At 40.1% G+C, this 135401-nt stretch overlaps 12 protein-coding genes and 1 long non-coding RNA gene across 21 annotated transcripts; 7 read left to right on the forward strand and 6 right to left on the reverse strand.

Annotated features, from left to right (window-relative positions):
* Nucleotides 1–14171: 14171 nt before the first annotated feature.
* LOC102707367 (probable protein phosphatase 2C 42) lies at nt 14172–20305 on the forward strand. Of its 3 annotated transcripts, none has more exons than XM_006646320.2 (11): nt 14172–14441; nt 17400–17538; nt 17610–17679; nt 17820–17925; nt 18089–18197; nt 18280–18402; nt 18513–18648; nt 18870–18946; nt 19034–19086; nt 19439–19493; nt 19852–20305. In XM_006646320.2, exons 2-11 carry the CDS (start codon nt 17416–17418, stop codon nt 19999–20001), a joined length of 1002 nt encoding a protein of 333 aa, XP_006646383.1. In that variant the 5' UTR covers nt 14172–14441; nt 17400–17415; the 3' UTR covers nt 20002–20305. The 3 variants fall into 3 exon arrangements, with proteins under 3 accessions (XP_006646383.1, XP_015695318.1, XP_015695321.1); XM_015839832.1 differs by having other exon boundaries at nt 14172–14410; XM_015839835.1 differs by lacking the exon at nt 14172–14441 and adding an exon at nt 16442–16466.
* A 3092-nt stretch (nt 20306–23397) lies between these two features.
* On the reverse strand, nt 23398–27236 carry LOC102707643 (WD repeat-containing protein 13). Its single transcript, XM_015834620.2, has 12 exons — nt 26958–27236; nt 26747–26853; nt 26485–26551; nt 26226–26370; nt 25972–26109; nt 25438–25577; nt 25247–25294; nt 24613–24723; nt 24354–24532; nt 24141–24262; nt 23721–23797; nt 23398–23634 (listed from the first exon to the last, which is right to left on the reverse strand). The coding sequence occupies exons 1-12, from the start codon at nt 27162–27164 to the stop codon at nt 23527–23529; spliced, it is 1449 nt and encodes a 482-aa protein (XP_015690106.2). The 5' UTR covers nt 27165–27236; the 3' UTR covers nt 23398–23526.
* A 2123-nt stretch (nt 27237–29359) lies between these two features.
* LOC121055561 lies at nt 29360–29872 on the reverse strand. Its single transcript, XM_040528328.1, has one exon. The coding sequence runs from the start codon at nt 29870–29872 to the stop codon at nt 29360–29362; it is 513 nt and encodes a 170-aa protein (XP_040384262.1).
* Nucleotides 29873–33072: 3200 nt separating this feature from the next.
* On the reverse strand, nt 33073–37138 carry LOC102707927 (purple acid phosphatase 2). Its single transcript, XM_006646322.3, has 8 exons — nt 36785–37138; nt 35432–35632; nt 35240–35351; nt 34912–35138; nt 34649–34787; nt 34180–34400; nt 33736–33857; nt 33073–33595 (listed from the first exon to the last, which is right to left on the reverse strand). The coding sequence occupies exons 1-8, from the start codon at nt 36965–36967 to the stop codon at nt 33397–33399; spliced, it is 1404 nt and encodes a 467-aa protein (XP_006646385.2). The 5' UTR covers nt 36968–37138; the 3' UTR covers nt 33073–33396.
* Nucleotides 37139–41512: 4374 nt separating this feature from the next.
* LOC102719058 lies at nt 41513–44353 on the reverse strand. The gene is made up of 4 exons (XM_015836986.2): nt 44015–44353; nt 43821–43931; nt 42729–42797; nt 41513–41898 (listed from the first exon to the last, which is right to left on the reverse strand). The coding sequence occupies exons 1-4, from the start codon at nt 44267–44269 to the stop codon at nt 41848–41850; spliced, it is 486 nt and encodes a 161-aa protein (XP_015692472.2). The 5' UTR covers nt 44270–44353; the 3' UTR covers nt 41513–41847.
* A 3317-nt stretch (nt 44354–47670) lies between these two features.
* LOC102708208 (conserved oligomeric Golgi complex subunit 1) lies at nt 47671–53825 on the forward strand. Its single transcript, XM_040523213.1, has 6 exons — nt 47671–49976; nt 50573–50767; nt 51497–51801; nt 51942–52127; nt 52433–52610; nt 53106–53825. The coding sequence occupies exons 1-6, from the start codon at nt 47766–47768 to the stop codon at nt 53247–53249; spliced, it is 3219 nt and encodes a 1072-aa protein (XP_040379147.1). The 5' UTR covers nt 47671–47765; the 3' UTR covers nt 53250–53825.
* A 7270-nt stretch (nt 53826–61095) lies between these two features.
* Nucleotides 61096–66516, forward strand: LOC102708491 (aspartic proteinase 36). Its single transcript, XM_006646324.3, has 10 exons — nt 61096–61616; nt 63187–63316; nt 63461–63720; nt 64415–64642; nt 64856–65018; nt 65146–65219; nt 65308–65404; nt 65525–65591; nt 65961–66032; nt 66137–66516. The coding sequence occupies exons 1-10, from the start codon at nt 61360–61362 to the stop codon at nt 66313–66315; spliced, it is 1527 nt and encodes a 508-aa protein (XP_006646387.2). The 5' UTR covers nt 61096–61359; the 3' UTR covers nt 66316–66516.
* Nucleotides 66517–68378: 1862 nt separating this feature from the next.
* LOC102719250 (exonuclease 1) lies at nt 68379–74714 on the forward strand. The gene is made up of 14 exons (XM_006644734.3): nt 68379–68542; nt 69232–69351; nt 69615–69738; nt 69861–69998; nt 70119–70328; nt 70714–70889; nt 71145–71217; nt 71694–71829; nt 72148–72494; nt 72599–72653; nt 72738–73033; nt 73128–73179; nt 73383–73590; nt 73721–74714. The coding sequence occupies exons 1-14, from the start codon at nt 68382–68384 to the stop codon at nt 74148–74150; spliced, it is 2526 nt and encodes an 841-aa protein (XP_006644797.3). The 5' UTR covers nt 68379–68381; the 3' UTR covers nt 74151–74714.
* A 614-nt stretch (nt 74715–75328) lies between these two features.
* On the forward strand, nt 75329–76575 carry LOC107305605 (uncharacterized protein At1g27050). The gene is made up of 2 exons (XM_015843874.2): nt 75329–75732; nt 76210–76575. The coding sequence occupies exons 1-2, from the start codon at nt 75364–75366 to the stop codon at nt 76387–76389; spliced, it is 549 nt and encodes a 182-aa protein (XP_015699360.2). The 5' UTR covers nt 75329–75363; the 3' UTR covers nt 76390–76575.
* LOC102719534 (inositol hexakisphosphate and diphosphoinositol-pentakisphosphate kinase VIP1-like) lies at nt 75624–97747 on the reverse strand. 4 transcript variants are annotated; one of them, XM_015843873.2, is made up of 32 exons: nt 97404–97747; nt 97219–97278; nt 96541–96587; nt 95742–95825; nt 95097–95160; nt 94193–94346; nt 93187–93257; nt 92485–92589; nt 91409–91501; nt 91182–91256; nt 90334–90428; nt 90011–90217; nt 89837–89936; nt 89674–89744; nt 88764–88842; nt 87702–87860; nt 87421–87463; nt 86710–86792; nt 81527–81589; nt 81368–81442; nt 81148–81267; nt 80743–80981; nt 80606–80650; nt 79764–79830; nt 79145–79216; nt 78634–78875; nt 78508–78565; nt 78118–78285; nt 77946–78020; nt 77637–77855; nt 77040–77118; nt 75624–75742 (listed from the first exon to the last, which is right to left on the reverse strand). In XM_015843873.2, the coding sequence occupies exons 1-31, from the start codon at nt 97473–97475 to the stop codon at nt 77056–77058; spliced, it is 3168 nt and encodes a 1055-aa protein (XP_015699359.1). In that variant the 5' UTR covers nt 97476–97747; the 3' UTR covers nt 75624–75742; nt 77040–77055. The 4 variants fall into 4 exon arrangements, 1 of the variants encoding a protein (XP_015699359.1); XR_001551840.2 differs by lacking the exon at nt 75624–75742 and adding an exon at nt 76653–76902 and having other exon boundaries at nt 76996–77118; nt 97404–97746; XR_005811448.1 differs by lacking the exons at nt 75624–75742; nt 91182–91256; nt 91409–91501 and adding an exon at nt 76653–76902 and having other exon boundaries at nt 76996–77118; nt 97404–97746.
* A 2939-nt stretch (nt 97748–100686) lies between these two features.
* On the reverse strand, nt 100687–105296 carry LOC102719815 (ultraviolet-B receptor UVR8). 2 transcript variants are annotated; one of them, XM_015839261.2, is made up of 8 exons: nt 105072–105296; nt 104182–104337; nt 103815–103973; nt 102006–102164; nt 101794–101925; nt 101599–101709; nt 101143–101241; nt 100687–101064 (listed from the first exon to the last, which is right to left on the reverse strand). In XM_015839261.2, exons 1-8 carry the CDS (start codon nt 105274–105276, stop codon nt 100877–100879), a joined length of 1209 nt encoding a protein of 402 aa, XP_015694747.1. In that variant the 5' UTR covers nt 105277–105296; the 3' UTR covers nt 100687–100876. The 2 variants fall into 2 exon arrangements, with proteins under 2 accessions (XP_015694747.1, XP_006644799.1); XM_006644736.3 differs by having other exon boundaries at nt 101599–101712.
* Nucleotides 105297–106842: 1546 nt separating this feature from the next.
* Nucleotides 106843–107675, forward strand: LOC107305021. Its single transcript, XR_001551144.2, has 3 exons — nt 106843–107047; nt 107191–107275; nt 107386–107675. It is a non-coding gene; the product is annotated as an uncharacterized LOC107305021 (long non-coding RNA).
* A 4378-nt stretch (nt 107676–112053) lies between these two features.
* LOC102708768 lies at nt 112054–116528 on the forward strand. Of its 3 annotated transcripts, XM_040519879.1 has the most exons (7): nt 112054–112126; nt 112255–112567; nt 112679–112748; nt 112929–113077; nt 113185–113674; nt 113786–113905; nt 116013–116528. In XM_040519879.1, exons 2-7 carry the CDS (start codon nt 112408–112410, stop codon nt 116227–116229), a joined length of 1206 nt encoding a protein of 401 aa, XP_040375813.1. In that variant the 5' UTR covers nt 112054–112126; nt 112255–112407; the 3' UTR covers nt 116230–116528. The 3 variants fall into 3 exon arrangements, with proteins under 3 accessions (XP_040375813.1, XP_040375812.1, XP_040375814.1); XM_040519878.1 differs by having other exon boundaries at nt 112056–112567; XM_040519880.1 differs by having other exon boundaries at nt 112056–112567; nt 113188–113674.
* Nucleotides 116529–135401: the final 18873 nt, after the last annotated feature.

A 135401-nucleotide genomic window follows, 5' to 3' on the forward strand; every position in this document is an offset into this window, starting at 1 on the left:
ACCGGCGAAACCATTAACTTGATCTTTGACTTATTATTATATGATTAGCCACTCTGCTATACTAAATAAGTATGCAATACTAAATAAGTATGCAGTCAAATCCAAAGTTTATCCTAATATATCGACGATATTTGAAACGTCGATTTCATGTTATTTCTTTTGACCCGACCTCATTTAATTCCTAAATTCTTCTGTTCTTATACACTAAACCATGTACAAATTGAGTTATTGATTTAATTCAACAACTCAGCAGTCTACCATCATTGTCTAACCACTCCTTTAGTTCGAGCCAACCATACCTGATTCATTTATTATCTTTCAATACGCATTTTAATTTTAAATGCGTATGCAATTCATACATTAAATATTGTTTCCAATTTAATCATCCACAACCAATCACCGACTATAAACTCATTTATATTCCTTTATCTATATATGTCCATGACAATGTTTTGGGTTAAACACCAAGTCCGCTCAGTGTTTAACGCATGAAATCACCCATTCATCTTATAAAGCCACATATGATCACAGTCTAATCATCCCACCAAGTAGCTCTAGCCTCCACTATTACCGTTTGCAACTATAAGCCCTAAACCATGTCTATCCAGACCTTTAACTCTAATCTTATCTTTGAAACAACTAGAGCCTATTCAAATCCATCTTATATTTCAAATTGTTATGATATCTTTTAGAACCACTACTTCAACTATCACATGACTATGATCTCACAACTCACACATTAACCCCACTATCAGCACTCTCCTAAATCCAAGTTTATGTTGTTCTCGCAAAATAACCTCGTTTAACTTATCATCTTCTCTTTCGACCCATTAAACCATAGCCTTTCCCATCTATAGTCTAAACTCTCATTCATATCAAATGGCTTAGTAAATTCTAACATTTAATCAGCCATTATCTATCTGTATTTCTGTTTTATTTGAATCAATTCTTGCCTCGAGTTATACTCGATCTTTATTATGTGGTATTTAAATCAATCTCGCATTATGCGAAGCCACATAAAACCATAGCACAATCACGTGGTCTCTCTTACTTCTAATCCATGACATACATCATTTCAACTCAAATCATAATCGTTTGGGTATACATCCTAATCCTAGATCAGTCTAAAAAGCCTTCCAAATCCCTCCAATCACCTATCCCGTTGTTATCTCTCTCCAGCTAGCTCCAACTTCTATTGTTATTTTACTATTTATTTATAGCTTTTAGTTTTATGGTTTTGTTTATTATTTGTTCTTGTGTGCATGCGCTAGATCGTATGGAAGAAAGTCTATCACGCCATTGCAGGAGCTGACGTGGACCCAAACGACTACGTTGAAGCTCCCAGAAAACCACATATTGCAAGGCAAGCCACGAAACCATCCTTTGATCATCTTGAGAACCTAAGAAGAGAACCACTTAGTTATTTTATGCATTATTTACTTGCAAAATTATTTTGGCGTATTATTACTTTCAAATAATCATGTTACATTAGTTATTGCCCTGTACCTAATTTACTATTATTGCCAAAACCATACTACCATATCCTGTTCCCTGATAACCTAGGTATAGGTTGTACACTTCACCAGATTAATATTGTAGTGGATAATACCACCAAACTTCCATACACATACATCTGTTATGTCTGTCGTCACATGATGACGCTATCGGACTGTATAAAATATTGTTTTGATATAAATCACTTGCCTTGAGTGATATGGAAGGTGACTCCGGGTGAAGGTTGATGTTGTGGATATTATGACATGTATTATTGTGTTTATTATATGCATGTATTGTATTAATTTAATTGCTTCCCCGGATATAAGGATAAAAACCCTCTTATGCCATGAAAAATGATATAGTTCACGCCCATCCACAGGACCGAGTAATCGGACTTAACCTAGTACATGGTCCCACTGTATGAACAACTCTTAGAGGCTCTAGGAGCATATAGGAGTGGACATGTGTAAGGGGTCGTGGGCCAAGTTGACATGATCTCACAACAGTGACACCCGTGAAAGCAGCGACCCTACTATGCCTTGCGTGTGGCCGAGCGAGCGTCCGACTGCTAGGACGGACGATATCCCACTAGGCGGTACTAGTAGTAAGTGGGACTAATGAACGGTTCTGTTATCTCGACTCTGATCCAGTCGAGGTATCGTGTGGGTAAAGCTGGGCAAACACTGCAGAGTCGTATTGTATTCGAATACGCCGTGCTCCCGGTTAATGGAGATGTGCCATTGGGTGATTCCTATTTCTTATGGTATGAGTAGATTTTACAATTAAAATTTGGATTGGGATAAGATGAGAATGATAGTGATTAATATTGCTACATTTTTAAACTGACGATTTATAAATGTTTGCAAATAAATTGTTTACCAAAATAGGGAAAAACAATTTATGATAGGCTTGTTATAAACCATCTTGATGAACCTACATCCTTATACTACTTACATGTATTCTACTTGTATTCTTGGATCGTGGTTTGTTGGGTACTTTGTACTCACCCCTTGCATAAAATGTGGTTCAGAAGAGCAGGTCTTCGTCAAGGTTGATCGCGTTAGGGTCGCTTCCTTTGCTCGAGCTTGCCTGTGGTGTTGCTGCGTTTTCTGCTTGCTGCTTGGTTGGTCTTTTTGAAAGCTTGGCCGACGTGCCATATTTCCGTTGCTAAGTGGGTATTCTTCGCTGAGCTTGTGCTTTTATACCTTTTCTGTGCACAACTGAATCCTGAACAGTTATGCGTGTGGGATTCCTGTTTAATTCAGGTACATCCCCACACCAAATCGGTTCGAGCACAAAAGAGAAAATGTAGAGGTGGTTCTTGCGCATCCGTGAGTGGTGCTGATGAGGGAAATGGTGGTCTGTAGCCCGTGGAACATGGGCAACGGCGACGATGTGTCTAGGTATACCATGCATGTGCTTGCAATGGCTTGGTTACTGCATGCAAGGGCTCGATTAGTTCAAAAGAGTTAGTGCATGAGCTGTCTCAAGGTACTAGGGTGCTCACCAAGCGAATAAATGGAGTAAGCGAGGTCCACGGCAGCGGCGAAGACGGTGGCACCAACCACGTGTTCGACAGTTTGCTTCTAGGGCAAGAGAGGTACGGGTGAGCTCGGCATGATGCGTAGATCGCGTTCCATAGGAAGGAAGAGAGAGAGACTCACCGGGGATGGAGAACGACGACGGCTAAGTCGCTGGTGCCGGGAAAGATGGCCGAGCTTCGGACATCATGTGCGTGGGTTGTGTTTGCTTGGGCTTGGAACGTGATGTGAGGAGTATGCCCTTGCTCCTGGCGCGTTGGCTTGGTAAATAAGCAAGAGTGGAGTGGGGGGAGTGAGAGAGAGGGGAGGTTGGTGCAATCATGGGGTTTCTTGGGCTCCCATTGGACATGAAGGGCGGTGGCTGCTGTGAGGAGAGAGTGGGAGGCTGCCATGTGGGTCCTAGGGGGTGTGGAGCCCACTTGTAAGTGAAAGAAATTCGAAACTGGCTTGGAGGCTAAGGGAGGTTGCCTGCCAAGGATCTTTGGAGGGGATTCATGGTGGATTTTGTGCAGCAAGAAACCTGGGCTAGTGGTCCTCTTGGTCGGGGATGATGTGGAGAGTAAAAGTGCTGAATGGGTTAGAAGTATCTGGTTTAGTTTTGATGGAGTGATGAACATGGGTTAACAGTATTGATTAGTAACAGCTACAATGCAGTTAGCAGCTGATTCGATTTTTGGAGAGAGAGAAGAAAGGGTTAGAGAGTGATCCACGGTGTGCCACTCCTCGTGGTGGTAGAAGAAGTTTAGTATAAGACTTTGGCTGAAACAAAATTTCAAAAAGAGGTTTTGAAATAAATTTTACAGGGGAGCAAGTTTGAATCTGCTAAGTAGTTTTTCAGGATTTTGGAGAGATTAAAATAGATCAACGAGTTAGCAAACCTTAATGAAAAATTACAAAAATTTTTGGGTTGATTTCTGACATATCAAGTTATTTTTCAGAATTTGTGCAGAATTTTTGGATACATATAATTAACAAATTAATTGTTTTTGTGACTCTAGGACTATTATTGCACGTGATGATGAGATGATTAAGATCTAAAAACAATTAAAATCACTCCTCAACCACATGATGCATTTAAATTAAATTTAGTTCTCAGGTTTACAGGCTTAGGTATGTTACATTTTTCTTACAGATTAATCCTTTTTCCAGAACTTTTTTATAACTATGTTCTTTGCGCCGAGGACCTATTTGTAAATATTTTTCTTATAGATTAATCCTTTTTCCAGAACTATTTTTATAACTAGGTCCTCGGTGCCAATGACATTGGCGCCGTCCTTCTTCTTCAACGACGGCGCTAATGATGTTGGCACCGTCAAAAGTCCATTCGGAAAATAAGTTTTTTTTAGTCTATTTATAAAATAAGTTTTAAAAAGGACCAAAATGTCAAAATTCTATTATTCCAGAAAGCACTGGTCGTTCCATGGACAAAGTGGACACAGTTGTCATGGACAAACTGGACACAGTTGACAAAGTGGTATTACCACATTCGCAGTTCACGATTGAAATATAAATTTCTTTAGAAATTGAACCTATGCCGTCCGCAATGACACATGGGTGTCCCATATTTCAGAGAAAGCCAATGTGATCAGTATTCCTAATGTATATATATTTGCTACAAATGCATCTACATGGCCCATTTGATGTTTTGATAGAGAAAAAAATATATGTAACTACAAGTGAAATATGGGTACCTGAGGCTATTTTCTTTTCCTTAGTTTTTTCCTCGGCTTTTGTGTTCACGCTTCCTGAACTGCTAAATGATATTTTTTTACAAAAAGTTTCTATATATAAGTTCATCATATCATCTTGCCAAAGTAGATTTTTCAACTTTATAGTAGCTAATTCCATAATTTACAACATGATATAGCTATAACAAAAATAAAATAACCTTTCATCTTTAGTTAGAAAAGAACAAATGGGCCTCTATATGGGGATATTGCAGATATTGTAATAAGCCACTAATAACTTTTCTTTTCATCTTTGCAAGAGTAGGCAAAGCAGTAAGCTTGGTGGCACCTCAAACCTTAGGTCTCGACAAATACCATGTATGGAACCGATGAATGAGCATTGTTGTTTTCCTTCGGATTGGGGATGCTAAAGCAAAATTTTGCTGCCACAACGAGGAAAGATTAAAAAAAAGGTGTTTATGTATGTGCATATGTGTTCATGTGATTCCAATCCAGGATATTAGCTATTTCTAAAAGTGTTGCTGGTTAGGAACTAGATATGTGTTATGCTAGGTTGACTAGCTATTTAATCTTCAACTTTATGATGAATATATATATATATATATATATATATATATATATATATATATATATATTTGGTATGTATATTTGGACCAAGTTACATGATTCATTTCTTTTTCAAATCAAATTTACTGTAACATATCCAAGCCCGTAAACCCGAGAAATAAATCTAACTTAAATGCATCATGTGGTTGGAAGTGATTTTAATTGTTTTTGAATCTTAATCATCTCATCATCACATGCAATAATAGACCTAGAGTCACAAAAATAATTAATTTGGTATTTATGTGCCTCCAAAAATTCTGCAAAAATTCTGAAAAATACCTTCATATGTCAGAAACCAACCTACAAATTTTCATAATTTTTAATTAAGGTTTGATAACTCTTTGATTTATTTTAATCTCTCCAAAAACCTGAAAAACTGTTAGTAGATTCAAAATTGCTCTCTTCGAAAAAATTATTTAAAAACCTCTTTTAAAAGTTTTGTTTCAGCCAAAGTCTTCTACTAACTTTCTTCTAACACCAAGAGGAGTAGCACACGCTGGATCGCTATCTAACCATTTCTTCTCACCCTCCAAAAATCCTTTGCAGCCAACTCTACTTGACTTAGCCTCCATGCCAGATTTAAAATTTCTTTCAATGACAAGTGGGCTCCACACTCCTAGGACCCACATGGCAGCCTTCCACTCTCTCCTCACAGCCTCCACCGCCCCCCATGGCCAATGGAAGCCCAAGAAATTCCATCATAGCACCAGCCACCTTCTCTCCCTCTCTCAGTCTTTGTAAGCATTTCGTCGAACACCTGGCGTGCGTCTTCCTTGGAGTGGAGAAAACAGCACCCCTAGCTTCCCACCATGCCATGTCGGGCTTTCTCCACGAAGCTAAGATGTTAGCCAACGCTGCTGGTGGGTCTAGACACCGTGTCTCCATACCCATCGTCCACCTCGCGCCATTCTCCCTAATCACCACCCGGGTACGACTCCATTGAAGGTAGACGAGGCTGTTCCGACCAAATCACCGTGCCCAGACCAAATCTCCTCCTCCAATACTCTTCCACGGCACGCTGCACACGTCCTGACGCGCCCAGCCGCCCTGTTCCATCGTCGCACGGCTCGAGAACGCAGGGACAGAGCTTAGGCCATGGACCGAGCTCACGGGCACCGCGTCCAAACTCCACCTTTAAACCAGCCCTCGCGCCAGCAGGCTCTCCTACCTCGTCTCTTCACGTTCCAAGCGAACTCCAGGAAGGAAACCCCTTGGGATGGCTGGAACGCGAGCGCACATGTCGGCGCCGGCGAGCCCACGTCGCCATTAATCTCTCCCTGGTGAGTCTCACGAGAAACCGTCCGCGTCATCCTTCTTAGCATCCCTCAGTGAACCCATTTTACCCTTGTGCTCAGACGAAACACCACCGAGCAACGCCGCCTCTCCGACGTCCTTCGTGTCGAGCACAACACCGTCGTCGTTGCCCTCACCATTGTCGACGCTTTTCCTCCCCGGCCGGCCGTGTTGTAAGCTCCCTGGAACCTCTAGGTACTCATTTCATGCCTCATTCTAGCCGGATCAATCAAGAATAGCAACATGCACCGTCGCCCAACCGAAGGCCACCGCTCGCCGTCGTCGTCGGTGCTGCACAGGCCACCGTCGTTGTCGCCACGATCACCATTAGATTCGCCTTGACCTCCTCTCCATTTTCTCTGTTGATCACGACCCCATCCGAGCTTCGATTCGCCACCGGCGACCCCTAGATCGAGCCAGGCATGGCTGCCCCTCCCGTGAGCCCGACCAGGGACCTCCTTCGGAGAATTCGACTAAAGCTAGGGTCCTATCCGAAAACTGCCTAGACACATATTACTGTAGCAAGGGAGTGCGGGTTGATTTCCTATCTTTCAAGGGCCTTTCTGCAAAACGCCCCTCACTTCAGAAAACGCCATTCACTGACATATGGGTCCGGCTGAAATTAAATTTTGAAAACTGATTTCTATTTTTTTTAGCTGAGATTGAGGAGAACTTCAAAATTTTGTAGAAAATTCATTTTAACTCTGCAAATTGTGAAACCAGTTTTGTTACATCCGTGGAACTGTGAACTATTTTAGAAAAATATAAAACTTGGTACTTTTTGTACAAACTTTTCCTTTATTTTTGTTTTTCCCTAAATGTCTCCTAGAGCTTGTTAAATCCATAACAAATTGAAAATAGCTCTAAAAATTGTGAAACCACTTCTGTTAATTTTCTAAAATCATGCTCTGTAACTTTGTAAAAGTAATTTTCTTCACTTCTGTACAAAAATGTTGCTTAATAAAATTTAGCCCTTTTTAAACCTTTTTAATTATTAAATGCATATCTCTGTAAAACAAAGTGATAAAATAAAAATTCCTTCACTAGAGGCCCCCTGAGACCAGCACACACTCACTGCATAAGTCTCATGCATTTTTGGTTTTTATGCATTTTTGCATTTATCGTATACGCGTATTTTGAATAGAGGAAGAATACGTCGAAGAAGAAGAGGGTGAGTTTGTTGAAGCCCAGGTTCAGGTGTTTGCGGACGAAGGCAAGTCAGCCCCTCCTTTGACCACTTTGATCCTATGTTTTATTGGGCTAAATGATTCTATTGCAAACATGCATACATTAGCTAGTATTAATTTTAGTAAAAGAAATTATATAAATATGGGAATGGTAGATATGACCTAATTGCTGCATAACCCACCTTGAAATATTGAATCCTTGCTGGTTGTAACCATAGGGTTCTCTTGGATACAATTATTGTGTTATTTGGGATTATGCTATGCTTATATTGCTGCTATATGCTTATATATTCGGTTACCGCCTTACAAATTACTCAATTTGATAAATGTTATATGTGAAAAAGGTTATTTTGATGCTACTGGACAGAATTTTAAATGTGTGAGTATTGTGAACAGAAAATGGAGAAAACTTGTTTTTAGACTTGAGCGGCGAGTGGTGTACATGTGGTAGTAGATGTGCACCGATAGGGGGAGCGTTCGCCCGGGTCGATTAAGGACCTCACTCTATGTCACCAACTAATGAAAACAGTACAAACCACATGTGCTAAGTATGGGTTGGCCTTAACCTATTAAGTTGTTTAGAGTTTAGCCTTGCATCTTGGTAGGCCGAATAGTATGAGTTACCGGGTTTTGGTACCTTATCGGAACTTCCTATGGATTGTGATTTGTTGAAATTGATTAACGACATGTGGTATGTGATGATTTGAGCGGGCAGTCTGTCCAATACAACGGTGCCGTGCCTCGTGAGGGATTCCGGGTAGGGTTCCTTACGACGCTAGGTTAAAGCGTGGGCCCACTACCTAGTGGCGCTACTTTGCTAGTAGCGTGGGTAAAACACACATCGTGCTGGTGCAAGGCTAGACAATAAACAATGTAACGGTTTCATTATGACCTCTAGGTCACACTCAATGTGTAGAGTGTGGTGATACCGACGGGTATCGGATAAACTAGAGTGATCCATATCATGTGGGCTTAAAAGTTGTACAAAGTCTGCAGAGTCTAAAACTAATCGATTAGCCGTGCTCACGATCATGAGCGGCATGGTGAAGTGTCATGAGTATAGTTTGTGATTTTGATAAACTCTTGTGAACTTGAAAAATGGTTGGAATGTTTTATTGGTGAACTTGGGTAAAGTTCGGTGAATGGTGATGATATGATGGTAAGTGGTGATGATCTACCCTGAGGGGTAGACGTGTGTTATTTATTCATTTACATTACAAGTTTTACTTACTCTATACTATTGTTAAAAAAATTCCGTTGAGAAAATATTGTGAACTAAAACTGGCATTTACGCAAATTAACCTATACACAGCTTATCCTTGAATATGGCCAACATGTAGCATGCTAGGGTTGTCACCGACTTGCCAGTACATTAATTTGATTAATGTACTGATTTCTTACTTTCTTTTACTTGTTTTTGACTCAGACCCTGCTGCAGGTATTGACTGTTTGGATGAGGAGTTTGATGCAGCTTGTGATTTCCAGGATGGTTCTAACTAGGGATTTACCTAGCCGGTTTGCCTATGGGCTTTTGGGTAGCACGCTTACCGCATGAACCAATATGTATGGCTTGTCGCCAAGTACTACTTAGAACTTATTAAGACTATTATGCTTTATGCTTAGAACCACTTATGATTCGGATATCGTGCTTGAGATGAGTTATGTGAAACTATGTTGCATTCCTAGGGCAACTAGTCCCACATGAGGATAGGTTTGAAATGGTTGAGATAGTCGGGGAATATGCCTTTGTTGAGATCGAGTCTCTGGGGTATGCTTTTGGTTGTCACCATCGAGTGGTTGACGGGTGTATGACGTAGATGACTGGCGTGGCTATTCCAATGGTTATGTCTTCTATTTCATATCCGATGGCTTAGAGCCTTTGTAGTGCCCTCTTCAAGACATGTCGGGGTCTGCGATGAGGTTGGATGGTTACCATAATTATTTGGGTTTAATTTCAGACCCCATCCATCCAGATATTTCGCGCTGACATGTCTCGGAACATTGCACCACCTAGTCTTTGGGACGTCCTCACATTTACATTAAATTCATGCCATTTCTTATATCAATAATATTATAACAATCATTTACTACTATCTTTTTTTGCCTCAGTTTTCTACCATGTATTAACTGAAAAATGTTAGAAACTATCGGAACATCTAATTTCCTGTACTGTGGACTTGTCATAAAAAAAATAATCTTACAACATCATTCCTATATCTATACCGGAATGTGTAAAGCACACAAGAAATTAAAGGTTTCTGTGTATACAAGTTCTGATATCATTTTACTACCGATATAATAACCTTTTGTATAGATCTTTTTTATGTGAATTTAAACTAGCCATGTTATATGTTTCATCTTTTTCTGGTTATTCGTTTGAGTTTACTAAATAACGCCGTAGCGTTAGCACGAGCATGTGACTAGTTTGTTGTAACGGTTGAAACATAAATATTTACTTAATCAAAATGTGATAACGTGTGATTTTGCTTTAAAGAATTGATTGCAATAAATAGGGATGAGATGCGGGGATGAGATCCTCTGCAGGAGCATGGTGCTACTGCAGAGATGAACAGTGATGTGAATTTGGTACATCCCACGACAGTAATAAAAAGTGTTCAAAGTACTGTTGGTACAGTATTTAGGTACTGTTCATGACAGTAATTTACTGTGCCACTAGCATAAACAGTGTCTCAGTAATGCAAATAACCGGACCCCAATAAATATAATGGTATAGTTAGATCATTGACTAGATAATTAATTTTGGAGAAAGAAATCACTCGAAGCTCACGTGTTGAGAGCAGAGGAGAGCAGACAAACATGTGGTCTATTGGTGAATGTTCTAGAGTCATTTTGCATCGGATCTAGTGGATCATATGGTAATACTCTACGTTACAACTGTCGGGACGAGCCCTTCCACTAAGTTAACTAAATTAGATTTTTTTTTATGTTTCACGTTAACGTTTCCTGATCTACGAAACGGGGTATTTTTTAGAAATATATATAAAAGCTGATTTCAAAAATCATATCAATCCACTTTTGATTTTTTTATAACTAATAATTAATTAATTATATATTAATACAATATATTATTATGTTTTTCTCCCGGTTACTTAACCCATAAATTGCGCACTAGCCACAGTGGCACAACCAAGAAAATATTGGTGGGTAGTCCTATCAAATTCTAACGTCGCAAGTTGACGCAACATAAAAAAGTCAAACACCACAATCACGTATATAGAGATGGCAACATGGACCCGAGACCCGATGGGTATTTACTCCATTAGGGTACGGGTATGAACTAAATATATCACCGTGGGTATGTAATCGGGCAAATACCTTCACCCGATGGGTACGCGGATACGGAAACGTTCTTATGATCCCCATACCCGTTTACCCATGGGTAATAAATACCGCAAGTTTAAATGTGCGTCGTAGCCCAGTATCAAATTAGCCTAGACCAATTAACCAAAACCCTAGGTATCTAAACCATCCATATATTTTTCACCACACTATATGAATGTGTGATGTCTTAAGTATCTCGTATCTAGTGTAATATACTATATGAAAACTATGCAATTTAGATTGTTTTAAACTGTTGCGGGTATACGGTGACCCGACGGGTAAGGTTTACCCAAGCAGGTATAAGTATGGGGAAATTTTTCTACTCGTAACGAGTATGGATATTTTGATGGTATAAAATTTTGCTGGTGGGTATGGGTATGGGATACCAATACCCGATGGGTATTTACCCATTGCCATCCCTACACGTATATGGGTACAAATTTAGTTAAAATATGAGAGATTATATAAACAGAATCTTATAACATCATTAATTAACTAATTTAACTAGTCTGAAATGTTTAAATAGTTCAAATACAAAAGATGTTACATATGGATAGGAAATTACAATGCAATAATCACCCTATTTTTTCACTATCGCTTATGCTTATAAGCTAAAATTTAAAATTTTAAACTTAAATTTAGAGATGATTTAGGGGTTTTTCACCAAAGTTTATTTTCTAGCCTTGACTTTTAGGTCGCTAATAATACATATATAAAAGTTTTATTCATAAATTATTTTCTATTTACAAATATATTGTAACGATGACCCATATTTAAACTTTAGTGCCCCTTACTTCATGTTTTGCCCAGATAAAAATAGCCCAATACAAATCATATAATAACAATAAATGAGCATGAGCAGTACTATAATTACAATGGATTGGATATTTGAATTGCAAATTGAATTTAACAAGTGAGTACTGAGTACTGGTAAGAGCATCTTCAACAGGCAGCCTAAATTAGACTCTCCAAATATCTATTTGGCCATTCCCTATTTCATTTGACCACTCAAATTTATTTTTTCTCCAACAGTCTCTCCATCCATCCTCTCTATTCTAAGTCTATGACATTACCACCTGTCATCCTCTTTCTTTTTCTTTCTCTCATTTCTCTCTCTTTCTTTTTTATCTTTCTTTCTCTTTACTTCTCTTCCACTGAGGCGAGTAGAGGCGGTGTGGGGAGGCAACGGAGGACATCGGGGCGGTGTGGGGAGGCAACGGAGGACATCGGGGCGGCGCAGCGGCGCCGGAGGACGTTGGAGCAAGCGGCGCCGCACAGGGAGGCGGTGCAGGGGCAGGAAGGCGGCGCGGCTTCGGAGGCAGCGGCCGGAGGCAGGAGCGGCGTGGTTTCGGGAAGGGGGGCGGCAGCGCTGCGCTGGCGCGACTTCGGGTGGGGGCAGCGCAGAGGCCGCCGGGGTGAGGCGGGCGAAGGCTGGCGACTGCCGGCAAAGGGCGCTGGCCGGCGGCCGGTAGCCTGTGGCGGAGGGAGGAGAGGGAAAAGAGAAAGGAGAGGGGAGAGAGGTGGAGAGAGAGGCATGGGGCCCACGTTTGGCAAGCCTCTCTTGGCTAAATTTAGCTAGTGGAGGGAGTAGTTTGGCCAACCAGATGGTTTGGCCATCTGGTTGGCCAGTCTGTTGGAATGTAATTTTGGGACTGAATTGCTAAAATTTAGCTTGGAGACATTTAGCCATGCTGTTGGAGATGCTCTAAGAGAGCATCCCCAACAGGTCATCTAAATTTGGTCCGATATATCTTAGTTTGGATGATCATCTAAAACAGTTTCATCCTCAATATATTTGTGTGCTCCAGCAGATCATCTATACTAGACCATGTATATTCTAGTCCAGATCATCCAACAAATGTATCCTCTATATATTTTATTGATACATGTAACTACCGTGTATTTGTTTTATGTTTTGTTGTGGCTAAAGTGAGGACATTTGAGTTTTAGATGACGGAGATAGATATTCTCTCTCCGGATATAGAGGACATCTAAAAATAGAGGATGAAATAGATGTTCTGTTGGAGCACTAGTTTTACCCTTCATTCTCTATTTCTATGAGAATTAGAATTCTATATGATATGCCTTCCCTATAAAGGGCCCGAAATACCTTGCTTACGTATCATTAGAAAGTGCATTAACATAAATACGGCAGTAAGCAGAGGAAGTACAAAGGTATGTAAACTATAAAAACGAGTCAAAGTGGATTGACCTACACTAGCACTTCCACGTAATAACTCCACTAAAGGCGATCCTATTACCGGAATCGCGTCAGGTACACCTGTCACAATTTTGACTGCCCAATAACCAATTTGATCCCAAGGTAAAAAATAACCAGATGATGGGATAAAAGAGCGGTTAGGGATTGTCTAAGGGCTTACTGTACATAGACATTTAGCTATTGTCTTATTGACTGGGAGATAGCAGTCAAAGCAGACAGGGAAGTCGGCCTGGCCGGCGGGGTGAAGCAGGCTGGGGCGCTGGGCGCTGTCTCACTACATAAAAGGTCATACTAAAATCTTATAAGTAGTCTTCATGTTTTCTGTAACAGCTGTTAGTTAAAAAATGGTAGCATCTAGACTGTTAGAAACAATCTTGTCATTAGCATTAGCATGTTTACTTTGGTCGCATGTAGAAAATATATGTATAGGTAGCAGGATATGGTGCCCGAAGAAGCCTGTGGTTGTGCGAGACGCGAAGATGGCCGAGAAGCCGTGCGAGATGCTACAGGAGCACGTCATGCACCATGAATGAAGTGGCCGAGATGGCTGGGTGATCGGTTTTGTGGCATGAAAAGTAGCATGCAAGCAATACAGTGGCTGGTTAGTTGAGTCATTAGCATAATGGCCGTGTCATTAGGATCTTAGCTAATTAGTAGGTGTGCATGGATGCACTAGTCGATCTTGTAGTCGTGAACGTGGGCACGCGGCTGCTAGTGGCGCACGTCCTGGTCTCTAATATGTCTATTTAAGCATGTACTTAGCATCTTGTTTAATTGAGCCAAAAAAAGTGAAAAAGGCTGCGTTTGTGCAGCACCAAACTCCAGGGTTCTTCGCCCCCCTGATGATGTGTGTGTTCACCAGGAGTTTATGCAAGTGTTTTTAGCTAGGGAGTGATTCCCAACATAGACATCTAGTGATATAAATATGTGAAGGCGAGTCTGAACATTTTCTTTGGCTACATGGTCTGGTGTTGATGCAAGACCATTGTGCCGTTGTGCGCATACTTTGATTCGGCAGGCTGGGTCCTTGGCAAGGTAAATGACAGATCCCCAGTCCAAATTTCAGGTATGTATTTCTTCAGACCGAATGTAATTCTGTTCCCTCGAGTTTCTTTAGCAAGATGCAAACAACGGCAGTTCAAAGGTTGCAGTCGAGACACTGAAGCCTGAGCTCAAGGTTCAGTAGAACAATGGCTGTTTTTACCCCTTGTAATATTGTATTTTATAGTTTTGTTAGCAATGAAGACAAAATTAAAGGTAGATAATGCAAAATCTACGAGGTATTTGTGTCCTACTAGTCTGAAAGAAACTCCTTTTTTTTACAAATTCAGTTAGCAAAGTATATGAAGTTAGGAGTAGGATTCATGAAGGATGTCATTTTTTATAATTTTAGCGACAATGGAATTTTAGTTGTGTTACATTTGTTGGATGAGATCCTTACCTTAAGCACAGTTCACTTGAATTTGAAAGTACATGCCATTTTCAAATTTTCGTTTCTATCTGTACTCTTGAAGAAATCAAGCATAGTCAAGTAAAGAAGAAATTTGTTTACCCTTGGGCCACTTGTTATTAAGGAGAACTCAAATTTGTCTAAATGAGATTTTCCTGACTCTTAGCAGAAGATTGTTCTGTCATGAACTAGCCATATATTAGAGTTATGTATTCAAAATGATTAATTTCGTTAGAAGGTTTACTTTTGTAGTCTTCAAATGAGCAACATATCATGAAATTTACTAATATCAAGACTAATTGGGTTTTGTTAGCGCCGAGTAATTAGTTTTGTTAGCCTTACTAATGGCACTTGGTTTTGGTTTTTTTTTTGTGAGTTTTTGTCATTAATTTTTTGGCAATAGGTATTAGTTTTGTCAGTTTTTTTTAAAAAAATGGTAGCGCCTTATTAGTTTATCTTTGTCCTCTTTTTAATTTTCCTTTTTTGTCCCAAACTACACATGTGTTGTTCATTGTAATTAGTTTTGTTATTAGATTTTCTAGTTGGGTTTTGTTAGCACCATGGTTTTGTACTCTAACACACAATTTACTATAGCAAACTTCTTTTTTCAGTTTCAGCTAGCTGATAACCGCTAAGTTTTTCTTGGTGACTACCTATAAAAACATAGACTATGTATTCGAATATTACTCAGTACCAACAGCAACGAGGGGTCTAAGGAGGGAGGAGTATGAAGCATCTAACCCAGTGAAAACGATTTATGTCAAACTTTTTGGCTTACTATGTTTTGCAACCAACTGAGTATGCAAGGTGCTTATCAAGTAGTGGGCAGTCAGATCTATTGTTTTTTTTCACACACCTACTACTTTATTTTTCTCATCTTTATTTGAGGTACACACTTACTTTTTATACAACGCTCTCGGGTAAATGTCGTTCAAACAATCTGAATCTCAGATTAACCAGGCAAAAGAGAATTAGGCTGCCATCGTTTCGCAGTTATCACTGCTTATAAGCCAAAACTTGAATTTTAAAACTTAATTTTAGACTTAATTTTGTGATTTTTTTTCATCGTGTTTTTTTATAACTTTCGCTTTTAAGTCGCTATGGACACGTATATAATAATTTTATCAACGTATATAATAATTTTATCTGTAAATTATTTTTTGTTTGCAAAAACACGTTTTCGTTAAAAAAGGAAAAAATGGGAGCCTTAAATTCATGCAATTCTTACGTGTACTCCTGCAACAACTGCCTACTGCAAACGTGGTTCAAATCTATCGTCCGTTGAGATATAGTTATGTAAGTAAAAATAAGTAGCAGATGCATTTTTTTCACCGTTGTTTACGGATGAGAGGGGGGCAGGGGGACGTGGTAAACACGTGGCGTTGTATGTTCCAAACAAAGCGCGCAAAGCCCAGAATTTAAGCAAAACAGAGTCGACAAGAGAGCGATGCACGCGCAGCGCACGGTCCGCACCCCGTCGCGTCGGCTACTCGGCCGGCTCGGACCTGACCTGACCGAGCCGACCAGACGACCCAAACCCGAATAAGATCGCCTCCACCCGTGGCCTCCCGTCCCCCGCCTCCCCCAATTTCTCCTCTCCCCCTCCCCTCTATACTCGTTTCGTTGCTACTGAGAGAGCAGGTGAGATCTCATATTGTTCGCCATGCTTTTTTTCTCTGTTTGATCTTGCTACCGCGTCTTCTCTGTACTCGTTCTTTCGTTGCTTCTTAGAGCAGGTGAGATATCATACCATGTTTTTCCGTGTGTTGATCATGTTTTTGGGGGTGGTTTTCGCGGATGGGAAGTGGCCGGAGGCGGACGAGCACCGCGACTTCCATGGTGATCTTTGTTCGCCTCCGTGCTTGGAAACAGAGTTTTGCTTGTTGCGCTGGTGGGTTTAGGGTTTTAGAACATGTAGGCTTGTAACATCCTTTTCTTTTTCTTATTCTTCAAAAAAAAAACATCCTTTTTCTTTTCCTATCGCTGCCGCTACTGCTGCGGTTGTCGGTGGATTCTTGGTCGTCAAGCGGAGACGGGATGTTTCTGCGCTTCTTCTTATTCATGTCTGCTCATGTGGGCTTAGGGTTTTAGAACATGTAGGCTTGTAACGAGAAATGTAACATCATAAGAACCCTTTTCTTTTTCTTCTTCTTCTTAAAAAAAACATCCTTTTCTTACTCATCTTATTTCTTACTCAAAAAAGAGATGGGCTTCTAGCTTAGCTCAGTTGGCAAAGGTGTTTGGTGGTTCACATCCTAGACCTCTCACCTTCCGCCTAGATTAAATGAAGGGTTGGAATAAATATGTGCTTCTCCTTCCCAACATTTTTGTGATGCGCCTCTGGCGCAGTTGGCAAAGGTATTATGGCGAACCCCGGGTTCGAATCCTCAACCCCTCACTTTCTGGTCCCTCCTTTCTTAATCCAATAGCCATCCCAACATTTTTTTTTTCTTACTAAAAAAAAACATTCTTTTCCTACGTTTCATTCACCGTTGCTTTCTGGTATTTAGATGATTTGTAACCTCATCTTATTATGGGATTTAAGGAGATCTTATTCCTATTGTTATGTTTCAGGGAAGCAAACTCTGCAATGGCTTTACATCGAGTCGTCCAACTTCCTGAGGTGTCTAAGACTACTTACACGGGTGGGAACGCAAGACTAGTTTACGCTTCATCATCTATGCAAGGATACCGTAGCACCATGGAAGATGCTGTGAGTAACCATCTTCCAACCATTTGTGGTGTAATTCTGAAGGCTAATTTGTAAAATTATTTATTTTCCAGCTGATAGCTTTTGAATCTCTGAACGATCTGAATGAAACGTCTTTTTTCGGTGTTTACGATGGCCATGGAGGTTTGATTTTCAATCTCATCCCCATATAAACAGAAAAATCCAAATTTATTGTACTGATTGAAGGGATACTCCATCATTCTCGTTGTATACCCTGACGCAATGAGTGTATGACACTCTCAGTTATTCAACTTTTGCATCAGGGTGTGCTGTAGCCAAGTATTGTGCGAACAACTTGCACATCAGATTTCTCCAGGAGGAAGACTTTCATGTAAACCTACCTAATGCATTGAGGAAGGCATTTCTGAGGTTATTTCCACAGCTAGTTAATCCATCCGCTCTATATTTGATGTTACATGATCTCCCCCTTTTTATAGTTTAAGGAACAATCATCACCACATTGTTCATAATTGGACCTGTTGTGCATCCAAATATAAAATAGATGATCCTTTTTCCTTCTTGATTGTTGCAGGGTGGATGAGATGCTGCAAAATAAGGCATCTAGGAGAGAATTGTCAGGGTATGGTAGTGGCTCAAGAGTCTATAAGGCGTCTTGTTTCGGATGTACCCCTTGTCTGCCGGTAATATCTCAACTATTCTGAAGATAGAAATCTAAGTTTTTTTTATATTTTAATATTTACTTCAGTTTTTTTTTGTTGCCAGGGACTTTGTTATCGTGGTCCGCTCAAAGAAGGATGTACAGCATGCGTTGTTGTCATTAGAAACAACCAGATCATTGTTGGAAATGCTGGTGATTCTCGCTGTGTACTCTCAAGGAATGGTCAGGTGCAATGAAGACTTTTGTTCTCAAAAATTCAGCTGATATTTTTTCTTTTTCATAATGGATGCACTCTAATGCCAGCTAACTATCTTGTGTATTTCTATTGTATTTGAAGGCAATTGCTTTATCCCGTGACCATAGACTGGTTAGTACTGCCGAGTATATCCGGATAGTTGCTGCAGGTGGCAATGTTGCTATCGCTGATGGGCTCTACTATGTTAGCAATGGAATTGGCGTTTCAAGAGCAATAGGTATAGATTATGGTTCTTGGCTGTGCGGGGTCAAACACTTGAGCAATTTTATCATTCTTGAGGAGGTACCATGAGGTACCACTGTTTTATATGTAAAATTTGGTATCTTCTAATATCCAAGATACCAAGAGGTACATAAAAAACAGTGGTATCTTCTCAAGGATGGGAAAAATGCTCCAAACACTTGTCTGCTGTAACTGGTATTTTGCTTCTTTACACAGGGTACTTTTCCTTGAAACAGAATAAGATGCTGCCCAATGAAGAACAGGCATTGATTTGCATGCCAGAAATCAACTCGGTAAGGGAAAATAAGTTGTTTTATTGAAGTTAAGTTCGGATCACTTGATATGCTCTGAAGCAAAAATAACCCCTTGGCTTCTGGCAGGAACAAATAACTCTGGATACTGAGTTTCTTGTTATAGCATCTGATGGAATTTGGTAAGTCCTCAGCCAAAAGTGTTTAGTGGAAGCTCTTATAATTTGTTCCCATCTCCATGATTTTATACTCCAAATGACAATTCTCTCTTGCACCCTCATTTGTTTGAAATATTTACCAATGTTCAGCTCATTCTGATTTACCATGTACATAAAGCCATCTGTGGACTTTCTTGAACATGATAGCATGAATTTCTGTTTCACCAGTTCAGTTTGATGGAAATGATCATATCCAACTTATATCAACCTCATGGAGTGGTGATAGGAATTGTGCCCTGCCTGACCAGTACTTGTTGACGCAATTAATTTAACTTCCAGTTGTTGCTCTAAATTTAGATATATTTCTTGTTTGCAGGGATGCCTTGTCAAACCAGGCTGTGGTAGACTTTGTAAACATTCGTTTAAAACATGTGAGTGCCATCTCCCCTCTCCAGTGATACATTGTAACAGTAGCCTTGCAACCAGATTAGGAAAAATAATCTGTGTGTGCTGATTTTGCTAGTAAAAATGGCTTCATACCGAGAATTGTGAATACACACAATGTATCCTGCTTTCAATTTAGTTCTGACATTTAGCATAGCAGAGCTAAACTGGATGATGACTAGCCTAGTTAAACAGTTGCTGCTTTTCTCTCAGATTGCCCTTTTTTTTATGTCTAAACTGGAAGTCTGTAGTACCATGTTTTCCATCTTGTCCATTTATAGTCAGAGTTATATTTGTTAACTGGAAGATTGCCCTTTGCCTTGACTTCTATGCTTTCCAACACAGGGAGTTGATCCCTTCGTAATTTGCGAGAGCCTTCTTAATGTGGCCGTTACACATGAACCACCGGCATTGGACAACTTGAGCGTCATACTAGTTAAGTTCCTGCACCCAGATGCAGCCGGGGCCAGCGGCCGCAGAAGCGCAGATATTTGATCTCGAGCTCACGAGGAATGTCTTGGAGACAATCTTGAATGTACATCGTTGTAGGCTTGTTAGTTTTGTCGTACATGTGGTACTGACGACGGAGATTTAGCTTGGAGGATAGCATGAACTCGTTGCACATTTTTTTGGGTCTTGTTTAGTCTTGAGGAAGACGCTTAATTGACTAATGGGTGCCAAACACTCGCTAGGTTTTTTTGCACTGGTGAAGGAGTTTTTGCACTGGTGGGTGCCAAACTGCGTATTATAAACCCTGGTTTATCGGTAAAAAAACGCCTAAGAAGATTTCAATACTTATAGCGGCTTACGTAAAAGCGAAGTTGTCAGCAAGGTATCTTGTCCTTACTCCAACAGACCAGCCAATATCTAGAATGCCATAGATTTAACAACTCCCTTCGTATTTGAGTTGATGCTCCTGACCTCGATTGCACTTAGCCAGTTTATTCGAAAATTTTGGTTGGCTTCTTCAATTGAATTAGCCTAAATTATGGTCCTTTTCGCAATTAACATCGTCGCAGGTCCATCCAACCATAGTTGCAACCTAGGCTGTTCAACAAACAAATGTTCAGATCCTCACGCTTCAGTTTTTTTTTCCCTTTTCATTTGGCTCTTAATTGCCTTTATCTCAGATTTAGAGAATAGGCTGCCACAGAGTGTTTGAAAAAAAAAGTAATTAAAACAAGAGGAAAAATTAGATTATACCAGCCTTGGCAGGTGTCCTTCACCGTACGCGTGGAATGGCTTCACCATAAGGACTTGTTTGGCAGGGATGTTCCATATTTAGAAAAATATGGATAGCATATTTTCTATTATTTTTAATATTTAGGTGGTTCAATATTTAGATTTTTTGAAAAATCAAATGGCATGCATGCATGCCCGCATGATAGGAAATTATGTATGCATGTTGTATGTGCTTTGATAAAGGGTATGCATGATTAAGGTAGGCTCACATGCATGGGTGTGTACACGGAGAGTATAGAATGTGCCAGTCGCCCAGCTTATCAGAGTAAATGGAAGAAGGGTTGGTCCAAGAAATGTCAGCCATGCATATTAAGCATTTGTTCTGTTAAACATCGTCTGAAAGCCTCCAACTGATTAGTGCTAAACCGCTAATTCACGTGATTAAAAATCATATAATCTCACCAAAATAAAATGCAAGGCAACTCCTGAGTTTTAAATAACATGTTTCATTATACAACAGAGTGCCAAATCAAATCACAGGGCAAAAGAAATTATGACTAGAGCATAGGATTGATAAGAACAAAAACATTGTCATAGCTAAAATATGTCTTCCGTGCCAAGCTCATTTGTATTTGGCCCTGTGAACCAAAGTTAAAAATATCTTATTAGCATTGTAGTCACTAAATATATGCTTTTAGCTTATTATTTTTTATTACCATTAACAGTTAAGTGAAGGTATTTATGAACCCATATTGTCCAAAATCACTAATGTTGGTCCTAGAACTGCTCTCTTCTACAGCTTGTGCATGCAGTACAGCATTCTCAACATCTTGGTGAGATTATACGTATTTTTAATTTAGTGAATTAACAATTTAGCACTAATCAGTTACAGGCTTTCAGATAATGGCAGAGCAAATGTTTTATATGCATAAGCTGAAATTTCCTGGGTCAAGCCTTCTTCCATTTGCTCTAATAGACTAGCCCATTCTATATGTGTACACATGCACACATTTGAGACGCTAATTTTTGCAGGACGGTGAGAATTGCTGGACTGCACCACGGTGCCTTCACGGGGCTGGGCAATCGGTTAGTGCGGTTTATTCGGTCCGATCTATTCAGTTTTTTAATATTTTGGTTTTTGAATATTAAAAACCAAAATTTCCACTGGAAAAAAATTAACCGAACCTAAATAACCGAATTATTTCAAATTATTTCAGTTAGGTTATTTCGGTCATCGGTTAACAACCAAAACTATTAACAGATCACCGATAAAATGACAACAATAAGTTCAATACACCATGCATAATAGACTGATCATGTATAATAGACTGATAGTTACATACTCGTGGAAGGAGACCGAGGAGTGGAGGTTGTAACACGTATTCACACTCGACTATTGGGTTGAGCAAGGCCGCAACTTACGGAATACAGACTAGCGAGATGTTAGTTCGGTTAATTTGGTGATTTTGGTTTCTAAAAATAAAAACCGATTAAAAAACTGAAAACCGAACTAACTAATTTTCAAAACTGATTTAAAAACCAAAAACCGAAATAACCGTATAAATCGGTTAGTTTGGTTCGGTTTCGGTTATCACGTTCGGTTTTCGGTGCCCCTACCTTCACCCTCGACGCAGAGGGTCCAAATCCGTGAAACTGTGCCACCGACGCCACCAGAAATAAGCAGTCATCGGCTCCACTTCGACTGACGCTGCTACCTCCCCTGTCATCCGCCGCCGCCCCCCCCCCCCCCCCCCCCCCCCCTCAACGTCCGCCGCCGTCGGCGCCCTCCTCGACATCCGTCGCCACCACCGCCACCGCCGCCGCTCCCTCCACGACCATCGGCGCCGCAACCTCCCTCCAGCTCCCCCAGCGCCGTCTCCCTCCACATCTGCCTACGTCATGTTCCAAGTCCATCGACAACGCCATCACCAGGTACATCTGCCTGTGCCTGTAGCCAATGTTTCTTGGTGATTGCTTCAGATAATTGTTAATCCAGCGCCTAAACAAGTACTCAACCTCTAATTATATCTATGTAACATGCATGTGTGTACGGGATTTAATCATCATGCTTTAGCTTGATGTTTCATTGTGATTGCTTTAGTTAATTTTTAATCCAATCCATGGGAGATCAGAGGGTGCTAGCTAGCTAGAGCCGTAAAGGTAGACTGCACACACGATGGTTTGAAAGGGGCATAAGAATAAATCTCTATCTCCAACAGGAAGATCGTTCTTAACGAAGTGGAGAGATTCAACTTAGGTGACTGTTTTACTGTTGATATTTGGGCTGCTGGTTGAATTTTTGCTGGATTGCTTCTTAGGCGACCGTTTCTCCAGGTTGAACTTGCGAGTGGTTTAAATTTGACTAGCTGTTTTAATGCGAACAGCATAAATGTTTCATGTACTCATGTCACTTTGTTTGGCCGTGTACACGCTTATGGTGTAGAGGCCGGGTTAATCTAATCCTTTATCTAAAAAAGATTAGTCACGTCAGCCATGTTTTCCTGAGTGAAGACAATGTGCCTTAATCAACGCTAGCCAGCTTGATGGAATCACGGTGCTTGAGTAGTAGAAATAAACATGCGCCAAAGTATGTCTTTATTATCGCCCCATGTTTTCGCTTATACTTATGCTTATACGCTAAAATTTAAACTTTCAACCTTAAATTTGGAGTTGATTTTGGAGTTTTTTCACCATAGTTTATTTTTCTAGCATTGTCTGTTATATCGCTAAGAATACATGTATAAATGTTTTATTTATATTTTTTCGATTGTAAATATGAAAAACCCAAACGATCACCTTCTATATAAACAACTTTTCGTGATGTAGACTCCACTCTAATTAGTTTTTTGCCCGCTTCCATACAATAACTGTACCATCCGAATCAGACGACGCAAGCAAGTTTTCCCCATGATTCCAGGCCACTCCAATTACTGAAGAGCCATGTCCCTTCAAGAATGAAAATGGTTTCATTGGCACCTTTGCGATGGAAGTAAAGTTTAAGATTCCAAAAATAGAAGAAGCACTAAACATACCTGCAGTTTATTTACACACGAGTTCTTTGGCCGTGCCAAATCGTAGAAGTAAACATTTGCATCCTCACTACCCGTGACTATATGTTCATATGAAAAAAAGAGAATCAGCTATATGCAAAAGCTTAGTTATTCATAACTGAAAACATAAGGGTGAAAAAAGATGCGCCTAGTTGCAAAAGTCATCTATCATGCATCGTCTCATTCAAAAGAGATTTTTTAAAAAATAAATTAACAAAATTTGCTCATGAGAAATTATGTCAAGTGAAGGTAGGCAATACACACAAAAGCACAGCATCACTTGGGTGTAGCTGACATGAACAGCATCAGAAGTAAGACTGTGGATTATCGGCAGCTTTAAGTTTCAGGTAACCAACAAGCAACAGCTACAAACAAAATCAAACAAGTAACATTTTTACTCACCAATGAACTCTCCTTTCTCAAGGGAAAGGAGGGGACAGAAAGAAGCACGGATGGTCTGCACAGGTGACGCCAATTTTAGAGAGCATATGAGGGTCAAGTATCCCTTGGAATCTGTTGCAATGCTGGAATGGCCAATAACGCAAATAGTTACAAAAGATATAATCAACAACATAGCAGACACTCAGACAGCAATAAATAATAAAGTTACCGCACCTGAAGAAAAACAGGTTTCCATTTTGAACACAAGAAAGGAGGACTGGGCAACGTGCAACCAGAGAGAAGGTGCGGTATTGAATGGTTGTAACAGGAGACTTTGTCTTATTGCTCTTGTTCTTATGAGTTCTAGATAATGAACCTGTGTGTGAATTCACACTGACAGTATATATGCAACCCTACACAATTCAAGCACCAGTTGGGCATTATGAACATAATATATTCATTTTTGCAGCCAGCAAACCAAATCACTCTATACCTGAGCATCACCAGCAAAAATAAGTTGTCCAGTGTGATCAATATCCAAAGCAGTAACTGCATCATCAAAGGTAAGCTTGCTGACTATTCTCCCAGTACTAAAATTAATGGCCTGTATTAGAAAAAATATATATAGATCACAATCATCAGCATTAAAGGTAAAAGCAAAAGAAAGTAAAGGGAAGGGGAGGTGATTGTTTGGCTTATTCAGGGAAAAAGCCAAAAGGCATATTTGCAAATAAAAAATAATTTGTAAATAAAACTTTTATATAGGTGTTCTTAGCAATCTAAAAGCCAAGACTAGAAAATAAATTACAGTAAAAAAAACCAAAATATACTCCAAATTTAAGGTTGAAAATTCAAATTTTGACTTATAAGCATAAGCAGAAGCAAGAAGATGGGGCTGAAGATTGTAGTGATAACATAATTAGGTGATATATTTTCCAATTTAATGAGAAAGGAATCATGTTTAGTGAATGGAACACTGAAAAAGAATAGGCATATTACACATTCATTTTTCTAGTACTATCGCGCAACAGAACATTCCGGGAAGGGGAAGATAGATCAGCAAGCAAAATATTGGAGTGCAAACTACGGTATATGAATTGTTGGGAGCAGAAGGTCAGGAACTATACATTGATCTCCCTGTTTGCGTTGCCAACTAAAAGTAAATTATTATTTACCTGCAACAAAGTGTTCAAAAGAAAACCAAGTAAACATATGATAAATTAGACAATCCATGCTGGTTACCACACAGAATTTCTATGAATGCAAAGTGCAAATAAGCGAATGGAACAGGAATGTATTATGCAAAGGTGGGACTTACAGGATGAAAGCATATGCATAGCTGGGAAGAAACCCCATATACAACCCTGATACAAGTGCCTTTTGAAATCTCCCATACTCTCATAGTCTTATCCATGGAGCAGGACGCAATGTATTGGTTATTAGATGAAAAATCAAAATCTGTAATTCAGTTAGAATTTGAAGCTCGTGAAATACTTGACAAAACATAGAAAGAATAGAAAAGCACAATTTAATTTATCCTTTTTCATTCAATATCCATAAAATATCCCTAGGGTATTCATGTTTGCAACTCTTTGTGCTAGCTATTACAAACTAGAACTAAATTAGTCATTCGTATTGCATGCTCAACAACTGTGTATGCTCAATACTAGGATTTGTCATCGATGGTACACTGCAATGTGGAATTTGCAATTAGCTGCATATAATATTCTAACCTGTAATATTCTATGCAATTTGATTCTTCCTTGTAACAAAACACTAAACATTTTGCTAGCACCAAACATAGGTACATACAAGAAACCATATAAACAAGTAAAAATGAGTATATTCTAACCTGTGATATCTTTAGAATGCCCTATTAATTTTTTAAGAACAGATGGTGGGTCGGAAACCTGGCAGACTGTTAAACTGCCATCAGATGCACCATATGCAAGCAGATCTGAACTTGCGCGACCAAATTTCAATATTGTAACTGTCAGGAGTAAAATCAAGCATTCATTAACATATTATCTAGATCACTCAAACAAGAATACTTCATCGCCGTCAGAGATGAAATTTTGAAATTGTACACTATGACTATAAGCAAACCTGTTGCTTTGCAGTCATCAAAGATGCAATGCATGCCAACAAATGAGTATGCAGGCTCAGCAAATCTGACATGACGCTCAGGATCACTCTGCTTTGAGCTGATACTTATATTGCCGGTTAACGGTCCACTGTTACTTCTCCAGTCCTGCAGCAAACAAGTTACATTACAATTTACAACAAGTTGCGATCGTTGCACGAAGGTATACACACAAACGTAATGTGACAAAGGCAGATAATAGTAAGAAAAAAAAACACTAACCCGGATAGAACTCCAGCTGTCTGCCTCGGACAATGCAGCATGGGCAGGAGAAGGAGCCCATCTCCCACTGCTCAATTGCAATGTCCATAGTGTTAGACAAAAGGCATGCTCAAAGGATTAATTTTGAGAAGGAACTGTCGCATGAGCATAACAAAAGCTCACTCACAGACACACAAAGGAGCAAGACTAGCTACATCTTGTTCTCTTTTCGTTAGGTGAGGGCAGGCGACACCGACAAGGGAGCAAAAATATCAAGGCGCACCTGTTGCTCGGCGTGCTGTGGGCGCTGCTGGAGGCGGCGCCACCGTCGATGCGGCGGAGGAGGAAGTTGCGGTAGGCAACATAGCCCCTGCCAGTGCACCGCCACTCCTGCATCACACCCGCCGCCGAACCAAAATCCAATTCATTCCCACGCGCGCCAACGAGAGATCCAAGGAGCAAGCAAGGAAGATCCGCGAGTGGGGAACGGGTACCATGCGGTGCTGGAGCGCCGAGGAGGGCTTGCGTCGGAGGAGGAGGCGGCGGAGGGCCGCGTAGTCGGCGTCGGGGCGGGAGGAGGAGGGGGTCGGGGGCTGCAGGACCCAGCTGAGGAAGTCGGGGTCCATCGGCCGGGAGGGGACAGGCGGGCAGGCCGGCGTGGAGGCGGTGGCGGTGGAACCGCCGGCCGTGGCCAACTCCATTAGCCCCGGCGCGGGAGAGATCAGAGATGTGGCGAGGCCTGGGGTTTGGATCTCGGGTCAAGCGTACGGGCGGTTGTGCAAGAAAATAGTACTATAATAAGGGATTTGACTTTTTAACGCCGGTAATATTAAGTTTCGATTATTTGATATTATGGCCTACTGTCATTGACTTAGATGGTCCCATACGTCATACTCACAAATAATTGGTCAACGAAAAAGTGTCAAATCGACAAATTTATCATATATATGCCTTTACGAGCTGGATCGATAGCAAAGTTCGATGTAATAGCCGACTAATCGCTCTAAAATATTTTTATGTTATTAACACTAACCTAGAGATAACTAAATAATAGTTACCCATAAGCATACTACATCGTCAATATATGTATTATCAATATATGGTTAATCTCTCGTACATATTTAGTGCATTAAAGTTTATGCTATAACAGGTATAAGTATGACATGTTAATTTTTAAAATCCCACTTACTCATTCTTAGTTACAGTAGCACTTCATCAATTTAAGGTGTTAATTTTCGTTGATTTAGGGCCTATTTAGTTCGTGAAAAGAAAATTTTTAAATATCACATCGGACGTTTTACCAGATGTTGGAAGGGGTCTTCGAACACGAATGAAAAAATTAATTTCATAACTCAACTAGAAAACGCAAGACGAATTTATTAAGCCTAAATAATCTGTCATTAGCACATGTTGATTACTACATCACTTATGGCTAATTATGGACTAATTAGGCTCTAAAGATTCATCTTGCGATTTCCATGCAAACTGTGCAATTAGTATTTATTTTAATCTATATTTAATGCTCTATGCATATATCAAAGGTTTGATGTTATGTTTTTGGACAATTTTTTTTCCAACTAAACATACCCTTATCTGAAAGCCACTCAAATGAGTTAGGATATAAACCATCTATTGTGAACAGCTGTGAGGAATACGAGGAAATAAAATTCAAAAGCATTTTTTCACTCATGTAAAATAACTGATACTACTAAAGAAATACACTTGAGAAGTAATTTCAGACAAAGTATGAATTATAAGAGTTATAATCAGCATGGAGGTGATGACATGGTGCCCAATTCTGCCTTTTTAACATTGGAACTACATGAATGAGTATATGACACAATAATCTATATATTTCCCATACTGATACTTAGGGGTAACCATTGAACCTTACAAAATATTATTCATACAAATTTTGCCATTTTAAACCTACTAACAAACAAGTAGACAACAGAACATTATTTCTGAAGTGAAAGTTCTTGACCAGTCGACTAATTAATTCACCGTCAGACTGATAATTTATTTTAATACATGACGTCCTTAATCGTTGACAAATGTTTGATAATTTATCTTATTCAGTAATAATTTATCATCTCAGTTTTACGATGCAAGATTTTCTAGCATTATCTAGAATAAGATGGGTGACAAACAACATATTAACAAACAAAAAATAATTTATGAATAAAATTATTATGTATGTATTTTTAGTGATCTAAAAGCTAAGGCCGGAAAATAAAGTTTGATTAAAAAATTCTCAAAATGAACTCTAAATTATAGGTTAAAAATTTAAATTTTGGTTTATAAGAATAAACATAAATGAAAAAATGACCCAACAAGACACAAGAAAGAACGAACCATTAGATTAGTTAAATGAGTTTTTACATCATATGATATAAACAATTGACTAGACCAGAGAACGGTATTGAAAGCATGGTAGTATATATTTGCCTACACAGATTGCACACAGAGTGTTCGATGACATATTCTAGTAACCGAGTCACCCTTTGAGTAACGTGCGTTGGGGAACAACACGAATGCCACGGGGCATGACCTTAAATGTGTGGCTATGTTTCACACACTATAATAGCATGGTCGTGGGTCGACCTATCAATAATTTAGAATTGGATCTGTTTAAGTTAAATAAAATAAATTTAATTTAAAAGTAAAACATAGTTCATTGAACTGAACCAGAGCTAACCTAAATTATTTGCAGCTGACTCACGCTCAGGACACTCACAATGCATGGTTTCTATAGGCAGTTTCTATAGGTATTAATAGTAAGATAGATACTAATCCAATGCATACAGTCAATGCTACCCAACATGTCAGGGAAACCACAACGCTCACCAATCTTCAACAAACGCTCTACATCTTGTACAGTGGGGCGTCTCAAATATTATCCACCATATACTGCAATGACACCCTTAACAAATATTTTCAAGCACTCAACACCAGTACTTTTTCCCATCTTCAAATATTCATCTTGTTGGTCAACAGAGCCACCATATGCCAATTGACGAGTTGCTACTATACACTTATGAATTGGCGAGAATCCGAGACGATTCAAAGCATCCGGCCTTAAGGTGAAATACTCTGACCAACCACTCAATGCCTCCACTATCTTCAAAAAGAGAGTCTTCCTCATCCTAAATCTTCTACGAAACTGCACCTCATTGTAGACTGGATTAGGCGAGAAGTAGTCATCCATTAGTTGTTGCCTAGCTTCTTCACGTGGTCTATCCACATACCTCCTATGACCACACTGAACTCTTCCACCTTGTAAACCATCAGCAATGGACTGCATTTCAGATATTAGATGAATGCCTAAATCATCCATGATTGCTTGCTCTTGAAGATACTCATCTATGGAGTATAAATCAATAGGATCAATGTTGTCATCTCCATCCATGGCAGCGGTTACAAAAATAAGGCAGTAGAGAGTGTGGGTGGCAGGGTAGTGTCGTGTAGCAAAGAATGTGGTGGCAGAGGGAAGGAGTGTCATGGAGTAGGGAATGTTGTGCATATATATACAGAACTGTGGTGGCAATGTGAATGGCTCTGTTCACACTTGCATGCAGGAACTCGATAGTTCATTGCCCTAGCAAAAATTAAACAGTCCTACTACAGAATTAGTTCACACTGCATTTTCCCAGCCGAAATTAAATAGCCCTACTATGGAATCAGTTCACACCTGCAGAAATTAATATTTCTACTACAATATGCATTTTCCCATGCAAAATTAAATAGCCCTACTATAGAATCAGTTCACACTTGCATAAATTAATGTTTCTACTACAGTATGCATTTTCCTAGGCAAAATTACATAGCCCTACTATAGAATCAGTTCACACTTGCAGAAATCAATATTTCTACTACAGTCTGCATTTTTCTAGCCGAAATTAAATAGCACTAATCCCAGATCAGTTCACAATTGCAGAAATGAAACATCACAAACGGATCAGTACTTACCTAATAGAAATATAAATATCCTGCATCTTCCAACAATTACAAATCCATCAGGTACAAGGCTACAAAAAATAAAATAGTAAGCTAAGCAGTCCAATAATAACAGTAGGCTAAGCAGTCTAAAATATAACACTATTCTGAGCAATCCCATACCTTAGGAAATAATGCAAGTCTCAAGCTCTCCAGTGCTTTGTTTCTCTCATCCAAAGCTTCTGCAGTAAGTTGAGCACTAGGTGCAAGCATCAGCTGTGTGTAGGTGTCTAGCATTTTACACTTGGTTTGCTCATGACTTGTTTCATTATTAAGCCTTGCTGCTTCAAGCTTCTTATCAGCCAAGCTTTGTTGAACTTGAGTCATCTTCTCTCTCCATCTTAGCATTATTGCTTACTTCAATGAATTTTTCAAGTTTTTCATTGAAAGCTAACAAAACATCAGGTCCCTTTCCCTTGCTGTTGCGTTCATTCTTGGCTTTCTTATGGCCAATTGGTCGATGTTCTTCCACATTCACCACTTGAGCTGGGTTAGCTTTTGCATTGTTTTCCTTTTTCTTGTTCAGCCTATTGACATACGCAGACCACTTCTTCTCGCCGCGTACTACCTTCCATATATGCTCCAAAGTGAAGGGTTTATCATGGTTTTGATTGGCATACATCTCCTTTGCTTTTTCTTTAATCTGGTCATCACTCATCCCACTTTGCCATACTCTAACAGATTTTACCCAACAAGCATGGAAATCACTAAGAGGTTTCTTAACACGTTCCCAACGAATTTTCAGTTGGTTTCGATTTCTCTTACGGCTTGTCTCTGTGGTCTTGTTGTATGTTTCAGTTACATTTGCCTAGTACTGATCTATCTTCCTACTAGTGCCATCAATTAGATCCTTTGAATTGTGTAGCCAAGCACTAGCCTACAATTACAAATGCATAGTTTCATTACATGGGCTAGCATACATAGAGTTTAGACAATGTACTTAACTGCAGCAGTCAAAATGTATGGAAGTACACACGGTTGCAAAGATAACTTACCAATCTAGTATCTTCCTCACGTGACCAATTCAATCTGTTATCAGTCCTAGACCCCTGGAGGGTGTCATCATCATCAACATCAATTGCCTCTTTCTCTTCTGTATCTATAATATGCACCGGATTGTTTGCAACTGGAGATGGGGTTCCTTTAGAACATAAATCATTTGGAGACATTGTAGACTGCCTCATTATATTACCAACAAAATGAAAATTTTCTTCCAAATTATTTCCATGCGATGATTGCAAATAATTTGTGAACCCTCCTTGTGGGTGTAAACTGAAAATAGAAAAATATGAACATCACAAACTCTTACTATGACAGATAGGGAAAACTAATAGAATAAATCATCAGAGACAAAATTAAATGTATACCTACATAAATCATCATACTAAATGGTAATTTATTTTTATATCAGAGACAAGGAAAATTACTAATATAATAAATCGTCAACGACAATGGCACTAAATGGCAGATTCTATCACAATTATTTCTCTATCATAGCAGATTACTAATATAATAAATCATCAGAGACAATGGTACTGAATGACAGTCATTTTTTATGCCATAGCTATAATTTTCCTTCACTGAGAAAATTAATTCTTTCACTATGATATGATTCAATTACAATAGTATAACAGGGAATGAATCAATAGCAACTTACCCTTCCCTGGTAGATGGCCACCATCCACCAATCGGTGAAATAGAGATAGGAGGAGAATAATTGTCACAGTCATCAACAGCTTGTATACTAGATGTGCCAGTATGAGCAGCAGAAACACACGCACCTTCAACATCTGCTACAGTATTACGGGCAGCATGAACACCATTGCCTCGCCAGGAGCTTGGATTAGAATTTTTTGTTCTTTTCAGATGTCCGATGCCTTCTTTAACCAACGGATTCATTGGCCCGGAGTTTGGGGGATGCATTTGGGGTAATGGCGATTTGGGGAGAGATTAATTTGAGAGGCTGGGTCATAGGAGTTGGGGAAAGAACGTCGATTTGGAGCAAGCGACTGAGATTAATCCATGTTTTGGATTGCTTCTAGGCGGCAGAAGGAAGGAGAATGGAGAAATATTGGAGGGAGATCGATCTGTGGTGTCTCCTACCTCGATTTGGTCAACTTCTAGCAGGAGAAGGAGAGAGACAAGAGCTCTGCGCGGGAGATTTGGCGCGCGAGACCTTGAGCGACGCGCAGGAGACTGGAGCTTGCGGGAAAATTTGGTGAGCTCGCGGTTGCGCGCGAGAGAAGGGCACGCTCGTGGCAGCGAGCGGCGCGAGACGAGGATGCGTGCCATGGGGAGAGCGTGGGCCACACTTGATCTGAGCGGAAGGCATGGAAACGATCTCCTTCCCCCCAACGCCTCTTCTGGATCGTTTCCAATGCATCGACATGCATGTAGACACTGGTTCTCAAACAAGAAAGATATCTTCATTTTCCCCTCTCTTTCTTCAATAAATGACATGACACATCAGCAATTTGCTTACATGACAATGTAATAAATAGGGATAGAAACTACCCTTGGTACTGCATTGTGAGTGTCCTCATCCTTGTAGCACGGCATGCCCGGCCTCGGGTCGATCACACCGGCGGATCGTCACATGCAAGTCCAAGATAATGCCCACGAAACCACGTGATTTATTCAGCATCCAGAGGAGCACAGTAACAACACAAACCAATCGATTCCGCACTTACCGCATAGTTCTTTTCTCTCGCTGCAAGCGTGTTTCGTTTCTATACACAGGATTACCACATTAACGCAGGCACACAGTTGAGTGGAAAACCACTCCGATCATACAAAGACGAAGCAGCAGGAGCCGAGAGAACCTAGCTACATCACGATGCCTGCATGCATCGGAGGCTGTAGTGCGTGTTCAGATCGAGCCAGCGCTTATTCACGTCGAATAACCACAGCACCAAGAGTCATCCGTGTGGATGTCGATCACTGGGAATTGTCGAAGGAGTCGTCCGTCGGCTGCCAGTATCGGTTGGTGAACCACATGGAGTCGGCCGCCATGGCGCTGCCGTCCTGGTTGCGGTGCCACGCGTAGTACGCGTGCGTCCTGTTCTTGATGTCCAGGATGGCGTGCCCGAAGCTGGGCTCCCTGAAGGCCGAGTAGGCAGGCTGCGGCGCCGTCATGCTGCGTTTGTTGTCAGGAAACCAGATGTATCAGGTGAAGGACGCAAAATGGTACGTAGATATGTATCATATATGGTCAGCAATCCAGGAACTGAAAACAGTTGAAGCTGTTGAATGCTGCGTAAGGAAAAGGATTCCTACTTGGTGGCCAGTCCTTCCTGATTTCCTCCGTCGCCGATGGTTATGTAGACGGGGGCAGATTGATCGTGGACTGGAGTGCACAGGCCATTCACAATGTTGTATGCGACGTTTGATATTCTGTGCTGCAATCAGAGAACAAGTAGTCTATGTCAGAGCAGAGTATCAGTGCAAAGCAGGGCACGTTGAACTGAAACGGCTTAATTTAGATAGACGCAAGCATATATACCCATAGACGAAAGAGAAATGCGTAATGAAATTTTAATGGAGAAAAATAAAAAACCAAACTTGTTAGCACCGTAGGCAGTTTCTTTACAGATAGAAATGGGTCCTCTAAGATAGAACAGAAGATACACAAGCAATTGATTTGCAAGGAATTTCCATTTGCTTCCAAAAGCCAAGTCCTTGACTATTTTGTGGGGACAAAAAGTGAGAGTAAGTGCTTACCGTCCGTTCATAAGCATGCACGTGTCCTGCAAACACGAGATCAACTTTGTACTTTACGAACCACGGCTCGTACATTACTCTCATGGTTTCACCTTCCATGTAGTGATAGTTATAGCTGTTGTACCATGGAGCATGCATCAGCACGATCAACCATGGTGTTTCACTCCTGTTAACCTTGGGAAACTCGGCTTCAAGCCACTTGTATTGAGGTGTATACTTTCCTGGAAAGAAACAAAAGAACTGATAAATTACCTTATTCCACTGGTAACTATGAACAGATATGTCATATGCGCATTGTAATATACGGTGTTTTTTTTAATTTGTTTGCACAAAGCATGTAACACTGACTACTTTTACTGGTCACAATCATGCTCACGTGGTGCTTGCTTACTTTTACTGGTGAAGCTTGCAGGTAATTAATTTTTAATACAGATGCAAAGTAAAGCGCAACTGAATCATTCACACATACCATATGATGAATATGATGCCAAGACGATAATATAAGCAGATGCCCTTTTTACGGAATACCAGTAAGGGGCCGTACTACCGGAATCCTTATAAGGCGTGGGGTACCTGTAGCTGTATGGCTTGAATGGCTTTGTTTCACCCTGCAAATATGCAACAAAATGAACGTCACGAAAGGCTTATAACGTAAGACCCACTGATTATCTACTACTGAATATGCACTCACTGAAGATCATTATGCAAATAAAGTTTGAGTACAACACTTACTAGTTCTGGAGCAAAATCTATCTCATGATTTCCAGCTGTCCAGATCCAAGGCTGGTAAGCAACATTCCTCTCTACAAATCTTGCCCATGTATCCCACCTCACATTATCATGATATGGGTAGTTATCTGCATAAGACAGGTCCCCAACGAAAAGCACTGCTTGCGCCTTTGAATTGGATTCATAATGAGCAAGCGTAATATTTGAGTCGAAGCTCTGACCAAGGTCACCTGAATTCAATCGTTGTTTTCAGTGATATTAATCTTTCGAACATTTGGTGACTATGTGACATCAAACTAGCAAAAATGAATATAAGAATATTGAATACTACCTATGAGGCCAAATGTATACGGAACATCTGGGCCACTTTTCGGAGGGGTTCTGAACCAAAACTTCCTCACGGTTTGTCCAATCCCAACAGCATAGTAATATTTTCTGTCAAACTGCATTAAAGACAGTAGTCAGTCTTTAATTTACAGTCCAAACACTAGAGAAATGCACATCTTTTTGAAAGAGCTAATACCTCCAAGTTTTTAACTGTACAGTGGTGAATATATCCTGATGTGTAGTTGTAGAATGTATACTGAGTGTGTTTTCCATTTGCAGAGAAATTAAGGTTATCCTTTGCAGTCCCGTAGAGCACAGTGCTTGAACCTGGCTCACTTGTTGTCACCCATGAGATTATCATGGCTGTGCCATCATGATTGCCTTGTGTGATGTGGACCTTTCATAGAGCAATATCAATAAGATAATTATCAGAGTGGAGAATACACCAATGAGTATTACCCTAACGCATCTTGAATACGACTTTTTAATCCTAAAAGCACATTTAAAAAGGAATGGACATCAATCTCATGTAAAAAGGCGTCCTAAATTCATTTAGTGATAGTTAATTCTACGGAGTAAGACTCCGCAAGAACAAGAAGGTTCTAAAAGACAACAAAAAGGTTCGTAAAAGGCCCCTGCAACCAATTAGTACTAAATGGTGAAGCAGAAACATATGATGGCAGTCTTGCCTAAATGTTAACTTTAGAAACGAGTGAAGCAGAGCAAATGGTGGTGGTGTTGTACGGAAGCAGTATTTTAGTCAAGAACACTGCCAAGTTTGTGGAGTGGGATTAAGGAAGTTAGAAAAGCATCCCAGGTGCTGACCATGAACAAGCCAAATGCTCATCGTTAGACTAATGGCAAAAACCACAGTCAGTCAGTCAAGCAGCTAAAAGCATGCACCGTGATGCCAAGTTCAAGCCTACTAACGAGACATCTAATTTACCCAAACCCAATGGAAATGCTTGAAACTGAAAAAAAAACGCACAGTACGGATAGGAGGAGAGCATGTCTGAAGAAAGAAAGGCAGTCGACTTTAGGACTATCCAAACAGAAATGTCTTCCGTTGGCTGTATCTTCAGCAGCAGACTCCAAAAGGAAGCAAGCATGCACATGGATGACCACCGAGGAGGACCAGCACGAGTATAACAGTATATTACACTTCACTTGTCATTTCGCTTCTATTTATAATTTATAGGTCAAAATTTATATTTTTAGTCTTAAATTTAAAGATGATTTTAATATTTTATTTACCGATTTTTATTTTTCAGATTTATATAAAAATTTTATTTACAAATTATTTTTCATTTGCAAATGCACAGCGAAACAATCACCACCTATACACTAACCAAAGTGTGGCTCACGAGTCACGAATCACGACTTCACGAGAGATGCAGGAACAAGCAGAGCACTGATTCCTCGGAAGCACGGACGCAACAAAATCGAAGCCTTCCGATGCTTTCCCTCCGCGACGCAGGAAATGAAACAACCGATACGACAACGCGGAGCAGCCAGTGTTGGGGGGCGGAGTAGTACTAGCTATTGTTACCTGCTGGGGCGCATTGTGGCCGGGCGGGGCGCGGAAGACGTCGGCGTCGAGCGGCATGTCGACGGCGGAGCCGAGCCGGCGCCGGTACTCGCTGGTCTGGCCGGCGAGGCACGCGCCCAGCAGCAGGCCGACGGCGCACCACCACGCGGCCACCGCGGCGCCGGCCCCCCGCCGCCCCGCCATGGCTGCAGTCACCTGGCAGCAACAAGGGGGGTCTTCTTCTTCTTCGTGAAGGCCGCGTGCTCGAGGATGAATTGGGATTTGGGAATGGGATCGCTTGCTCGATTTGTATATCGCGATCGATCGATGGATGGATGGGTTGGTCAAAGTGGGCGCGTGGGGCGGAGGCGTGGGGGAGATGGAATATACTGAGAGTGAGATGAGGTGCCAAAAAATATAAATCTCGGAGGGAGACGCATGCGGAATTGATTAGTTCAAGTTTGAACACAGAGAAGCAGCGGTCAAGCGAGTGAGGGGACCCAAACAAAAATAATTTATAAATAAAAATTATATATATATATATATTCTCAAGTTTGTAAAATAAACTTTGTTAAAAAGAATATTAAAATTAACTCTAAATTTAAAGCTAAAATTTTAAATTTTTACTTATGTATATGTTTATAAACCAAAATTTAAATTTTAACCTTAAATTTAAAGTTAATTTAGTTTTTTGCCATTATTTTTCAGTTTTAGATTTTAGATCACAATATATATATATATATATTATAAATTATTTTTTTTCAAATATATCTTACTCAAGCGCACGAGCCGGTGCGAATATGCGATGCAAATGCAAACCGGTGATCAGCCGAGAGAGCGCACGCAGTTCCCAGTTTTGCACGCTCCGTAGGTGGCCCACGGGCACATCAAGCTAGCAACGGTTCGAAAAATCAGTCATCACGGCCACCAGCCGGCAAGTGGCATGAGCCGCCCGAAGGCGCCCCCACATAAAAACAGTTGAACACCAGGCTCACGTTGCGGCTATGGAGTATGGACCATGCCGGCGCCGGCGTGCGCGCAGAGGCCGCCATTCTTGCAAGCTGATGGACAAATGGACCATACCCACACCGCCGGCGCCGTAGATCGTCGAGCAGTGGGCGGCCGGCGCAGTAGTGGACAGTGGCACGCCGGCCATTAGATACCAGTACTACACTATGCAAAACGAGTAACGGGCACGCGTGCACCCGAGCTAGTTAGGCCTTGTTCAGTTTTTTATAAAAAAAAACATCATATCCGATATACGAACGTATATTTGAAGTGTTAAGTCTAATTACAAAATAAATTACATATTTCTTTAATAAACTGTGAGATGAATATTTTGAGCCTTATTAATCTATCATTATCACATGTAGCTAATCACATACTAATTACACTCAAAAATCCGTCTCATGATTTCCCCCATAACTGTGTAATTAGTTTTAATGTTCATATATATTTAATTTAATGCTCCCGTTAGGTATCAAAAATTCTATGTGATGTATTTAGAAAAACTTTTTAGAAAAGCTTTAGCTGGGAGGGATGAGTACGGCGTGTACACCGGAGATAAAAGAGTATTTGATTTTTTAATACTTCTTTAATATTATAAATGATAAAAATTAACTACTATACCATTAAAATTTCATTTTATAAAATTATGATAATCTTTTATATGATTTTTTTTAAAAAAAATACATCGTTTAGTAGCTAGGAATAATGTAATCTGGATTTTTATAATTATCTTTTAATTATTATTTAAGTTGTTTTGCTTATGCTTATAAAAAATGAGCCGTAAGAAATCTGGATTTCCGTCGTTAATCTCCTTTGTCTCCCGCGAGGCCACGAGCCGGTGCGAATATGCGACGCAAAATGCAACCAGTGATCAGTACTCAAATCCTTCGGTCTCCGCGTGTTGCAACTTGCAACTTCAACTTGCAAGTCGCATCGCGGCGGGGGAACGTATCAGGATTTCACTTGTTTTATAAGCTGAATCATGTGCCAGTGATACCATATTATCAACGACAACTCCGATAATTGTGTGAAAACCACGTGAATTTGAATTTGAATGTTTTGAATAAAATCATGGTGGGTTTGAGAGTTAAACCGCGCGACAGGTTCGTGGCTTTGGTGAAAGTTATAATCGTGATATCTGGAAAATACCTACGATGATTTTCACGATATCGATAATCGTATTTTCAAAATAAAAGACATACACCTGATTATCATGATATACCACTATAATATTTTTATTTTTCTTCTATTTTTCTTTAGAAATTAATTTTCATAATATTACCAAACCAAGTTATGGTTTATCGTTATCACGTTCTGACAGCATGACCTATTATCACGAGGATAATCGCAAGGAAGAAGTCCATATTGCCTCCCCCAACTATCGGTAGAGTATGTTTTACCTCCCTGAAATGCAAAACCGGGTATTTCTCCTCCCTTGGTGGTTTGCACAGTTGTTTTCGTCACACGTGGCAGTTGACCTGGTCAAGCTAGGAGCCTGGGACATAGAAATATGTGTACATATGCAATCGTGGTTACTCCCAATTCCCCATTCTAAGAACCCTAGATCCAGTGACATTCAAGAGGGCAGCAATGGCAGGAGCGGCCACGGCTGGAGCGGCAACAACGCGAGTGGTGGGAGCAGCAACGGTGGGAGCGATGACGGCGGGAGCAGCCACGGCGATAGAAGCGGCCATGGCGGCGTGAGCAACAATGACGGAAGTGGTGGGAGCAGCGACGGGTCATCTGCAGCGGGTGAGCGTAGTGGGTGGTTTTGTCATGTGTTTATTTGGATTTTGGGATGGAAATCGCAAGCTGGGTGGCTGCAATTTTTTTTGCTTGGTATGATGGGCCAATGACTAGCTTTGTGAGAAATTTGTTGAATGATTTACGGAATTGTGTGTGGTCGCTGAGAAGGGAGAAGTAAGAACTAGCAACAGGGATCGAAGAAGTGAACTTGAAGTTACATGAGCAAACAAGCTTGATGCAGTCCAAAAGGTTGCAAGTGACAAAGAAACAGAGATTGTTGAACTAACAAAGTTAGTAGGTTAGAGAATCAGGGATATGTGCTTATTGTAGTGGTACTTACATGTGCTTCTGTTGCCTTTGGCATGGTATTAGGCAAATGATTTCATTGTTAGAAAACATGCAGCTGGTTTATGTGTATGTATGTATGTATGAATCAAGTTGTCTTTCTCTGAATGAATGAGCTTTTAGCTATCTGGATAAATGATTAAGCTTGCATCTTATCCATTGTGTATGTATGTATCAATGTTGTTCCGCTCCTTCCTGGCCGCTACGCCTAGTCCCGTCCTCACCGTCGCCTACCTTGCTATCCTCCCAAATTTTAGGGTTTGGTAACGGAGAAATGGCGAAATAAGAAATGAGCTTGTCTTATATTTTTAACTGGATGGCTGACTCAGCAAGCTTTACAAGGTCAACTGGCTATGTGAGCGTAACGTAGACGAAAATAACTTTGCAAACCGTCATGGGAGTATATACGTACTTGTATAGACAGTTGAGAGATGAGAATACCCGGTTTTGCATTTCAGGGAGGTAAAACATACTCTACCGATAGTTGGGGGAGGCAATATGGACTTCTTCCTAATCGCAAACACTGGAACAGATTCGCGCCTGCAGCCCAGCAAAGCCCATGGGCCATGCAAACTGGATCCGCGTGCTCAAGGAGCCGGGCCGCGCGAGCGATTTGCAGTGCGTTGCAGGGAGAGGGGTCTCTCGCGTCAAGTCAGGCTGCGTTCGTCGATAGGGTGGTAAGTTTAACTGATGAGTACACGATTAATTAATTATTAATTTAAAAATATAAAATAGATTAATATGATTTTAAAAGTAATTTTATAAAAAAATACACCAAGTTTGGAAAGTGGATTGTGCGAAAAACGATAGGGTTATTACACGGCATTACTGTGTTTGCGTGCCCCGCGCCTATGATCGAGACAACGCTGTTTCGCTTTGCCTCTAGCAGATGTCACGATCCGAAAATCCCATATGGGAGCTGAGCTCCAATCGGAGCCGTGCGCTATCAGTAAAGAATCCTCGTGGTGACAACTTCACCTCCACACAAACAACTGTTTACGGATTTTTTATTATTTTTGAACATTTTTATTTTGTTTAATTGTAAAACTAGACCATCTCAAAACTTGTTACTTGTATGACAAGATAACACTGTTCAACTTGAGCAATTGGTGCAGCGGTATTCTTACGCCGCAACAGCTTGCTTAGCATGGCAAAATAATGTTTCTATTATACCGTGACCAAAATGTTCACATTTGAAAATTAAAAGATTTTCTTTCAGTTTAGGATTATTATAATCCATATTATTAGGTATAAGCTGAAAGAAACAGATAACTTATTAAAGTAGCTTATTATAATCTGGAGTCCAGCTTATTATATTCTGATAAGCTCATTTATGTAAGCCTTTTCTAGTTTATTGGATGAAAAATTACCCACCATGCCACCCCACTCCTTCTTTAGACTTGCAAACCCAATAATCTAGGCTATAATAATCTAGAAAAGAAATAAATCACAGATTATTCTATTATAGATTATAACAATCTAGTTTATAATAATCTAACTCAATAATTTAGATTATAATAATCTTAAGCTGAAAGAAACAGAACCTTAGTTTTACCATATAGGAGCAGCAATGATTTTACCATACATGAGAATTCTATGTGGCCTGAGGCCGAGAATAACCAAGTACTGCACTACGGCGGGACAAATGAATGGATTTTTTTATGATCTTTTTCTTCGTTTCCTTGCAACTCAGCATTATATTCTCAAGTGACAGTGGGTCATTGTTACAGGAGTACAATAAACGCATAAACGTAGACAAGAATTTTGCTCAGTGGAGACAGAGCCATGGTTCCATACATAGTACTAGCTAATTGTTACTGTGTTCTCGGCGCCAAATCTCGTCCTTGATGCAACTCAAGGTACGCAAGAATGTGGTTTTCTCTCCATGGGCTCTTCCAGCTTTGTATCTTTCGGGTCCTGTAACTTCAGCAAGAGCTGTGGATACAACATCGGCTAGTAATGGAGGGAACTAATCAGCCGTGCACCTACTTATTTGACATAGATGAGTCCATGACGCTGCATGATTTGTCCATGAACTGCACAAGGGAACGCAAGACATAAGTAGAGCAATATTAGTTCAAGTATGATTGTGTAGGCATGCAGAATATAGTAACTACACCATAAATCATACATGTGTAATCTAAACAAACTAGCCATGACAAGCTATCGTTCTAATGGAGCAGTAGATGGTAATTACAAACCATTATGCAAGCACTAATATATATCCCTAAATATAACTTAGGAAACAAAATCATATATTATATGCACATTTCAACTAAGTTGTACAAAAATGCTATGTATCTACTCTGGCGATTATGCTTGGGGAAGCTACCATTTACTTTATAGGAAATGGCAGCAACGGATTACCCAAAGAAAGACAGGACATGTAAGGTAGAACATGTGGTTATTTAACCATGATCACTAGAAAACATAAAGAACATTGTATCATGACTTTGTTGGGGCCTATTTTCCCTTGCCCTGCCCTTGAAATGTTGGAAATCTACAGTGCATACATGTGTGGACTAATTCTGGTTACAATAGACAAGTCTTTGGATAATGCTAGTGGCAAAGCAAGTGCATGTTACCCATCAGCATTAATGTTGAAAGTGAAAGAAAAGAAATAGGCTTGAATGACTTGAATAGTGCCTACAGGAAGTTTGCTACTGAGATGAGAGTATCAAACACAACTCCTATCCTTTTCAGGGGCATTGTAATTTGCAAACAAGTCTTAAAGATGGCTAAAGACTGTAATGAGTGTTGCTACCACACAACAGAAGCTTCAGCTTGTTTCAAGTAGTTCATAATTCAAACAAAATGTGCAGATGTGATAGAACAAAAGATGGAATTCCTCAAGTTAAAGCATTACCTTTTTCATGGAATGTAGTTCCCGTCCAAAAGGCTCCAGAAACTTCATCTCTATATCAAGGGGCCAAACCTACATAGAAATGACAAAAAGGGTAAGGTTAAGAATGAACAAATTAGCTTCAATTTTACTTCATACTAGCCATGTTAATTGGTTGGGATTTTCATTGACACCAGGTGACAATGTGTGATATCATTCTACTAATTGAAACTATTGGTTCTGTGTACAAATAGTGAGAATGCAAACACTGCAAAGCATACACGCACAGAAAGTATTACTACAAGTAAAACATAAACGTTGAAAAGGTATGGCATATTGAAAGTACTCAAACACCATAACAGAAAGGTTTAGAGCAATTCACGATATTCAACTTGAAAACTAAAATGTCAACAAAGGAAAAGGTTTTGAGATCTAATATGTCAAAAAACCTTTGATAATGAATACTATAAACAAGAACATGAGATGAGTAATACAGCATCACAGCAGCCTCAGGATCAAGTTAACCAAGTATCCCCTGTGTTTAGATGAAACACTATAGGATAATACAACAAATATAGTAGTATGAATCATCAACGCGTAATTTGGTGACTATGAAATTGACCATCCCTAATCTCATATTTACTTTGTCTTTTGATCCATGTATATGAAATCGACAAAACCAACCAGTGGAATCTGGCAATTAACAAGCTTAGCCCAAACTATTCTTTACTGCTCCAAAAACAAATGTAATCGTGGTGACAATAAATCTGCCATCCACCAACTATATTGTTTCAAAATAGTCCTATATGTTGGTTCGATTTTTCATCTGTAAAAAACAAGTTCCAAACAGAGATGCAGGATAATTCATATTTCTCCACGGGTATTTAGCTAGCAATCAAGAAAAGCTTAACCACGGGCACTGAACACAGAATTACCAACCATGACAGAGAAATTTAGCGAAACTATCCGACCAAGATGCAGGATTAAACGATACAAGCCATACATCCCCTCACAAAACAACCTTTAACAACGTCCAATAACTAAGGGCGATATCGATCACACATGCATAACGACCGGATTATGAAAATATACTGCGATCAAGAGATTGGTTCGTACCTTGAGGCCCAGCAGCCGCAGTGGCGCCTGCTGCCCGGGGACGATGCACTCCGGCCCGGCCGCCTCCACCACCGCCTCCATGGCCAACCCCTCCCCTATCGGATCCGGATGCTGCAAGCGCGAGCCCATAATTAGAATTTAGCCCCTTCCCTCACCAACCGAACCAAACCAAACCAGGGAGGAGGAGGACGCACCTTCATGACGGCGATGGCGTAGGCGGAGTAGTCGTCCTGATGCGCGACGCGGAGGACGGGGGCGTGGTGGATGCGCGGGACGGGGCGGATCCCCGCGGCGCCGGTGGCCGCGGCCCGCCACGGCGCGTCGTCCCCCGCGAGGTGCGGCCGCTTGGCGGCGGCGGGGGACACGGACGACGCCGGGCCGGCGGTCGTCGCCGCCGGCAGCGCGGCCGGGGAGGACGCGGCGGCTGTGGTGGTGGTGAGCGACGCCATCGATCGATCGGAGGAAGGCGAGGGGAGGATAAGGGGGGGAGGCAGGAGGAGTTCCGTCTGCGTGTTGGGCTCGCGTGTGGGGAGGCGAGGCGAGGGACGGGGGCCGCGGGTGGAGGGGGATCTTATTCGGGTTTGGGTCGTCTGGTCGGTTCGCCGAGTAGCCGACGCGACGCGGTGCGGTGCGGTGCGCGTCCGGTTGGTTCGGGGAAGGGGGCGCCGGGCGTGTCGTGGTGGGTGCGCGCGCTGTGCCGCAGTCGGGGGGGGGGGGGGGGGGGGGGGGGGGGGGTGGGCGGGGGGTGGCTGACGTGTGGGGCCGGGATGCGGGGCGAGTTAGCCAGGTAGGAGGCGGGGCGCACGTTTTTGTTGAAGAGTTCGAGTTGGCTTTGCGTGTCAAGGCGGTTTTGTTTCTTAATTAATCCAGAAGGAGAGGTTGGTCAAAGTGTTGGGTCTCCTTGTATTTGATCCGAACGGGGGAAAGGTATGAGTTTTTTTTTTTAAGCTTGTAACTGCTTTCATCCGATTGCTGGCGTACAACACTTAAGACGCACACCATCGATCATTACGTGTAGTTCATCGTGTTTAGATTGGATAAATGGCTAGGGCTAAATTCTTTGGTGCGTTTAGTAACCGGCGAAAAAAAAATAACAACAGATTAATATATGATTGATTATTGAAAAGTCCATTGATATGAATTTTTTTTCTTCAAAAGCGAAAAGATACCCTTTGTGATTGCTTGGTGGATGAGAATATAGGTTGATTGCTTGGTTGATGAGAATACAACAAGTATATTAGGAAATGGTGGCAATGGGAATGCAGTGACAGTAATTAGGAGGAACCAAATTAGCAAAAAAAAGGGCTCCTGAGCTCATGATGCGTATTTTTTTGGTATTTCTTTGTGTCTCAGATGCATTCATGAAACAATGTAATACTACATTCGTTTCATAACGTAAGATGTTTAATTTTTTTTACATCATAATGTAAAATGTTTAACTCTTTTATTTACAACGTTTGACCATTCGTCTTATTCAAAAATTTAGTATAATTATAAAAAATGATAAGTCGTGCTTAAAGATCTTTTGATAATAAAATAAGTCACAAGCAAAATAAATGATATTCTTATAATTTTTTAAATAAGACAGATGATCAAACATCGTAAGCAAAAAGGTCAAACATCTTACATTATGAAACGGAGGGATGAGTTTGCTTCTTTTAAAATGAGCAAATAAGTGCTTTATTGATTTAGCTTCCTTATAGCGTCACTCTGAGGTTAGAAAAGTCGATTCTACTAGACTTCCTTGATTTTCATTCATATGCATTTAGACATAGAGGCACTTTGACATGTCCTTATGCTTTGTTGGTACTCGACAATTTTGTATTGTATGAATATATATAACTCAATTGTGCATGTGATTAGTGGCTGATGTTAAATTATGTTAACAGACAGTGCCCCATGTAAAATGGTACTTCCTCCGTTTTACAATGTAAATCTTTCCAGCCTTGTCTAGATTCATATAGATGTTAATAAATCTAGACATGTATATAAATTATATACATTCATCAATTGATGAATTTAGGTAAGACTAAAAAGATTTGTAATATGAAACGGAGTTAGTATGAAATAATTCTTATATTAATGTTTAGTGTGATGTTTGCTAAAAACAAAATATAAGAATAAATATTACATTTAATGTTCATACGGTTGATTAGACCCAAAAAAATGGGCCTACCAGGAGATTTGGGCCTGGGCTTGGGCCCAGGTAAAAGAGAAAAATCAAAGCCATTTTCCCGCTATGTTAAGGGGTCAGCCTCTTTTTCTTCGGTAGAGGTGAGTATCAGACTTTTTTTCTGGCCATTAAGAGTTTCTTTTTTTGTTTGTTTCAAACAGAAGGAGTACCAGTATTGCAGTGTGTTGTGTGTAGATGAACAAGACCATGAAGAGTTTTCTTTTTTTTGGAACGAACCTGGGCAATGGCTGGTTTATAGTAGGAGGTGCAATGTGTACAAAATTAGTCCAGGAAGACCAATTAGAAAGAGAAAGGTGTGAAAAGAGAGGAGCCTAGATGATGCAGAGGCATCGCTTACCACTGAAGGTGCTTAAGTCTTAAGTTGTCAACCAAAGAGACTTATAAACTATCAACTGCTAATATTTCAGTTACACTTCGTGGACTATTAGAACAAGCCTTCACGATTCTCCAGAGGTCAGTAATGACTAGTTTTAAAAATTAACACAGAATCTATAAACGATCTAACCGTTGATTCATACACTAGTGAGCTATTGATTCACACTATAATATTAGTACACGAACCAACTCTCTTTCGTGGTTTATTAGAGACCCGCTATAATTGGCTAAAAATATGTACCTTGTTTTACCACTATTTCCTTCACGCAAGCACAAAGATGAGGCTTTAATTCTTAGAGTGTCCAACGGCTCATCAGCATTTAGTTCTCCATATCTCAATGTGAATGGTCATCCAAAAAAGATTGTTTATTAATATTTGTTTGTACTCCAACATATCATCTATATTACATCCTTTATATTACACCCTACTATATTTTATTAATATATATCAACTATTTATTTCTCTTTATGCATATACTACTCAAGAAATATTAGAAATATGATTGCATCCTATTTAAACTAGGAGATGGAAGCTTCAAATTGAGAGTTTCTCAATTCTTATATGGATAATGAATGAAAATAAAAGATGTGTCGGATAAAACGTTCAACTATATATTTCACCATTTACCTACCATTATATTAATAGAGTATAAAATAGATAAACTCTTGAGCATGTTCTTGTAGCGCACCACATACCGTACTTGGCTACCTGCTAAAACCACTTAGGGGATTTTTAGGACAAGGAATTTGGACACTTGTTTATGTTATAAACAGTAAACGTAGACTATTAATAAAACTTATCCATAATCTTGGACTAATTCACGAGACGAATCTATTGAGCCTAAGTAATCCATGATTAGCCTATGTGATGCTACAGTAAACATGCACTGATTATGGATTAATTAGGCTTAAAAAAATTCATCTCACGGATTACCACTCATTTATAAAATTAGTTTTTTTATTAGTCTATATTTAATATTTATAATAAATATCTAAATATCCGATGTGATATGAGATAAAAAGATTAGCCACATCTACGCACCCTCCTACGCTAACGTACACCGTGTTAGCATCGTGAAACTCGTTCTTGGCGGGCCAAACCGCACCCACACCCACAATTCGCCCACTGACAAACTGACCCCACAATTCTCCCCACAAGGTCATAGCACCCAGAACCCGGTGCACTGTTTACTGTGCCACTGACTTGTTGGGCCCACTATATGAAGACCCGTCGGTCCACCTGCACCGACTGGTCGGCCACCTAGTTACACAGACTGCGGAGCCTCGTCTCGTCCCCTGCCTCCCTCTGAATCCCGATCGCTTCCTGGATCTCGCCGCGAGCTCGAGGGGCTTAGCGGCGGCGGCCGTCTCCGGCGATGCCTGCCGCGGCCGTCTCCGGCGGCGCGGCCGATGCGGAGGAGCTGTTCCGCACGAAGCGCATCCTGGAGATCCGCGCGGCGGAGGGCGCCACGCGCCGCGAGATCTCCGCCAAGGAGGAGGAGCTCCGCCAGCTCGTCGGCCGCAGCTACCGCGACCTCCTCGACTCCGCGGACTCGATACTCCTCATCAAGCAGTCCTCCGACGCCGTCTCCGGCAACCTCTCCCGCATCTCCGAGTCGCTCGCGTCGCTCACGCCGCCCCCCGAGGCCCCCGCCACCGCTACCGGCGCCGCCTCGCCTTCCCCGTCCGGTGGTAGGGTCCGGCTCTACTCGTCGGCGGCGCGCGCTAAGTACCTGGTCGACACCCCCGAGCACATTTGGGGGCGCCTCGACGAGGGCTTGCTCCTGGAGGCCGCGGGGCGGTACGTCCGGGCTCAGGTCGTGCACGACGTGCTCTCTCGCGACGCCGCGGCGGCCGCGCGGTTCCCGCTGCTCACGCACCAGGCGCAGCTGGTGGAGGCGTTCCGGGCCCAGATCGCACAACGCGCTCGCGAGCGCCTCGCCGACCGGCGCCTCACCGTCGTTGCCCACGCCGACGCGCTCGCGGCCGCAGCCTCAATCGATGCACCGTCGCTCACCCCGTCCCAGGCACTCCTCCTCTTCCTCTCCTCCCGCCGCGCCTGGATCTCCCAATCCCTAACCGCCCTTGCCTCGGATCTGTCCTCCTACGCCTCCGTGCTGTGCGATGTCGCCAGGATCGTGCGGCTCACGCTGGGTCACGTTGGGCAGTTGTTCGTGTTTGCGCTCAACGACTTGCCACTGTTTTTCAAGACGGTACTCGATTTGCCGCCCCCTTCCCAGCTGTTTGGCGGCATTCCAGACCCTGTCGAGGAGACACGGTTGTGGAAAGGACACTGGGATCAGCTTGAGGCCACCATGGTGTTACTAGAGCCAGATGCTGTCGCACGAACCTGTACAGATTGGCTGAAGGAATGCTGTGATGAGATTTTTGGTGTTATTGCTGGAGGACAAAGGCTAGTTGATGCCATTGAGAGTGGGGAAGGGCTTGGATCTGTGCAGAGACTTGTGCGGGAGGCACTAGATGGGAGAGAAGGACTGGAAGGGAGTCTGGAACAGTGGCTGAAGAGTGTGTTTGGATCAGAGATTGAATCTCCATGGGATCAGATCCGTGGTCTGATCTTGAAGGAAGGGAAAGACATTTTTGAGGATTGGATGGAGGAAGCATTTGTGCAACGGATGAAAGACATTGTGCATTCTGGATTTGGCAGCTTGGATGATAGTGTAGATGTTAAGAAATCAATTGAGGATATTGTCGCCAATGCTGATCCAAAGGATCCTGGTAATTTCCTGGTGTATTTGCGAAAAGCTTCTACTGGGGGTAACGTCTGGTTCTCCGAGTCCAAAATCAAGAAAGGTGGAATTTTGGCACATTTGAAACCAATTGCTGATGAGAATGACTTCTACAGCTGCCTTACCTCGTATTTTGGGCCAGAAGTTAGTCGCATCAGGAATGCAATTGACAGCAAATGCAAGACTATTCTTGAGGATCTGTTAAGCTTTGTGGAGTCCCACAATTCTGGTCCAAGATTGAAGGATCTGGTGCCATACCTCCAGGAGAATTGCTATACGACAATCTCTGGAATACTGAATGGATTAGAAGCCGAGCTTGGAAAATTGTCTGATTCTCTGAGAACCAAAAAAGGGGACAACAACATGCTCGCAGCATCTGTTATCGTGGAGAGGTCTCTCTTCATTGGCCGTCTCCTGTTTGCATTGAGATACCACTCAAGTCATGTACCCCTGATACTAGGCTCCCCAAGGCAGTGGATAAAGGAGGCTGGCGGTGCAGCATTTATGAGATTATCATCGCCCTCACCAAGATATTCAAGAGTATCGTTTGATACAGCGATGCCTTTTACCCCTAGGAGGCACACATTTGACAGCCCAAGGAGTCCTGGAAGGCAATTTTCTGACAACCCCAGAAGACAAACTATTGCTGCTGCTGCTTCCCTATTTGGTGCTGATGATAGCTCTAACCCCAGACTGGATGAACTAAACAAGACCTTACAGGCACTTTGCATTGTAGCTCATGGCTTGTGGATAACATGGTTGTCCACTGAATTATCACACCTTCTCTCATATGACCTTAACAAAGATGATTCATTGTCTTCATCAACCCCTTTACGGGTACACCCCCTGTCCCTCGTTTTTTCAAATTGTTGTTGTGACCATTCTAAGTATATTTCTTAATGTTGCTTCTGTTTGACTTTCCATGTTATTAACACTATCAATAGGGGATACTCTATTACTTTAGCTAGATAGCTAACAGAGGCATCTACTACAGCAACATCAGTAACATAATGATGAAATCTGTAATAATTATGGATCATGTTGGACATAACTGAGCAGCTAGAAGACATTTCTTTTTTATTAACTGCCCTTGTGATTTATAAATGACTGATTGAATAAAAGAGTGGGTCTACAGAGTTGTATTTTTCCTATTGGAGCTTCTGTTTTGAAGTAATATAGCATAGGATGTTTGATAGAGCGATAGTTACTGGCTCTCCTTTTCTAGAGTTGGCTGAGCAGCTAGCACAGATATTCCAACTATAGTTTTTTTAACCTGGATTCTTGTCTGTATTCAAACGTTATATTTCTTACTATGGATGTCAACATTGATTTCTTGTCCTATCATGCTATTTTAATGTCAAAATAAACATGTGCTGATTTTCATGGTTATGGTACGCTAGCTGTTTTCTTAGATGATATGTATGCCTTGTCAGGGATGGGAAGTCACGGTTATCAAACAAGAGGAATCCACTGAGGGGCCCTTGGAGATGCAAATAGCACTTCCATCAATGCCTTCACTGTACATTATATCCTTTCTTTATCAAGCATGTTTGGAGATCCATAAAATTGGAGGGCACATCCTGGACAAATCTATATTGCATAACTTTGCATGGGAGTTGTTACAGAAGGTATGTTCATGATAACTGTCTTCTTCTAGGGGATCTTGACAGCTACTTGTGATGCATGTTATAGCACTAAAACATTGGCTTGAAACTTGCAGCAAAGAACCAAAGAATGTTTTAACCTGCTTCTGCCATAAAATACATAAAGCTTATAGTTAACTTTCTTGTGTTCTTGCCTGGAAAGTACTCATGATTTGCCTAGGATCTCACATATTGATATAGTTTTGATATAAATATGACCAGACTATAATGACAATCAGCAATATATTAGGGAACCATTTATTTATATCATGTGTGCAATAATTTCTATGGCTAATCTAATGATTAGCCTACAGTTCAATACTACTAAAATAAATAGTAATTATAGAATAATAATGCAAGTTTATCGAGTTCTCCAGCTTTTGTTGTTTTTTCCTGTAACCAATCCTTGGTTCCATACTACAGTATTCAGTTTACCTGCGTGTCTACAAAATAAATACCATGCCTTAGTTATACAATGCTATGGACCTTATTAGCTTGAATGTCTCATTTGCATAAATCTTCCAAGTTCCAACTGCTATCGATATTTCATTTATGAGAACTCTAGGGGAACTAGTTGCTGTGTGTATTGTTTTCTTAACAGTTATCTGTTTCCTTCTCTACCTGCATTGATGAAGAATTGGATGGAGAGTTCATTATATATGATTTAAAATCCAATATAATTACTGAACCTAGCATCTACTTATATTTCTGTAGGTTATTGCTATCTATGAAAACTTTTTGGCATCAGTCGAGTCTGGTAAATCTGTAGTTTCAGAAAACGGGGTTCTGCAAATACTGCTTGACTTGCGCTTCATTGGCGATGTCCTGTCCGGAGGCAAAAGTTCTTCTACCAAAACTACTGAAACGCAGAGAACACATGACTCTTTGCCAAGCACCATTGCTAAGACTTCCTTCAGGAGAAAACAACCACAATTGCAGGCAGATTCAGCTACCGTAGAACCTATAAACAAGCTGATCAACAAATTCTCGCAGAGATTGGATCCGATAGACTGGGCTACGTAAGCACTATTCTCTGTTTTACCTTGTTATACCTATGAGCACATTACCTAGCAGCTAAATGCATGATCCATATTCTTTATAGACAAAAAAACCTGTTCAGTATATGTCCATGACGAAGGTTATGCCTATATTGAAACAGGTATGAACCTTATCTGTGGGAGAATGAGAAGCAATCTTACAAGCGCTATGTTGTTCTTTTTGGGTTCTTAGTTCAACTGAATCACATGTACACTGGAACTGTGCAAAAGCTACCGACAAAATCAAATACAGATTCAAACATTATGAGGTGCTCTCAAGTCCCAAGATTCAAGTATCTACCAATCAGGTAAATGATTGTGCTAACGCTGACTACATGCATTTGGTCATTGTGTAATGCATATTTCCGTAATTAATCCATTAAGGTCGTTAGTTTTAGACAGTTATGGTGTTTATGTTTATGCTTAAAATACTTGATGAGATGATATTATTGGACAGCCATTGTCTGATCATGTGTTGTCCCTGTTTTTTGAGCCTGGCGTGAGAGTGTATATTCTTTTAAGAAACTTATGTAAGTAGCGTTCGGTGGTTCTGATGAAAGTTACACTAGTTTGTCGAATCTAATAGGTCTCCTGTTCATATTTTTCACATTAGTGCCCCAGCTCTATCATCAAGAGCACACAAACCATCATTACAATCTACATCCGATGATTCCACATCTAGAAACCCTTGGAAATCATATTCAAATGGAGAAAGATCGACAGCCCCAGAATTTGATGATAATGTTAGCCTTGGAGGTGCTGCACCATTGCTCAAGTCATTTGTTACCCAGGTGAGTAACGTACTCTATATATGTATTTTATATCTTGCATTTACAAGTTTTGAACTGTCAGAAGTCAATACTGATAAAAGTATACTGCATACATTTCTACGTGTGGACTCTAAATATTAATTCTTGATTGGTTGAACATCTGGGCTTTTTTGGTATAAGCATGGTAGTATGTACTAAAAAGTTACTTCAGTTTAACACAGGAAATATTTATGAACTGAATAAAAGTAGGTCCATGTCTTCATTAGTATTACTATCACTAGTGGCAAAATATTGGTTTCAAGTCAACGAAAGCATTGTTGGTTATCTAGAGATATGATTCATGTTATAGCCCCTTCATTGAGCAGGTGGAACTGAAAACATACTTTTCTTTATGTTGATAAGGTGTTTTGTCGTCACCATCTAATGAAATATCAAAATGTTGACATGGAGCTTTTGTGATATGTGTTTTTCTCTTATTTGAATAACAACTCAGTTACATGCTATGTCATTTATCAGGTTGGGAGCAAATTTGGGGAAAACACATCAAGATGGGGGTCCATAATCTCTGATGGACAGGTTGGCAAACTCAGCGACATTCTTCCTGGACCAGCAGCTGGGTTCTTTTCATCCTTCACATCTGGGGTCCGATATGATCCATAGCCACTGTGCCGTGATCCTTGATCTTCGCCCCGTACATCCCATAGGCCAAATGCAAATTGACATGCATGAATGGCACACCATCAATTGACAACACGATGTATGCTATTGGATATCTGTTGCTTACGGAACGATGCCACAGCTAGGACAGGCGTTACTTGGCTCAGCCAACAAAGCCCCTTCACATTTTGTGTGATCGGTCTGCAATGTAGAAGCTCAGCTGGCGGCTCACTAGATCTGCCCGCTCTTGTACACTACAGAGATGGAAGGTGCTCCGATACTTGGAGATCAGGTGCGGTTTGGGCGTGTTTGCTGCTCGCAATTTTACAAGGTATAGGAGAAGCAAGTGATTTACTGCTGGTGTTAGGCTACACCTATTCGTGCAAAGAATTTTGGACTCCATTCTTTCTTTTCTTTTCCCTTTTTATTATGTTAGCTCCGCGGTTTGGAGAAGGATGTTTAGATCCGGGCAGTTATGATTACTGCAGCGGGTGTGGTTTTCGAAAGCGTGAGGGTAAATTCACACATATGTACACTTGAAAATAGCAATAAAGCATGTAACTTCGCCTTCTGAAACCACCGACGTTTGACATTCAATTTTCTCTCTACGTATACATTTGAACCTCGAAGGCTCGAACCATCTAATTAATCTAAACTAAAAAGGCAGAACGATCGTGCTAATATGCACGTAGGACCATGAAGAACAATGCAGAACGTTAATGCTAATATGCAAGCACTTTCCTCCGTGTTTTGTTTTTCAGTCGTTGACTTTTGACCATTTGCTTTATTCAAAAAATTTATCTATATGCAAACTTATAAATCATACTTAAATTTTCTATAATAATATATCAGATTATAATAAAATAATTAATAATTATATATATATTTAAATAAAATAAACAATCAAACATGAAACGTGAACATTGATAAATCAATGATATCATATAAAAAAACATGTATAGGAAGTATATAGTAGGACCATGGAGAAAAATGCAGGGCAGTCAGCATCAGAAATGAAGTGTGCTCAGCATCATGGCATATGGGGTTGAGGTGGTGGCTGAGACGTTCATGTTGCAACCGTTTTTTTTTTTTTTCTTTTTGAGGAGGATGAGATGTTACTCATACGAATCAATGCGCGATGGCCGCCTGTGACATGGGCCGTTGTCATGGCCTTGGATCGGAAAGGGTTTGCCCTTTACCTGGTGTGTCTGTGAGGTGATCTATGGACCGTGGCGCGCGCTGACAAGTGACAGCGAACCGCGAACCACTCGTCCCAACTGTTTCGAAAAGGAGCGATTTACCGGTTAGCCGAACATAAACCGATTAATCCCCTCCTCGCCTTCCTTTCAACTTTGTTACTCTTCTCTTTTCACTTTTATTTATACTTATAAATTAATTAAATTTAAAACTTTTCAACTTTTAGTTTACAGTTGATTTTGAAATTCTTTTTTTTACCGAAGTTTTATTTTTCATTTTGGTCTTTTATAACGCTAAAAATATGTATATAAAAATTTTATTTGTAAATTATTTTTCATTGTAAATATATGTTTGCCTTTTTCTATCAAAAAAAAAAAACGGTCGCCCTTGTGTTGCCCTGGCTCACTTTGAGCAAAGTTCGTTGGAAGTGGAACAAACGTGCACCGTAACAGCATATCTGGATCTTCAGCCCTGAATTCTCAACCAAAGAATGCATCTAGACCGGAGCTAAATCAGTCAATCCCTCTAGACAGGAGCTCCAGTCAAGCATTACCCATTTCAATCGACAAGAAGATCCATTATTTTACTCCCCCACGATCAATCACTCGATCAGGCAGTCATCACGTCGTACCGAACCCGTACTGATTGTATTCCAATCCCATGAATCCCATCCAGCGAAGCCGGTCCATATCGTCCTCCCGTTGCTGATTTTCTTGCGTGGCTAGTGGTGCCATGACTTTCCTCACCCCCAGCTTCTGCTTCTAGACGAACATTACGTGATGTGCCTCTCCTCTCCCAGCTTTCGCCGCCAGGACACACTGCCCCTTTCGGTTGGCGTACACACAGCGTAACACGCACCACCACACACACCCACGCCCACGCACACGCACACTCCACTCGTACCATCGCATCATATGAACCTTTTGTTTTCTTGTCATAACATTGTTCTACTGTAGCAAGCTTGATCTTCGTAGCTTTCAGCCCTCCGATTATTTTCGTTGGCATCAGCACCGTTCCATACTTGCGCAACATGGATGTCACCATTCCGAGATCAACATATATGCACTATCAATAAACACGATCAAGTACTCTCTTGGATATATATCTAAGCTGGTATAATAATTTACTTGTTTTATATTAAAACTTCCAAATCTTTAGTAGTTACCCTAACCGCGAGAGTGCTGTGAGAGAGTTTTCAGCAATCGCCACGCGCTCAGGCGCCGGCCCACGTGGCCACACGGAATTCTCTCGTCAGATAATTAGTTATATCGTTTTTTTTTCTAGTGCAACTCACCCGGGATATTAGTATATGCTTGTACCTTTACTCCTTAGGTACAATAATATGATAACAACATACACAATATTTGTAAATAGTGCCTTTTCAACATATTAACAAATTGTATTCATTAGGTTTTATTAAAAACTTGAAATTTTGTACAATAATTAAAATGACTGTGCACAAAATTATATGTATATATTATATACAAATACGAGACAAAACATTCAACGGTAACAACATACACAGTATGTGTAAATATTGTTACTTTTTCAACATATTGATAACTTATATTAATTAGGTTTTATTAAAGAAACTTGAAAACTTTGCACAACAATTAAAACAATTATGCACATAAACTTAATTTATACACATATATTTTGTACACAAATATGAGACTAAACTTCAACTCAAACTTTATAACAAAGTCAGACTTATCATTTTGACGGTAAACTTTACATATGAAATCGGATTAATCTTTTTGTTGGTAAACTCTACACACGAAATCATACTAAACTTTACACCGTACATGCACATGTTCGCGCGAAACGAAAATACACGCACGTTCGCGCATCGGGCATTTCGTTCCTCAGGTTCGCTGGTGGAAACAGAAGAAGAAAGACAGCACAATGCGGTTCAATATTACTGCTTAGCTTAACAGTAGCGGATCTAAAAAAAATATTACAAAGAGCTACGCGAAAGAAAACTAAATATCTATAAATGTCAGTGTCTCTTTACAACCCTTTATTCTATTCAGCAATACTATAAATTTTATTAGGAAGATTTCAATAGTGTAGATCGGGTAAGAGCCTGAAATCCCCGACGATAAATCCGTCCTGCTGCTTGACTACCACTGGACGGCTGAACCCGCGCCCACGTACTTAGGGTCAGTGGGGTGGATTCAGTTCAGGGCTCCGGCTGTTCGGTTTGAGCGCTAGTGGAGATAATGCATGTTGCTATCCATAGAAACTTAAAAAGGGAAAGACACAAATGAATGAACTGTTTTTTCAATAGCCAAAAGAGGGTGCAATTAGATGGGGTATATAGCTGCTAGCTAGGCTAGAGATCTTAACCTATGATGGACTACTGGAGTGTTGGGGTGAGTGTTACGCACCACTCACGTACTGTATGGCACATATCTTTATTTATCTCCTGTTATAATGGTTTTCATGCGCAGTGTAAATCTACTAGTAGCTTTGAATATATCGGTATCTAGAAGCTTGGAGCCAGTATCCGACAGTAACACTAAATACTCACCCCATCTTTTTTTTTATTTATGTTTATACTTATAAGCTAAAATTTAAATTTTTAACCTTAATTTTGTAATTGATTTTGGAGTTTTTTTCATCTAAGTTTATTTTTCAATCGCCTTTTAGATCGCTAAAAATATTTATATAATAAATCTATTTATAAATTATTTTTTATTTACAAATATATCGTACAATCAATCCACGATGATAACTTGGTAGTTTATTCTTGAAAACCGTAGAATCACTTTGAGTATACAGCGGAGTACATAATTCAAGTGATCACACGTGATGCATTTTAATACACGATACATACATCTCTCCGTCTTGTTCTTCTTCTAACACCACAAGATCCAGCAACCAACATGTGCCGCCGATCCTTGCCGGTCTCCGAATTCGTAACACATCTTCGCAAGAACGGCCGTACTAAAGTACTGCTACTACACCACTCCGTACTACTAGCGTTTTCAACTTTTTTTTTTTGCCCCCTCTCGCGCTGTTTCATTGTTTTGCAGTTGCAACTGCTTATAAGCTAAAATTTGAATTTTATAACTTAATTTTGAACTTGATTTTGTTGTTTTTCCATCATAGTTTTTTTTACACATTTCGCTTTTGAGTCGCTATGGACACATATACAAAAATTTTATCTATAAATTATTTTTTATTTACAAAAACGTGTTTTTGCTTATTCCTCTAAAAAGCGAAACGATGGAGCCCTATGCGGTCATGTGGGGTCTGGAGATGAAACACCCTTTGCTGGGTGATTGGTCGCAGGCGCTTTGATGGGCTATTGTTTTTGTTGTGTTAAAAAAAGAAGGTACTGACAGGTCTCTATCTTTGGCCAGGTTTTTTTTTCTTGTGGGTGCTCCCTTTCTGGGATCTTTTCTTTTCCAAACAATTGTCCCCCATCAGATTGCTTAAGGGCAAAGCTAATTGTTTAACTTGAGGTTAGTCTTATCTACTATAGTGTGTGTTTTTTCCCCCTTAGAATACGCTTTCAACTACTAGGTGATGATACGCAGGGTCATAATTTGGTTTTTCCAAATAAAAAAAACCAAAGTACATGACAAACAAAATATAATTTATAAATAAAAATTTATATACTTGTTTTTACGATCAAAAAGTAAAGACTAAAAAAAATACAACGAAAAACATCAAAATTAACTTTAAATTTAAAGTTAAAAATTTAAATTTTGACTTATACTTATAAGTATAAGTAGAAACGAAAATACATGGTTGAGCAAAAGAAGGCAGAACATTTCCCAAACAGAAAATTTATGATTATTGAGGATTTATGTATGAAATATAGTAACTCCTTAAGGACTAGTGCGAGAATAGTAAATATCCCTTTATCTTGGGCATTCAATTTTCTTCACTGATACAATGTCACGTTTATATATTTGCTACCCGATGAGTCGATTAAATATCAAATCTAAAGATGATAATAGTTAAATATCCCTTAATTTTGAATAGCTATCGGAGTACCGCTGTGAGGGCTTCTTTAGACCACATAAAATTGCGGGAATTGAATATCATGAAAATCCTATGAAATTCTTGTGAAGAAATCCTAATTTTGGGGGGGCCACTTTGCGCTAAACTTGAAAGAATTAGTCAAGAAGAAGAATACAAATTACAATGTATTGGACCGGACAAGTTGGTTTATATTTGATGGAGACAAGATATTTTAAATTTGCCATGAAAATATGCTCATGGAAAAATATTAGTGGATAAGAACAGATTGAACAAGCGACACGCTTTAATTTACATAATAAAAAGCTCAGCAAGCAACATTAGTGGGCAGAACTGTTCTAAGGGCGGCTGCTGCCTGCTGGGCATGAGGTGTATTCTTTTCCAAGTTTTGAGTTTGACTGGCTCAAGATTCAATTCAATAGTGCCGTTTAGGTTGATTAAACAGCTAATCTGAACGTTTCATGTTGATTAAAGTAGTCAACTCGTTGTGGCTAAATGCCTAGCTTGGTCAAGCACGCGGTGTCTGAAATTCTGAATGTGTCAAAACTCAAAACCAACTGGTAGACGAAGCAATGTGTGAATATTACACTGTTCAACCGAACAGTAATGGCATAGAAGTATAGAACCAGTCCTTTACTTGATCCTCATCATTATATCATTATAAAACAGCAGTACAATAGTAAAGGGAATCTCTTGAAGGGAATGTGTCATGCTGTACCACACACAATAAACAACATTTTGTGCTAAAGGTAGAGAGAGCTCAAAAGATTGGACCTTTTTGTCAACTTTTTATCCTAACAAATCCAATCACCACCCTAATGAACTACAAGCAGTGTATTACCACAATACTAAAGATTTTAATAGGGTGCCACATTGGCATTTTGGCAATGACACGAGAGATTTGTGTTGGCGACAATGCAAGGCGACGGTATAGCAAGGTGCCGTGTATGCAGCAAAGCTGGAATAGCAGCTGGTTGCTTGACCTACTTATCTGGCCAATCTTCTGCGAGGAGGTTGTTGTTCTTTTGCTACGGTTAGTAAGGCACAGGACACAAGAAACGGGAAGCTTTGGGGGAGTCGTTTGGCATCTTTTGGGTAAGAGAATTTTTGACATTGGTACCAACGATTACCTGTTTGGTTTTTGCTAATCCCATTTGGCTGTGCCAGAAAGCAGACAGACAGGCTTCTCCAATAAGTAGTTTGGATGCATTGTTATTTATTCTCCTCCCAAGAAAATTCCTGTTGAAATCTATAAATATAACATGAAAATCATTGCATCGATGCTACCAAGGACAGTGACATCAACTCCTAACGTAAAACTGAACTGGAGCAAAAAAAAAATGCTCACAGTTATAGAGAAACCACTGATAAAATGAAATGCCAAGTCTATGTAGCATGATGTACCCGAGCCAGTACTGGCCACATAATTAATTTTCTGTTTGTTCATACCAAATCCAAGGGAGAACACATTTGGTGCAGGAAACACTTTTGGACAAGATCATACGGATGCGTGTGCAATATCAAGGATGACACTGACACTCCCTTTGCAAGCACCAATTGCATCAATTGCATGAGAAAGCAATTTTCCCCCATTTTTATTCAGCCTGAACCACTTTGATCCAACAGGGGGGAGTGGCTTCCCAACAAAGGCATGCCACCTAACTGGATGAAGATTTCTACTACCTGCCCCATCAATGGAGAAGAAAAGATGCCCCCAAGTCATTGTTCAGGCATGAAGGTTTTCTTTTCTTTTCTTTTCTGATATGATATGATCATTGGACATTGGGTGGGAACATTCGTAGCTCAGGGGAGAAGTTTCTCTCCCACTCATGCACGTTTTCTATGATTGCTGTAGTTCCTGCTGATGAGCACACGTTGAAAGATTCAGAATTTTATTTCCAAGATAGCTTGTCAAAACGGTCTAGACAAATAATTGGTCCCATCAAGATAGTTAGGTAGTCTGCATTAGGTCACATACTTGCAGCTGCTACTAGATATTAGTTGAGATGTATAGCATGTATCCATGAAACTTACTGTAACTGTTAGGTAGGAGCTGTAGGTATTGGCAATTTAGCATGTTCAGAGTTTACAGAATGATATGTCAATTGCAAGTTTTTTCTTTCTTCCTTTCTAGATTATTGTTGAAACTTGCCAAATGGCAACTAACTGCATGTTAGTTACCGTGGTCAACTTTCAGGGTGAGCATAGCATCTAGTACTACCAATTTGGAGGCATATGGCAGATTTGGCTGCTACTATTGGCCACAGGAAAAAAAAAAAAGCTAAAGGCAAAGATGCAAGAGAATACTTTATAAACTAGGTGGAGTATCTAGCAATCCTTTTTCCCCTCTTTCCCAAATGCATTTTTGCACAACTAGAGTGATCAAAGTATCATTACACCTCCAGTGGGCCCCATAGTATGTGCAATAAGAATGCCATGGATATCTCAGATATCACAATACCACAACCCACAATTTGAGCTTTCTTTCCACAAAATTCATGTTAAATTTTGACATAGCAGCCTCTGTCCGGATATAATTAAGCTGAACCAAACCCTTCACTTTGGGTCAAAGCCAGCAAAGAAACCAAGAAAGGAAACCCGGAGAGGAGAAGAGAAAAGAAATGGTGGACACGCTACAAAGCGGCGGCAACCGCAGAGCCCACACGTAAAATCCTTTGCCATTTCTATGCGTTTTGGCCCCTGAAAATTTGCGTATTTGCAATCCAGGACAGGTGGGGCACGTATGTATAAATGGTGGTAGGCGAAATCGCGGCGGTTTGGAGTCCCTGAGCGCAAAAAAAGGGGGCCGAGCTGCTGCTACGCGCACCCGCGCAGCCAGCCGCCGCGCCACGGAGCGCGTGCTCTCTCTCTCGGCGGCTCGCCGCGTCGCTCGGGGGGGAGGCGGCTCGGCCAGGCCTGCCGGATGAGGCCGCCGGAGCTCGCGGTGGCGGTGGCGGTGGTGGTCGGCGCCGCGCTGGCAGCGGTGGCGGTGGCGGAGCCGTTGCCGGCGGCGCTGAGGCTGGAGCGCGCGCTGCCGCACAGGGGGGTGGCGGTGGAGCACCTGAGGGAGCGGGACAGGGCGCGGCACGGGGGGAGGGGGCTGCTCGGAGGAGGAGGAGGAGGGGTGGCCGGAGTGGTGGACTTCCCCGTGGAGGGCTCCGCCAACCCGTTCATGGTCGGGTGGGTGAGCTGCCTCCCTTTATTATTATTGTTATTTTTTAAAATTTCTATTTTCCTGTGTTTATGTGGTTGGTTTCGTTCGGGCTGGTTGTGCGTGATCGGTTGAAGCGTGGAGATTTGGGTTTGCTTGTCTCAGCGTTGAGCTGAGGTTCTCTGCTTTCATCATTCACCGGGTAGATTGATCTCACGTATCGGCAATGGTAGTTCGTTCTGGGTAGTGGACGGTTGTTCTTCGGCTTTGCCGCGTCGGTTTCTTCCTGTTTCTCAGATGAAGGTTCGACGGTTTTTACTGGTGTATGTTGTGCGCATTCTGCAAAGTAGCTTCTCGTTCCGTTCTGTTCCAAGTTTTGGATTTTTTTTTGGTCGAATTGTTCATCGTAGATGACGGCGGCTTGTTTTCTTTCGGGTTCTTGGATTTGTCATGGTTATTTTTTTTCCAAATGTGGAAGTTGTGACCGACCTCACTTTATTTCTTTATGTGCATTCCATTGCTCCTTGTTTCAATGTCGTTGTTCAATGTCTTGTTCATTGGGGAGTCCAATTCTGGTACGTTTGCTTGGTCCAATTGAATAAATGCATTCACCAGTAAAGAAAGAGCTAGTTTTTCTTTTTGAGAAGAAAGACTTCATTTATTGGTCCATACTTTGCTTCTACTGGATTGTGTGTGTTTGCAGAGATTTGCTTGCCCGTCACAGTTTCCCTTGGCCGCAATCACTGCTTTCTTTCATTTTCTTCGGTTGCTTTTACTTAAGCTCAATTTCTTCTTTGAAAAACACACAAATTTATCTGTCTTAAGCTGCAGTTCGGAATTTGTCACCCTCAGTTGTGCTTTAACTTTCGTTTGCGCAATCAATTCAAATTTGTGCAGCAGCAATTGTAAGCATAGTGACAGGGTTATTTAGACATATCTTAACAATACCGAGCGATATGCCTTGGATTTCTACACAGAACTTTTTAATTGCCACTTGTCAGCCTTGAAAGGAACAATTATGTTCATCAATTATTGTAAGCTGTACATGCTATTACGCATACCATCATGCTGAATTCCACTTTATGGTTTTGTGTCACGGGCTATACTTATCTTTCGGTCAATCTTGAATTGGTTAGGATGCACATTTCAATTTGTACCCAAGTTAAGCTTTATGGTAGGAATTTGAGGGATGCAATTTTGCCAGCAATTGTTAAAAATGGAAACAAACATTAGTTAGTTATTACCGAGGGGCATGATGGATTAATTTCATGATCATGTAAAGATGATATCATGATAAGGGAAGGGAAGCATGCTCACCGATGCAGACAACAAAAAAGGGAGGTTCAGGGAAGGACGGAAAGGATACACCGATCTTTAGTGTTGGGTTGGGGGCTTGTCAATTGATGGATATAATTTTGAAGATGATGTGACTCAACGTTGGATAATACATAGAGTTATCAATTTGCAGTTAGTGGGTACCAATCATAAGAATTATAGGATACTGCCATTTTTTCCGTTTTTGCAAATTGGCTTGTTATTTGAAATTAGGAAACCTTTTTGAAACTACTGAATCCTAATTCCTAATGTTTGGATTTACAGGCTTTATTTTACGCGTGTGAAATTGGGAAGTCCACCGAAAGAATACTTTGTTCAGATTGACACTGGCAGTGACATCTTATGGGTAGCGTGCAGCCCTTGCACCGGTTGCCCATCTTCAAGTGGGCTCAATGTGAGGCATCTCATCCTCTGCACTCTTATCCTTCTATCTTTGACATGCATACAGCAGAACTTTGTCCCTTGAGAGGGACATACCTATCAGAGTATCAGTTGAGAAATTCATTCTAATTGGATTATTATTTTGTATGTTTTTCAGATCCAATTGGAGTTCTTCAATCCTGACAGTTCATCAACATCCTCCAGGATACCATGCTCAGATGATAGGTGTACAGCTGCGCTGCAAACAGGGGAAGCAGTCTGCCAGACGTCGAACTCAGCAAGCAGCCCATGTGGTTACACTTTCACGTATGGTGATGGAAGTGGCACGTCAGGATACTACGTGTCTGACACAATGTATTTTGACACTGTCATGGGAAATGAGCAAACTGCCAATTCTTCCGCATCTATTGTTTTTGGGTACAATTCCCTTGAATCCCTTTATCTTTTTAAATTTCCCATTAGTTACTGCCATCAATAACTCAATTTGCTGTTTACTAAACATACCCCATTAGAAGCCTTGTTAGTGATGTGGTCCATTTATCTGCTGTCAGTTTGTTGCACAGGTGTGACAAATTTAGTTTTTGTTTTGTGCTTATTGAGTTGGTACAGATGATGGAACTAATGGCAGTGAGCTATCAATGCCCTTAAACCAAATCTTCTTGTTACCTTTGCAAGCAAACTTCCTTTTTAATATCCTTAATGGTCGACCTAAATAAAGTTCTTGTCATCCCTGGAAACAGTTTTTACCAGAAAAAGTTGTCGATATCCTTAATGGTCAACCTGAATAAAGTTGAATTATATTTTGCTTTCCATTTCATTCTGAAGCAAAACAAATGCAGCATGCTTTTAGACGGGCTATCCTGGCACTTCATCCTGTTAACGGCCTTGTTGCTATGTCAACAGAAGCTTAGCCTCAATGTAGATCTTTTAGCAGCAGGAGCCTGCAACGTTGGGCTGGCCTTCTTCATTAGTAAGCTGTGCTTACCTGTAAAGTTTAACTATGCATTTTGTATAGTTATTCCCCTAACAGAGTAACATTGAACTTTGTTGCTTCGCATGGTTAGTAGTATTTACTCATTGTCTCATGGATATATTATTTCTTTTGAAACAGGTGTAGCAACTCACAGTCAGGAGACCTGACAAAGACAGACAGGGCAGTTGATGGGATTTTTGGGTTCGGACAGCATCAGTTGTCTGTTGTCTCACAGTTGAATTCTCTTGGGGTATCCCCGAAAGTGTTCTCTCATTGCCTGAAAGGTTCAGATAATGGTGGTGGTATTCTTGTTCTTGGTGAAATTGTTGAGCCAGGATTAGTCTATACTCCACTTGTCCCATCACAGTGAGTCTCTTACTGAAATTTCATTTTGTTGAACTTCAGAGTTTTGCTGATTTTTTGTTTGTAGAAAAATTTTCCACTGATAAGTGTACGCACATTCATTTACATTGTGTGCGAGAGAGGCTAACAGTATTGCTTTACGACTAGCTTGATTTCTTCCTCCTAAATTCTTTCTATTAACAGATGTTTATGATTTATTTTTTTAATGAAATGTAGGCCTCATTACAATTTGAATCTGGAGAGCATCGTTGTCAACGGTCAGAAGCTAGCAATTGATTCTTCCTTGTTTACGACATCAAATACACAAGGAACAATTGTGGACTCAGGGACAACTTTAGCATATCTTGCAGATGGGGCATATGATCCATTTGTTAATGCGGTGAGTTTCATATGGCCTGCTTCTAGTTTTATTTTCTGGAATGTCCTGTATGTGATAATCCTACAGCAGTAAATTTAATCTTGTTTACATTATAGTAAAAGTTACTCCTCATAATTTGTTTTTGCAGATAACTGCCGCAGTCTCTCCATCTGTACGCTCTCTTGTCAGCAAGGGGAACCAATGCTTTGTAACTTCCAGCAGGTTTTCTTCTTGTTTCTGTGAAGGAAATTAACAGCTTATGTTCTTCCGTATGTCAAATTACTGACAGACATTTTTGCTTTTCGACCAGTGTTGACTCATCGTTTCCTACCGTGACACTATATTTTATGGGTGGTGTTGCAATGACGGTGAAACCGGAGAACTATCTTTTGCAACAGGCTTCAATTGTAAGTTTCCTTCTTTCTTTTTTTTTTTTTGGTTTGTTTCTGCCTTTGTTAATAGCTGCCTATCTAGTTAACCGTTTCTGAAAAGACTATGTTCCTGCCCATATTAATCATGCTTTTCAGGACAACAATGTATTATGGTGCATTGGTTGGCAAAGGAATCAGGGTCAACAAATAACCATACTCGGAGGTTAGTTAATTATCTCTTGATTGAACTAGCTAACTAACATTGCACCGAAGTCTAACTCGAAGCTACTATTAGGAATTAAGACAGCAGTTACGTCATTCATGTCTTAGAAACTTTTAACTGATCAAACAACATTATAAACAATCGCATCAAATGGTACACACATGTCTACAAATCCTCCCAAGTGTAGTGAGGCATGTGAGATTAATCCAGTGCTTTGAACCCAATATCTTTTTCCTGACCCGACCCCAGCAATTTCCATAAAAGCCCAGTTAGTCTGTTTAATCTTCTGCTGATGATTTAAATCAAGAATGCGATAGATATCCCAAGGCTGGTGCTTTCTTGCTAACTATATGGCCCCTGTTGAAGCAGATCTCGTTTTGAAGGACAAGATTTTTGTATACGACCTGGCGAACATGCGCATGGGCTGGACTGACTACGACTGTAAGCTCACTCAGAATTCTATCTTCTGCACACATCTACTTCATCCATGGATCCATCACGCCCTGATTCTTCGTCGTCGTCGTCGTCCTCTCTCTTTTGCCCAGGCTCGACGTCGGTGAACGTCACGACGTCGTCGGGGAAGAACCAGTTCGTGAACACCGGGCAGTTCGACGTGAACGGAGGGTCGCGTCGGCGGGGCGCGCCGCCGTACGGCGGCCTGGTACCTACCGTGCTGGTCGCCGTCGCGCTCGTTTTTGGCGCGTCCTCTTCACGTGGTAGATAGCAGACGGGCTAACCGATCCGACACGTGACATTGTGATTCCCCCATTCTTTGTTGGTGCATTCAGGCGTCCGATCCTCCCCACGAGCGAATGAGCATATATTGACCATTCTTACTGTACATACAGATAGGGAAAGGGAAAAAACAAAATTAACATCAAGAGTTCATTGCTCTTAGAACAGAGCACGGCAGTACGTCACTCTCTCTCTCTCTCTCTCTCTCTCTCACAGACACACTGACACACATTGCCATGGCATTGTCTCGCGTTGGATGATGCTCTCCCGGGAGGAGTTCGTGGCTGCGTGTCTGGTGCCGGCGAATGGAAGCATGGAGCGGTCGGAGCGGCGATCCTGCGGTGGTGTCGCGGGCGCACCGGCGTCCGGCCCAACGCTAACAAAGGGCCTGCGCACGTTGGCTGAAATGAAACCCACGTGCCAGCCCAAAATTAACGAGTCAGGATCCTCTGCATGGTTTTGTCCTGTATGTTGTTTATACGTTTGTCGTCCGGTCAACATTAATAATTTAAAATATAGTAAAACCCACTTGTTAGTAAGAGAAAAAGGTAAAAAAAAAAGAAAAGAGCATGATAGACAACCCATCTCTCATCTCTCCCCCTCTTCATCGAGCTGCCACCATCGCTTCCTCTCCTCTTCTAGCTCAGGTGTGTGTAACTGCGAATGGTTGACCAAGTGGAGGGTGTGGGATATGGTGCTCTGAGAGAGATGGGGAGGCATGCGAATGGGTGCGGCAATGACCAGTGTTATGGATACAACGATGCCAAGTAAAGCCAATTTGCTCATGATGCTGACATTATGCGAGCATAATATGGTATGCGAGCGTGGCAGAAGCGTCTAATTTATGCGAGTTGCGTTGATCCCACTATCTCCTGCAACGCCGCACGCTCCGAGAAACCAATCGTGTACGACGACAATTAACGCGCCCTCCTCCCTATGCTTGGTGACAGTGGAGCCTGAGGAGAAGACATATATTGCTCATGTCATGTTCAGGTGCTAGTAGGTCCTACCGTTTTTAAATTATCTTTTGCTGACCGGACTGCCACTTAGGATAAAACAATCGTTGATTGCCGACCGTAGTACCACGTAGGATGAAAACTCTATCTGGACAACCAAGAGAGTTAGAGTTAAGGGTGTGTTTGGTTGGTGGGATATGTTTGGATGGGAGATGGCTGTTCAGGTTTCTGATGCGTTTGGTTTATGGACGAAACTGGATATGGTGGCCCAGAAAGAGAATATTCTATGAAGATGCTGGATAGGTGTATCTAGCCAAATTGACCGGATTAGCTCATCCACCTTCGCGAACCATGATCATTAGTGATTGTTTAGTGATAAATAGCTTGTTTTGACATTAATTAGTAATTAACAAGTTTAAATTAGTATTAATTAATGATGATAGATATATTTAATTGATAATTTATATTAATTACGATAAAATCTATGATGATTAATTTATATTATTATTTATTAGTAATTCAATATGTCCATTCTATCCATCCTCATCCATCCAACCAAACAAAAAATTGAATCATCCCATCCATCTAACCAAACATAAAATTGGATCACCATATTCCTAATAATATAGATAACCATATCCCATCTCACATTTATCACCAAACAAACGCACCCTAAGTTTGACCCAATACTAATAATCGAGAGAGTCTTCGTATCTCCCGTCCTACCCAACATTAGCAGCCCACACGTCGCTGGAAATCCCCTTGAGGCCCAAAATCAACACCCCGCACGTTCATGGGAGCCCCCGTTCCGGCCCAACTACACAACGGGAACCCCGTTCTCTGCAGGAGGCTGGTCTATTTCGCGCGGCGCAACCCGCGAATAGTGTAGACCGCAGCCGTTCGATGGCGGAACCGACGGTTCGGATCGCCTCACGGATGGGACCCACCTGGGGGAGGGCGTCCGCGAATTCTCGCGCGGCTCCCTCCATCCGACCCCTCGCTTCCCGCCCTCCACCTCTCTTCTCTATTTCCAAGAAAAAAACTACAAGTAGAGGGAGAGGGGGAGGGGGAGGGGGAGGGGGAGAGAGAGGCGGCGGCAATGGGGATCCAGGGGTTGCTGCCGCAGCTGAAGTCGATCATGGCGCCCATCGGGGTGGAGGCGCTGAAGGGCCAGACGGTGGCCGTCGACACCTACTCCTGGCTCCACAAGGGCGCCCTCTCCTGCGGCGACCGCCTCTGCAAGGGCCTGCCCACCACCAGGTTCGGCTCCCCCCCGTTTCTTGGACCCCATTTCGCCCATTGCCGAAACCTAGGTCGACGGATCCGGGAAATTTGCTTCTTTCCCACCGGCGTATTGGCGGCTGCTCGGAGTATTACTCCGGTTAGGGAGTTCGTTCGATTCGGTTTTCTTGGCCAGATCCTCGATTGGTGAAATCCCATTTTTGAGGATGGGTAAAGGGCATGTCTTGTTTCCTACCAAGATATTTCCGCGTTTCCTTGGGCGGGTGTAGGAGGGGGGGGGGGGGGGGTTATTGTTTGTTTAGTATCAGGATTAATGTAACAAATGTGCAGCATTTGTTTTGCCCAATGACAGTTGCATTGCACTTACTGAATTTAGTATCAGGTTTGGATATGCATATTTGGGAGGGATTAGTTAGTTGGAGTTTGATATTTCTTTAGTTCATGCTCCAGAGAATTCACCATTTTGGTTTTTAGAAATTTTGTTCGAAATAGCTTAGACATGAATAGTTCAACATACGTTAGCATTAGCATTGCTGTCCTTTTTAGTATGCGGGGACTTTCTTCGAATGTTGTTGTATTTCGTGTATCATATTGTAGGAGGGCTATAGATTTACAACTCCAATTTTTGTCATCAGCTGTCACCTAGTCACGGTTGGAATCAAGCACCATAAGTTAACCGTGGTATTTCCGCTCCTGAACTAAACCAGGCACATCGAGTACTGCATGCATAGAGTTAACATGTTGCGGCACCATGGCGTGAAACCAATCCTTGTATTTGATGGAGGTCATCTGCCAATGAAGGGTGATCAAGAGACGAAACGTGAAAGGTATGCTCCTTGGTGCTCCATAAAGAGGCTAACATGTTTCAGTTGTCAATGAACACATGTTTTTAGAAAGCAACTGGGGTTTGAGATTTTACATATGGCTAATTGGCTATTGTTATATAAAAAGCGGCTTTAGTCCTATATATAAAGCAGTTGCATTATTAGTACGAAGTGGTCGATCAACTGAATGCGTCCAGCTAGTCGTTGCTATGTGATGGTTCTTAGTACTCGTTGGATGCTAAGCAAGTAAGCATGCAATCCTTCAGGTCACGAAAGGAAAATCTTGAACGCGCCAAGGAGCATGAATCTGCTGGGAATTCTCGTGGTGCTTTTGAGTGTTATCAGAAAGCTGTTGACATTACACCTAGAATTGCTTTTGAACTGATCCAGGTAAAGAAGCAAATTCCATGTATTTTTACCAAGTATTTGCCACCTATTTGGAGCAGTTTTAGTCAGGAATATGACCATTTGGCTTGAGTTATCTGATTACTGTTTTGAAATATGCAATGCAGGTACTGAAGCAAGAAAAGGTTGATTATATTGTTGCGCCTTATGAAGCAGATGCACAAATGACATTCTTGTCTGTGAACAAACTTGTTGATGCTGTTATCACTGAGGATTCAGACCTGATACCATTTGGCTGTTCTAGAGTAAGCACAATGTCAAAGGCTTCATCTTTGTCCTCAACGTATTCCATAATATTTTTCTGCTTAGCCTTCATAGTTTGTTCTAAGTTCTCTAATTAAGATGCATCTTATTCCAATGTGCAGATTATTTTCAAGATGGATAAGTTTGGACAAGGTGTTGAATTTCAGATTACACGATTAGAGCGGAGCAGGGAGCTTGATTTTAATGGATTCACGAAGCAAATGTTACTTGAGATGTGCATTTTAAGTGGCTGTGACTATCTTCCATCATTGCCTGGAATGGGTGTGAAACGAGCTCATGCACTTATTCAAAAGCTTAAGAGTCATGAGAAGGTAAACCCTGTCTCCTGTATTGACCACTAACTTTAGGCCTAGTTAGTGGAAAGAACCGATTCGTGAAATAACATGAAAGATGCTTGAGATACTGTGCAAGACCTACAAAAGGATGGCAAAGAAAAGGCTTAGATAGTAGAACCATAATATAGTTCTACTTCCTTGAAAAAAAGAATATTGTTCTACTTAGACATTACAACAGGAGGCAAGGCCAAGACAAATTTGATTGCTTCAACTTTTGTGCGGCTACTATCTTGTACTTGGATCATTAGTCGATCCATAAACATATATGCTCTGAGCTTGTATGGCGATGATGTGCATTCAGTTTCTTGCTTGGCAAATTAGGAAAATTATTTTAATAAGCGCATTACATGTATAATTTCAGGTTATCAAGCACCTGAGGTACAGTGCTGTTTCTGTTCCACCTCAATATGAAGAGAACTTCAGAAAGGCAATCTGGGCATTTCAGTTCCAAAGGGTCTATGACCCTGTGACAGAAGATATTGTGCATTTGTCAGGCATACCCCATGGCAATAGTGAAGACTTGGACTTTTTGGGCCCATATCCTTGCCAACCTTATTTGTATGTTAGATTGTAAAGCTCATTCATATGATCCTCCATTGTTTTATACATCATAAGTTCATTAAATAATTTCTACTCACTTTTTGGCCATGTCTGATGACCATTATACAAGTTGATTTAGAAAATAAGCTAAGGACCTTTGGATGCCACCATCTCTCAGTTTTTCTGAATTGTGTTACACCCAGAAGAACTTCAGCTGTCATGCATTGGAGCTTTTCCTTAATTGGTTTATACATGGTTACCACAGACTGTTGCTAAAGGCATTGCTCTAGGGAATATTGATCCGATTACCAAGGAACCATTTGAGGTACTACTGATCTTCTTCCCTTGATCACTTTTGTTTCCTTGTGCTTTGTTCCCTCAAATTTAATATCATCCTGCTCTGACTCTGTGCCCTGCATATATGTATAAAACATAACTAATCAGCAAAACATGACATAATTACATGAATATGCGAAAAACCAGGAGCCTTGAAAATTGCTGCATGCTCAATTTGAGCAGAGCATTACAGAAGTCTGGTAGAAGAAAAAAAAGAGAGATAACAATCCGTAAATATTTTGTTTGAAAAAATATAGGGTCATCACTGAAAAATAAGTAGATTATAAGTGTGATGGTGTTATGTTTTTTTGGTATTCCTAAGAAGTGCCTTTCTCTGAGTGTACTGTTTTGGTAAAGATCACCAGCATGCAAACATTTGCTTTTTAGCTATGCAAATAACAACATTTCATTTTACTTTTTGTGGATTGTCTTACCATCTGTTTTTCTTGTATATGTGCCTTGCAGGCCAAACCAGAGAGTAGTGCACCTGCTTTTTATAAAGTGCATCCGATCAGAGAGTCCGTTGTTCGTTCGAATGAAACAAATGGAAAGAAAAAGCTTGACCTGCCTGTCCAAAGAAATGTATTGACAAATTACTTCTGTATCCTCTCAACACATTTTAATTTCACCTGAAGAACTATATAACGATCAACTTTATTGTGCAAACTATTTGCTTCAGCTTATATTATGGGGATGCTTTGGATTAGATAGTTCAGCCTGGCATTCTCATTCCAAAACATGTTTTGGATCAAATGAAGAACTAATAACTCCCTATCAAAACTTATTTATGAAGTCTAAGGTGATGTACGATTCTTAGCATGATATGATTGCCTATACTAACTATTTTGATAAGGTTATTTCGCTTCTTTTGTAAACAATGCTTCAACTGTCCATTGGATGAATCCTTGACTTTTAGAAGGCTTAGCATCTCTTGAGGCAAAACGGAAGTTCAGGGCACCTAAGGTTACGCCTAAGCAACAAATGTTGAATGGGTCTCTATCCAGTCCCAGAATTGAAGGCTGTGGTACCCCTGATTCAATTGAAGATACTAGTTTGCCGTCAAATAACATTCAAGCTTCTCAGTGTAGTTCTGAGAATTTTAGCTCTGGAACCCCTCTAGATGATTCAATCAATACTGCCTCTCAATGTTCTGAGCGTGTCCGCTTTGATTTCTCTTGGGATGATTCAGCCAGTGCTTCACCCCAATGTACTTCTCATGATATTGGTAGTGATCCCTCTGAGGACCCAGACATTGAAGACACAAAGGTATTTGGCATTTCTTTATTGCCTTATTTCCAGTGTTCTCATAGACCTACCTTTCTTATATCATCATATTTCTGTCATCCTTATAGTTTAGTTCTGCTATACAGGTCGAGGTCAACTACCTCAACAGAAGGACAATACCAGCAGGTTCTTGCTTAGAGGGTAAGAGCTCTACCTTTTTGTAATTGATGCCTGACTTGTTCTGTGAATCATGTACTGGTATATTAATCTATTTTCGTTTTCTAGGGACTTTGCCTGAGATATCAGATCCATTCTTAGATTCACAGAACACAGAACCATCCAGAGCTGCACCACATTGTGCCGAAAAAAGCAATGTGGCATCTGCCAATAGAAATATTACTGTAAAGAGTTCATATTTCAAAACAGTAAATAAAAGACTTTACAAAAATCAAGGAGAAGACAAGGTACATGATGAAGGTAACCGTGAGACTGGTAATTGCACTCTTCCTGGAGATCAACTAAGAAGCTCTGGAGGTATATTGAAGAGAAGAAAATTTAGTTATCCCCAAAATTTTGAAGATGTAAGTAATTATTTTTCAGTTATTTTATCAACATATTGCAAATAGCCGTCTGTATCTACTATCTGGTCTTGAATGTACCTTTTGATTTATTCAGGAAATGTTTCAACCCACCAGTCCTAATGAGAGTCTGCCGGTTATTGATCAAGGTGATAGTTCCACCTAGTTTTTCTCTGTTATTCTCTCCGTGAGGATGTGCACCTTTCCATGTTTCATTTTTCTATATATAATGTGACAATCACGAGAAAATAATTATCCTAAAACAAAAGAAGTTTATGCCCATGTTTAAGAATGTGCACGCTTCCTTTTTTTTGATGCTGAGGGAGATCTTGTCTCGTCTGAACTAATGCAGGCTGTGACAATGATTCCCTTGACAGTACCGACACTAATGCTGAAGGAAAATTTGGATGCAATGTTTCCCATGTAAATAAATACAGTGGCATTGCAGAAAAATCAATGGACAAATTTGCTGCGCTGATATCATCTTTCAGATACGCAGGCTCTCGTGCCAGTGGCCTTCGCGCCCCTTTGAAGGATGTGAAGAATACTCTTTCTGTTAGGTATGCAACTTTAGAAATTTCAATTGCACTGAGTTTACACAATATACTTATCATTAGTTCAGAACTTTAAAGAGGAACATTTTTGTTGATGAGTTGATGGATTATTATAGCACTGTTAATTCTATTGCAGATCTGCTCTCAGACCTCCAGAACAGGGATTCAGCTGTACAGCCAAGAAAACTACTAGAGTGCCTCCTCTACAATGCAGATTCTCAAGTGATGCTACAAACACCACCGATGCTCCTGATCTGAGCACATTTGCATACAGACCTAAATCAACTGCCTTTTGTCATCCTGATCAAAGGAAGGTCACACATAAAGCTGCTGATGCTGATGATGGTCCTCCAGATCTGAGATCATTTGCGTATGCACCAACAATATCTACCACCAGCCCTCTTGATCAAAGCAAACGCACATCCAAAGCTATGTGCAGTACCGAGAGCCCTCCTGATCTAAGCACATTCGCATATAAACCCATGCAAAGCGCAGCCAGACGTTCAGATGGAAGCAGGTTTTCAGATGCACCATTAAAAGCAGCTCGACGAACCTCCCGGAGTTGATTCCCACAGAATTGTGGACGCACCTGCCAGCCTCCTTATCTGAGTGTATACCCCAAAGTTTGTGTCAATATCTGATCTGGGCTCAACAAACTCCAATCCAGCAGCAGATGCTGTCAAGAAAGCGCACTCCTGAATGGAAGTACGGCTGTAGTAGCTGAAATTCGCTAGTTCCTGCAGGGCTCATCAGTTCAGAGCTCACTTGTATGTTGTATCTGTGCAGTCTGAAGCATTCGTGCTCTGAAGGGAAGTGCATGCCTACAAGCGGCGGCACTTCAGTTTCAGTTTTCAGAGCCCATTCTTGCTACACTTTGCAAGGCAAATGTACGTGTGCTCGTTTTTGTCTTGTTCAATGAGGTTGATGTATGAAAAGCAGTCGAATTTGCGACGCTATTTAAACCTCAACTGAGGTTACTTTTGTATTTCTTCTTTTTGATTTTTGAAAAGATTCTGTTGTATCGTAATGTATGTTCATTCTTATACAAGTGAGCATACCTTCAGAAAACAGATATTATGTTCTTAGTTTCTTACCAAAGTAATGGGAAGCCTTTGACAGAGCTGTATGTATAAGCACTTACCAGCGTTCGTGCCATCTTTGTGCAGGATAATATTAGCTCTGTCCTAAAATTAGATTATTTTTAGCTATTATAATTTCATCTAAAATAAGTTAATTTTGAGTAATCATTACATCGGAGTTTATTAAAGCAATAAATAGATAGAGAATAGATAAATTAGAAGATAATTGTATTGTGATTTGATACGGAGGATATTTAGTCTTTTAGTTTTTTATTTATAGGTATGTGATGAGTGAAAAATATAGGACATAAGATATATTAATTTTCTCCAAATCCTCGTAACATGAAATAAATTTTTTAGTAGTTATATTCAACTTTTATTTGTCTCATTCATTGAAATACACACTGCGATAGAGGAATCATATATCTCAGCTGTTTAAAAGCAGAGTTATTCATTTTCATCGTTTCTTTTATCTATGACAGGTGTATTTGTACGGTCTATCATCAATTATAATTAATTATTTTGATCGGTTGGAATACACACGTATATTTACTATTATAATAAAAAAAATCTAAAGAGATTCCTCGCTTTTTTTTTAAAAAAATAAAGGGATTCTGCACGAATCTCCGCGCAATCCGCCGTGGAGATTTCCTAAATATCCCGGGGGCACTTCATCTGTACGGAGTACCGGGAGTACACCATGACGCGTCACCGCAGAGGCAAGCGCGGGCGCGCGAGCCCCGACCCTCCGGCGAAGCGCCGCCGCGGCCGCGGCCGCGGCCAGCCGGAGCTTGAAGCTGACGAGCCAGTGGCCGCTCCGGCGCCGGTACCGGCTCCCGCGGCAGCGGCGGCTCCGGAGCCGTCGCTAGTGATGGTCGCGGGGCTTCCCCCCGGGTGCGGCGTGATGGAGCTCAAGTCGCGGCTGGGGGCGTACGGCTCCATCGCGCGCACCCGCATAGACGCCGCCTCCGCCACCGGGTACGTCACCTTCCGCTCCGGCGCGGCCGCTCTGGCGGCCATTGCGGCCTCCCTCGACCCCGAGGGCGGCGTCACCGTCGGATCCAAGAAGGTAATGAGATCTGCACATTGTAAGTTGGATGAGCTCGATTCGACTTGCGGAGCATGTAGCAAAATGCGGTGAAGGGTCGAACTGGCTCCCGATTTTTTTGATGGCGCGGCTAGATTTTTATGGTTAAAAGTGCGAGTTTTATAGATTTGATTTGCTGTAAACCTCGCTCATGTTAAACCTTAGCTGCTGTCCGCTTTACTGTTTGAGATTTACTGGTGGGGTTGGCATCAAATTGGAACTTAGGCATATGTAGAGAATTGAGATGCTATTTTTCATCTCATTTTGTAATCTGTATACACATATGCTTTCTGGACTCGGCAAAATTGAACCCTGTGATGAAATGGCTACCATTATAAAATTTCAATCGAAGCTTACAATTAAGCATTCTTTAGCTGTTAAAAGGTGTGTGCTGCACATATTTTTGAGTCATTTAGGGATCTTTGTTACTCAGATCGCCGTTTCTTTCATGTGATGCAGGTTTTAGTTGTACAGGCAAGCGAGGCACCAGGTATAGCTCAAGCCAACCCAGTGGGGGAGCCATTGCGTGATGCGACGAAGAGGAATGCCAGCGAGTCGTCGGCGTTCGCGAGCACCAAAGCAGCTCCAGAAGCGGCCTACAAAGCTAGAGAAATAGTCGCCTACGATGATCTGTTCTGAGTTTCTAATAATCAGCCTTCTCCAGAGAGGAGAGGCAGGTTTCTCCTTGTACACTGCTAGGGTCTTCAGGTGCGTGAGAAGTGGGTAATTCTTAGTATTGTAATTTGTGTGTGCATGTATTTCTTGTATTCAGCATGTACTGTAGAGGTTCTGATCGAAACATGAGAATTTGTGTATGCTTACTCATTTTGGAATGTGTTGACAGTGTCTTACCGCCTCCAAATTTCTGACTAAGTAGAGACAATAATAGTATATTTATCCTCTGGCAAAACCGGAAAAATGATTGAGTGAAAAAATAACGGTCTCATGCCAACGCCTAAGGTTGCAAATGTTTCCTGAATATAATTTTGAAGGCACATCAATATGCCAAGGTGTATATCCTGAAAAAATTATCCAAACACACATATGTACCCTATTATCTACATAACTGTCTGCAAAACAAGCTCTATCAGGTTTCATTCTCAGAACTGACAAAATTGTTGCTGCTGCATGATATCTTCAGTGCTTGACGCCCTATATGCAGCATTTTACAGACTCATTATATAATATCTTCAAGGGCTCAAGGAAAATGCTTTATCAACTTAATTCTGTTTGTAAACTATTTACCTGAGACTTTAGTTAACAGGAATATCAAACAAAATGCAGCTGACCTGCACGCTAAACATGCTATTCTTGAAGCTTTTTTGTCTTCCTTTTTGGCATATCACTCACCATGTCTGACTTATGTTGCTGCCAAATTATAAATATGAAAATGCAGGTAAGATAACAGGGAGAAAATAAAATAAGAAATTTTAGGTCACTGTCAGAAAATGTTAATAGAGCCAAACCATGCCATGTATACAAAGAAGAAACAGCTTTTCAATGACATCTGACTAGCTGATTAATAAATATTCATAGCACTGTTTCAATATGGCTGGTTAAGCTGATTGTTGACAATCGTAAGCAGTTTTCTAAGGATTTCTGATTAATTGATTGTTCAGACAAGCAGATAACCTCATAACGATGTGATTGAAAAGAGTATCCATTAACACTAGTTAACTTTTAATTCCTTATAGTTATGTACTCATGCACTGATGTGGTATTTTTGAAACTTTTACGCATTGAAGGCAGAATATTTTGGTTGTATTTATTGGTACTGTCAAAACATTGATGAGATAGACGTAATTTTCTGTTAAAAAAAGACACAAGCAGAGAAGGTTTTGTCAATTGGCAAAACCATTCTATGATAAAGAACAGGGAGACAGTACCAATCTTGCTCCTTGTAATCCATTATCCTTGCAGAAACGGACAGCCAAAGATTGCGAAGGGGTAGCTGGGGGGAAATCTTCAGCCGGCATTGCAAATGGACGGACCATTTTATCGAATTTGTCCAAAGTCAGATATGATCCAACTTCCTGCAATCTTTCCGGTTCCATAATTTTCATTGTATGGTCATCAGGTAGCAAAGAATCTTTGCCATGCTCGCTCTGTATGGAGACAATTTTCAATTACTTGGTTAATTATCAGATGTGTTCAAACAAACATCTTACATAGCATTTGAAGGGGGCCAAACTCACCTGTAAGGTACTTATATCTGCACCACGACTGTATGTCATCTCTATACGAAACCTTTTTGGATCTTCCAAAGAAACCTGAAAATGTTGTGAATGATAAGATCAACACTGCTTCCCACTGGAAATTTATGGTAGTAAAATAAATCCTACATTTACCACAGGAATTTTTTAGTACCTCTGTATTCTCGAACATACGCAATACAATGTAGCTCATGTAGTCAAGTTCCCTTGTTTTAAACAGATGATCTAGAGCATTTTTGCAAACAAGACTCTCTTCTCCATTCATAGATTCGTCAAAGTTGCAGTATCGAAGCACATTCATTAGGGAATGTATATGTGATTCCTGACAACAAAATAATCCTGAGTCATTGTTATAAGGGAGAAGAAAATAAAGTAACATGTTATACATGAACATTATGGTGTATGATTTTCAGAGCCTTATGTTTTAGTTTCTTCAGAAATTGCTGTATACTTATATAGTTCTATGGCATGTTATCATAACTCAAGAAAGCACAAGTTTAACAAATTCTGCAGGGGAATATAAACACTCAATTTAATGTCTTACTGATGTAAAATAGAGCCTTGTTCGAACCCGTCGTTCAGGTTCCATCACATTGGCATATCTACAACAAGATTATTTGATTATCAATTGTATCATTCATACTCAGAAGTCATAGATGGAATTTCTTACTTTGGATCCAAGCAGTATTTGGTTTCTTTGTGCGAATCATCAAGATCAATCGACTTCTTGTTTGAGCTAGGTCTATAAAATCCCTCATTCTTAACATCCCCATTGTTACCCCTGTCCTTCCGTTTTGAAGAAGATACTATTGTTGGATCATGGCATGCATTATATTCACCAGCAGCAGCAGTAACCTCTCGTCTGGTGTTATGCAGGTCAATCAGAATCTTTCCCAACAAACGGCGTGCAATCTGAAGAGAAGGACAGGAGAAACAAGATGACTTGGTTGTGACTAAAAAACAGAGCAGGGCCAAATAGAAGGTTAGCATCTAGTGGAAAAACGGCTACATATTTTCTCAAACGAAAAACAGCTACATATTTTCTGCAAGAGATCAAACTCCTTTAGCATCCTTCAACAAATTTCCATTTATTTTAGTTTTTCAGACAAACACTGCATAATGAAAACAATGAACATGCAGGATGCAACCCATAGCTTTCAAATTTATTTACACACCAGTACCTTTGAACCAATTTTGAGTTTCTGCTTCGCATTTATTCCATACTCATTCGGAATTACACCATCAGCTAGCGACTGAGTGGAAAAGGAATGAGAAATAGTTAGATATCAGACACAAAATGGATTAAAAAAGAGCATTAGAATGATCACATGCTAATTCAGAATTCGGAATTCACCATAAGCAATTCCCTTTTACTAGTAACATTTAGGGTAATAGATACTCCATTCCAAAATATATCTACTTATAGTGTTCAAAATTTGTCCAAAAATATAGCAACATCTTTACCTACTCCCTCATCTCAACAAATCACAACCACCCCCCACTTGATTCCACCTAGTTTCTTAACAGTTGTACCACAGCGCATGTTTCTACTAGTAGTACATAGCATATTGAGCTCACTAAATGTTAATAACAGTAAATCAATAATGATTTATTGCACTAGCTATATTCATAATGCAAACTAGGGATCAAAGAATTTCAGTTACGCTATGGGTACTACGGAATGATGTCTTGATGTGCAAGTATTTCACAAATGCACAGGAGTTGCTGTATAGCCATAGTTCTGCACAAATTTAACTGTAAAGTACATTTTAAGAAGATGGGGGAAAATGCTTAATTTACCTGAGAAACTCTGAAGAGGTCACTCAAACCATTAAGTTTGAGATGCGAGTTATGAAGGAGATCATACCTGTCATAAACACTGTTAGAAATATATGAGGCAAAGAGATATGCTGGAATGAAGAAATGTTTTTAAACTTGAGAAAAGGCTTTTATTGCAAACAAAAACATCATATGATTTCTAAAATAATCACAACAAGCCTTGAATTAAAAAAGAGAGAGAAAATGCTTGTAGAAAAGGCAAATTTTGTTATTTGGGGTGATATTTCTTTCTTTCTTTGCGATCATCAACACCATGAACTTTCAAGTGATCCACTGGCAACAGTTACAGGTAAGCTTTAGGAAATATTTGAGACTTTGGCATTTATGGTTTTCTTATGAAAATGAGAACCTTATTTTCCTGTGGCTGGCTGTTCAGTTTAACATTCTTGTTTGCTCCCTGCATCACAGCCCCTAAACAGCATGGAAGGAAGCTCTAGGCAACACCAATCCAGTATGCTAGTTTGAAAAGCTAATTCATAAAGGCAGATTTGAATGAACTTGAATATGAACAAAAGATATTATGAAACAGATGAAATCATACAAAAGGCATCCATATCTAGCAAGAGCGCTGCAGCTCAAGTCTAGATCGTGTTTTAGTTTTGTGAGTAGTCTGTAATAGCTTAAGGGGTAGGCCTGCTCCTCTAAACAAGGCTGCTGTTGTCATTTGAACCCTCTTTATGAATGCAAAGATATGCAAGTATTTTACGTATTCCATTTTAAAAAAGGCATCCAGAGCCCAGCTATTTTGTGAAAATAAATATAGATGGACCTAAGAATCTGGAGATGGGAGCATGGTTACCTACTTGCAAGAATCATATATATCAGGTATTTGCGTAGTATCAAATCGCCTGCATCATAGTGAGCATTTTGGTTACACAGGCTATAACTCCTGACTCCTGAGAACTTCATCAACAAGAATGTTAAAAGCTGAGATACATACTTTTTTCTTTCGTTGTAGAGATCCCTCTCTAGTTTCTTCCAACGGGCAAACATCAAAAGGAAGCTCTCACTGCCACAAGGCAATCCAGCAGCAATGCGGTCCATATCAATTGCTGTTTTCCCTAGTGCCTTTGCTTGATCATAAGGATGACTTGGTGAGTCACTATTTGTTGCAGCCTCTCCATCTTCATCATCAGAAAGCAGCTTCACTTGTGCAGTTATTTCTTTTGTCAACTGAGCCTGAGAGAATAGTTGAATAAGAGCAACTTATTACTCATTATTAAAAGATTTAATTATCTCAAAATTTTGGTTGTTTTAGATGTGCAAGTTTAGGCAGAAGCAATTCACAAGTATATGGTACAGAAGGCAAAGGGAAGAGAATAATGAAGACACATAATGCATATACCAAATTTGTGAGAAGCTTAGCAGCATTTGGAGGCACTCCAGCTCCATCAACCATCCATGGAAACTCCACAGGCTCGCCATTTGCAACTTTTGAAGAGAGGATAATATCATGCAAACAGGCCTGCACAGATCTGACATCTTATATACACAGAAACATTCGGAGTTTCAAAATATATATTTTTTCATAATGATGAGTTATGGTATTGGTATCTGAAGGAGACCTTTGCTTCATTTATCTCAATAGTGCCATCCTGAAGTCCATCTAGCATAGAAGAGTCCTTACTGACAAGTGAAACCTGGAGATAGTAAATTCAATGAATTGCTGCTCTGCCTTGTGTAAAGCCTTCAACTGGATATATATTTACTAAATAGGAACAAACCAGAATTGGCGTTAATTCCCCCTCCAAATCAAGAAGACCTTTTGCAAAAGCTGCTGCAGACATCTATTAGATAACAGCAGGAAAAAATGAAATCAACCAATCCATCACCAGTACAAGAAAATTAGTGTAGGACAGTAAGGTCAGGAAAAAACAGCTTATCATGAGATTGGACATGTTGTTATAAACCCATTAATTTGATCAAGTCAATGCAGCAATCAAATGTTGTAACAACCATGGTTAATTCCCCTAACTGCAGCCCATGAATTGCCTTCATGCAAGGGAATAAACCAACCCATGAATAACCTTAATACAAGGGAATAAACCAGCCTCTAAATCAGCCATATTCATGTGTATTGATGTGTATTATGATTTTTGTAATTGCCACATTTAGTGGGTTCTAATCTCCGTATATAAGGGGCCTTTTGGGATCAATGAAAATGACACAAGCATGACACAATTCAGCTCACTATCTATCTCTAGACTCTATTTTCTATCACGTTATCAGCACGATGTAGAGCTCGCAGAGGTTGGCTGCGTCGGAGAAGTCGCCATCGCAGCGGATGGCCGGCCGTCGCCACCGCCGCAGACCGCCGCTATCGCAGGGTGCGTCAATGCCGCAGACCATCACCATCTTCCTCCTGAACCTCTACCTTCTCCGTGCTCATCTTGGCTGGGATATGCCCAGTCTTGATGATTCGGCGAAGGCTGGGGCGCGATGGTGGAGATGGAGGGGCGAGCACGGAGCTCCACGGCATGCAGCGAGTGTTCCTCAGAGGAGAAACTCCGACGGATTAACTGGCGTCGAGGTGTGTGAAGGTGTGGATAACGAGTAGTTCGGTGAAGACGATGAGGATAAGGTGTGGGGCGGCGAGTTACGACGGGTATGGGTCGTCCAACCATGGTGAGAACAATAAGAGGTCACCACGTTCGACACCTCCTGCGGCAACCCATCGGGCTTGCAATGGCGCGATGACTCCAGCAGAATGTGACCTATTGCGGTGCAGGAGTTCGGCTAGCGGTGACGACCCAAGGCGCAAGGCGGCGGCGACACCCGACCCGACAACGACCGGGCGTTACGATGATGGCACTATGGCAGTGGTGGCCCGGCATCGGTGGCGCCCTGCAGTAGTCGGCGGCAACGCCCTAGAGGTGGCAACATGGGGTAAAGGCGTTAGAACCCTAACCCTCCCCCCCCCCGGACTCATGGACCAAAGAGGTGGTGGGCTGAAAACTAAATTATTTCGGCCCACCACCCAGTTATCTTATTATTTTTCTAGTGATTTTACTTTATAGTCCCTGACCTTAGGTCATTTTACATTCCGCAAATAATCAGAGACATTACATTTTGCCTTCAGCACCCTATAACTCTATTATTATATATAAGTTCATTTCAACACTTTATACATTTCCATGTACTTTATCTTTACAAGCACTTTGCATATTTAATTTTCTCGCTATATATATATACACCCCGTACGAAATAACTATTCTATACCCCCTCCCCTCTCAAGGCCCAAACCTACCTCCTACCCCTTCCAAGGGCCCAAAACACCCTTCCTGCCCTAGTCAAAGCGCTCCTCCGCAAGACAAACCTGTCCTTTCACTTTTCCCACAAGCCCCTAGATATTCATGTGTATTGATGGTGTTTATGAATTTTGTAATAACCCACAATTAGTAGGCTAAAAATCTTCCTATATAAGATGTTTGGATCAATGAAAATGACACAAATGACTTGCAATTCAACTCTCTCCATTTGTCTCTATCTCACATTTTCTAACACGTTGTCAAGCACACTCTAACTAGTTGAGGAAAACAACTAAGAGAAGGGTAAGAATGACTAGAGATTTACTAATTCCTATTGATGCTAACTCTTTTCTCCCTCAATCTTTGCGCTCTTTGGTCAAGAGAATGAACTCATTGTTTTCTTCATGTGTTTCCACATGAATCCCATTTTTTCGGATATCTCTATAACTTAATAGGGTACGTGTTGAATCGGGATACAATAATGCTTCCTCGATATTTATTTGTGTACCCATTGGAAGTATGATAGTGGCCCTTCCAGAACCAACAATCATAGCATTGCGTCTCGTGATGGTCAAAACTTGTCCTCTCTTTGTGAGAGTTTGGAAAAAAATGACTTCTCTAAGTATAGTGTTAGTGGTATAACTGTCCACTAGGCACATCTCTTCTTCCATTGGATCGACTCCCATAGTAATCTATATAATGCAGAATTTAAACTCATGAGAGTAAAAATAAAGTACAGACAAACACACAAGAATTTATTAATGTAATAAGTGCGATGTTTACAACTAATAAACATAAGTAGTAACATCATTCTTTTATTACAACCATTGCATTTGCAAATTTAAACATAAAGATATGAAGCCTATTTGAGGTCTCCATATATGTCATTGGAAGCATATTCGACGAGCATGTCGTCAATGTCCATGGATCCTTCGTTTTCATTTGGCGGAGTCTTGGTGTTGCTCGGTCCCGCTCCATGATGGATTGGGTCCATAGCTCTAGTCTCCAACACTTGAGATGCCAAGTTTGCTTCATACTTCTAGTTATCTGTTCGACCTATGGACTTTATGTATAGATCAACAAGATGCTTAGGGGTTCTGCAATGCTTAGCAATATGATTATAGCAACCACACCTGAAGCATGTGGTTTTGTTGCCACTATCATTTTTTTGTGCTTAGAAATGACTTTCCCCTTCTTGTCGTTCCTACGTGGCTTTTTGGTTCTCTTGTGTTTGCCCTTGCCTCATGATTTTCCAGACTGTTTATTCCCGTTCGGAATATTTTTCTTTGCATGTACTTCACGCAGTGGTGCAATGGCCAACGAGCGCTAGTTTGAGTTCCAAATTGTGAGTTCATGGTTCTTTTCTGTCTGTTTTAGTGTCTGAATGAGCGAAGAGTAAATTGTGAAATTCTTCTCACAGTATTGTTGAGTAATGATCCTTTCTGACGGTAGCATTGTAGACAGAGTCTTCTCAATTTTATCTACATCAGAAGGTTCTTTCTCACAAAACCAAAGTTTAGAGCATATCTTATGAACAACATGGTTAAGCTTGTCTACAGTTTTGAAATCCTGTAGGCGTAAGTGGTTCCACTCATGCGTTGCCTCTGGGAGGATAATAGCTTTGTGCTGTTGATATCAATTTTTGAGAGATGTTCACAAAACACATGAGTCCTCATACATGTACTCTATTTTCAAATCCTGATGGATATGGGTCCTCATACATGTACTCCATCAGGATTTGAAAATGGAGAACATGTATGAGAATGACCCATGTGTTTTATGGACATCTCTCAAAAATTGATATGAACAGCACAAAACTATTATCCTCCCAGAGGCAACGCATGAGTGGAACCACTTATGCCTACAGGATTTCAAAACTGTAGACGAGTTCAACCATGTCGTTCATAAGATATGCTCTAAACTTCGGTGTTGAGACAAAACATTCTGACGTAGATAAAATTGAGAAGACTGTCTACAATGCTACCGTCAAAAGGATCATTACTCAATAATACCGTGAGAAGAATTTCACAGTTTACTCTTCGCTCATTCAGACACTGAAACATGCAAAAAAGAGCTATGGGCTCACGATTTGGAACTCAAACCAACGTCCGTTGAGGACTGCACCACTACCTGAAGTATAGGCGAATGCAAAGAAAAATATCTCAAATAGGAATAAACAGTCTGGAAAATCTTCAGGCAAGGGCAAACACAAGAGACCCAAAAAGCCACGTGGGAACGACAAGAAGGAGAAAAACATTTTTAAGCACAAAAATGATAGTGGCAACAAAACCACATGCTTCAGGTGTGGCAACAAAATCATATTGCTAAGAAGTGCAGGACCCCTAAGCATCTTGTTGATCTATACATGAAGTCCATGGGTCGAACAGATAACAAGTATGAAGCAAAGTTCGCTTCTCAAGTGCCGGAGACGGGAGCTATGGACCCCCATCCCTCATGGAGCGAGACCGAGCAACACCAAGACTCCGCCAAATGAAGACGAAGGTTCCATGGACATCGACGACATGTTCGTCGAATATGCTTCCAACGACATATATGGAGACCTCAAATATGCTTCATAGCTTTATGTTTAAATTTGCAAATGCAATGGTTCTAATAAAAAAATGATGTTACTACTCATTTTTATTAGTTGTAAACATCACACTTATTATATTAATAAATTCCTATGTGTTTGTCTATACTTTACTTTTATTCTCATGAATTTAAATTTTACATTATACGATTATTACGGGAGTCGATCCAATGGAAGAAGAGATGTGCCTAGTGGACAGTTGTACCACTAGCACTATACTTAGGGAAGTCAAATTTTTCCAAACTCTCACCAAGAGAGGACAAGTTTTGACAATCGTGGGATGCAATGCTACGATTGTTGGTTCCGGAAAGGACACTATCATACTTTCAAGGAAAATTTGCAAGGATACCATTATAATTTTGCGAAATCGTAGATATGCCATCCTGGCCCACATGTCATTGACTCGTGTGGTCCCTACATGTCATTGAGCTCAATGGGTACACAAATAAATATCGAGGAAGCATTATTGTATCCCGATTCAACACGTACCCCGAGAAATCCGGACAAATGGGATTCATGTGGAAACACATGAAGAAAACAGTGAGTTCATTGTCTTGACCAAAGAGCACGGAGATTATGAGGGAGAAAAGAGTTAGCATCAACAGGAATTGGTAAATCTCTAGCCATTCTTACACTTCTCTTAGTTACTTTGCTCAACTAGTTAGAGTGTGCTTGACAATGTGTTAGAAAATGTGAAATAGAGACAAATGGAGAGAGAGCTGAATTGTCACTTGTGTCATTTTTATTGATCCAAAACATCTCCTTATATAGGAATATTTTCAGCCCACTAATTGTTGGTTGTTACAAAATTCATAAGCACCATCAATACACATGAATATGGCTAATTTAGGGGTTTGTTTATGGGCTGGTTTATTCTCTTGCCTGAAGGCAAATTGTAAGCTGCAATTAGGCTAGTTTATTCTCTTGCATGAAGGCAATTCATGGGCTGCAATTAGGGGAATTTACCATGGCTATTTGCTGCATTGACTTAATCAAATTGATTTGTTTTGTAACACTTTTCATTGTCTGTTACTTGTAATAAGCCTGTACAAATAGATATTGGCATTACCTGGACACGACCTTCATCTGAACTGTATATTTTCAGATCATGCCTATACGTACTGTGGAGACGAAGCAATCCTGGCCCTTCACCTAAATAAACCAAAGTCAAACCAAATTATACATGAGACACAAAAGCCAAATAAATGGTGCTGTTTTCAGACAGGAAAAGGAGAGGAGGCAATATAAATGAAATATGGACATAAATGGCAGCCAAATTTGTGTACATCCTCTTGGATGTAGAGGCCGGTTTAATCCATTATCTAAAAAAACGGCAGCCAAATTAACAAAGGGAAAGGAAAGAAAGGACATAAGTAGGCACAAAAGATGGATGTGAAGGATACTAAATCATTCTAATGAAATGGTTACCAATTAGTTCTACTAAAAATCAAGAGCGAGATACCATTGAGACAGTAAACCAACTGAACTGAAATAACTGAACCTGACCAACCAATGTTTTATTGAAAATTTCATTGTGGTTATTAAAGTTCTTGATTTCAAATGGGTCACTGAAGTGGCACACTGAAATTGAATAGAAACAAAGATTGTGAGCATGGTTTCTAGAATTCTAGTGGAGAATTCACTGAAGGTTTGAAATGAATAATAGAATATGGCAGTGTTTAATGATGCAATCCATACAAATATCACTTTGGCAACCAACAGTGTGGGCCCACACAGAGAAAGTTTGATGCAGGAAATGGAAAAGTTTAGGCAGACATACTTGGATACATATTGTTTCTGAAGTATCTTCCCAACTCTTCTGCCTGCATGATAAAACAAAAGCATCTGAGAGACACAAAGGAGGGCATGATAAGACCTTAAATGAAATGAACCAACTAAGCATTAGTCATGTTGACATAGATTATGACAACCTCCTAATAAGTTGAATATTTGGACACTGGAATAGTAAAATTTTGAATTAACACAAAACATTCATAAGATCTAAGATTCATTATAATAATCACAGATAACAAAATTTTTGATAGGTGAAGTGAAGTCAACCTGCTTTCTTCCTGCATGAGTTAATACTCCACCGTACTTGAGAACCATCAGAGCTTCAATTGGATACTCCTCCTCACCGTCCCCATTCCTTTTAGGAATATGGACCCAATTGGATGGTTTTAACTGCACTTTCCTATAAATACCTGAAAAATGTCCACCCTGCAGGCCATAGGGAACTAATGTTTTTATTTTGACAGATTGCAGATTGTTTGTGCAGCAAAAAATATAAGTCTAGATAATAATTTTCTATCACATTCCTCCTATTATGACCAAGTGCCTCGTCAAGAAAAATCAAATGTTTTTTCCTCAACTACGCAGCTGCATGTCATTTCATTTATAGAAGAAAAAGGAAAAAAAAATAAACAGGTCCGCCCCCTTACAAAATTTATGATGAATTAAACGAATTTTTCTTTACTGCCAATCTTATATATTTAATTGAACAGGATACATTTTTATAATGATATGGTATTTGATTATACTTCATGAGAGTCTACGAATACTCTGCAATAAGTCATGGAGCTCCATGGATATGTAAACAGTAATTGTTGAACCGTTTAGGCTATCCATGCTGTACAAACTGTTAACAATATTATAGACAGAACAATGTTTTTTTTGGAGAATAGTTAGAACAATAAGCATGATGGAGAGCCACGGGAAATATACAGTTAACATGAAGGGAAGGTTTCATTACGCACTTACAAGAAGCATGCTGCCATCATAGCAGAAACTAGCCGGTGAGCGTCTTTTTGTACCATCGCTAAGTACATCCAACCCAAACCAACACTTACGGCTTTCATCCTCAATTTAATTAACAGGGTTAACCCAGTTCTGTGTGTGGCTCTCCAAGGTTTATGTACACCTATCATTTGATTAAACTACCTTTGTAGAACTAAACCCGTACTAACAAGTGGAGAAATGGCATAGAGTTATTTGGATCGGTAAGCATGGACCATGCATTAAAAAAAAACTGTTCAACAGTTATCGATGTCTTCTTATGCTTGTGTATTCATCCTTGGCGCCTTTCCAAACATATAGCCTATTAATACTTGAGAATTATTTTACCTCTTCTAGAACTGCTCTAACTTGGCGTAGCTTCTCTGCATGCTCAATTTCAGCATCACTATCACTTTCACGTCCAGACCTGAAATTTACAGATGTTTTTCTCATCTTTGTTAGCAATGTACAAGGGAGAAGAATGTGCTTCATGCTCCAACGATTAGGGTCCATGCGATGTGTACTGTGTACTATTATAAGTCAGAATTCTATCCAAGATTTATATGGGAATCATGAAACATGATCTCGTAGATCTAGGATTTCGTAAACTAGAGGATCTCATACTTTGAAACCATTGAGAACAATAAATGACAATAATTATTTGCTAATGCTTTTCTTTTGCGATATGTTAATTATAATGAAATGCACCTGCACATATACACATGTATAGAAGATAAGGTCAGCCAACTTCACAATTTTATGTAGTCCCAATTGCTGTTGGCTATCACCAACATACTCTCAGGGTGATAAAATCAAGTCCCTTGACACTCCCATCCCTTCTGCTGCTCTCCCTAACTTATCCTTATATTGTGATGAGGGTCCTAGTTAACATATCCTTTTGGTTCCACATGGGAATACAGTGCAATGGATTTTTAGAAGCACTTTTGACAAAACATTTTTTGTAAGTGATGCCTCTATTTAAAATCAAACAAATAATTTCACCAAATATGGAAAATACCCTCGAAAATTTCCTTGTTCCACTGCAAAATTCAGCACAGCAGGAAAATCCTAATTCTTAGTTGCGCTTGCCATGGACCTAATAATATTTGGAAGCAAATATACCACTTAAGTGGAAATTAGTAAGAATGGGAAGCAGATAATAACATATACGAAGTCATTCCTAAGAAAACGGATACATAGCTGGGGAAAGGTTCATAAATCATAAAATGAGAGAAATTTTGATGCTCTGGAAACTTACCTAGCACGTGGAACAAGGATTCTAGTTGCATCTAATAGATCTTGCAGCTGTAAGGCACTTTTAAGTTTTGCCTACACCAAGTTAAGAACATGATCAGTTTTCATGAAGCAAAATTATTAAGCTCGTGAATAATTCTAAATTAAAATTGAGTTAGTTTTCGCACCTCCGCTCGGGCCTTTCCTCCATTGTATTTCAACATTAATTTCAAAAGTTTTTCTTCAGTTACCTTCAGCTTCACCTTTTGCTTTGGCGTGCGATCCCCACTTGCATCATTATTTTTAGTATCAAAAGCAAGTTTGATGATGATAAAATTTAAAAATCATAAGATTATCCTTACTGGCGTATGACAGCTATGACACAGCGCAGCTCTTCTGATTGCCTAGAAATGCCAGCAGTTCCCTTTTCTTGACCTTTTACAGTATCAAATTGTTGGACTGGCTCACTGACTTTCCAGGGAAGATTCACAGGAATGGTGGATGAAATATGTGGAGCTTTGTCATCAAGAAACATTTTCCTCAGAATGCATGCAGCATCATCATAGTACCTGGAGTTACGAAAGCATTCACAATCCATACAAAATATAAGGAATTTTGGGCAAATAAGAAACAAAATGCATTAAAAATGTTGTAGCAATTGTTCCAATTTAGTGAGAAAGATTACTTGTATGAACTTTTCACAAAACTCCAGCCATTGACATCGCATACATAAGACCTTGCCTCCCCCAAGTCACACCTTAGAAGATCAAAACCACACACCTACACAAAGAAGGAATAACTAATACTGTTATACTGAGATAAAACAACTAGCTTTGTATATGTGTTTCCTGCATGTATTTATAATGGCCTTTGGTCATGGACAAGAGATGTGTGCAATTCAGACAAATATGCCCCATACATGTTCAATGTATTGAGAACAGAAAGAGTGATGAATGCCATTTCATTAAGCTAGAGGATTGTTAAAACAACAGCACACTCGATAATTACCAGGGATTCAGCCTGAGATCAGGTCCAAAAAGGGAAAAATATTAAAGAAACTAAATTAGTTGGGACAGACCAGCAGGATAGGGTCAGGAATGACCTAAAATGGAAAACTAAGCTAGATGTATAAGTTCTTAAAAGCATCTTGCCTCAGCAAGGTGCCAATGCATTCCTTGATCAAATGATCAACCAAAGTAAATCCACTGCACCATTAACCCTATGGAAAATTCTCCTTCCACAGCATCCAAGCGACAGAGATGATGGAGTTGAATAGTTAATACCTTTTATATCTTCCACACTACCCGGCCTTGTACTAATTAATCTTCAAGGAAACAAATTCTACTTACATGCTGTAGTTGACTGAATATGATGATGGTTTCAGTAACTCTATCCATTCTGTCTAGTGGCGTTAACAGGTGACAGCCCATAGATACACGATACAAGATACGTCCTATGTTCTGAAATACTAGTAGTAAACTTCCATCATAGTAGGAAAAGTAAAGAGTAACTAAAGAGAACTTTAAACTGTACCGCTTGTCTGAAGGCTTGGCAAATATTCCTTGCGATTTGTTTCTCAGTAGGGGTTAGTAAAACAGGATAGCGCACCTTCAAGAAAGATACAGATCATACCAGTGTTATTATAAATCTACACTGATGGCAACTAAAGGACATAAAAAGGTTAGATCTCCATTAACATGTCAGACACTGAGACCTATCCATAGAACAGGTGAATCCTGTGGCAGAGGTAAGGAAGGTACCTCTTTGCCATTAGAATTCCTCATGACAACCCCATCTACAACTGGAGATTTGCGTGCTTCAGCATGTGCATATCCTGGACCAACTGTATAAACCTACAACACGAAGGAATTCCATGCTAAGCTTATCTAAACAAAACAAACTGAGTGTGCATTAAATTATACACTACTGCCTTTATCTGAGAAAAAAATGCAATTTACTCAGAAACATATAAGATGTATCTGTTAATACGATGCAAGTCATGCAACTACATATTTCCCCCATAGAAACTTATTTAAAAGAACATCACATATTATCTAAAAGAAATTTTTTAGAGGATTATCTAAAAGAGGTTAGAGATCTGGATACAATCAATAAAGTTATATCTGTAACACACAATATGAACTCCATCCATGGTCTGTAAGATACAAGTCAGAACTATTCCACACCATGTACTGGATTGGCTCCAAATCCTCAATACAATAATATGTATTAAATGAAGAAAAGACATAGATTTGGCTGTTATCAATATAAAATAGTACCCACAGGCAAAGCAGTCGATTGTGTGCTCAAAAGTCAAAACCCAGCTACTCTCAAGGACTGTCCTGAAGGATACAAGATACAAGGAGGGTGGTTGGCAAGTGCTCAGAAGCTCTTCATAGTTCAAAATCAGTATGGTCGGAAGGCTACAGAATCTGGGACAAATGCTCGGTAACTCATGAAAATAAGGAAATACAGAATCTACCAGGGTTTGATGGGTAGTCTTCTATAGGTCAAAAACAGCCCTGGGTCCATCGAGAAATCATCCTGATGAAGATAATTTTCCTTCAAATCCCAGAATTCCATGAGAACATGAATCCCTACCCATATATTCGAGTCCTTACCATGGTGCATTTGTTGATTCCCAAATAAAAAATTGAAGAATATCACATATGTTACATGTTATGACAACAAGACATGCAGGCATCAACTGTATAAAAATATAATCCTTTGCTGCTTGCTCATTACAAGAGAAAAGCTGCAAAAAAAAATTCATTTTTCACATATCTGGAGAGCAATAATTAGGGGGAGAAGCACTAGGTGTGCCAAGTTTTGTCACCTTGACATCTGTTCCTCCTGTTGGCATGAACTCTTCATAAATGTAAGATCCATCTCGCCTCACCTTCCTAACATCCGGATAAAATTCACTGGATCGATTGCCAACCTATGCATGAATATTTTGGCGAATACATCTGGTGAGTGAATTTGGGAAGTTTTGAACAAATGAGCATCGACTGGTAGGATATGCTACATCCCTATTCCCTCTGTCCTATTTAGTTGGCACCCATGATCACCCTTTTATTCCTAAATAATTGGTGCTACATGTTTTCCAACACATTTATTCCTATTTTTCCCTTGTACTTTGCTACAGTTCCCTTTGCCATGGTTTAATCGTAGCCAGCTGCCAGTTCAACTGCTCAAATGATGGACCAGAGCATCCCCTCTGCCTAATGTATCCAGTGGGCAATGGCAGATGGTACATGTTAGAACATAAAATAGGTCATCTGCTAGGTTGTTCTGAGATATGTAATAACATCTAGTATAAAGTTAAGTTTTCTTAGCAATAAGAAATGCAGTACTAAGCACAAGCAACAGGCTTGAAAGAAGAAAAGGAAAAGGAAGGAAATTGTAACTGAAGAAACTCCCTATTGACAGAGCTAACAGCATCCAGAGGCTAAGTAGTATTTTCTTAACAAGGAAGAGCCAGATTGAAAACTTTCTACCAAGGAATGTGAGAAAATTGAAGGTAAAAAGTGGCAACCTTGCGGAACAGTTCTTTCATTCCTCCACCAGCAGAGCTAGGATAGTATATCATTATATTATGGTCATCTCCTACAAACAATAAAAACAAGTTAGCAGCATAAAAAAATTATTCTAATACTTCTTTACAAGGAGAGAAATTTACTGCTTAAAATAGGTGAGTTGTAGTCAAGAGAATGACAGTCTGACAAATTACATTTGCAGTCCTGCAGAAACTGAAACATGAATGTGTGCATTGATATCGATTGACTTGCATAGAAAAAAGAAAAACCTGTAACTTATTGCGGAACAGTTGACAGTTATTCAGGATATGTTTTCCACAATAAATTGCAGTAGGAAGAGTGGACCACAAGGGGGGACAAAATACACATTTTATCTAAAATAATGTCTACAGTATTCAGGGCTAATCTATAAATTGCATACCATGCCAAGAACAATATCTCATTTGTGGATTCTGAGAGCAAGATAAGGCACAATTTAATGTTTGACATTATTTAGACTGCTAGGGCTTCAGCTTGTAGATGCTTCGACAGTCTACAGGCGGGTTAAAAGTACCAAGGCATTCTATTGACATTAGATTCATACCACTGCAAGGTCAAGCCCATATGTCAATGAGATTCATGATATTTCGCCAAATAATAACTTTGTGAGTGGATGCAGGTTGGGTTTGGACTTTGGGCAATTTACCTTTGCATCATTTGTTTAATCTATGTCCAACACATATATCGTCACCACCCAAATCATGACATCAATTTGTGCTTTGAGTTATACACTATAATTCGAACGGATTTTGCTAGTGGTTGACACAAAATTTTCTTTTGTAACCTACCACTATTCATAGTTGATCCTAGGAAGCAACCTTCCTTGAGAAGCTTTTTTTTTGTGGGGGCATAATGCGTACATGTATTCATCAGAGATAAAATGGCAGATAGTGCTCTAGTGTAGACAGAGGAACAAACATAACCCGGCGGAAGAACATTACAAAAAAAAAACTGTTATCAACATACCATCAATTGGTTTTTCCACGAAAGGCTTGCAAAACCGCTTTCCATGGATTTCAATAAAATCATCTTGCTCAACAAAGTAGTTCAACTCTTGGTTAGGGTATTCTCTTCTGACAACAGCATAAGTTGGAACAGGAACTCCAAACAATTTAAGGTGCTAAACAAGAAAAAAAAGGAAATATCAACATTCGTGAAATCCAAACATAGCCATCATGTAAAAAATTGCAAAGTGTGTGTTTTTCTATAAGTATAATTGGGTGATAAAATGATCTCATGCCCATCTTAACAACCCTATAATATTTTATTGACAGTAATAGTTGCTGTGTCAGGAAACCAAAGTAAGAACCATTACAGGCCAAACATTTTGTTGGAAACATACATGGCATAGACATAAAACACAATATACTGTTCCTGCAAACTAGGACCACATAAACCCCATAGTATGAGACTATGAGGAACAAACATACACTTTAGTTTATTTTACAGTACTTGTTTTTGTGTCTAAGCCGGAGGAAGGAGAGGTTGAGGCTATTTGTATTGACAGTCCACATGAGAATGTCATGGATATTACAGTAGGCTCCTGAGATTAACATGCTCAATAATAGACTGCAGGGGAGAAAAACTTAATATTTCAAATACACTAACCAAAGTTTCACTACCAGACAGTCAGAGATGATGTTGTTGACATCTTTTGGTTTATGTAGTGCTGAATACTATTATGTTCTTCAAGAGAAGTTATTTCTTCTAAGTTAAAGGAGGTTAAATTTCATCCCATGAGAACTAGGGAGAACAACACGTCTTTAAAGAATCAATTAAATTGACAAAACCAAATGAAAAATTAACAATTGTAACAAAGATTCTGAAATGTATGAAGCACCTTTTCTTATTATATTCTATTAATTAATACCTCATATACTTTGCTGCGATCATGAAGAAGGTATTGGGGGTCCAACTCATTGACCAAAAATGGCCTACATAAAAATATCTTAAATAATGTTACTCCACCAAATCACAGAACTCTTTGAAAATTATATAAGTGTTCTAGCTAATAATCAGAGTTTGAATTTTTAGCCCCATGATCAACATTGCTTATCTTGTGTGTTTCCCTAGAAAAAATTGAATAGACATGAACATTAAGTTCAAATTGAAGATGACCAGTGTTAAAAAAAAGGTCTGCTAAAATGATCAACTTTACTTGTGATTTTTAAATTCCTCTTCCTTTTATTCAGTTATGGAAAAAGGGCATAGGCAAATTCATATATACGCATAAGAATGAAACAGTGTTACCAATAAGATACATCAATTAGCCATTGGCACATTCAGTACCAACTATTATCAAACTAACTTTAAAATGGTGCAAATCTTGAAGCCAAAAAAGGCAAATATACAGAAAAAACACACGAATGTCCACAATTTTATTGTTAATCATTATCTCAGTCCAGTAGTTTGGAGCACTAGAAATGTTCTATATGTCAATGGAGCCTATATATACATGCAGACCCAACACACAGATGTGCTCTCAAAATTTCATGAGTCAGGGAAAGCATTTAACCTGCGTAAAGCAGCATATTTCTCTGCCTTTTCTAGTGGATACCCAGCTGAGTAAAAGGCAATTAGACAGTCACATAAAGGCCAGCTGTCAAAAAAGAAAAAAAAAAGCAGTTAGCACAATACCACCAGAACACGCAATTTGGATGGTGCCACTATACATATATGCTGGCATAATCAACCCAATATATGAATACAGAAGTCAAAAGAAATAATTGAAGTAACATCATTATACTCCATCCAGTCACAAAAACATCTCTTTTTGGAAATGTTTCAAGTCAAACTTTAAAATTTTTGAACACACATATAATTAGAGTGTATGAAAATCATGTGTAGATTTGTCTCAAAAAGTACCATAATATGTTTTTGAGAAAAAGATAACATGATAATATTATAATCTTATCAGGTTTCAAATGTTTGTGAAATTAGTGGTAAAGATGGCATTTTAAGACCATGTCAACGTTCAAAACAACATACTTTTGTGACCAGAGGGAGCATCATGTAAAGTCTGATGGCATCAGATAGAAGGTAATCTTTAGTACTTGAGGAATATTAAGTTGCAATCTACTAATAACTGCATGGTCACATATGGATATGCTACAACAATCATTTGTGAACTAACAATGTTTATCCTAGATCTTATCCTTCAAGTAGGACAGCATGATCCATCATTCAAACCTTTACATTTTTACAGATTATTTGACCTGCATAATTTACTTATCTGTTTTGCCAATACACAGCAAACTGAGAACAGAAAAATTCAAATTCATAGAAGGCTTTCCTTTAACAGCTGTCAGACATACCTTTCAATAGGATCTTCAAGAATGACTTTGTCACCAAAAATTATAATCTGTGTCCATAAAGCATGCATGTAGTTATTAACTGTCTTGATGTTCAGTACAATTAGTCACTTTACTAAAGAACCAGAGATGATTCTATCTTGTACTGAGCAGAAGCAAAGCACTCTACAATGCCATTATGCCATGGTGGAATATACCTATGTTCTGAAGGATTTATGGTTGCAACTGGGTGGAATTTGGCAACGATAACAGAACAGACAGTATAATCGTATAAATGTAAAGGTTTTTCTTCCATGTCATTTTATAAATATTCAGATTGTTTTTATGATACCAAACATGAAGTAGCGCAGATCTACATATAGGCTCATTCATAATATATTACCCACTTATGAAAAAAAATTAATGCAAGAACGGCATAGTGCAATATCTGCTCCTCTTCTGTAGTCTAATATTCAAAGGATGGCTGACACCCATGTCCCCTAGTGGTAACACTCATGGTTGTGGTTTGCTCCTCCTACTTGTTCTTGTTATCCGATACCAACGGATTGAGTGAGCCATGGGAGCCCAGGCGATATGTAATCCCCACACCTTAACTTGCTCATCAATCATAGGGAAAAAAGGGGGGGGCTAATGGGCTCTGCTACACAGTTGACACCTGGATATGGAAACAGAGAACCATACCTCAAACTCCCCGAACGCCCGCAGCCTCTCAAGAATCTGCTCCATGGGAGAACACCACACCTGCAACCACAGGCACAGGGGGTAAAGAACAAACAAGCAATCAACCAGGGCACCTCCGCATTGAAGCAAGCCCAAGAACAAAACCGGAAGGAAAAAGAACGACATTTCTCCCCCCAAACACTCACCTTCTTCTCCATGACGCAGACACCAACCTTGATCTTGCCTCCACCGTCACTGCCATCATTCTGCCGCTCCATCCCCTCACAGCCTCACTACCCCGTTCTGTTCTCCGGGAAAGAAAAGATTACGAAGGGAAAGAGAAGGCCTGTTTCCTGGACATTTTGCACCTCACAAGGATTCCAAAGATTGAAGCTTTTATGGAGGAGGACAGGCAGAGGCCGAGAGGGGATGTGAGCAGTGGGCACTGTGCAACTCTCAGCTTCCCATATTTTTTCCCATGACTGGCAATGAGAAGATGAAGATCTCCGCCTCTCTTTCCGTGATATTGTTTATTTCGGATTTGCTCGGAAAGAACCTTCTTTTCCTTGCTTTTGGTTATGTGTTCAGCAGTCAACAGGACTTCTCTTTTTTCAGTTTATCCCCTTCTGTTCAGCAAGAAATTAGGAGCTGTAGTAGTTTTTAGTTTATTGCTACGGCCACACGTGACCACAGAGTACCACTAAGGCCCTATTTAGTTAAAAAATTTGGTATCACGTCGAACGTTTGACTGGATGTCAGAAGGGGTTTTTCGAGACGAATAAAAAAATGAATTTCATACCTTTCCTAGAAACTAGGAGACGAATCTTTTGACCATAATTAATCTATCATTAGCACATGTGAGTTACCGTGACACTTATGGTTAATCATGAACTAATTAGGCTCAAAAGATTCATTTCTAAATTAATTGTGCAATTAGTTTTTATACTATATTTAATGCTTCATTTAGATGTCCAAATATTTAATGTGACGTTTTTAAACTAAAACATGCCCTACGTTCTTGGCTGTCAAAATTTCTCAGAGCATCGATAGTAGTCCAACTTGGCAAAAGCTTTGGAGTATGTGTTTTATTCTTTCTTGCCACATGGAAGAAAAGGTATACTCCAAAACTTGGTTCAGCACTGCTTGGTTCAGCGATAGCATGGTATCCGCTCGTGTCAACTACGTGTTCATGAGAGTGGGTGCACCTAGCGTTTCATTTGACTAAAGTTTCCCCTTTCAAAAAAATGCACATAACTTAGTTCTAAAAAAAATGCACAGACGTTTATTCGGATTCATTTTCTTAGTCGGATACTTCCATCACTTTGTAAGGTAGCAAATGCTTCCTGTGATAAGAGCTTTTTTCCCTCTTTTTTTTTCCCATTTGATGAGTTGTGACGCCATGGCTAGTTCTTGACTTATGGTACAGTTTTAGGTAAACATAATAGAGTGTGATTGTTTAGTTTTCTTATGAAAAAAATCAAACGACATATTACAAATGAGAAATAATTTATGTATAAAACTTTCATATACATATTCTTGACGATATAAAAGCTAAGGCTTAAAAAATAAACTACGTTGGAGAAATCATAGAATAAACTCCAAATTTAAAGTTGAAAATTCAAATTTTAATTTATATTCATAACTAGAAGTAAAAAGATGGAGATGCTATTGTCAGCTTGAAACATGTTTCTATGTTTTCTATATTTACATTGCGCTCCTTTTAAAATACTTCATATGAGCAGAGTGGTAAAGCCCATGGGATATGTTTGTAATCAGCCATTAGAAAGATATACACCGTTTTTTGTGTGAAATCGTATAATGTAATAGTGCTTGTTTTGAAAAGGACCATCAGAGAGACATGACATGAGCAAGCAAACGTCTCTTGCAAGACCCATCAAAGTCTAACATTATTATAATATGGAGCAGCTCAAAGTAGGTTCAGTCAGCTTATGGAGGCAAATAGGCAATTGGCGTTAGTCAGCCCTGTCACGCATAATTTTTATTTCTTAAGGTATTCTATAGCTGGTCTCGGCAAACAAATGTAGAGCACGAAATGGAGAACAATATATCTGAATTCTGATGTCCTCTAACCAATGTCTTTGATCACAAAAGATAACATGGACAGAATGCTGTATAGTATAATTTACAGGCACCGCACCTTGGAGGAACTATTGCCAATGATACTTGCACAATCACATCCCATAAAAGGCGATGTACCCATCAGATTTAAGGGGTCTGAAAGTGAGAATCAGAAAAGTTTTGGGAATCAACCGGCCAATTTTCAGCTGTCAAATCTTTGCCCCAAAATCCAGTATCTGAAGAACATTACACCTCCAAATTCTCGCTTTTAAATGCATCAAATGCTCAAAGCAGCTAAAATGGAAAGAAACCAAGCAGGAATATTTGGAGAAGATTCAGCCATACTCTGGAATATCCAGGCAAATGCTCCCATTAGAAGAGCACCCGAAATTAGGCGAAAATTGACCCGTGATCTAATCTAATTGGTGCTCCCGTCGGCTTCGGCGTCGACTTCGTGATCGTAGCAGGAACATCCAACTGGAATATCCCAAAAATTGATTTTGGAGGGGCATGCGAAATTATCTGACCAAATCTTTCTGCTAGGCACCACATAATACGATACTTCTTTGAGCCTTTGCTTCCATGTTCTGACTCTCAGGGCACGTACAAATATGGCTATTAGCTAACTCTCTTAGTCGTCATATAAACAAATTTGGTAACATGGAGAAAAAAGAGAGAATAAGAGAGAAAAGTTATTGCCATACATGACAACGGCTTAGAGTCGACTCTTAGCATTTTCGTAATGTATAAAAAGGAAACTAGCTTAATAAAAAATATTTTATTGTATTAATGAAGAAACCACACCTGACTCTACCTTTATACGTATTATTATAAAATAGATTCTTATTACTGACATGGCTTGATAGAGCCTACAATGAACTCTACCGTTAAACGTGCCCTTAAAAATAATTGTTTTCGGCTCTAGACAAACCCATGAGCCAAGTAAGACATAGATATAAAAAAAACTGATAAATCTGTATGTTCGATCAAACTGGAGTACTGGACTTCTTGGACTTCTTCTTTTCTTTTTTTTGAAACTAAACAAGCAGAAGAGTACTGGACTATTTGATTTGAGCAATTTTAGAGTTCTTAAAGTTCCAAGGGATACCAAAACTACACTAAAATTTTGATACCTCTCGGTATCTTCTCAGGAAATATAAAATTACTCATTTGGTTTACCTAAGACTTGAGAGTCATCTACTCCGTGTAACCAGCCGACAATTATTTATAAGTTTATACCTAGCTCTCTACTCTCTAGTGTCTGCTTTCCTCAGCTCAGCAGTTTGATCTTTTGGAGGACAGCATCTAAGAATATTGTTCTTTTAAGAACCAGATGCATCACTACAGCATTATATATATCCTATCCAGAATATGGTTCTACGCAACAACGAATAGCCAATGAAGGTACGGCATACTGTTTTCTCTTTTAAATTCATCAACAATGGAGAGGTCAAATGTGGACTCCAAATCCAAAGGGGCCCATCTATTTCTCAAACAGGCAGGTAAATATAGCCCAGGGTTGCCAGTGATCGTATCAGAAACTGACCAAATCATGTTACAAGCATAATTTTTACACCGATGAAATCCATCACGATATTAACTAATCGGCCGCCAAGCCAGAATTCACCACGACAGTAAATCCACTCCCACAATAGACGTTAACCGAAGCAGAAGAACATGGCCTCTTATCACCTATATTTACTCTCTGAGGAGCCACTTGATCACAAGTATCTCCCAAACCAAGCTGTCCATGCTCTCCCCAGCCCCAAGTGAAGACTGCCCCTTTATCTGATACAAAGATGCAAGAGCATTTAGTTGTTTCACCCTGAATTATATGTCCATTTTCAGCTTTTGGAGTAACTTTACCTGTTACTAGAGCAGAATGTTCAGTGCCAGCAGCAATGTGCACCACCTGATCTCCATCAACACAGGGAACCTTCACCAGAGTTGACAAGGAGGATGAATCTGCAGATCATGAAGACAACTTTTAGACGGTGAGAGGTGCAAACGCGGCATGTAGATCAATGGCAGAGAGAGAGAGAGAGAGAGAGAATGCCCTATGCCTCTTATGGAAGAAAAAAATTTCGAAGCCCAATGTTCCCTATGCCATGAGTACCGTAACTCATTTTGTATGAAGGCTAAGCAGACTGTTATTGCCAAAAGAAATAAAGCACACAAGTTGGGAATTATTATTAGGCTAACACATAAAATGTGTGTTACTGTATATGCAAATATATTATTCTATTTAGCGGGTCGCTACTGGTTTCTAAAAACTCAATACAACTATATGACATAACATAATCAAAAATGAAAAGGGACTACCATCATGATCATGGCTTGACGTGGCGGGATTTAATCTCTGCATTGGCTCTGAACTTGACACATGGGGATCAAGCTTCTGATGACGGTAAGCACCAATTGTGTACAATTCACCTGCTGTAAATGCAGAATGCCAACTCATTTGACAGCAGTTCCAGTACATATTTCAATTGGAAAGGAATGTGGCGCCACACATACCAGATAAAACTAGTGCATGATGCCATCCCAATGCCACTTGAGAACTACTCAAAGAGGGAAAGACTGGCTGAGGTCGATCATCATCATGTTCACCAATTAATGCTCTTCCCCAGATGTACAACTGGCCAGATTCTGTTCCATGAAATGAAAGTGCGATCATGTCCAAGTACCAAAGAGAAGAGTGTTTGCAACAACAGAATTAAAAGGCTTACCATCCAATGCAGCACTGTGATCTCCATTGGCATATATATTCCCTATCTTACAGTTTGGAAAGCCATCAATTAATTTAGGAACATTGTAAAACTTTTGGTTCCTAGCGCATCTGCCAATTTGTCCCCTTCTCGCTGAGCCAAATCCATAGACAGAATTATCTGGAAGAAAGAGGAGTAGCAGTGTCATCTGTTTGTAACATATATGGACAATTAGTCTGTTAATACAACAAATAGTAGAGGTGTCCATAAAATTGTTAGATGTCCAATAGGAAAGATAAATGACTGATGAGCTAACACCTGCAACATCTCTTGCATATTCATCATTTTTTTAAGAGAAGAGTATTTTTATCCGACCTCCATATCCAAGGATATATGCAGCCATTTTCATATGCTCCTATGGAGATTTAAACCCAGGACTTTGGGTGTTACTCAGGTAACTGCAACCACTAGGCTACATGCCCTTTCACTTGCATATTCATCATTAGAGCACAATGATAGTGCAGCATCTCCATTATCTAAAAAAAATTATAGTGCAGCATCTTTCTGCAGAGAATGTTAAAGTCTCAAAGGTACTCAGCTATTCATAGGTTTCACATCATCAGAGAAAACAGTGGCCTTAAAATTCTCAGGTGACTAATAGGAAAGTTATATGGTTGTCGACTGATGACCTAAAACCTCCCACCCCTCCTGAATTACTAGTGCAGAATGATGGTTCTGCGTCCTTCCTAGCTAGAAGGTACCAAGCTGTTTATCGATTTTGCATCATCAAACAGAACAGCAAAAACCAAATAACTCCTCAGACATCATAACATGGTTTATTCACCTCATGCCAGGTATTCAAAAAGACAAACATTGAATACATTGGCATTTTGGAATGTCACAGATTAAACATCAATTTATCGATTGTACATTACTTAATATCTTATGCCCTCCATTACTTGCTCAACCTGTTACGTTTGCGGGTATGGCTTCAGCTAAACATTACACCGACTTATTTTTAACAAAACACAGAGGAATCCTATGCAAATTAAATTGACTTTTGATCCTTAGCATAATAAACAAAGAGGCTTTGAAACTTGTCCATTCCAGATATAAATTGGACAGCTGAAAATCCAGGCTCCAATATGTGACCGCATCACTAGGTGTAATTTCTAGTAATTTGCTAAATCCAGGGCACAAAATCTCTTCCAAAGAGCGTATGATGAAGCATAAAATATTATTGTTGGTACACTTTCAAAGATATAGCAAGGAGAAAAAAAAATCAATCAAAATTTGCTCATAGCAACAGCCCTGGACTCTTTGTTGTCCTAATCTTGTAGCTTTACTCATAAATTTAGTTAAACATTTCTAGGGTCTAAATACCGTCAAATACATGTACCTAGATCATAACATAAATACTTTTGTATGCTACAGATGGAAAAAAAAATCAAAGAACGCCTATTCGATCCTTCTTCAAGGAATCAATAACCCAAGGTTGCTGGCGTGTTTGGCTTCAAAGAACTAAAGTGGGCCATCTTGTTCTTCATTTTCGCTTTCAATAAAAATTGCCAGTAGGGTCTTGCCCTGCTTAGATGTGTATCCTCAATAGAAAAGAAAAATATTGAGTAATTATTTCTCTCAAGGCTTTTAAACTTTAGGAAATGCATTACAGAGTATGGTTGGATCATTTGAAATTTGGTTATTGCCCAAAAAGACGAAATATTTCTAAACAAGTGGTTTCAGAGAGGTAACAAGTAATTCTGTGCAGGTTCATGTACTATGCAATTTCTTAAAAATTAAGCTAACATCGCAACACATGGTGTTGCATACCTTTCAATAGGACAAGAGAATGGCGCATCCCAAATGCAACCCTCACAACATGCTTTGTGGTAAAGTATGCCACTTCAAAAGGCAAGTTCCTTGGGTGATTATCGCCAGCACCGAGCTGTCCAAATGAACCATCTCCACACATGAAAAGCTGTCCAGAATCTGAAAATAAAAACTAGAAACATCACAGCTAAGCTCATCAGTGATGGTTTATTTTTTCAAACAAAAAACAGAAGATTGAATAGCTTGGTCAAAAACAAAAATGCACACATTATATGTGATATAGTGATATAAAGTAGAGTATGTTGAACATAAAGCATAGAAGATCATAAGAGAGTACAAGAAAATGAGTGGTTTCAGAATAAGACACCTGTAGCAAATCCAGAATGATTCCATCCAGCAGATACACAGGTTATTGAGTAGTTCTCAAAGAACTTCACAAACTTTGGATGAGGGATGTTCTCCATGTCCCCATGACCAAGTTGACCATGTGTCCCTCTTCCCCAAGTAAATACTTCACCATCACCTGAAATGTTGAGTAGCTGTTAAAGAACTGGTGCATATTGCTCTCTTCAAGGAATCTGATGCTCAGACCATACTCTTGAGGACTGATGGAAATGGTGCCAAGGTTGCCAATTGCCCAATTTAGGGAACACGCAAGTATTCTCAAGAAACCCTTGAGAGAATAAGGAAAAAAAATGCAAAAGTGCCAAGGTTCCCAACAAGAGAAATTTCTTCTAGTAAATAATTAAGCTTCAACAAACAATATATCTTGATAATAGGATAGGATACAAACAACACTGTGAACCATATCTAATCACTAATTACTCAACAAGACGGAAAACAGAACCTAACTGGGTAAAAAATAGCCACTTAATAATGCAGGTATGCAACAGAGAGATGCTTCTCCACTAAATGGTACTAATTTCAGAAATTGAGAACAAAGGAATTAGGGAAAGGTTTTAGATTTCTGCAATTGCAAACATGTTCTAAGTTCTAACCAATCACCAGGCCCAACAAATCACTTCAGGGTGTTTGTATGAAGGTGGTTATTCAAAAAGCTAGAAAATTAATGCAAACCTAACTCTATGAATGTGTGTTGCTATGGTCAGCAAAACTAACTAGACATGCACAAATCCATGGTTAGTCTAGGTATCTAGCTGAAGCTGAGTTCAACTACTAGCGATGCGAGAGGGCAGTCACTACGACAATGGTCGCTTACTACAGAATGTGGCGGCTTTGAGTGGAAGCGGCGCGTACCTGTGAGAGCGATGGCGTGGGCGCCACCGCCGGCGACGAAAGAAACCCGACCGCGGCAGCGAAGCGGAAAGAGGAGCGGCTGCGGGAGGTGGTGGTCCTGGAAGCCGCCGTTCCCGAGCTGCCCGTCGGTGCCCGCGCCCCAACTCCACGCCCACGCCGCGCCTTCCTCCTGCTCCTCCTCTTCCACCGCCGCCGCCTTCTCCATGCCTCCGAACCGGCTCGCTAGGCGCAGGAGAGCGCGAGGGGAGAAAACTATCACGGGACTTCGGTCCTCTGCTCATCAGGAAGACCTTGATTCCCTGTGTGACGCGTGTTCCGGCACGAATCTCAGAGCACTGTGGGGCTTTTTCACAGAAAGATAAAGCCATACTTGCAAAAATTAATCTATAAATAAAATACTCGTGCGTATTCTTATTGATAAAAACAAAATATAAAAATAAATCATAATAAAAACCATAAAATCAATTCTATATTTAAAATTAAAATTTTAAATTTTATCTTATAAATATAAGAGAAAGACTTGGGGACTCGTCCCCTCGACTTAACTTGTGGCTTTCGAGCTCACGAGCAGAATCATGCTACAGCAATTAGCAAGAATATTTGCAATGTGGGTTTTCTTCGAGGGGTATTTAGCTTGAAGTGTCGAAACCGTTTTGGTTGTACAAGTTAAAATTTAAATTTTAATATTAAAATTTAAAGTTGATTTAAAAGTTTTTATTTTTTATTTTTTTTAATCACCAATAATACATATATAAAAGTTTTATCGATAATTTTTTTAATCATTAATAGATAGTTTTGCTTATACTTATTAAAAGCAAACTGATAGGCCGGTAACTTTGCAGAGGTTGGCAACCGGAATCCTTCCTGACTTTTGACATATGGCCTTCCAACCAACGTACGCACGTCTGGCCTTTTCTCGAATATGATTCCCTTTGAAACGTGGTTAATCCTCGTTCTGTCTCACAAAATTCTGCTAATTACCCCCAAAAATTAATAGTCAGACGCACGCTCGCGCGAGTTAATTCTTACATCCTCCCCTAAAACCAAATTGCCGAAACCACATCGCCTTCTGCATATATATATATATATATATCGGTTCATTTTTCATGTCCCCGTTCCGAGATCAGCAAATGGCATGGCCAACAACCGAAAGCTCACGATCGAGAATAATGGCGGTCGATATCTGTTCTGGTACCTTTTTTCCCCCGGTGTGAAAGAACACAAAGAATGAATTTAATCCGGACAGCATCTGCTGATCCTCTGATCCGTTCGTGCTGCCCTTCCTTCGCCGGCCGGGTGGACGATCGATTCGTGTCGGCCGTCACGTCGGCGTCCCCCGTCGAATATATCACTCGTCGCCGGCCGGCCACCTTCTTATCCTGCCCGAAGAAAACTAGCTACTGCCGTTTACACGGAAAGGGTGTTCTAGAATCTTGATATCCTCTTCTCATTTCTAGAATGTTGCCCACCAGCACTGTCACACTGATCTCATCTCATCTACGGCCTTCTGAACTTTTTGAGCTTCTGAACATTTTTCACTCAGCTCATTACAGATCATATTTGCAGCAGCATCCGGCATTACGTGCCTTGAAGTAAAGGGCAAGAACAATCCAAAGGAAAAAAAGTGATCGAAGAAAGTAACAAAGAGACGGCGAATATATTCGTTTCCCTCTGATCCATCGCACGTACTCCCTCCTCGCCGATGGATCGATCAGCGGCGCACGCAGAATAGAGCCGGCTCCGGCTGGACGCTAGCTCTGAACACCGCGAGAAGCATCGCCTAGTCTAGTCGCAGTCGCAGGCTTGCAGCCTGCTCCATGGTCTATATATACACACCTTCCAGGACCGTGGTCTTCGTACTCTCACCATTGGTAGCAAAACCAGCGAGGTCGTCTGATCGAAACAGAAGCCAGCGACCGATCGAGCGACCAGCATGGATGATCGTAGGTACGGCTACCCGTATCCACCACACCAAGGTAAGCATTTTTTGTGTGCTTCAAGTACTGACCTGACAGGCTGACGCTGGATTTCATTTTTTTTTCTGAATTCGCTTGCATTTCATGGTGTTCTACTCGTTGATCCGCCTTTGCCATCTTGGCTGTGCGATCGATGCGTTCAGGGTACTACAATGGCCCGCCGGTGATGGCGCCGCCGCAGTACGCCGCTCCGCCGCCGAGGAGGGAGCCGAGCTTCCTTGAAGGATGGTAAGAAAGCCATGCCACAGCCGCCCACATGCATATATATATATATATATGATCGTAAGAATACTTTCTTGCTAGCTCTGCATTGTGTGTGCTAATTTGTCTGAACACAGCCTTGCAGCTCTGTGCTGCTGCTGCCTCATCGACGAGTGCTGCTGCGACCCGTCGGTCATATTTGTGACCTAATTAATGGCCGTAACCATGGTGTTGATGAGGACGATGAGTCCGAATTGAGATATTGATAACTCCATACACGTGTGTAATTGTCTTTTGTTGATCAGGTGTTCAGGGATCAGATGTATGATCCATCTGCAGTACAAATGATTTAACTGCAGTGGTATAAATATTTTTATTACATGCACTGGTTGCTGGACTAACTCAGGACATATACTTTATATATATATATATATATATATATATATATATATATATGTAATATGTATGATCGACTATAAGAATAAATAGAGGCAAAGTGAAGTTATCGTGCACACAACCCACCTGAATTTGCTTATGTAAGGACATTGCTACGTTAAAGATTACACAAGCATTTCCAGATATTTCAAATTTATCAACTCTATGTATTCATAGTACGGTGCATGCCGATGGCATCTGGTCGTAGTTGTTATCAGGGTCAGATTCTCTATCATAATAGTAGGACTATTACACGTACTGACATGTGGATCCGTAGAGGGACGTGACACACCTATTAGTGACGATAATGTAATGTAATGGTGTTACGATTAAGTTCGGTTAGTGTCTTCCAGCTGAGAGATCAAATCAACTGGAGCCACCGTCGATGCAGCTGCTCAACTGGGCCGTGCATTTCCAATCGAACGTTGGTCAAAAGATCTCAAAAGGATCGGAGTTTAACGCCAATGGGCCTTTCAGCAAAACAGCGCGATACAAAGCTGGCTCTCATCAGGCCCAAAAGGACCAGTGTGGCCACCGATGTTTGGACCGAATCCTCCTACGTAACTTTTGTGCAGTTGTGCTACTAATATATGAGTCATATTAAGGTAGGCCCATACGTAAGCGACTCAAACTGCACAACAGTTATGTGAAAGGATCTAGTTCCATGAATATGGCCACTTATATAGGTCGTACTATATTGATCATCGAACGGTCGTATGATGTTTCGGGTTGGAGTTTAAAATAATAGTATCTTTAAAATATTATTATATTCCAACCATAACATTACAATTTAAAATATATTTGACATATGACATAACTTACCCTTGATCCATTTTTCAAAAAATTTGGACCAAACTACCCATTTCGTTTTCGTTCATCCGTTCTCTCTCCTGTTCATCACTCCAAGAATGGAGCTGGACCCCAGCATGGGCGCTGCTGCAAGGTTCGTGGCCGGATCCTGCCCGGAGTCGATGGCTACTGTGTAATGGGCGTCGCATGGAAGATGGCGGTGGCGCTCGCAGCCGAGAAGCCGGTGCCGGTAGAGCAGCCATCGGCGGGGCGGCCGGGGTGGCGACGACGCCGACACCGACAAGACGCCTTCTTTTGCTTAGATCAAATGCGTGCTGCGGCTTCTCTAGCTTGGCTCCACAGAGATAGACACTGGTGGTAGTAGTTGTGTGCATAGGATTCGCATGATGTTGCAAAGGCGGAGATGAGAATAGAAATCTGAGAGACTTTGGTCCTGTTCTTTTCTATTTTAAATTTTTATTTGTCATATTTCTTAAGCACCTAAATGGTGAGTTTTACAAAAATTTTCTATATAAGAACTTAATGCTTGATAATTTTTTAACCGCGTAGGAGTTACTTCATTCATCGATGCTTTTAAATAACTACAAAATAAATCTGATTGTGCATCATCAATGCATCAATTTCAGCTATATCAAGCAAGGCATTTTGTATTTGTGCTAACTTTTATGTATCTCTTTTCTTTGAGCATTTTTCTCATTCTTGAATTACAAGGTATCCCACTGTTTTCTATGTAAAATTTAATATCTTTTAGTACCTAAGGTATCAAAAGATATCAAATTTTACATAGAAAACAGTGATACCTCATGTTTTCTTTTCAATCAGATTGAGAAGACTTGCAGCTCAAAAAAAAGGAAAAAGAAAAGAACGAAATAAATAAAGAAAATAACTATAAGAACTTGAAAGCGAAGCTGCGTCGCTGCTATAAACGCACCTTGAAGCTGGTATAATTAAACCAGCAACATCAGCATCCACGAACCAACACGCTACGTCAGGCGAGCATTGAGAAGAGAAAACGACCATAGGAAATTCAGAATTATGTTGTGTGATGGGAATTAATGCGTGCCGTACCAAAGCTTGCGAGAGATTAAGAAAGGTGGCTGTCCGGCGAGAAGGGACAAACCAAGTACCTTTTTTCTTTTGTCCTACAATCAGCACCCCTGGCTGGCTGGCTCTGGTTCCCTTGCCCTGCCGGAGAAGAAGCAGTACACTCAAAATGGCAGGCTTACGTTAAGTTACAGTATTTATTCTTGGACGGTCTCACACCATTCCGTAGCAGAGGCAGGCTCCCTCTACCTGCTGAACTACTTCCACGGAGCTCTCACGAAAAAGTCCCAACAACCTCTCTTCGGCCCTTTTTTATAAATCTTGGCTCCTATCGTTTCGCTTTGCGGTGAAATAAGCGATAACACGTTTTTGTAAATGGAAAATAATTTGTAGGTAAAATTTTTATATACATATCCATGACGACTCAAAAGCAAAATATGTAAAACAAGCCATGATGAAAAAAATCATAAAATCAAGTTTAAAATTAAGTTCTAAAATTCAAATTTTAACTTATAAGCAGTTGCAACTACGAAACGATGGAGCCCCCTGTCTCCATCAGTTTGTCGTCTGTGAATGGTGAGGGTCGTCAGATCCCTCCGCTCCCTTAGGCCGTGTTTGATAGTTAGTCTGTTAACCTGCACAGAAAACGTAGTAACATATTACTTATATAATTAATTATTAACTATAAAAATTAGAAAAATAGATTAATCTAAATTTTTAAAATATCTTTATATATAACTTTTTAAAATATATACAATTTAACAGTTGGGAAACCTACATAAGATAAAAAGAGGAAATATGAGTTAGTAATTGGCTTAGTAGATAGGTCTAGTCCATAAAGTCTTTAGACCTGTTGCCACCGTCAGGAGTCTTAAGCACCTACTAAAGCTGGGAGTAGAGCCCGTAATCTCTCCTATATCCGATATGGACCCCGTAAGGATTGTGCCCCTCTTGTTCTTTTCTCGTGGAGCCTTTTCATCAGGAAGTTGAGCTCGACAAATTGTGTCAGTGAAGCTTCAACCTTCACTCTTTGGAGGCCACAACTAAGGCCCATTTTCTTGCATTGACTTGTGTATGCTTCTCAGCCTTTTCTCGTAGTTGCCTGTGGTGCAATCGCCACTGCCGACATGATCAATTTGACCACCTCCCTTGCTAGATCTTTCTGCAAATTTCCCCTCCCCTTTCTCTTCCAACAACGCAATCTCAAGGCGACACTGAAGTTTTCCTGTACCGACAAGGCCATACCCACAATATTCAGGATTATGCCAAGGCATGATCTTATCTTATGTAGCTCACCATGGTTGTACCTGTCGCCGTCGTCAGGAGCTTCACCAAGGCTGATTCAGAGAACAATGATAGAAGGAATGGATTGCTTTTCCCATCGTTTGTTTTGTCCTTCCTTGCATATTTTCATGCCTCCATGTATTTGGCTCAATTTGAAGGGATCTACTTGCAAAACTGGTTGTGCTCCTAGTATTTTAAATAAGAGCAATTTTACTATTCTTGAAAAGATACCAGGAGGTACCACTGTTTTCTATGTAAAATTATGTAAAATTTGGTACATAGAAAACAAAGATAGGAAAAATGCTTTTTAAATAATTAATATGAGGCATCCATCTCTTTATCTTTAAAAAAATATGATATATATAGAACTAACACCAGCCTTTTAGCAGACACCACTAGTGAAATTATTTGTGTTACCGTTAAATCTTAATTAATAAAAAGTCGACAGTGCTTAAGAAATTGAATTTTTGCAGTGCTTCGTAACGTACTTAAATTTTACACTAAAGAATTGTGATATCTCCCTATATATTCTCACAGATGATAAGATTACTGTAACGAGTAAGATGCATGTTCAGATTGTATTGAAGTACACGAAAAGGTGATAATACAATGGTGCCAGAGTCCTTCCAAATGCAGAATACAAAATGCTATCCCACTGGACTCTGCTAATAAGATACGGCTACATTTAAGGACGGGTCATTGTTCTTGATGGAATCTACGAGGTTTACCCTACTTTTGAGTTCACAGTCAAGGAACAGCGACTGTAGATAACGGCCTGCCCCCTAAGGATCAGCTCTAATTAACAACGAACTCAACTTCATTATTTTTCCTTTTCCCTACTATTGACCATGGCCATGCACCCAACAGACCAAAGGCAAATAAACAGCTCGCCCTTCTCGTTTTAACAAACAGTAATTAATTTACAGACACACACCATCCTTTTCATGGCGTTTTAACAGGTAATAATATATATAACGGCTGATCAAGAACAGAATCGCAGAAGGGATTTACACCAGCGATCGCAGGAAAAATAGGAGAGAGTAATTCAATAAAATAGAGGGAGCAAAACGAGGGACTCCCGATCTCGATTGGCGATTATTCCTCCTCCCATTTCTACGACGAGGTGGGCCATCACATCGATCACCAAAGCCTCGCCTCGCCTCGCCTCGCCTCCCCTCCCCGTATAAATAAACTACCCGTTTCGCCCATCCGAACACACGAAAACACATGAACACGCCCCCACCCCTCGTATTCTAATTTGTAGTCCCTCCCGTCGCCGAGAGATTCCCCACGCCGGCTAAAACTGTGAGTGATAGCTAGCTACCTCACCTTGAACCACGCGAGCTCTCTGCCTGGTCCTCGCATCGAATCGTCGCGCGCGTGCGTGCGTGCGTTCGTTGCTGCGTTTGATTTGGTTTCTTGGGTGTTTTAAGTGTATAGATCGTCGGTCGCTGGCTTTGGTGGTGTCGATATATATTGTATATATCGAGGCAACCTTGGCCATCGCATTGTTCTCGATCTTGGGTTGTTCGTTGCTGGTGTCGCTGTCGTCGTCGCCGTCGACGAGGACGAGCGTACGGTCGGGCATGGAGAATGGAGGGGACTCGCAGAAGGGTGGTGGTGGTGGCGGCGCCGGTGAGGTGAGGAGGATCAACGTGGTGTATTTCTTGAGCCGCGGCGGCAGGACGGACCACCCGCACCTCTTCCGCGTCAACCACCTCCACCGCGCCGGCGTGCGCCTCCGCGGTATGTCCGTTTCCGTTTCTGCGCCAGTTCGATATCTCGCATGCACGCGGTTCATCGTCTTCGTCTTCGTCTTCCTCATGGAGTTGATCGTGTTGCGGTCGGTTTCATCAGATGTTAAGAGGTGGCTCTCCGAGCTGCGGAGCAAGGACATGCCGGACAGTTTCTCCTGGTCCTACAAAAAGTATGCATATTTCATAATCGGAAAAATGCAATTCTTCTTGCCTTGTTTATCATCCATAATCACGCGTGATTGTTCGGCGTTTCTTGCGCTAATCTTTCTCGCATTTTTAGCATGCTCTTGAATTATCGCCTGAGATTTTGGAATGTTTTTAATGCATTCTGCCGATTGGTTCCTGATCAGGAACTACAAGGCCGGGTATATATGGCAGGACCTGATGGACGACGACCTTATCATCCCCGTCTCCGACAACGAGTACGTGCTCAAGGGCTGCGACGTCCGGCGAGCCCCTCCTTGCAACGGAGCGCCAAAGGAGAAGTCGTCTTCTTTAGGTCCGGCAATATATATATATATTTTTCTCTGGTCTTCTTTTGCTCGTTCCGACGATCGATGACCACGAGTTAAATATTATTCACAAGATTTAATTCGTCTGTGCCAGAAGATCAAAATAAGCTGAACAGTCAGGGAGAAAACGACGTCGCGTGCGATCAGAAGCAAGTCGACGTGGCGCTCCAGGTGACGGCGCTGAACTCCGACGAGCCCTCGCCCGGCGCCGACGGAGAATCGGCGCCGTTCAAGAACGACCTGCCACGAGGCCTTCGCGGCGAAAAGCAGCAGCAGCAGCGGGAGGAGGAGGCGAAGGCGGTGTCCAAGGCGGTGGTTGCGCGATCGTTGCCGGCGGCGGAGGAGGAGCAGGTGAAAAGTTGCAGGACAAAAAACCACCCGGCCGTGCACGGCAGGGCTCGGAGGATACACCTGCCGCAGCTTCTCCACAGCATGCTGACGTGCGGCGCGGCCGCCGACGCGGACGACACCGCGCTCCGCCCCGTACCGCGGCGGGGCGCCCGCGCCGGCGCCGGCGCCAACGACGACGACGGCGAGTGGCCTCGTACGCCGGTGTGCCCCGGCATCGACGGGTGCGGCCTCAGGTGAGTAGTAAAACCCGAAACAGATTCTGATCAGATTCGACGTGACCATCATCCGAGCACACCATGGTGACAATGGGATTGATTGCGTGACTGGTCGCGTGGGCGTGGCAGGGTGGGAAAGAAGGTGAAGGTGCGGAGAGGCGGGAAAGACAAGGCGAAGCCGAAGCAGAAGCGAGACGGCGTCGATGCACACAAGCACAAGCACAAGCCGGCGAGTTTGCCGCGTTGCTCGTAAGTACTACTACTCCGCTAGCGACAGCAGACTTAGCTCGTTTTTCTCTCTTAGAGCAAGTATAATAGTAGAGTATAAATTGACTATAAACTGATGTGGAGGAAAGAGATAATGAAAAAAAGAGTGAGGTTGGCTCTCATGCAAGAGTCAGCTATACACCAACTCTAAAAAATACATTAAATGCAAAGGAAGAGAAATAGATAAGAGATAAAAATTATAGCCAATCTTATAGTCAATCTATTATATGTGTTGACTATTATATAAGCTTATAGCTAGTAAGTTGACTTTACTATTAAACTTGCTCTTAGACCACCTGTAAGAGCGAGTATAACAATATACTATAAGTTGGGTTAGCGAGTATAATAGTAGACTATAAGTTAGCTATAAGCTGATAGGGAGAAAAGAGGTAATGAAAAAGAAGTGGGGTTGGCTCTTATGCAAGAGCCAGCTATACACCAACTTAAAAAAATACATTAAATGCAAAGGTAAGAGAAAGAGATAAGACATAAAAATTATAGCCAATCTATTATATGTGTTGACTATAATATAAGGTTATAGCTAGTAAGTTGGCTTTACTATTAAACTTACTCTAATGGTTATCTATAAGTTATCAATAATACTATATAACATTTTAATAGAAGAGAGATAAAAGTCATCTCTTAATCAAGAGATAGTCTTTTGCATATATTTTAATATCAAGTGAGAATAAATAGTATGGTCATTTGTATTAAGAGTTAGTTGCTAAGAGCTAAACTATTGAAGAAGTTGTCATCAGAATGCTTAGAGATAGTAAGTTATCTCTATTGTTGGAGGTAGCATTTTTTGGCAAAATAGATCTAAACACTAGGGTTAAAAAATATCAACGTTGTATTCCCTCCGTCCTAAATTGATCATCATATAAGAGAAAACTAGAAATCATAAATTGATCATCATATAAGAAAAGAGAGCCTATTATACATTAATTGTAGTGTGAAAACCCTTTGGTTAACACGCACATTCAATGTTCGTCTACCCAATCAACTTTGATGCGATTTACAAATTTCGATTATGCATGTATACATGCAGCTTGGGATTTGTGATTCTGGTTTTCCAATGCTAATTAATTAGATTCTTGGTCTTTGTACCTAGACCTTATATGATGATCAATTTGAGATGGAGAGAGTATTTGTTAGTTGGCGGTCTGCGCTAGCAATTTTCGTCCAAAAGTGCATAAGAACACGAACCATCTCTCACTTTTGAAAAAAAATGACAAGTTTTGCATGGCTCTAAACACCAACTTGCAAAAATACAATGACAACTTTTGCCACCAAAACTTTTATCATTTGTCATTGCAAATAACTATAAAGAGGGCCAAACTGATCTGCAACCGCCTGTAACGAACTGCGTACGTGTTGTCCAACCGTACATCTGTTTCGCGGTGATCGACCGTTTCTTGTGCTCCGCTAAGTACCGTGCTTTGGCAGCTCAGGTTTGGGTTCGGTTTTGCGTTTTGATCTGTTTCTCCTTTTCGGTGAGAAAGGAAATTGGTCGGCCTGGGTTGTTGAGTGCAACTGTGCAAGCATGTCCACTGAGCCGACATAGGAACAAAAATTCCATGGGCCGGCCCATCAAGTGCATCCATAAGCGACTTCTTATTTCTTAAATCAGGAAGGGAAACTGTTTCAAATTCTCAAGAGGAAATCCACTGATTCTTACCTGACATTTAAATGGTCATAAAATTAATAATATATTAATATGATATATCATGCATAGACATGCGGTATGAAATTTAACTTCTACTTGTTGAAAAACAAATACGACTATAGATATATGTATAGAGTATAGTATAATAATTATAGTTTAATATATAGATGTCGGATTTGAATATATATGTTTGTGGGATGATATTACATGTTAATCTATCTTATTAATTTTTTTACATCTATTTAGATGTTATGCAAAAATGAGAGGATATCCCTTGCAGAGATTGGAATAAATTTCCAATCAAGATCCACAAATGACTGCTTTATTCTGCTGTAGTTCCATGTACTGTACCATTTACCTATTTAAGAGCTGAGATTGCTGAGTGCTGACATGTACAACGGTTGTGTGACTTGCCTCGTGCAGGCAGTGCGGGAAGGAGTTCAAGCCGCATGAGCTGCACTCGCACATGCAGTCGTGCAGGGGCTTCAAGGAGAGGATGAGGAGCAGCACCAGCAGCTCCCGGGCCAGCGCGGGCAGAGGCCGGAGCTCCGCCGCTGCAAGGGCCGCCAGAGGCAAGGGCGCCGCCGCCGGCGACACCTCGGAGCGGCCGTCCGCTGCGCTCCTCCTCCTCGAGTCTTGATCGATCTTATCGATGATGCATGGCCCGCTCATCACACCGAGATCCGATCGGCCGACCTTTCGAGGCCTTTCGGAATTTTGCAGCACGTATCTAGGTTACTGTACATGGATATTTGGGTTGGAACTTAATTATATGATGATCATGCGCGATAGTATACTGCTCATTAACTGGATCCTACGCCAGATGGCTTACTCGGATCAGTTTCCTCCATTGTGCGTGCGAGTTTCTTAATTATCTGGCACCCGTTATCGATCAATAACGAAAAACTCTTTGAAACACTCGAAGAAATATTTGGTCTTCTTTTATGTCAATCTAACTAGTTTATATTTTTTTAGAAAAATAGCAAGATATATTATGCAAGATAAAATTTCTACAAGTCACAGAAAAACAAATCAATTGACAGTAAATATGCATATACTAACCATAAGTTCAGTTTATTCTTTGTTACAGCTTATAGAGTTTGAATTTGGAGATATATGTGTATTCTATGATATATCATATATCAATGAAGTATGCAACATTAACAGTGATTTAAATGGTTATTGCAAAACTGCAATTAAAAAAGAGCAATTTTATAATACTTGAGAATGTACCAGAAGTTACCAAACTTCTAGTGTATAGGTACTAGGAGGTATCAAAATTTATACTAAAATTTTGGTATCTCTCAGTACCTACTTAATGACTATAAATTAGTAATTAAAAAATACAAAAATATCACTAAAATTGTTATTCTTTGTAAGCCCCATTAACTATATTAATATAATACATCTTATAACAAAATTAAATTTTAATTATTAAAATGATATGCATGAGAGAATACCTCTCGATGATTTATAATTTTAAATGATCGATACCGCTCAAATGCACGGTACAAAATACACGTTCAGCAAGAGACGTCTCCCACGGCGTGACTAATCATGAGCCGCTATTTGACGCCAGTCTTTTATTTAACACCATTAACTTTAGATCTATTTTTTATCGTTTGTCTTATTCAATTTTCTGTGTAAATATACAAATTTATAAGTTATTCTTGAAGTGTATTTAGTAATAAATTAAATTATAATAAAAGAACTAATAATTATATAATTTTTAAATAAGACAAATAATTAAATTTAGATATAAAAGTTAATGATGTTAAATAAAAAAATAGAGAGCGGTATATACGCCACTGGAAGCAAGAGACGTTTCTGACCGGTTCGGCCGTCTCGTGTCCTTGAGCTCGTGCTGTAGTCCGGCTAACTTAGGAACTGAAAAGGGAAAATCCGAAACGAAACCTGATCTTGCAATTTGCGTCGACCGGCATGGCATGCATGGCACTACTAGAAAGTACTTCATAAAAAACACGTACACGTTCATCCACGTGCCAAGGCGAAGCGTGTCCCGGTGTTCGGCCGGCGATCAAATTTTCTGTCATAACCACATCAATTTTAGTAGATTACTCTTTCGGTGTTGCCAACAATAGCAAAATGTCTCTCCCGAAATGCCCGGGCCCCAGCGTCCATCCAGTTGGCATAATCCAGCTGCCCAACCCAGGCAAGTACCCAACCCAACAAACCGGAAACAACAACAACATGCAGCTTGCTGCTCGATCATCCAGAGCGAGCCGGCCAATCACCCAGCTATGTACAAGCTGCTGCTAATCATAGCAAACCTAACAATGGCGCCCAGCCTGTGAAAGAAAAGCTCCCAGCCAAGCAATCGATCCTTGTTCCAAGGCATGAGCTTTTTGCCTAAACAAAGCACGCACACGACGCCAAAACACTATATATATACCCGAGCTCTCCCGCTGTTCTTCTCATCCCAAAATCACCCAGCTCAATCGCTAGCTTCTCTTTGTTCTCTGCTAGCTGCCAGGATCTCTAGATCAATAGCCTGCGAGCAGGTACGTACTCCCCCAAGCTAGCTAGCGGTTGAGATGGCGGCCACCCTCAAGCTCAGAATCCTCGCCGCTGCTGCCGGCATCGCCGTCGTGGCCTCGTCCTTGGTCGGGGTGGCCACCGCGACCGAGGCGCCGGCTCCTGGCCCGGCCGGAGGAGTAGGAGCAGGAGCAGCGTCGACCTCTGGAGCCGCCGCCGATGCCGCCCCGGTCGTCGCCGTTGGAACGCTGGCCGCAGCCGTCGTTGGGTACTTCTTCTGCTGAGCTCGTGTTTGTTCGGGTCTCGATCTGGACCGGTTGCGCTAGCTCGCTCTCCTCGCTGCGCGGGGGTTACATGCATTAATTTGATTAATATTTTTTCTACATTTTATGTCTGTTGTTAATTGTTGGATATATATGTGTAAGCTGATAGATTGATATATTCTTCCAACTTTTGTACACAGCGTTCCATGAAGTAATATATATATATACTTTTGTTCGTTATACTGATCGATCGTCGCCTTGTGGATTCGCTGTCAATTTCCTGCTCATGTAAATGCTGACGGGGAATTGACATGATCACCGCAACTCAACCAAATTTGCAATTCTGAATGGTAAACGGTGCTATTGTGCTGTTCGGCCTATGCACCCGACACCCGCGGACCCACAAGTTTTTTTTTTAAAAAAAAGTATAACATGGAAATCACACAGCGCGCCCAATACCCCCTACCGACAAGATAGAACAGAACATACCGATTTTAATTATCAGAATGATCAATGTCCTTCTGTTTGCAGTAGCAGCGCAGTTAAACCTAACTTTAGTAATACCATTTTTTTAATTTCTCGGATGTTACCTCATACCTGTACTCTTCATTGATGTCAAAAATAATTAATCCTTCATTTAACAAAACCTGTGTTTCTAAAATTTAAAATTCGTGCTACAAATGATTTAATTCATAGAGGCTGCAACCTATCAGCCTAGAAAATACAATTAATAAATTATTAATAAGGGTCCCTAAATAAAGTATCGATATCTTTCCCCACTACTAATTTGTCATATAAATGAAATCTTTGAGTGACGGAGCAAGTATAGTAGTACTCTTCATGCATCTTCGTTTATCTATTATTACACAATCAATTATTTAACTAAACAAGTCGTTTCTTTTTTTTTTAAGTAGGGATCTTCCCCTTTTTTTTTCCAAATAGATGTTGGAAGATCCAACTACGACTACAAACTTAGTATTAAAAAAATCCAAGTCTCTCATCTTTTTAGCTTGTTGGCTGAGAAAAACAAACGAAGTATTTACAAATAGAAAATGATTTATAAACAAAACTTTTATATATGTGTTTTTTATTATCTAAAAGCAAAGGCTAAAAAGTAAACTACAATAAAAACCTCTAAAGTCAATTTTAAATGAGTTAAAAAATTTAAATTTTGGCTTATAAGTAAGTAGAACCGAAAAGACCAAAGTGCAAGATTCTTGTCACATACAAGTGTCTATGATGATCGGCCAAATCCTCTTCGATGGTATAGAAAAGCGTTGTTGCATATTCAGTTTTAGTGAAACGAATTAAAATTCTTGTTGTCGAACGATAGACTGCTAGCTTGATAGGTTGAACGTTCATTCAATCAGCAAAATTAATTAACTACACCGCACCCAAATCAACATGCATTTTGGTTCTGTGGGTGTTTTCTTTTTCTGGCCGGGGATGTTCTGGCTTACGCCCGTTCAGTTGGAAAATTTTATTTCGAGAGGTCATATCGACGCGTACGGTTACATATTTAAAGTATTAAACATAGTCTAATTATAAAGTTAATCTCAGATTCCGCCTAGAAACCGTGAGACGAATCTTTTGAGTCTAATCAATCCATCGTTAGCACATGTTGGTTACTATAGCACTTTGTGGCTAATCATGTAGTAATTAGGTTCAAAAGATTCGTCTCACGATTTTTTCATAATTTTGTAATTAGTTTTAATGTTTATATATATTTAATGTTTTATTTAGGTGTCTACAAATTTATGTGATATTTTTAGGAACCAAACAAGCCCTTAGCAGAACTGTCAACCACCGCGCAGGTTAGACGTGTCCACATGATCCTCGTTATTCAAATTTGAGATTGCAAAAATACTTTTCATAATATAGTTGTTTCTATGATTTAAATTATATATTAAAATATAAGTATTTCTACTATTATTCACATGGATACTTGTCGTATCAATCTTTCGATTTGATTTTAACTCCACCGGCACTCCCATCCTCGTCTATTTCTCGTTTACTAGTCATCGTGCACGTGCAATATACGTTGAGATCATTGCGAATTAAATCGAACACATTATATGGATGCTTACAACTAATAAAAATTAAATTTGCAATATTATAAGAGGGCAATTTTTTTAATATTTTATATGCCATATTAATAATGGCAGTAGAAAAATATAACCCTAAGCTCTAGGATATTTTCAGAAATTAAAGTTTCATTTAAATTTGCATAAATTCAGGAAATGTGCCGGTGGAATCCACAAAGTTATTAAACCAGTCATTATGATAATATTCGATAAATATATTATCAATACATTGTCCGTCCTGGGATGAGTTTAGCTAGAAGAAAAAAAAATAATAGCCGCATACATGCTTGCAACAAAAAAGGGTATAGTTATATATTACAATAAACAAATAAACAATACTATAGGAAGGAATAGAGGAAGAAGACCATATATTTATCTATTATAATTAATAAATAAGCAGTATTAGAGGAAGGAATAGCATTAAAAAAAATAGAGGAAGAAGCTGACCACCTCGCGAAACCCCAAACTGATTTTTAGGTACCATGTTTGCTTGTCAGATCGAAAGCAAACATGCCATTGAAGACAAATTCAATATACCATATTCAGTTGTCAAAAAAAAACCATATTCATAAATAAATTTTACCCGTAATAACCTAGAGGTAAACTGCATATGAATACTGCTATATAATAATAATAATGATAATAATAATAATAATAATTAATCAATCAGCAAGCGTAAAAGTATAAACAATGTCAGGGAAGGGGGGAATATAACCAGTCCTTGCATCGGTACTTTGGTTGCAATACAAGAATAAACTGAGTGCATGAGCATGGATGCTAGTGTGGCAAGTCAGTATTATGAATCTGAATTAATGCATGGAGCTCCAGACCACAACATGCATTTTGATAAATGAGCACTCGTGAGCTGTGATTAACCTAAACGGCATACCATGGTTAAAACTACTGAAATAAGTATATACAACAATCAAAATTTCTCAAATAAAATTGTAATAAACCTAAAAAATGCATGCAAAAACATTTTCATTAGCCAAGAAAGGTTATAGTCCTCATAACTGCTGGATTCTCTTCAGAAGGAACACAAATCAGCGTCTCCAATGATTTACGAAGCAAACAAAATAGAGTAATTTCGAGATAGTACAAAGCATAGGAGAATTAGGCCGTGTTTGACTATGTGGCTAAGTTATTTAACCACCATCGTTTTCTGCGCGCACGCTTCATGAACTGTTAAACAGTATATTTTTTACAAAAATTTTCTATAGGAAAGTTGTTTTAAAAAAATCATATTAATCTATTTTATATTTTTTTAATAATTCATAATTAATTAATCATGTACTAATCTATTATACATTTTCCACGTCGGATAACTAACCCTCCCCACCCCACTACCGAACGCGGCCTTAAAGCATGGTGACAATACATGTACCATTGATTCTGCCAACAGTTATTTGACAATAAAAATGACAAATACACTGTAACCATGATAATTCATCTTGCCAAATGCCAAACACAGAGGTTGTTTGCTTATATTCACCGAGGAGAACCATGCAGCAAAAGATCCAAGGGATGATATGTGCATGTGTAGCAGTAAATGAAGCACTGACCGTATAAATCGATCGAACCAAAATAAAAACAAAAGGAAACACACTCAATGCCTAAATATATCTCCAACAGTCATATGAACTCATCAAAAATCAACATCAACTTGTTGCACGCTAGAGGTTAGAAGTATTGAAGCAGCAGCACGTGCTAGGAGGCAGTAAAAGACCAATGCATGGCGGGTGCTTCCACTCGGTCGTCCCCCGGTGATCCTCGCTTTCGCTATTGTCGCTGTGGAAGACTGGACGGCACGCGAAGCCGACAGGAGTGTGTACAGAGACAACAGAAGAACAAATTAAGGGCCACAGAGGTGCAATGGACTGCTGCGCCCGGCAAGGAGGAGATGGCTTTTGCGCTGTGAGCGGGACTGTTTCTGGAGGCTCTGCTCTCGAGGTACGATGGAACATATATGTTGAAGATTTGATTGAGGGGGAGAGGTGAAATTACTCCTAAGAGATCATAGGCGTGGTTTAGGCGAAGGTGAAGGCACAATTAAACTGTTGGTAGAGACGTGATCAAGGGGAGCAATTGAAACATGGAGGCGGCTAAGACGGAGGTGCTGTTTGCAGTGGGCTTAAAGGTAGTGTGTCCTACCTACGATTGCAAGACACAAATGTTAGTCTGTGGTTTTGAGCCGTTAGATGAGACTATCTAACGGTCATGGGTTAAAATGCAAAATATGGTGTACATTTCATTGGGTGAAGATAAAAAAACTACAACTCCTCCTTTTTATATTAGTATAGATTAAGAAGCTATATAGTTTTTTCTTCTCAACCTTAATTTATGCTAAAAATATCATAAATACTTGTTTTTTGGGATAGAATTCGATAGTACACGCGATTAAATGAATTAGCCCAAAGGGCAAAGGTTTGCACATAAAAATTGCGACCCAAGAAACACCAATCCAATGCAATTAATTAATCAATCAATCACGTTTCAGTATATTCCAAATCCACTGCAGAAATATATCCAGTGTCCATAAAACAACAAGCATACGTGATAATGCATATGCATTCATTCCCAGCCGGCCTAACAGAATAGGTACCCCAAAGCCGCGGCGACGACCGACACGGCGGCGAAGGCTGGCGCTGCGGCAGCGGCGGTGGCGCCGCCGGACGTGGGCACCGGCGCCGGCGCCGGCGCGTCTGCCGCGGAGGCCGCGCCAACCAGGGACGAGGCCACGACCACGGCGGCGACGACCTTGCACCTCAACCGCCCCGCCATATATCTCTTCGGTAGCCTCTCTCGCGTGCGTGTGTCAGTGTGTGTTCACGTACGAGCTCGTCGCAGGCGAGGCCGGCCGGAGCAGCTGCAGCAGGGGCACGAGTTTCTCTGTTTGTTTCGGTGGGTGAGCAAATGGCGAGATGGCGGGTTGCTTATATACAGCTGAGCTACGCGGGGGTTGCGCCCGTGTTACAGCTTTCACGCGGCCTAACGGCCTGATCGTTTGGTTTTCTATAAGAAAATATCAAATGATATATTTATAAATAAAATTTGTATATATGTATTCTTAGTTATTTAAAAGCTAACTACGAAAAATGTTCTATAAATTTAAGATTGAAAATTCAAATGTTAACTTATAAGAATAAATAAATAGAAGCAAAAATATGGAGTCGATATAAGTGTCGGCGTGCCGCTATCGCCTACACTTAAATTTAAAATCTAGAATTTAAGTTTGGATTTGATTATAGTGTTTTATTATAGCTTTTTTTTCAATCCTTATTTTTAAATTGCTAGTAACACATATATATAAAAGTTTTACATATAATTTATTTTTTAATTGATAATATATTATTTCGCACTTCCGCTGATGCTAAGGTGGTGTTTAAATTGAGAAAATTTTTAGGAGAAGTGTTACGTCAAATGTTTGACCGGATGTCGGAAGGGGTTTTCGGACACGAATGAAAAAACGAATTTCACGACTAGCCTGAAAACCGCGAGACGAATCTTTTGAGCCTAATTGATCTGTCATTAGCACATGTTGGTTACTGTAGCACTTATGGCTAATCATGGACTAATTAGGCTCAAAAGATTCGTCTTAAGATTTCTTCCGTAACTGTATAATTAGTTTTTTAGTTTATCTATATTTAATGTTTTATTTAGATGTCTAAAAATTCGATGAGATGTTCTTAAAAAAAAATTTGGGAACTAAACGACCCCTAAGAAGAAGCTGACGATCGAGCGGGAGGACGGCCGGACCGGCTCTGGGAATTAATCGGTTGGCTCGGCGCACGCGCAGCTGATTCGCCTCCGGCCGGCGACGGTGGGGTCGTTGGAGTGGCGGAATAATTGCGCTCGCGACGCGGCGCGGCAAGGCGCGCGGTTGAATTGGCGATGACATGACAACTCCTCTGCTCGATGCCGCGCTGTTTATGCCGGGACACCGTCGGAGTCTCCGGCGAGGAGCCGCCTAGGCTTCATGGGCTACATAGGCCTACAGACAGAACATATAGGGGTTATATACATGGGGCTAAACTTTTTAGCCTCATGTTATATTGGATGTTTGGACGTTAATTTGAAGTATTAAATATAGACTAATAAAAAAACTAATTTCACAAATGAGAGCTAATCCGCGAGACGGATTTTTTAAGCCTAATTAATCTATAATTAGCAAATGTTTACTGTAGCATCACATAGACTAATCAAGGATTAATTAGGCTCATTAGATTCGTCTCTCGAATTAGCTTAAGATTATAGATGGGTTTTATTAATATACTACGTTTACTATTCCTAATAATTATCCAAATATCCGATATGACTAGGGCCTAAAGTTTAGCTCATAGAAACAAACACCCAGTGGTCCATGGACCGTTTTGAATGCCTGGTATACATGCTTTTGAAAGCGGATTTTTTAACACGGCCCAACTATAAGACGAGACAGGCCTCCTGATCAGCGCTAACTGGCACGGTCGTACGTACGAAAACATCATCCCGGGGAACTAAAAAACACGCGGTGACGACGTGCGCATGCGCAAAGATCGAAAGCGGCAACGGCAAGATTGAACTTGCTGATGAAATGTCTGGAGATTCAACTCTTTGTACATTCGTTCGTTCTTCTTCTTTTCCAAAGAGGGACGAAAGAAATCGTATCCAAAATCCGTTGTTACATACATGCACGATACGGCGGGAGAGGGGTGCGCTCCATGATCGAAGAAGCCCGTCACCACGCTCATCAAGCCGATCGATCGAGCCGTGGCCCCAACGCGCGCGGCATGCAGCTGCATCCTACCGCTGGGCGCTGGCCCGGCAAACCCCATCTGATCAGCGTGCTCCAAGAGAGATGCCGATGCAACGTGAGGCCGAATCGAACGTGAGCGCCATGCTCTCCTAAAAATCCTACGTACACCACAGCCCGGGGATTAATTCTACTTCACCTCCGATGGGCCATGCCATGGCGACCATTTGTTATTAGCCGGTGGGAGAGAGTGATGCCTTCTGGCCGGCCGGTTCTCGGCGCCATCACGCCGGCCTCACCCGAGCACTGGCGTCGCCGTCGTCGTCGGGGTCGGCGGCGGCAGGCCGTGGGACTCCACGAGGATCGACCACAGCACGTGCACGTCCTCGCACGGGCACGACTTGACATCGTCGTACAGGATGTAGATCCCTCTCTCTGCATGCAGCCAAACATGCACACCCATTGAGATGCCGCAGGCCGGCCGACACACACACTAAATTAGCAGAGTGAGTGTGAGCAGGATTTGGGGACGTACTCTTTCGCTGCTGCACGGCGTTCACGTGGCACCAGAGCCTCCTCAGCGGGGACAGGAGCGACCGGAGCCACCCCATCCTCCCGACGAGCCTCCCCGCCCCCGGCCGTCGTCTGCGCCTCGCATTTATAATGGCACCGAAGCAGGAGCGGAGCCGTGACGACCCCGACGACGAACACGCGAACAACAACCACCACCACCACCACCGCTGCTGCTGCTCATCGAGAAGAAGACGACCAGGAGGAGGGGCTCCGGTCGTAGCTGCGTGTATGGATGCGTACGTGTGAATCAGATAAAAAAGGTGTAGGCGTAAGCTAGCCTTTGGCTTGCTTTACACTTGGGTAAAGTCACGCACACTGCTCGATCTCTCTACGGTCGATGGTCTCTCTCACTCTCTGTCTCTGCAGGTTGGGAGCCCCGAAGATCTCCTGACACGCCGGGGGACTCACCAGAATCCCTTGCGGCTCAATCATACGCGTGCGCGCGGCGACGTATGAGCCCTCGAGCGACCGCCCTGCTTGTTGATCTCTTTCCGGTGGTAAGTCGTTTTAGCAGATCTCTCGCGTACGGCGACCCCTCTCACGCGCTCGCAGCATAGCAGGTGAAAATTATAGTGCATTCTTCGACCGCAGCCGCAAGATTAAAGGGGTGATTTTGCAAATGAAAAATAATTAATGAACAAAACTTTTATATACGGGTTTTGGCGATCTAAAAGTTAATGCTGAAAAATAAAATATGATAAAATATCTTAAAATCAACTCTAAATTTAAGGTTAAAAATTTAAATTTTGTTAATTGTTCAATTATGAAGCCGACAATACTTTTTTTTTCCTATGAGCACTCTGGTACAGATTAAAGCATGGTTTCTTCTGTGTACCGTTCAAATGTGGGTTAATTAAGCGAGATCTCAACTCCTTGGTGTTAAAAGAAAAAGAAAACTGCAGTAATTAAGTACAGTTGAGCGAACACTTCTCGCGTAAGAGCAAGTTTAAAAGTAAAATCAACTTACTAGCTATAAGCTTATATAATAGTCAACACATATATATAATAGTCAACACATATAATAGATTGACTATAAAATTGGCTACAATTTTTATCTCTTATCTCTTTCTCTTTCTTTGCATTTAATGCATTTTTTTAAAGTTGGTGTATAGCTGGCTCTTGCATGAGAGTTAACCCCACTCTTTTTTCATTATATCTTTCCTCCATATCAGCTTATAGCCAACTTATAGTCTATCTACGCTGCTGGCTCCGGCCTCTTTGTCAAAGGAGAGATGATGCCCGTCTGTAGTCCTACTCCTACCATCAGTTGCATGCAGAGAGAGCGGCGTGAAAAATGCAGGCAGATGAACGCAGGGGTAATTCGCACGGCATCGATCGATCAACAACCAGACTGACAAGCGCGAGCTTTCAAGAGAAAAAACGAAGAGGCGATCATGAGCCGCCGCCCGCCGGCCCTTTCTCACCGGCTCGGCGGGGCGGGGCGGGGCGGATCTACAGCACACCTGGCAGGTAGACGATCCCGATAAAGTTCAGCGAAATCTATGTTTATAAAAAAATTATATATAAGTAAACAATGTAAATAAATTAAATAAAACCAGTGCATTCTAACGTCGATAAACGCCAATTAATCAATTTTATAGCTATGTCGCATGTTATGGCTATAATAACTTAATAAGAGCCTATCAGGGGTGGGGGGCTCGAACCCCTGCTACCTCCATTTAAGCCATTAGAGCTCACACAAAGACTTTCAAAGATCAATATAAAAGAGGGCTAAAATTCTATCTAACTTGTTCAGATTCCTCTAATATCGTTGGCTAGATCTGCCACCGGGGCTAGCTCTCAGTATCGGCAAAAAGCGTGCGCGACAAAACTGACTAATCAGGGCGCTTTGTTTTACAGCTAAGCGTGATTAGGGTGGAGCTGTATTTTGAGATTCTTTGAAGTGATGCATGCGATGCGATCAGGTGACCTATCGTATACAAGCATGCCCACGAAGGCTAAATAAAATATGCAAAATGTGATCTTATTAGTCGTGACCAGTAGCTAAGCTATCGAGGTCAGAGATTCTAGCATGGTTTGTATAAGGTTTACGCTTTCTCAGAGTTGAATCGGGTTTGTGAAACCAGGGTCCAAATTCAATAATGGGTAGGTTTGGTATTTGGCTCCTACTCAAATATCCTATTTAGAGTAAAAATATATTTTCCTGAAAAAAAATCAAACCACTAGCAAATTTGGAACCGTTTTTGGTTTCATATGGTACGATTTCGTAGATATCTCGGGAGAATTTTTTACCAGTTCTATATTCACATCTTCCACATACTAATGTTCCGAACTCGTGGCGCTCAATTTCTGGATTTTTTTTAATGTTCCATATGTTTGTCAGGTTGACAAACCTCTCAAGCATGCATATAATCAATTAAGAAATCGATGATTATCTCCTGATTAATAGATCAGAAATCATCGCCATCCTTTTGTCTCTTGGTCGGCCATTCGGTGCACCAAGAAGGCCCGCATTTCATACGGGAAGCAACATTTCCCATTCGCTGGAGTCTCGTAGAAAACACAGGGGGTCAACAGGCAACAACTCTGGCTAGCCGCTAGCCACGTGCCCATCAATACGAACGAAAAAAATAATTTGTAAGTAAATTTAAATATTAAAGATATTATAAAACAAACAGCAATAAAAGGTCAAATCAATATTAAAATTAAATTTTAAAGCTTAAAATTTAGTTTTAATTACACGCAGAAACGAAACGACGAAAGTCCATTGATTGAGCTGCAACTTCTTCTTTTCACTATTTTCTTCTCCAGTCATCGATAGTTCGGCAATCCAAGACTCCAAGTGATCCTTTGTTGCTATTTTATTCATCAAGTTCTCAAAGACAAATTTAACAAAAAGAATTATGAAAATTCTATAGAACATGATCGCATCCAAAAACCACGCGATGTGAGGTATTCGTACCTGTACCTGCATGTGGTCCATGTGCCTCACGTGGATCGATCAAGCTGCAAAGGGCCCTGCAAGGGACAATGGGCCCACGACTATCGTGGGCTTTATTTTCGTCCGGCATACATGTGACTTATCGGGCCCATATGCGTGTATGCAGTATGCTCGAGGGGGGCCGGTCTAATGCGCACGTGCGCGGTTTAGGTTACTTCATACTGATGGTGTAGTACTGTACCTCCTCCTATTATCTCCGTCTCACAATATAAATAATTTTAGATTGTTTAGCAGAAATTAAGTTTAAAAAATATTATAATATTCTTTAATGCTGCCCCTTACTATAATAAGAGTATCAGTTGTCCAATTAATTATCTTATATTTAAAAAGCTATCCAGTTTACCTCCAATTACCTCGTGCTCCATATAATTTTTTTATTTAATGAAGATCATTTAAGTCATTTTTAAACTAATTTGACTTTAACTTGCTGTAAATTCACATATTGAGACGGTGAGAATAATAAGGAATTGATAATGATGGGAGGGTAGGTGAGAGATAAAATGAAAATAATCTTAAATAAAAAATAATTGTTCTGACAAATACTATTGTCAATTGTGGTAACAAGACTCACATGTAATGTAAATGCTTATATTTTAGGATGAATGAATATATATTTTTCATCTGTCCTATTTTTTTTATTTTAATTAACACACGTACTAATCCAAAAGAAAGAAAAGACTAAAATAATTATAAGCTGAAACAAAACGATGAAGCTGCGCGTACGAGTGACAGGTGACAGCTAGAATTAGCTACGCTCTTAATTCTTTCTCGCGTGATATATATAGCTTGTATATATACATCAACTCAATTATAATCGGCCTTTTGATGGCCAAATTAGGCACGATTGCTATTGTTCTTTTATGATCCACCAATGCACGTCCTCCTGCCGATATTTGTTTAGTATTGTATACTTTTGCATAGAAAATTTAAGATCAATTTTATGGTATTTGAGAAAGGTACTAAAATTTTAGTGTAAAATTTAGTACAGCTTGATACCCTAGTTACTAAAAGATATTAAAATTATCTCTCGGTATCTTCTCAAGGACCATAAAATTGCTCTTCGTTTTATTAAAATATTTACAAAATTATTGATTATTTTAATGTGATTTGATTTATCATCCAATATACTTTAAATATAATTTATACTTTTATATATTTATATAATTTTTTAATAAGACCAATGTTCAAAAGTAAATTCAAAAGTAAGTGACTTTAAATAAAAAATCGAATGGAGTACTTCCAAGCCCTTGCAGATGATGCCAAGTACCGACTAGTATTTGTAAATTATTGATCTATACAGTGAGCAAAAATACCGGCCTAAGAGCATCCCAACAATTCATCTAAATTTGGTCATATATATCTTCATTTAGATGATTTCTTTATATCCCTTTGTACTCCAGCAGATCATCTATATATGACATCTTGTATATCTATTTGGAGAATTGGAGAGAGAACATCTAAATATAGAGGTTCTCTCTCCTAATAAGGATGACATCCAAAAATAGATGATGAGATAGATGTTTTGCTAGAGCTTAACTTTTACTCTTTATCCTTTATTTCTAAGATGGAGGATAGGATGGATGAGCTGTTGGAGATACTCTGAGCGGCCTCATTAAGTTGCCCTAGTGATGGATGCAAGCCTGCAACCTTTTGTCATTGAGGCCTGGATTGGCTGTTCCTTGCGGAGAATAAGGTGGTGTTTAGATTGGAAACACTTTTAGGAGAAATGGCACGTCAAATATTTGACCGGATGTCGGAAGGTATTTTCGAACACGAATGGAAAAACGAATTTCACGGCTAGCCTAGAAACCACGAGACGAATCTTTTGAGCCTAATTAATCCGTCATTAGTATATGTTGGTTACTTAGCACTTATAGCTAATTATGGACTAATTAGGCTTAAAAGATTCGTCTTAAGGTTTCTTCCATAACTGTGTAATTAGTTTTTTGGTTCATCTATGTTTAGTGATTTATTTATATGTCTAAAGATTCGATATGATATTTTTGGAAAAAAATTTGGGAACTAAACAAGACCTAAATGCTGTTAGGCTGCTATTCTTTAGATAGACGTCAACGCGGATGAACCTTAGGAATTGTTATGAAACATGATTGCTCTAGTGAGGTGTATCACTGGCTCCTTTTCTCTTTGTATTTTGGAAACACTTTAGAAAGTTTGAGAGGATTCCAAAATACTTTAGAAAGTGTTTATAGGATTCGACAGTGATACGTTTCATTGTTCAGTTCACTATAAAATGCAGATATGCAATTGTTGCTAGCTGATCTAATGGAATAGAAGGTAGATTATTCTCCCCCAAAGGAAAAAAAAAATGATAGAACCAGTATTCTGCTGGACATCTCAGAATCATATCAAAATTAATATTTGTACTGTGCTGGACCTGTGTTTCATGTGGTGTTTAGATTGAGAAAATTAAGAAGTGTCACGTTAAATGTTTGATCGGATGTCGGCAGGGGTTTTCGGACACGAATGAAAAAACGAATTTCACGGCTAGCCTAGAAACTGCGAGACGAATCTTTTGAGCCTAATTAATCCGTCATTAGCACATGTTGGTTACTATAGCACTTATGGCTAATCATGGACTAATTAAGCTTAAAAGATTCGTCTCAAGATTTCTTACATAACTGTGCAATTAGTTTTTTGGTTCATCTATGTTTAATGCTTTATTTAGGTGTCTAAAAATTCGATGTGATGTTTTTGGAAAAAAATTTTAGGAATTAAACAAGGCCTCAGACTTTCGGTACTCACTCTGTCACAGAAAAACCAATTCTCCGGTTTCCGTGTCCAACGTTTGACCATCCGTCTTATTTGAAAAATTTTCAGAAAATTAGAAAAAAATTGGTTACACGTTAAGTACTATTCATGATTTATCATCTAATAAAAACAAAAATATCAATCGCAAAAAAAATATAAATAAGACGAAGAGTCAAAAATTATAGGTAAAAAGTGAAAAATTGGTTTATTTTGAAACGGAGGGCGTAGTTATTTGGAACGCAGGACCGTTAACAGCAGCGCCCAGAATGCTACACGTGAACACTTATACTACATATGTTTACTATTCACACATTTCTCACCAGCTTTTTTTTTTTTGCCGGGAAAGCCCACACCGGGCAACCAATTTCATTAAGCCATTGTTCGGTTGGAGAGGGACTGGACCACGGTCTCTGGATTTTTTTCCCACAGAATAAATTCTGGTCCATAGAAAAATCGTTGTTCGGTTAAGTCTAGCCGGGGTTCTAGCCTGGCCTATCCCGAGATTTTTCTATTGTCTTAACCGATGAATTAATCCTCTCGGTGGTGTAGAAAAAATCTTATTATCTTGTGTGATAATGTGTAAAATTTTATCCTGCTATTTTCTATAAATCCCTACCAAAACTAACAGATGTTCTTATAGAAGAGATTATGAGAAAATTAAGGATTCAAATCCTACATGGATTAGGTGACATGAGAGGGTTTACTGAATTCTCCAGGATAGATTTCTCTTAAGGATTAAATCCCGACTAATCGAGCAAGGCCTAAGGAAGGAATCCTCGCCGGCCTCTTATTCGTGTGCAAAGCTACGGCATACCACGAGTTCGGTGGCAGTGCGGTTGCACATCAGCAATGCATACGCATACGTAGACAGATCACAAATACAAGTATGCTACTATGGCCTCCGTCCAGGTCAAAATAATAATAGGAGAAATGCCCTTTTGTGTTACACTACTTCCGAAAGTAGTGCTCTGAAAAAATTAAATATGAAACAGAATGCTACGGAGAAAGTCATTGGATATGACAGGTATCTGTGACGTGTCTACAACTACAACTACTGATGACATACTAAGGAGTAAGGAGAACTTCCCCGGAAATTGCTAAGGTCGTGTTTGAGACGAATGAAAGTTAAACGATTTACTGTTTTTTATATTTACTTAATGACACACGTAATAAAATTAACTGATATATAGTTAAAAATATATTTCAAAACATTAAGACGATAAATATCTATATAGAATATTTTTATAAAAATACACGATTTAATAGAGCGTGTTAACAAAAATCGAGAAAAAAAGTGAAAAAGATGTAAAAACAATGCAACCTAACCGACGAATGACAAGTATTAAACGTAGTTTAATTACAAAATAAATTTCAGATTTCGCCTAGAAACCACGGGACAAATTTTTTGAGCTTAATTAATCCGTCATCAGCGCATGTTGATTACTGTAGCATTTATGGCTAATCACGTACCAGTTAGGCTCAAAAGATTTGTCTCACGATTTCTCACATAACTGTGCAATTAGTTTTTCGTTTTATCTACGTTTAATATTATATTTAGGTGTCTAAAGATTCGATATAATGTTTTTGGGTGAAAATTTTTGGAACTAAACAGCCTCTAAAGTAAAGAAAAGATACACGGCAAAACTTGGACTCGAAGTCTGCTATTTTTTTTATATTTTGGTAAACTAGCACGTTCGATAAGCCGCCTTAATCCGGCTCGCCATCTCGCTATAGTAATGACCGGTTTAGTGATGTTTTTCCGTTTAAAAAGGAAATGATGAAACCATGACCAACCATGGAAACAGCGATACACGGCAAAACTTTGATGATAATCTAGTTCTGTTCGTGGCAAGCTAGCTCGTTGTATTTAGAAAACGAAACGTGGCAGTGTCATATATAGTTCTTATATAGTATTCCTTCTCGGCCTACTAACGTTTGCTAGAAAATGGAAGTATTATTTTCAGCCATCGCACTAGCTAAATCTGCTTATAACCATATTTTCTCACGGGCTACTCACTCCATCCCATAATAACTTTATTTTTTATTTTTTCATGTCAAACGTTTGACCATTCGTCTTATTTGACAAATTTATACAAAAACTTAAAAAAATTAATCATACATAAAATACTATTCATATTTTATCATCTAAGTAACAATAAAAATATTAATCGTAAAAAATTTTATTGAATCAAAAGATTAAAAAATGAAGTTATTATGGGACAGAATACTAAGGCCCTGTTTTCACCGCTTATTCATCGGTTTATTTGCTTCATGAATCAAATAATACATGTAATCAGAAAAAATCCTTCTATATATAGTTTAGACCATTTATTTTAAGATGTATATTATTTTTCTTAAAATATTTAATTTATTGCTATGATCAAATTGATACTGATTTCGTTCCAAAATATAAGTAATTCTAAGTTATTTATCATAGACTAAGGAGAAGTTAAAATTTTTTTTCAGTTGTCAAGTTTTGATATTTGAGTTGATTATATTTTCTTTTAAGTAACTGATTTCTGAAATATCAAAATCATGCGAACCTGTGTATGTGTAGAAATGCTTATACTGTGATATAATATTTAAATTCTAAAAATATTTATATTTTAGAACGGAGCGACTATGATATAATATTTAAATTCTAGAAATATTTATATTTTAGAACAGAGCGACTAGTTTACGATAATAAGCTGCTTAACAATTTAAACCAAATAGCCCGACTCGAGGTCTAGGCACGGTCGCATGGAAACAAGGTCATCGCGTAAAACATCACCTCTCGCATACTATCCTACTTGCTTGGAACTCTGAAGCACCGAGAGCAAGGTCAACAGTATATCAATTAATAACTCTACAAATTAACATATCATTTGTAACTAATAGTGATTCATATATACTATTATACGTAGTACATTAATGTATGATCCGACTCCCTTTGAAGTTCATACGGTAGCTACGTATAAATTTATAATCTGTTTTATAGCAGGCTATAAACTAGCTATAAGCATATTTTAAGTGATAAGAAGCAGAGAGAAGAACAGCTAGCTATAGCTACAACACAGACTCCAAGACACATATGTGTATGACAGGTAGGACGGGATATTAATTGTGTAGTAGGCTGTTAAGTCGGTTATAAACAATTTGTAGTCAGCCGTTGGCTATACATCGAACTTGCTCTAACTTATCTACTACCTCCGTCCTATAATAATTTTATTTTTTATTTTTTTTATCCAACGTTTGACCATTCGTCTTATTTGAAAAATTTATAAAAAACTTAAAAAAATTAGTCACGCATAAAGTACTATTCATGTTTTATCATCTAGTAAGAATAAAAATATTAATCGCAAAAAAATTTCAAATAAGACGAAAAGTCAAAATATTGTATCACAGAACTAAAAAATGATCTTATTTCAGGACGGAGGCAGTATACATTTATAATTAGGCTATTCCCAACCCAATGACTAGGTGGCAAGTGAATAAATGAGGAAAGAGAATGAAACTATGTCTTGCATGAGATATGTTTTCTACACAACATCCAAGATATCATGTGAGATAAATAGTATTAAATTGAAGGATAGAATATTGATATTTGCATTGTAAGAGTAGTGTCTAGTACCAGTTTCTTGATGATGTAGAGTTTATGGAAACTATATCTAGTGTTATGTATCTAGTGTTATGGATTAGGAATGGTCATAGTGTACTAGTTATAGCCTGACGAGCCGTGGCATAAATCTCCACCTAACTCTAATAAACATACTAAGGCCTTGTTTAGTTCTCAAAATATTTTTTTAAAAAACATCATATTGAATTTTTTGACACCTAAATAAAATATTAAACATAGATGAACCAAAAAACTAATTGCACAGTTATGAAAGAAATCTTAAGACGAATCTTTTGAGCCTAATTAGTCCATGATTAGACATAAGTGCTACGGTA

Source organism: Oryza brachyantha, chromosome 1 (assembly GCF_000231095.2).
Source record: "Oryza brachyantha chromosome 1, ObraRS2, whole genome shotgun sequence".
Lineage (NCBI taxonomy): Eukaryota > Viridiplantae > Streptophyta > Magnoliopsida > Poales > Poaceae > Oryza > Oryza brachyantha.

Bases quoted from the DNA above. Each gene is read 5' to 3' on its own strand.
- LOC102708491 (XM_006646324.3), top strand. From the start codon at position 61,360: ATGAGGCCGCCGGAGCTCGCGGTGGCGGTGGCGGTGGTGGTCGGCGCC. The intron at 65,019-65,145 runs GTGAGTTTCATA...TTGTTTTTGCAG, and splicing joins ATGATCCATTTGTTAATGCG to ATAACTGCCGCAGTCTCTCC. The intron at 66,033-66,136 runs GTAAGCTCACTC...TCTTTTGCCCAG, and splicing joins GGGCTGGACTGACTACGACT to GCTCGACGTCGGTGAACGTC.
- LOC107305605 (XM_015843874.2), top strand. From the start codon at position 75,364: ATGACGCGTCACCGCAGAGGCAAGCGCGGGCGCGCGAGCCCCGACCCT. The intron at 75,733-76,209 runs GTAATGAGATCT...CATGTGATGCAG, and splicing joins TCACCGTCGGATCCAAGAAG to GTTTTAGTTGTACAGGCAAG.
- LOC102719534 (XM_015843873.2), bottom strand. From the start codon at position 97,475: ATGGAGCGGCAGAATGATGGCAGTGACGGTGGAGGCAAGATCAAGGTT. The intron at 86,793-87,420 runs GTATGTCTGCCT...TGGTTTATTTAG, and splicing joins CAGAAACAATATGTATCCAA to GTGAAGGGCCAGGATTGCTT. The intron at 78,286-78,507 runs GTAAGACATTAA...TTTTGTTGTCAG, and splicing joins CAAGGCTCTATTTTACATCA to GAATCACATATACATTCCCT.
- LOC102719815 (XM_006644736.3), bottom strand. From the start codon at position 105,276: ATGGAGAAGGCGGCGGCGGTGGAAGAGGAGGAGCAGGAGGAAGGCGCG. The intron at 104,338-105,071 runs GTACGCGCCGCT...TCAACATTTCAG, and splicing joins CCACGCCATCGCTCTCACAG to GTGATGGTGAAGTATTTACT. The intron at 101,242-101,598 runs GTAGTCCCTTTT...CATGATCTGCAG, and splicing joins GTCAAGCCATGATCATGATG to ATTCATCCTCCTTGTCAACT.
- LOC102719058 (XM_015836986.2), bottom strand. From the start codon at position 44,269: ATGGCGTCGCTCACCACCACCACAGCCGCCGCGTCCTCCCCGGCCGCG. The intron at 43,932-44,014 runs GTGCGTCCTCCT...TCGCGCTTGCAG, and splicing joins ACGCCATCGCCGTCATGAAG to CATCCGGATCCGATAGGGGA. The intron at 42,798-43,820 runs GTACGAACCAAT...ATTTCTATGTAG, and splicing joins TGCGGCTGCTGGGCCTCAAG to GTTTGGCCCCTTGATATAGA.
- LOC102707367 (XM_006646320.2), top strand. From the start codon at position 17,416: ATGGCTTTACATCGAGTCGTCCAACTTCCTGAGGTGTCTAAGACTACT. The intron at 17,539-17,609 runs GTGAGTAACCAT...TTTATTTTCCAG, and splicing joins GTAGCACCATGGAAGATGCT to CTGATAGCTTTTGAATCTCT. The intron at 18,947-19,033 runs GTAAGGGAAAAT...GGCTTCTGGCAG, and splicing joins GCATGCCAGAAATCAACTCG to GAACAAATAACTCTGGATAC.
- LOC102719250 (XM_006644734.3), top strand. From the start codon at position 68,382: ATGGGGATCCAGGGGTTGCTGCCGCAGCTGAAGTCGATCATGGCGCCC. The intron at 69,352-69,614 runs GTATGCTCCTTG...GCAATCCTTCAG, and splicing joins CAAGAGACGAAACGTGAAAG to GTCACGAAAGGAAAATCTTG. The intron at 73,180-73,382 runs GTGATAGTTCCA...GAACTAATGCAG, and splicing joins TCTGCCGGTTATTGATCAAG to GCTGTGACAATGATTCCCTT.
- LOC102707643 (XM_015834620.2), bottom strand. From the start codon at position 27,164: ATGGAGTTGGCCACGGCCGGCGGTTCCACCGCCACCGCCTCCACGCCG. The intron at 23,798-24,140 runs GTGAGTAAAAAT...ATGAACATATAG, and splicing joins TGAGAAAGGAGAGTTCATTG to TCACGGGTAGTGAGGATGCA. The intron at 23,635-23,720 runs GTATGTTTAGTG...TCATTCTTGAAG, and splicing joins CGTGTGTAAATAAACTGCAG to GGACATGGCTCTTCAGTAAT.
- LOC102708768 (XM_040519879.1), top strand. From the start codon at position 112,408: ATGGAGAATGGAGGGGACTCGCAGAAGGGTGGTGGTGGTGGCGGCGCC. The intron at 112,568-112,678 runs GTATGTCCGTTT...CGGTTTCATCAG, and splicing joins CGCCGGCGTGCGCCTCCGCG to ATGTTAAGAGGTGGCTCTCC. The intron at 113,078-113,184 runs GTCCGGCAATAT...CGTCTGTGCCAG, and splicing joins GGAGAAGTCGTCTTCTTTAG to AAGATCAAAATAAGCTGAAC.
- LOC102707927 (XM_006646322.3), bottom strand. From the start codon at position 36,967: ATGGCGGGGCGGCGGGGGGCCGGCGCCGCGGTGGCCGCGTGGTGGTGC. The intron at 35,139-35,239 runs GTAGTATTCAAT...GATTGAATTCAG, and splicing joins GTATACATTTGGCCTCATAG to GTGACCTTGGTCAGAGCTTC. The intron at 33,596-33,735 runs GTAGGAATCCTT...CAACAAACGCAG, and splicing joins CAGGAAGGACTGGCCACCAA to CATGACGGCGCCGCAGCCTG.
- LOC121055561 (XM_040528328.1), bottom strand. From the start codon at position 29,872: ATGGATGGAGATGACAACATTGATCCTATTGATTTATACTCCATAGAT.
- LOC102708208 (XM_040523213.1), top strand. From the start codon at position 47,766: ATGCCTGCCGCGGCCGTCTCCGGCGGCGCGGCCGATGCGGAGGAGCTG. The intron at 50,768-51,496 runs GTATGTTCATGA...ATATTTCTGTAG, and splicing joins CATGGGAGTTGTTACAGAAG to GTTATTGCTATCTATGAAAA. The intron at 52,128-52,432 runs GTAAATGATTGT...TTTTCACATTAG, and splicing joins TTCAAGTATCTACCAATCAG to TGCCCCAGCTCTATCATCAA.